Genomic DNA, 125,153 nt, shown 5'->3' on the forward strand with positions numbered 1-125,153 from the left:
CAAGCGGTGATCTGGCAAAAGGGGGCTAAGCTAATTATAAAAACCCCGTTTATTAAATGAAATTTTTCTACTTGCAAAGTTGTTTCTATAATCTTTCAACTTTCAAGCTCATATCCTTTCGGATATTAAATCAATTTTTTTAGATCAAGTATTAACAAAATGTAGCTAGAATATAGAAGATTACTGTGTAAAAATTTTAAAGTAATCCATTACGTTACTGAAAATGCAAAAATGTTTCAATTTTGCACGATAGCATACATAGAATTAAAAGTGCTCCACCATTAAGAACCCTGCGGAAACTTACCAATTTGTTAAGTTCTATTGCTGCTGCGAATTATAATTTTTTTATATGTATCCAAGCCGGTAAAGTAACTACCGCTTCAGCTTTCGGCTGACCAACTTTTTATATAAATAGTAAAACAAAAATATATTTAAATAACATGTGTCCAGGTATATTTCTGAACAATTCTTGCCTTTTCTTTACTTTAAAACTTATAAAGGCCGGAACCAGCTCTTTAATTTATAAATAATTTTTTTCTGTTTTTTTATAGTTAATTTCTTTTTAATTAACTCTTATGTTAATGAATTATTAGAAAGTTTGGGATATTGAAAGGACAAGCACAACTCCCGCATTAGATCTGAAAATTAATGTAATTTATTTTTGTGGAGTTTTTTAAATTGAAGGATTAAATACCAACAAATAGAAACTAACAAAAACAGCCTAATAATTTAAAATATTTAATAAAAAACACCAAACCCGTTCATCGAACGGTAAAGGACATCTTTGCATTGTTAAGAAAATTCGAACGGAATACTCAATAAGATGCTAGATGACCAATAACGCGCTAACTTTAAAAGTTTTAAAGCAATACTTAGTATAATTAACATACTTAAAGCTCTGAATATGACATATTGACCCGTAAAACAATTTTATATTAACAGCACAATTATAAAGCATCATTTTTATAACTTTAAACACAATGCCTACGTCAAAAGTATGATGATTGAAGCTCATAACGGGCGAAATTAAATAGTAGGGGACAATTAAAACTGACGGCACAGGTGGAAACTTACAGAAAAAAGTTATTTTGTTTAAATTTAATGGAAGCTATTAATCGTATGTCATTTAACATTAGGATGGAGAACACATAGTTCGTTATGTCCTTGAAGTCATCAATCATAATTATAAACGGCCCGAGCTTAATACTTGGTGTGCTTGCTTTTGTAACTGTATTAAAATTTGAGGGTAAAATTACATGCGAAACATTCATATAGACCGAAAGATGTACTAAGTTGGGACCCGAGCTCATGGCCTTGAGTACATAAGTCAAAGCCCTCGCTGAGCAGCGGGATGACCCGTGTTTATAACTCGTTACATTTCATTCATAAATCATAAATAAAAAGTGGCAAGTAAAATTTTTTATAATATTCTGATACTCCATTGTAAAGTGTCATAGCCGCTTTCTGCATTTCTAATAAAATAAAAATTCGAAATATATTAGTTTGTGTATCTAATGTTTATCCATTATAATTTAAAAAAGGTATTTTATTTGTTTGTACTATCTTTTTTATAATTATACTATATTCTAAGTTTTGTTATCTCAAAGAGTCTTTTCTATTGCTTTTCTTTTATTGTATTTTTTAAAACTTAGAGCCCCATTTCCAGGTTTCTTATGCAAGTTGAACATTTACCCTCCTACGCACATGGTTTCCAAACTAACGTAGCCTCCTTTTTCTACTTTACCTCGAGTGGCTTTAAACCTTATCGCTGTTTTTTTAGAATTTCTGTTTAACTGCTTTTACTTAACTCTTTACCTACTGCATTACACTAAAAATTGATTAATTCTATCTCAAGAACTTTAATCGGAAACTTACTTTTGATTCTACTAATGTAAAAAGCATCAAAGTTTATATAGTTAACACCTGTCTTTTCCTTTAATATTATTCCATCCTGTTTTCTTTTATAAACCTTCTGAATGTAAATCTACATATATTGGTATTCCACAATCTTTTTGTCATTAAGTTCACATATTATTGCCCTTAAGTTTTTGCTTTTTCTGACTTCAAAATGTGACTTTACATAAAAATTTTCATGATCTAAAATAAGACAAACTTCTAGTAATAGTTTTGCAGTAGGGTAACTTAGCTATTAGATACTATAAAAATGCCAAAGTAACGTTTTAGTATTCACGAAATACGTGGTGTGCCTCTTTTTTTATCTAATGTAACTTTTACTAGAAAGTAAGTTTTTGCTAAAAGTTGAACTTTTTTCAGTTAAATCGCTCAACGTATTGGCACCATTATTTCAATATTTTTTGAATTATGGATTAGTAAAATGATTTTGAAAACAACTTTTTATTACTTACTAACTTTATTCTTTTTCCCTCATCTAAACTCCAGGCTCTTAATAGTTTTTAGAAAAAACCTTCGGTAATAGTAAGACAGCGCCTGTTTAGTCCCCTTACACTAATTTTATAGTGATTAATTCTTTATAGTGGCTGATGTTTAAAGGTAGCTTATCTTTTGGAATGTTAACTTCCCACTCCATTATTTTCGAGAAATACTATAATATAAGCTAATCAAGAACGAACACTGCTAGCTCACATCCAGAGGCGGGGGGGGAGGGAGAGAGAATATATCAAACGTTTTTCTTGCTAACACTTCGTACTACTCGTACGTGCTTCAGTAGCAAAAATCTTTACTATTTTTTTTATTTACCAAAGAATCTGCATAATAGTAAATGCCTAAACCCTCTCTCTCCCAGCAGATTATGAACCCTTTAACGACAACTTTCAATAAAGGCATCTCCTATTATAGTATTTTTTTTTTTCTCGAACGCCTCTACTAGAAAATTACTACAGTTTTAAAGGCTAACACTTTAATGCACACCAAGCAAAAATCTACAATAACAGCTCCATATAAGAATCGAGGAGAAACAAACGCCTTTATACTTTCCAATTTAACTAAACTTCAGTGCAACCTAATGTGCAATACGGTATACCATCACTTTTTCCTCTTCATTAACACATAAATATTTCTCTGCAATTCTTTTAGGAATATAATTTCACTAGGCATCAAACCTAGTCTTAATAAAACCAAAAAAAGAAAACCTATTTTTCCTTCGTAAGAATTATTTTTTTAACAAAAACTGTTAGTTTCTTTCTTCTCTCTAGGCTAAGTCAATGAACTTTTTTAAGGTCTTAATAACGTTTCATAATTCTTTTCTCAAGTTTTATTAAACTAGTTTGACTAGTTGAAAAAAAATATTTAAAACCATATTTGATGATTTCAGAATTGTATACTGGTAAATTATAAATTTCTTTCTTGAAAATTGTTCAACACAAATAAAAATTAAAAATTCTCGCTATAAATATAATAAAGAATTACATCTTGTGCTATATTAAAAATATTAAACAACAAATACACTATAAAACATGGGGAAAGGCACGTGCCGCCTTGTTGTTAAAAAAGTACTGCACTGAAGAACATCAAAAAACTTGAGTCAGACTATAAATACAAGATTCTAAGGGAGCGTTGTGCGTTTACATTAAATTTACAATTTATATATATCATATACAAGGAAAAAAAAGTTGATTAAAATTAAAAAAGATATAATTTATAAAAATTAAAATAACTTTAAACAAAAGGAATAAAAAAATAGAACAACTAAAGTATATTAAAAGGTATCTACATAAAAACAATATGAAATATTTAAATTTACTATAACTAAAGCTTTCCTACAAAATTACCAAGTATAAAGGTACTTTTATATCTATAAATTAAAATAAAAAAATACCTTAAAAGACTGAATATTGTAGACTTTCTATTTATATTAAATAATAATAAATTGAAAAATGGCTGATGGGAAAAGCACTTGTCAAGAGTAAGATTATTAGCGAATAAAAAACAAATGAACAAAGAAAATACGACAAAATAGTGGCCGTCTAATATAATAATGATGGTGTCTGAACACAATTCCGAAAAGCAACTCTTTTTGTCCCAACTTGCAATAAAATATACAACAAACTTTTTGCAGTCAAGTACGGTTGCTGGGCTGTAGGGGTGAGGCTCCCTATGTATTTGCTGCTTCTCCTGTATTACAACTGCACTTTTAACCACGCAATTTAAGGGCTAATATTAATATGAACAAAAAAAAAATTCATTATAGATAATACCTTTATTATTTTGTAACACAAAGAATCCTTCACTTAAAAGTTTAATAGTGTAAAAGTATTTTTTCTAAAAAACAAACCTGTTTCTCAAACGTTAAAAGTTTCTACGACCAAAGAATTCATACATTATATTATAGTAGAAAGCAAAGCGTCACGGGTCATAAGGTAATATACGAAGCTAAGGTATCTGCATGCTGTTGCAAAGACAAAGAACCGAGGTAAAAAATATATTTATTATAAAGAAATGTAATTTAAGAACAAAAGCAGATAAGGTAAAAGAAATAAGATAAAACTGCGCTAGAAAAAAAGTATTTTAAATTAATAGACTGGAAGACGAAACAAAACTGAGGTTTAAAGGTAAGACTACAAATTTTTTTTTTTTGAGGTGTTCTTTTTACTTTCTACCTCCATTAAAGTATTAATATTTTTTTTGGGCTATGCGTTTTGTATAATTTAAACAAATATTTCCTTTTTTATTCATCTCTTCGTTTTGTTCCCTAACACGTAAACACAACCAAGACTTATAGTAGCAAGCACAATAGTTGTCAATTCACAACTTTAAAACAGCAGTTATCGGTTGTAAATTATTTGCCCTGAAAATTGAGTTTCGATGACAACTTTCTTTGTGTGCTTTATAAACAATTATACTTAGCCAGATATAATACTTTTAGCGTTATACAGTAGGAGGCACGCGTTTACTTTAAAAAGTTCTAAAGCTTAACTCACTACCTCATGACTTATTTAGGGGTATAAATAACGCTGAACCTTATGGCAAAAGAAAAGATGTATTATAGAGCTACAGATCCAGCATTAAAAAAATTAATTAATTCTTATATTAATTTATTTATATACCTTAAGAGACTTTAATCATATTTGTCTTTTAATAAATAAATCCTTTATTAGGTGTTTTATAATTTTTAAATTTAACTGATTGTGCGTGTTTTTCTTTGTAGTTAATATTATCAAAATTACTTTCATTAGTTAATTTAGATCATTTTTTGTTTAAGCTTAGCGATTATGTAAAATTATTATTAGTACATTTGATGTTGATATTTTTTTTTATAATTGTGTTTTTATCACTGCGAGCCTTTCGAACATGCACTCTCTATCTCTGCTTTTAATGGCGCACGAGCTATATAAATATTATTTTTGTTTCTTAACTTAGTGAAGCACCAAAAAAGTACATGCCAATACATGTCAACAACCAATTGTTACTAATATAAACCCCCCTCTTTTCTAACACTACAAGAAGGGAAGTGAATTGCAATAATTTATAATTGATATTAAAGAAAAAGATGTTTGACTTACGTGCACGCACTAGAATTTTAACTGGTAAAATGTTATGCGAGATATCTTTCAGAAATTCCCTATGTTATTAATTGTGACTACATGGAGATAGCATTTAAGCTAGAAGAGAAGCTAGGATTTGTGCTGAGGCCGAGGGAAAGCCTTCAGCAATGTATTAAAGAACACCGCGACACCCTTGCAAGCGCCATTTAGTTAAATATACTACGGGCTAGAGGAGTTAATATGTTAACAGTTTAATATTTAAAGTTGGTTGACTCGATTGGGCGCAAGAAAAAGTCGATTCGTGACTCTTAATAATAAAAGGAGTGCACTACAGGGCCAAGCCTTTTATGTTATAATAAGCTTATTGTAAGCTACCTTACTGGATTAATAAAAGAGCCAGTGCAAGGCTATTAGGGGGGTAGTCGACGAACCTAGATATCTTCAAATAGCTTATTTATTATAATAAAATATTATACTAAACTGCTCGTCAGTGAAAACTTTGTGAAAAATAACCGTACGGGAGTACAGATATCTGCTCATAACACAGTCAATAGCTAACTAGCAGTACCAACTTATTAGTATACGTTATTTCAGTGGTAACTGTATACTACGATGAAAGTTAAAAGTTTAGTGTAGGCATTGTATATTTTCACTAAATAAAATAAAAACTGCTATAAGTAGTCCTGAAGTTATAGTTTACATAAAATTAAAAACAAATTCCATTTTATTGTAGCTATATTATTTCCGCAGGTTAAATAATTCTTTAAGCATTAGTTGATGTACTCAGGGCGGCCTTACAAAGTAAGTTTTAGTTTATAAGCCAACGTAGACATATACAAGCTAAGAAATATACCCGACGGAATAGTGCACCCAGACTGTTGAAGTATAACGCACGCGGTGTAATGCCCGCACCGAACGCACTCGTCGAGGGGCTTTCCTGGTAATTATAAGGCGACCGTGATCCAACGCCGTAGGAAGTTTACAAAGTCAGTGACCCATGACATACTGTGCGAGAAACCCTCCAAAAAAGGCGTCCCCCGCTGCATTGGTGTCCACAATCTCGCCATCTTCCAGCGGAGAGACTTCGTGCAGTGTTACTCTGCCTGCAACGCAGTTATGATTTATATAAAAAAAACAAATAAAAAAGATTAACAATTACCATCATAACAGACGATAGTCGGAAGAGGACCTCGCGTTATTACAATAACACGCTGCCTTTGTGGGTTTTCCTTCTTCATACGACTCAGCTCAAGGGCAATACTTTCCAACGAGGTCACCTCCAGCCCTAAGAAACTGTTATGTTAATTTTTTTCAAGAAACGACCTTCAATTATATATACCAATCTCTTCAGCAAAAGCGCAAGCCTCTGTTTCGTTTCCACACAACACATCCCAGTAAGAAGATAAGGAAAGCAATTGAGCTTTGAACGAGCGGACAAGATAAACAGCCGACAAGTTCATGCAGAAAACTTTGTTTGTTTCTGCACAGTACTGGGCAAGTTTGAAGATCGACTCAAAACTAGAAACTAAAAAGTAAGCAGCAGAATAGAGAAGTTTAGCCTACAAATAACGAAAGACATTATATAAAGTAAATAGTGGGGAGTGAAAGCAAAGGATTCCTTTTCCACAAGCGCAGCAACCTCCGGCTTTTCCAAAAAACTGATATGAAAGTTTTTAGCAGCAGATAAATTAGCCACTAACGAACGTTGCTGGGCTGTAATAAGTACAGCGCACGTTCCTGCGGAAAAAAAAAAGAATAACAAACTTTTATAATATTAAAGAAAAAAGGATACCTGTAGGGAGCGTGTCGTCTTCCATATAAACAGTTCGCACTCCTTCTTTCTCGCAAATGCACTTCATTATGCCAGCATAACGGTCTTTTCCCACACACCCCACATATGTACAAGAGCGGGGCGCTTCTAGAATCCTTTTAAAAGTACAACAGTTTATAAACATGTCTATAAAATTATGTAGTATACAAAAGATTCGCTCCTTAACTACAATTCAAGGATTCTAAAGGGCTTAAAAGTCATAATAATTAATTCTTTCCATATTATAAAAAATTAATTTCACCTCCGCAGCGTGCAGAAAAGTTTTTACTTAATTATTAGTTTATATCAAATAATATCTGTTAAGCAAAAAAATAGCCAACCATTTAGCAATACGGATAGCATTCTGAGTTGCCCCGCCGGGGACAAAGTTCACGTTAGGAAGTTCGGAGATTTCTTTATACAAAGGCAAGTGCGAGTGCTCTATACGAACACTTCACTTGAGAAATATAGAAGAAGAGCCAACGGCCATACAACCAGCTAGTATTGCGCTATTAGGCTCTAGTTTATACTTTTTCAATAACTCTTCCGTAACACTAGCAGAGATGTCCAGGAGAGGATTTCCTATTCCTAATATACTTCAGGCAGTATAGCATGAGTTAATTATTAAATTGCGAACCTAAAATCAGTCCCTCTTTGGTCATTATATAAGCTTGAATTTATGAAGTTCAAATTGCTAAGGGAAAAGGTTTCCAAAATTTTGGAAAAAACTATGTTAAAAAAAAATATATATATATATAATAAATACAAAAATTAAAGTGTTTAAAAAAAGTTTTCATTTAGAGTATTGTAACTAAAATTGTGACCTCTTCACTTTTATATAATATTTATTTCTAAGCACTCGCCACCGAAGGGAAGAACAAAACCTTTCGGAGGAAGATTTTAATTATTAGTTAATACTTGGTTAACTTTGTAAGCAGAAAATGGAAATATAACCAAGAAAGCGAAATATACCTTAAATTTCACACCTTTTGAAGTATTCAACTATGATAACAAGGCGAGCTTTTTCTCCCTGTCTAGCACAAGCAGTAGATGACGGAAATGTTTTTAAAAAGCACGAGGTGATCCGGTTTTTCCCTGTCTGTGGTTTTTTAATAGAAGTCTACACCTAAAAACCACTTTCTAATAAAATGTTTAAATTAAGCATAAAGTGCACCTTAGATAATTTTTTATCTAAAAATAACAAAAAAGTTAAAACGTAATAAGATACTTTACTATGTATCACTGTAACTTATTTTTATTCATTATCAAGTAGACCAAGGTTATTAAATATGCATTGTTGCTTTATTTACCTCACAAAGTGAAACCTCCTCATTTTTATAATATTTTAAATCCTAAAAGAAAAATTTATACTGTTATCTCAAGTTTCATAAAAGTAGCATTTTTAAAGGCAATATAACTTATCAATTCTTTTTACTAAGATTAAGTAAATAGGGCGACTTAATAGTAGTCAATTCAGCTGAAAAAATTTTCTCTATTAGGGTTCACACTTAGTATTATATTTTAGGAGTTACAATAAACGTTAGTATTATGTCAAGCAACCAAGTGTGATAAATATCATAATGATATTAAAATAAAAATCTCAAAGAAAATTATGGTGTTTGTCCCAAAGAAAAGCATACGTTTAGCGTTTTTCTAGATGGAGTTTTTTTTGAAGTAATTGATATATTTTATTTATTATAAAAATTACATTATTAACTTGCAAATTTTAAATATATTTAATACTTACGTCTGACACTCACGCAGTGATCTTATCTGGTACTTGACGTTACGTCCTCTAAAGATGATTTGTTTTCATATAACTGATTCGGGTTAGCTTGATAAAAAAAAAAATTGATGGGTCTTTTCTTCCTAACAACGTTAGTTATAAAAAAGTATCTTATAAAGCAAAGATCGCGCTAAATTAAATGATTCACTTTTAAAAAAATTTTTTAGAGTCAGGCTCAGATGTAGGCCACATTTTCTTAAAATGTTTTGTCTTTATTCGAAAAAATTTTTAAAAAATTGGTAGGTTTCTTTTCCTAAGAACAGAAAAGTTGTTATGACGGAAATAATTTAAATAAATATAATTATGACGACTCCTATTAGGAAAAAATAGCTTTAAGTAAATTTTAGATGCAGATTACTTTTTTTTTCATCAATTTTTTATTGAAATATTTTTCGTCGTTGTGTATACTCATTCGACTGTCTGATGAAATCGCCTAAAATAATTTAATGAAGTTTGCTTATAATTATAACTTCAGCTAAATTGCTTTTTACAGAGAATCTTAGCCGCTGCGTATTTTTTAGCTGTAAAATTGTATTAGTTTTTGTTAGAATTTACTAATTTTTTTAAAAAGCGAATTATCATTTTTTCCATAAATATTGCTCTTGTTTAATGTTTACGGGAACCACAAATTCTGACAATATAAAAAAATTAACACTTTCAAAAATGAACATTTGACTCGACTTTTACAAATGGGGCCAAAGCAACTTTATATGTTCTGTACAATACTTAAAAAAATTTTTATAGGCCTTGAAGTATTGCTTATACTATTGAAGATTAAAGTAAGAAATAATTTATAATTTACGCAACTAAAAAATGGGATGAAATATGTTGCAGTTCTCAAGTTAAGGCTATAATACATTTTAGTACCTACTTTTAAGCTCGTTTAGAATAAAATAAGGATGTGCTGCCTGAAGTTAGCACGCTTTTCTATCTAATTAAAGACAAACGCTTTTAAAACTGATAGGAAACTTAATAAACTCTTGCTATAGTTAATTTCTCTAGAGCGGTTCTGTCCAACGGGTAAAGGAGAGCATATGCCAGCTATGGGAAAATATTATAAAGATATATAATCGCTATGTATCCTTTTATTGATAATGAAGCATATATTTTGTTGTTTGCTTGGCAAAAATTAATATAAACTGAGAGTCACAGCAAAAAACCAGTTTTTATAGAACGAATGATGGTTATAGACAACTAATTATGAGAAAAAGTTTATCGAAGAACATGAAACCAAATAAAATAAGGCTAAATGAGTAATGTAGTGCGCTTATTATAAAAAATTAAAAAGTTTTAAAATAAGAGGATTTTTTTTACGCATACGCAACATAATGGGGATTAGTCAAATTTACTCCAAAAAAAATTCTTTTTTCTGGGTGTGTTAAACGTATACTGGTTGGATCTACCCGATCATACAAAGAAAGAGAAGATAAAGAAATTTTAAGGTATGAGACATCCTAAAGTGTAAATTAGAAGCTTTTGAACGATGTCTCTGATGCCATATTAAAAGGGCTTGAACTGAACATGTTGAGTTTCACTTGCCAATGAGATGTACGGTACGGCAACCATTATAATCTGGGTAGAGCAGAACTAATATAAAGATTTAAACTTCAGTGAAGTATGTAACCAACAGAAATTTTAATAAATTTTCAACGCAGCAAACGACCTTCACGTAGCCCAAAGGCAGAACGTTTTGATGAAGAGAAGACATGTTTTCAGCAACCACAAGGGTAAGAGAACGAGCTATAAAGAAAGCTCTATATATGCCAAGCTATCAAAGTGTTTTAAGCATGATTGCTAATTTAATCATTTTTTCGTAATTTACTCAGGATTAGTTAAATTGTACTTTTCTTTTAAAGAAATAAGTAAACTAAAAATAGTACAGCTTCAACTATATTTTCAAAAGTTAAAACGTCTTTTACTATGTGCAAACGATCAAAAACATAACGAGTACTCTTTTGTAATAATAGCTTTAGTAAAAGAGTTGTGCACAAGACTAAGATTATTTAATCCCACAGGCTTTTTGAAACGATACGAGAATATAAATTCCACCTCTACTATTGAAGTGTTAATAAAAACATGAATGACAAGTATAGAAAACTTTGTCTTCATATAAATAGCAAAAAAAATAAGAACGGAGTGTATACACATGTTTTTATTTATTTTTAGCACAGAGCGCCATATTATGCGGGCGGTGTTACGATCCTAAGAAGTAAAATGTTTTATGTGGGTAAATTTTACATAAAATAAAAAGACTAGGAAGAAAAACGAACAAAAGCTTATAGACGAATGTAAGGGAGTAGATCCAGTAAAAGAGGTAAATAAAAATACATAGAGACTAGCAGCGCGTTCAGAGTTGAGAGAAAACTAAACTTATATATTAATATAAAAAAGAAGTAAAACTAAATCTAGCTCTTTTAAATTAAATATAAACTTAAAACTTGAAAGGTAACAGGAAGAAGGTCCTATGCCAAAGTTTAACTTTTAACTCTGTGATATGGCGTAAGACTGTTGTTATTAATAGCGCGCCAATTATTTGTGGTCTTAATGCATATCTCCATTTAAGCAGTTTGATATAAGATAGTAACAAATGAGTAAGGAGGAAAGAAAAGAAAAAAGGAACAACCACCGCTCACGTGTTTTGATTTTACCAGTTTTGAATTTATACTTTCCTTTTACTATTGTTCCCAGTTTTCACTAGACCACGTGGATTTACTAATTGGAATCGCTACGAAGGTCCCACTCTATAAATATTTTGCTTGAGCTAAATTAAATATTTAAAGCACGTTTACAAGACACTAAATTCCCTTATTGACGAATATGCAAGGCTTCCACACTTTATCTTCCATCCTCGTATTTTTTTAAACTTTGAAAAGTACTTACTTTGAATATTAAGCAACATTCCAAGGTTGTTAAAATTTTTTTTAACCACCATCATTAGTAAGGGGGGGAGGGGTGGATGGACAGGAAAACTAAATGGTTTCATTGTTACCTAGATTCTTTTTAATATACTGTACTGTCTATTGCCTTACATTGCCTTACATGATTCCATCCTCTTACGCTGGTTCTCGCCTTGCCCTTTCGATTTTAACTGGGATGCTTACATTTATTAAGTAATTCTGGGACTGAGGAGGAAAGCTATTAAACTGATCTACTTAGGTGACCTTTCACCTAAAGTATTGTTTTTATATATGTACTTACAAAACGTTTGAGTAAACTCTGATAAACCGTGTGCTCATAGCACTTCATTTGCCTGCTAGTGTAAAACGTGATTCTGCACGTACTCCGTACTATGTGACTTCGTCACACGTAACCCTGTTCCATTTATTACTCTCCCTGGAGGTACAAATAACTTTCCTCAACGCACAATAAAAATTTGATGGCTCCTCCCTTTTTCAAAGTACGTTGTGCTAAGTAATTCCACCGCGAAGTGATCATGATAAACCTCATTGGTCATTGTAAAATGTGTTATGATTTAGCTTTTCATTCCCTTCATAAGCTAATTCTTATGATAATATTTAAGATAATGGTCTAAATTCTTAATTTTAGGAAAACTATTATTAAAATAATCGACCTCTAAAAAAAATATTTAATTATACCGCTAGCTATAAAAGGTTTTTTAAAACTGCCACATAGTCTAATATATAATTAATAATATCGGATGTTAAATAATTGTAAGCTGAAAAGAACCTAAGGCAGTAGCTTGCTACTTTGGTCTGAGTTGGCAGCTTCCGCTGTAACACTGCTTTTTTCTACCCATAAAACTTTCCTCTGCGCTTAAAAGTGGTGGAGCATACACCCCAAAAAGATTGTTACTAGTTCTACGTTTGAGGCTTATAATTTTTATATAGTTTTATAAAAAAATTTACGTATTGGAAGCATCACTTAATGCAATTTATATTTATCTGGAGCCGGTAATTTTACCTTGGTATCCTTACTTTAGCGCTGTATATCCTTTTGACCTTACTTATGCATGCAGTTTTATTAAAAATACAAACACACTAAAACTAGTTTATTATAATAAATATACATAAAAATGCTATTAACTAAGTAAATGTATTATCAGTATTTAGATTTTTATAAATATGGTGCAGTATAATTCTAGTAAATAAAACGGAGATAGGTGTTTTTATAACGGTATTTTAAGTTTATACATTTATTTATTAATTATAGTTTAATTTTTAATTGATTTTTTGTGACAAGTTTATTAGTTCAATGTATTTTTAAAATTTTTAATCTCAAGATTATGCTATATAATAATTTCGGTACTGTTACTTAGGTAATAATAAGGTACACTCAACCACAGTGACAATTATTTTTAATTTTATAGAAAAAATTCTAATTTCTTTATAATATTTTTGTAGTACTATCGTTTTCATATAAAAAAAAATTACTTGGATATAACTTTAGCAGATATATTTGTCAATATAAGTTAAATTTCATTGGAAAGCTTAGTCCAAGTGCTGTTCTAAAGCCAACTGTAACGTAAAAACAGTCAAACTTATCTTACAGTGAGGTATCGAGGGCTGCACGTGCTAAATTTAAATGCAGCCTATGCATGGGCACTGCTTTTTTTATTATCTTCTTGTTCTTATTTTTGAACGGTTGATGGATTAATGCTTCTAGAGAGTCCACTATTTTTAATTAAATTTATACAGTGCTTTAGTTTTTCGACCAAATATATTACATTACATTAAAATCTATAGTGTATCTTATTGTTATTATATTATATAACGTATTGCTTAACAATATATATTCTCGAGGCCTCCCGGCTTGCTAAATCAACATGTGCCTTAATTTATCATATAAGTGTAATTTCAATCGTTTTTTTATTTAGTAATACTCCAAAAAAAATAATAATTATATTATTATATATTTTAGGCAATACGCAAAGACTATGGTTTAACTATTTAATAGGTGTTTGTTGTTAATCATTATAAGAAAATTCAAAATATATTTAATTAAAAAAATAAATGGTGTTTAAACGTGGTTTAATAAAGTAAGCTTAAAATGGCAAAATTGCGTAGTTCTTTAGTTTCGCAATAATGACTAAATATAGTTCGACGGTGGGGGAGTTGAACTCTGACTCGTCGTATTTACAATGCCTCAATAAAAATGCCTTACTTAATTGGTACTACCAATTAAAAATGCTTAAATCAATATTGAAAGCTAGCAAAATTATAGTGGGCGTATTATCACTACGCATGTTTAATAACCTTTTTAGGTTCAATAGAGTTTTACTACGATTATGTTTTACACATTTTCAAGATATACCAAACCACATTAAAAACTTTTTTTAAGATATAGATTTAATTTTCAATATTATTCTAAAACATACACCCCATCCCGGCGTTTTCAAGGAGGTCAAAATAGATTATGGAGCACTAAATTTATAAATTTTTTTTTTCCTAACATGGCAGGAGGCATTTGGAAAGTTAACAGTAAGCAATACGCACTCGCGCCATGACCAGCTATTAAAATCGGTAAATAGAACCTTGTTTAAATATCGAAGGTCATTTGTTAGGCTTACAGATTTAAGGGAGCCCTTCAAAAGTAAATTATTTTCGCCAAAATACAATAACTAAATTACGCTCAATATTTAAGTGAGATTTTAGTCATGCAGGAAGGTAAGTTAACAATAAAGGTAATTTTTAATGTATAGGATACCTCTCCTGCATACGAAGGACCCGAAAAAAAAGATAAGCCACCAGGTCAAAATTTTATTTAGCGAAGTGACTTATTAAGCTTTTTAGTAAGTTAAAAGCATTTAGAGGAAGTAACGTGCACTATATTAAAAAAAGCAGCGATTGCGAGGAGTTTGACAACTCTCCTAACGCTGTAAAAAAAGGATTTAAAATAGGAATGTCTTAGGGGAGCCCAACTGTATAATAAAGAATACAAAACTGCTGTTAGAATAACGACATTTTCCTCACTTAAATTATAATGTTTTTGACTATTGTGAAACTTTGTAAAATAATGAACACCGCCAGAAGAGGACGTCTATATAAGGCACTTATGAACAGGTCTGCCACTTAAATAGCAGCATAATTAAAACGTAAAAATTACTTCATTTACAGTAAGAGAAAAATCGCAGATGGTTATAATTGAAGTTCAAAGGCAGACGTAACCGAAAACATCTTTACCTTATACATAAAAACTTAACTGAGAAAGAAACCAATTTATTACGTCAAACATACCTGGATTGAGAGTTGTCATCATTGTGCTCCTCGGTTGAGGATTGACGTCCATATTAAAGAACGTGATTTTATTACGTGCGCATGTTTTTATTTTGTTTGTCCCACAATTGTATATTTCCCTGAGGGTATAAATATTATTCCACAAGACAAGATTTTAATAACCACTCTGTTCTTTATGTGAATGGGTGCCTGTAGTATATTTGAGAATACTCCAAAATGCGACATTTTGTGTATGTAGCTATTTAAATTAAGAGATTAGGGTGGAAGTTAGAGCCCTCAAGCATTATCCTATGCGGCCTCCGCGCCTCTACTTCTTACTACGGATTTGCTATAAATATCTTATTTATTTTCATATTTATTACTATTTTTTTGCTCAACGCCTATATAAATTATTAGCTACATATATATACTTGCACCTACCTTTATATACATATCTCTATTATTTTTATAACGGTACTTTACCAATTTATATATTAATTTCTTTTTGAACGTTTATAACTGGTACTTCATCCACAAATACTTAACAACAAGATCTAATTAACAACTTTGTTAATTGCCAAAGCGACTTTGAAAGATGAATTAAATTCTTAAAGGCAAAACTTCATCAACTGGAAAATAAAAAAATTCCAGGAAAGCGCTAAAAAGGTTCAAAGAACCTTTTGAACCAAAAGTAATTACAAATACTAATTCTTTTCTGCGCTATATCTTTTAGACAAACCTTGATCATTAAAAGAGGACATTCTGGAGTATTGTGAACTACCTAGAACGCTCTCAAGTAGTGATATTAGTATTAAGAATAATTTTCTTAATAAAATTATTAATAATGGTAGCAAACTTTTAAAATATAATTACGGCAGTCATAATAGTAACCATGATAATACTTACGGTAATATTAATAATAAAAATAATAAGAAAATTAGTAACTGTAATTGTAATAGAAAGAATGATATAAACCAAAAATCGCCTTTACCACCCCACCCGTCAGAAACAACAACCGTTTACCCCACCAAATTGGATAGAACGGAAAAAGACCTGAACTCTGAAGTACCAGCCAAAACGCGTGCAGCCCCGAGAGAACCACCGACGCTTAAAGTAAAAATACCCCCTATCGCTCCGTTGACAAGATAATGTAGCCTACGTTAGTGGAATGCCTGAACACTCAGGGCGCAAAGGTTCCTCCTTCCGTGATCTCCGCAACGGCATCCGCTGTTGCCAGCAACTGCCGAGGACTACTCAGAATATTAGCACTACTACGGGAGCGCTGTTGGCAACGCTACTGCTACCAGTTACTCCCAGGACAAACCCGTGAAGATCGTTCTTCGAGGTCTTTACACCGATCTACCTATAGTCCACTTTGAAACGGCGCTACGTTCTCAGGGATGTTCACCCCTCCGCATAGTACGACTTTCTATAACTCACCCAAACGGCGAGAACACCGCATTAATCGGTCATCTACCACCTGTTCTTATACACTCGCCGAACGAAGGAGGAAGGGCCAGCAGCCTACCGCATTGCAATGATTATGTCACTTGCAAATAAGCTTGAGACACTTCGTAAGAGGGACGGCATGGGCAGTTTCATGGTGTCAGCGCACAGAATTGTGCCAGTACTCCACGCTGCACCAAATGTGGAGCAAACTATCTAACGGTTCAATTTGAGAAATCCCTAAAATTGCCCGCCAAATGCTTTAAAGGTGGCGAGACCCACACTGCAAATTACCGAGGGTTTTAAAATATCCTGGCAAAATCGTTTCTACGCCACCGTCACCATTTACGCCGACTATCTCTATTGCAGCCATGATGGGACAGAAACCTCATGCGGCGCAACCCGCTCACCAACAAAGACTTATTTCTTCGACTCCCATTGGCGAAAAACTGGCACCACTCGCAACTCTTGAAACATTTCTTCGAGCAATTAGCAACCTGACGACCGCAAATGGTTGTTGAAACCCATTCATTACGCCACCTGGAAAACTCTTGCAGTGGAATGCCAACGGTGCGCACTGCAACAAGGACGAACTGCTGTGGCAACGGGAAGATGTGAGGGTCACGTTGTGAAGTGAGTCGCACTTGAAAGCGGACGATCGGCTTTTACTCACCAACTACACAACGTACCGTCTTGACGCCTTGAAAGACGAGAAGGTGGAGTAGCTATTCTGGTTCGGTTCGGCAAGGTCTAACCGCCCCACCTGATTACACTTCCACATCTTAAGACAGTGGGGGCCCGTCTCAACTTGGTTGAAACTAGACCGAGCGATGAGATATCCGTCTGTAAACCTCCGGACGTGATGCTTCTACGACGCGACTTACCCGTCGTTCTTTTGTGGTGATTTTATCTGCAAACACTCTTCTTGGAACAGTCGGTTTGAAAACCCGAAAGGGATAATTCTTGGGAAATACGCGGACCACAAATTCGCGTGCTGGCACCTCAACGTCCGATGCATATGGCAAAAACGGGCATCTCAGAGCCCTCGAAATAGCCATTTTTAAAGACATATATCAGTCGGTAGCAATCGCAGAGCTTCACGAGCTTTCATCGGGCCACCTTCTCGTCTTATTGGAATAGGCAAAGGCAAGACTACAGGGAAACTCGGGAGACATGGTCATTAACGGACTGGACAAAATTTACAGCCGCGGTTGAAACATCGCTGTTCCTCGAGCCCGTATACCCCTTCTGCCCCCTCCCTATTAGAAGACGCAGTTAAGGGTTTGCGGGCCCATAGACAGCTGCCCATGCTGCCGTGAAGTCGTGTATTCCCCTGGCCGTCCACCGGGCTAGTTGATCAGCCTTATTCGTCAACGTCACCGGTTAATACGCCTGGCTGCTGCTACACAAAACCCTGAGGACACACTGATTCTAAAATGTCTTCACCGACACATTAAAAAGGGGACGGCGCCCTTTCACAATAACTGCTGGGAGCCGAAATTGCAGGATATGTCTATAGCGCCGAGGAAGTACGGTCATCTTTTTGGCACTTCGTTAAACGTATTTAAAACCGTGGACACACATCATCTCCTCCATTTAATAATGGCGTGATAGTGGCGGAAAGCGACGAAGGCAAGGCGACCTTTTTGCCTACCATCTAGCTGCACAGTGCGTACCTCCAAATTGGGCAATCTTTGAGGACGAATGAAAGAGCTGCAGGGCCCCCAGATTTTATTACGGCTATTAAAACGAGCTCATCTGACGAAATCACTGATATAGTTTCTGCACTTTCACTACGAAAAGCACCCGGAGCTGACGGTAACACTAACGAAATGCTTAAAGCTGCCGCCGGTGGCGATTAAGCATCTCTCTCGTCTTGCAACTTCCATCTATGTCATTGTCTGCTATGCCATTGGTTCCTTACCATCGCAAGGGAAAACGGTCACTCTCGTGAGGCTACTCAAGAGTCCGCGTGCTTCAGCGGGCCCCGGCACATACCACCCTATATCTTTCTTTCAGCAGTGGGCAAAAAAACCGTAGAGGCGGCTCAACTACACATGCTGAAAGAGTTTGTAGAAATACACAAAGTGCTTCCAAGGCCCCAATTGGAATTCCGAAGAGTCTACTCACGACACAACAACTTTTGCGCTTTGTTGAGTGGACAACTTAGAATTTCAACTTTTAGAAATCTACGGGCGTCGTATTTCTCGTTGAAAAGGCCTTTGACCACCTGTGGCACGAGGGTCTTCTACACAAACTACGCACATTAGGTACTCCGTAGACCTCTAGAACACACTTGAGTCGTTTCTACGCAGACGCACCTTTCGAGTGAGAGTTGGGGCTGCACTGTCGCCATACCGTCGACTGCCAGCTAGTGTTCCGCAAGGCTCTTTGCTCTCGCCCCACTCTTCGAGCTATACATGCGAGATGTTCCACTCCCTGCGAACCCTCACACTCGCTTTGCACCCTATGCCGATGAGACTGCAGTTTACGCGTTCCTAAAGAGCCCCTCATTATTACGGCAATACCTGCAGAATTATTTGGAAACATTTGCCAACTGGTAGGCAGTGGAGAGTAAACATTAATGGAACGAAGAGTAAAGCAGTCTTTATCTCAAGAAGATACATTGCGCTACCCCCGCCTCTAACCCTCGAAGGTGTTAAGAACCTTCAGATTCTCAGGCTAAATCATGGGAGTCATCGTCAATAAGCGACTTGAAGGTAACACGTAGAGTTCCTTATGAATAAGGTCAAAGCAGCAATTCATATACTCTACCCGCTGCTTTGTGCTAAAAGCACAATGTCCCTGCGCAATTAACTGCGCCTTTATAAAGTATGCGTGCGCCCTACTATAACCTAGGCAGGAAGCTACAAAGTCTTTTATACACAACTTTAAAAATGGATAGCATGATGAGACATCGTTTATATGTATATAGTTTTAGTACACAAAAACGCAACTCGGTAAAATAGCCAACAATGGGTTTCCATTTAATGTATAAAAGCACGTGCAGCTAAAATGAACTAATGTATCCTTGCAGGTTTACCGCAGCAGGTGCAATGAAATTTTCCGTAGTTATTCCTGCAAGGCCTAGGTTTACGCTTGAAAAACCTTCTATTAACAAAGATGTAGCAACTTTTCCTACACAATCGGTAGTTTTTAATTTTTTATTCTTTTTTTACTATGGGATTCCTTGTTATAGTACGTAATTTAAAATAATTTTAACTTCAAAAAATACCTTTACAGCTTTTTAAATATTATATAATTTACTTTCTTTTTATTAAAAAGTTGCTGTTATTTTTTTACTTATGTAGAGGGAGGAAACTCCTTCAAATTTTTTAAAAGTCTGTATGGATTCTGGTCAAGAAAATTTTTTAGAGCCGGTCATTTTTCATAAACGTGAATTACCCCAAGAAGATCCAGTAATGGTTTCACATGCTAGTTAAGTTTATTAAAAAAATAAATTTAATATTTTTTTTAGGAGATTAAGCCTATATCAACTCAACATAAAGTCGGAACCCCTTTAAGTATTAACTCTACACGCTTTTTTTCTCGAGATTATAAGCACGGAGGCGAACATACTCTCAAGGATTCTCAACAAAATCAAAGAGATCATTTGCATTTCACTTCTGTAATAAACCAAAGAGAACAGAAAATTTCTCTTCCCTTTCTTGTTGGGAGATCTGATTGCGAAGTAAAAAGTTTTACTAACGAGTTTGATAACTCAAAAGATTGTAATGGTGTTAGCGATAACAACAAACAAAATTACTATAAAACCTGTATGGAAAATTATAAATATAGTGAAAATAAAAATATATGTGACGATGCTTTGTTTAATCTTGGCGATGATTTTACTTTTCCTAGTAATTTTTCTGTTGAGGGAATTATTGATAGGGCTACTGCTTATGTCGACTCGGTTGAAACTAAAAGTGGGATTGGTTTAGAAAATAAAAAGTTGAAAAATAAAAAATTTTCTTCTAAATTAATTAGAAAAATAAAGATAAATAAGGGAAAACAAAAAAAAACACACAGGAAAAAAGTTATGGATATGGATCCTAACGTTGCTAGTGTAGTTCTCACGGACGTTACACCAGTTTTACTTGAAAAAAGTCAAGCAGTAATTTTTTTTTGGATATTTTGTTTGACTCAAAATTAGTTACGTTTTTTTAAGCTTGTTAAAGTTAAAAAAAGCAAAAAACGGCTACAAAAGTCTCTTGAAGTTATTCGTAGCGAACTAGCTTGTTGCTTTGAAACTAATAAACGAAGGAGAACTAAGCTAGTCGACGAGGGTTTTTCCTAAGTTATGAAGCAATCTCCGCTTTTAATGAAGTTTTCTTTGTAGACCTGAGTGCACACAATCTACTTATGAGGGAATTTATTTTCTTAAATCCGAAGGCCAATCCTATGTTGGCGGAAAGAGTGCGACGAAATTTGAAGGCTAATCGAAAGCTTCTGAAGTTGGAGCGTTCCCAACCTGGTTATTATTTTTTTACTTCATGCTTTTACATTTTTTTGATAGTACTTTTTGAAAAGTCCCGGATGAAAAGAAGATTGCACAACTTATAAAAGACATTGAAAATGCTGAAAACGAATTAGATCCGTTCTCGATTCTGGGTAGTGGCTTATCTTCTGATTATTTTTATGATAATATCCTTTACGATTGAAGCTAAGCAAGCCAGTCTCGGCGAAGTCCACGAAACGCCCGCTGTTCAGGAGTATGTGGTCGGGCAGTTAAGTTTGGTGGATGGAGAGATTAGCGGCGGTACCACGGTTGTTGCCCAGTCGCACGAACCTTGCCCTCCAGTAACCACAGTGGCCCGCCGTCACGTAACATACTCCACCTACAGCAAAAGGGAGCCTTCTGAGAGGTGAGGCTTTGGCGTCTTCCGAATTTTTTTTCCTACTATTCTCTACAACGAACTCTAGATGGTCACTGGAGGATACTCAGTTATTTTACGAAGCACTCAGTCAGTGCGGAACAGACTTCTCTATGATGCACCGCCTTTTTCCTAAAAGGACGCGAAAGCAGCTTAAAAATAAGTTTAAGTATGAGCAGCACCGGAATAAAGCCCTGGTGGACGAGGCACTAAGTCGCAGGCTCCCGCTGGATATCAGCCAGTATATTCCACAGCCTATCGAAGATTTAGACTTACTTGCTGTTGACTTTCCGCCAGTTTCGTCTGTCGTTATAGATTCTTGAATAGAAAATTCATATTCTCTTCAGTGTTGTAATACTCTCGTAAGCTCCTGAAGTTAGCTAAGTACGATAAAATTAAAAAGTTGACTATGTAATATTAATAAACTATTTTTTTTTTTGGAAAATTAGTTTATATAAAAGTTGCGCCATTATGCACGTTACTGTTAGAGTTTTTGAAAACAGTCTTCCCAAGTTAAAGACAAAGGCACCGCTCTGTTTATTCCCGTGAATATATTGGAGTTAACAAGTATAAACAATAGTGGAGGAACGTAAAAGTATTTATAACTAAGTTACTGTATCTTTTCATGCCCTAATTATAGGCTTTTTTGATTTATGTTTTATATGCCACTTTTGTGGAAATAAAATTATTGTGGTGGTTCAATGTTACCAACATTTTCAATTTAAGCTTGAGTAATCAACGTTGCAATTTATTTTTTCTTAATATTTTATTTTCAGTATAAATACTCACTTAGACGTCAAGTTAAGGTAAGGGCCTGCTAATTTAATTTTCTATAGATCGCATTTCTGTCAGTATTTTACTTATAGCGACGTTTTATATTCGCAAGAAAAGCTGTATACTTTGCTTCCGTTAGAGTTAGTCTATTAGTTGGTTCTGTTGCCTAATTTGTTTCATGTCTTATTATATTTTCTGTCATGTGTTGGCCCACGATGACATTTGTGAAGTTCGTGAAGGAAATTACAGCGCCCGACTGTAAATATATGTAGAGTAATTATTAATAGTGTTGCGTTTCACCCTACTTCCGTGTAGAAAACTGAAATTGCAATAGTGTATGATATGTCAATATCGGTGCAAGCTGCGGTAAAGCGTAAATAGTTCGGTATGCTCGCACTTCCTTTTGTCTTAAAACTTTTCCATCCTAAAATTTTGTAATTGATGCCTTATACGTTTAATATGCCCTACGGCTTACACAGCTCAGCAGTTAGGTTTTATTATTTTTTCAAGAGCTAAGTTTTATTTTAAGCAAAGAAACAAGCGCGCCGCACTCAAGCATCTAGATAATCCTTATGAATACTAGGAGCAAGAGATCGATAGCTAAAACTAATATTAGAAAAAGTATTATCTGTTATAGGCCCTGAATTTATTATATTAGTCACATGTACTAGAACATAATTACTTTAACAACTATGGTGTTTTGGGTAGTCTCCACCACCTCTTTAACTCGTTAGCGTTTACCGTTGGTAGTCATAACCTTTTTCCCACCTCAAAGCTTAATTATCTTTTATAGCAGAAAGTAATAAGTTAATTAAAAAGGTCAATAGAAAATATTCCTCTTTCCTTGCTTGCTTTACTAGCGCAAGCTTTGTGTGAATAAAGAATTTAGTTTTGAAATCACATTTACTAGTAGTGATTTTGGCGTTATTTTAGTTAGAATTTGTGACTATTCTAAAGCTATACTTATTTTCACAAGTGGTCATAAAAGGGAATTTCTCTTAAAGTAGGTTACTAGCTTGAAGCTGAAAACAGTTAAGCTTAAATTTAACTAACTTAATTAGCTGTCGTGCTTAAAAATGTGCTGTTTTTACAGAGACAGGTAGAGGTTATTTGCATTCAACTAATTCTGTATAGCCTTGAAATTATATTACTTCAAACCTTGGAAACGCTAAACTCTAGTCGACAGATTTACACAATAACTTTGTATACGATAGGTAAACTTGAAATCTGAATTATAGTCTTCTAACAGTATTGCGTTCTTTTTAAAGCAGATAGAAATTTGTTAAGAACCGCTGCTTTGTCATTACATAAAATAAAAAAAGAGAAGCGTTTAACTAATTAACTATTCTTTTAATTTGTCGAAGCATATCCACTACTTGGAGATATTTGGTCTGTTATATTTTTTGGCGTCCATTAGAAGTTACATCTATATTGGTTTTAAATTTTGTAATAGTTTAGCTACTTTTAAAAAGGCTACAGAGCATTTTTATTAATTAATTATTTCCTGACTGTCGCCTTTATTGTGGCACCACTTGTTCTCATGGAAGCTTACTGCTATTTCCTGTGATGGGTAAACCTATATAAGAATATAACTAAGCATTGTTTTACATTACTAGCGCGATTGGACTAGTTATGAAAACTTCGATGACTTTTCATAAAGTTACTTTGTATTATAGTTATATATCAAATTCAATATACAAAATGCGGTTTTTATTATGAAATACGTTACTTTCTTCTATTTAAGTTCTACACAAGACAAATTATTTATTATACATTGATAATACTTCAAACTTGTGTTGCCTTTTTACACCTATGAGAGTTACTGGCTATGTAATGATATGCTAAATGATTAAGGCATAACTTCTAAATATGTTTACAATACCTAAATAATAGCAATACTACCATTTATTATTATAATAATGGCTCATGCAAAAAATTAATTTCCTAAGTAGTAAATTTAAAAAAAAACGTTTAATGCCCATGAACTAATAATCACTGTAAACTAATGTTTATGCAATATCTTTTTCCCTTCAGCTACCATCGTATGTTTCAATAGCGAATTGTTTAAAAATTAGTATTACGACATCTTATGACCTTACAATTAATTTTTTTTTGTTTTCACATGTTCATAATAAACTCAGACTCATCTCTCCTTTAAAATATTGTTTTTTTTTTCAAATTATATATTTTAGATCTTGTTTTTCACCTGAATCAAGAAAAAAAATTTATATAGTGTAAGTTTATTCTTTCAATAATCTATTACACAGTTATAAAAATTATCACTGTTAAGGTTGTCTTTACATGAGTGTAATAATTATTTTAGTAGCAATAGTAATTGGTGTGGAACATCTCTAAAACCTTGGTAGTAGTTATTTAATAAACAAATTCTTCCACTTTAGCATTTTTGCCATAATCTTAAATGGTAATCTGAGATGTGTGCATCAAAGCCCCATCTTCTTAATTAATGAGCAATTAATAAAGATTTTTTACTTTTAAGACACGTAATGTGTCTTGAGCTGTTATCACCTATGGGCTGACTAAAAATTATAAAAATTGATTATTATAATATTTTGTTCTAAGAAATTTAAAATCGGATCTTAAGTCGCTCCTCGGATAACACATTATAAGAGAATAACTACACACTATAGCTTCACTTAATAATTAGTTACAACCTATACTCTGATAACGTTAATTCAAGTATTTTTTTAGCGAAACTATTAGCACGAAATCTTCTAAACTCAAACTAAAAAAATATTTCTAATTACTTATCTCCTTCCATTTTACGAATTTACTTAATTTATATTAAGTATAACATGTCGAAGCTTCTAAAAACGTTTGATAGCTACAAATTAATTTTTTGTTACCCGTAAATAGTTTTATTAAATTTTGAAATTTTGTTATAAAAAAATAGACAGAAACTTTGGGGCGCGTCGAGCTTAATAAAAGAAATTAAATATATTAGTTTACATAATTATCAATGCACGAGTTTATTATGTTTTTTCATGCGAAAATATTTAAGGCGATTTTAAAAAGTTGGTCTCTCACACTGACATACGTATCTCCCCTTAAGTTCTTGTAATAGAATAATGAATTTTAGAACTTACCACAGAGAAAATAAAAGTTTTCATTTATATATTAAAAATTTTACTTTACAAAAACTTGTTTATAATCATACAAAAAAATATTTGCTTCCAATAACATAATTAATTGTTATCCACATCTTTTAAAGAACACACTACAACTTTGTAGAGCCAATAAGAAAAAAGATTATTGTATGTCTTAATCTTTAAAATAAGGTGCATCTATATCAGTCGTTCAAATATAAAATAAAAATTAGTTAGTATATAAATTCAGAGACTTTTATTAATAAAAGTTAATGTATGAAAGCATATAACAAGAAAAAGTTTGAAAAATTAGAATATTTCTTAATTTTGAAAGAAATGACTTAAGATAACATATTTTTGTTTATTGCTCTTAGTGACATGTTGAGCGTCGAAAATTAAATTCTTTTATAATTTAAATATATAGTCAATTATGTTACTTTATTTGGTCTATAGGGACATAAGAAACACTAATGTGAACTGCGTGTAACATTGTCTAAACTTCTTAAGAGGAGCAATATGTACCTTTTTAATAAAAATTTTTTTTATGCGAAATTCGCAATATAGGATAATATAATATTATTACTTTGTAATTATAAAAAAATATTTTACCAGCCCACATAATTTTTTCTTAGTATTGTCACTAACACTATAATTTACATGTTTCCCTTAGTTTACCAGGCGCGACTGAAGTTTATATTAAAGCTGAAGATTTATCCAGACTAATAAGCCGTTACCCTTGCTAACATATAAATCCCAACAACGTTCAGATTGAGCGAAATACAACCAAAAGGTGCAAATAATATAGCAAAAACTGTCTCATCAGGCTTTTTTGTTGATTATTTATTTATATCTACCGAATAACTAGTAAATAGCTTTATTATAACGGATCCGGTGCACTAATTATTTTTCTTTTTTTAATTTTACACGTTTAGCATTATATACCATATAAGAACAATTGGCTCTCCTTATCCAATTAGCCTTAACTTTGGTTAGTTGTTTCTGGTTTATATAAATTTCCATTTTTACGGCCTCTTATTCCTTTTCAATTGGTTTTTTTTTACCTCTCTATGCCTTGTGACTGTTTTTTGGCTGGTTTAGAATGTCCACCGAGGAAGCAAAAGAATATCTAACCAAGACAAAAATAGAGGTAGGTCTTAATCTTTTTTTTAAAAGTGGTTTTTCCCTTTTTTTTATAATCAAAATCGTGTTTTTGTTATTTTTATAACTTCGGATTTAGGAATATTTAAGTGAGTTAGTCCGCCAACTTTGTTTAGAAAAGCCAAAGGACCCTTACAACTATATACTGAGTTATGTTAACAATAATAAATTAGAGTCGTTAAAAAAAGAGTACAACGTTTTTTTTAGCTACTTTAAGTGTGTTTCGCTGGTTTACTTTAATATAGCGATCCAGCGGCCTCAAAATTGTCTTCCTCTTCGTCTCCGAAGCATGACATATCCAGAGCCAGGAGGGGTGCTGTTAGTGGCACTGTCATGTCTGAAGATGAAGTATTCCTCCTGAAAAATCCATCTTTAATTAATAAATTATCCAACTTTTCCAGTCAGTAAACTTTAAAAGGATTGTAATACCAAAAGATTTTGAAACCAGGAATCGATTGAAAGAAGCTATCTCTACTAATTTTCTTTTCAGTCATTTGGATGAGGACGATAAAAGTATAACAACTGCGTTTTGTTCCATCTTTTTACTTACTGTTTATTATAATAATAAAGGTCAAATTTTTGACGCGATGGCCCCGTGTGAATTTAAAGACGGAGATTATATTATTAAGCAAGGTCCCTTGTTGCTTTAGAGCATTATTTTCTATGATGCTTTTTTTGTTTCAGAGGAATGTAAATATCAATTTTAAAAGAAATTTTTACATTTTAAGCTGACTTCATTATATAGCTTCTTTTGCTCACCTTCGACTTCACTTTTAGGAGAAGAAGGGAATAATTTTTACATTATGGAATCGGGGAGCGTCGATGTTTATGTTCAAAAAGGCTCTCACCCGCCTGCAAAAGTTTATTATCTGTTAATTATCGTTATGTACCTCTTTAACTTTAAAAAAGGTTTCTTCTATAGGAAAGAACGGCAGTTTTGGAGAGCTTGCTCTTATTTACGGCACCCCTCGAGCGGCCACCATCAAGGTATACTCGAATTTTTTTTCTCAAGTGTACGAGATTTTCTATGAAATACTCTTTTTCAGGCGAACGGCGATGTTAAGTGCTGGTCACTCGATCGCGACACGTACCGCCACGTGGTCATGGCCAATACGATCCGCAAGAGACAGATGTACAGCGACTTTTTAGAGAGAGTTCCAATTTTGGGTTGTTTTTTTTCCCAGTTGCCTTAGTTATTTCCGACCCGTCTTTCTTTTATAGAGCCGCTGGACCATTGGGAGCGGCTGACGGTGGCGGACGCTCTGGAGCAGGCTACTTTTCAAGACGGAGAGACGGTAGTGAAGCAGGGCGATAGAGGAGACGAATTCTATCTCATTATTGAGGTTTTTATTAATCGGTCGCCTTACAACTTAGTTTAATCTTTCCCGTTTCTTTTTCCTACAGGGGGAAGCGGTGGTGACACAAGATCTGGGCAACGGTCAGCCCCCCATAGTAGTTGGCCGGCTGGGGAGATCGCAGTACTTTGGCGAGATTGCCTTGATCACCAACAGACCGAGAGCAGCCACGGTGACCGCCGCAGGCCTTTTGAAATGCGTTAAACTTGATCGCGATCGCTTTGAAAGGGTTCTCGGTCCCTGCGAAGAACTGCTAAAGCGCAATATTCAAGCTTACAATAGTTACATTTCACTAAAAGTGTGATCTTTAAAATTAATTATGGAATAAAATAATTGAAAAATGTAAATATAAACTCGACCGCTTTTTTATTTTCTTGCCGAATTGCACGCCTGCGCCTTTAGACAAATTTATTAAAGTTGCTTGGAAATATAGCGTCTGTGGATCAAAAAAAAGCATTGTAATAAGTCAGGCATCTCGCTGGAAAAAATTGTAATTTTTGTTTGTCAAGCGGAGGTAATGCAACACTTGCATAATACTATATAAATTTTAAAATTTTTCTTTATTAATATATAAAGGAATAAGTATTGCAATATTAGAGAAGCCATAACACTAGTAATAATTCAAGTTTGGTAATCAAATGGAGCTTTCCTATATAAAAAAAATTAAAAATAATTTTCTTTTAAGAATTATAAAAAGAATTAAAGCAAATTAGTGTCTAAAGCACTAAATAATAGTAACCATAAAAGATTGGAACATTTTAAAAAATCTAACTAAAAATTGATAAAGTTCTATTAGGTTATGCTTAAAAGTATACTCTATTGGATCCATATCCTTTAACTTCCTCCTCCGCCTTACTATATTCCTCGGGAAACTTCTTAATTAATTCATCCAACTATTATAAAAAGGTAAAAACTAAGGATAATAGGAAAAAGAAAAAAAAGAAACAATTAATTTACGGTCATCTCCGTAAGGGGCTTTTCTTTTAGAAAATCTTGTAATTCCTGCTGAAGAGATTTTAATGTTGACTCTAAATTTTTAGTCAGTTCCTCCACAGCTTTGCGCTTATACAAATTGAACAAGAGAAAAACAGTGAGAAAAACAGTTTATAAGGCTAAAAAGTTTTACATTTTTGGTGTAGGTGGACATTATTTCAGAGTCTTCAACTTGAGGTATGGGAAAGATTAGTTTGGAAAAGTTTTTTTCGGTGAGGTCCACAACTTCTTTATGTCTAAAGCAAATAACCAGCTAAAATTGTGTTCATGGCCAAACTGTTACCTTATTAAATTTCTATACCGATCAAAGTTTATCTTACGAGAGTCGGAAAGAGAATTAACTCTAGAAATATATATATAATGGAATTATAAATAATTATTTATTATCTGTAGTTGTTTATAGTTGTTTTAATCTTGAGTTTTTTCTTTAAATGGGGGGAAATAATAGATTTTGAAAATTTCATTAACCTTTCTTTCCACTTTGAGTGCGTACTTCTAAGCTGGCCTACTAAGCCATGTTGACTTTTATCTAAATACTTGAGAAGAAAGCCAAAGTCAAAAGTTTTTCCAGTAACCTTAGAGGACATTACGCAGCAGTAAAGCGGAGATGCTATATTTCACTCAGTTTTGTATCGGTGAGGGTTTACTGTTAAAGACTTCGGGCTACCACAACTTTTCAAAAATTGTATCACGAGAGGTACAAGTTATTGTTAATCCGTAATTTATTTGAATAAACCTATTCAATTGTTTGTTTTTTTAAATATTATGAAACTAAGAAATATTAAGCTTTATTTAAAAATTTTCAATATTAGCAACTGACCTCACTTCCAACTGCATATTAGTTAGACGTCAGTTGTTACTCAGTGTAAATTCTAAGAATTCGAAACTTATTTCGTGGCCAAATATACTTTGAAGACGAAAAGACAGCCATTAGCTTTGTAACGAGCTTTTTATCTTTTCTAAATAGATTTATTTACTTAAGAGCTTATTAACAATAATTTTATAACGTACCCATGTTGTAAATATTTATAAAGTTTTAATCCGAATTATGTGTGGAACTGAGGTTTTTTACCAGTTATTATAAAAATTTAACCAAAACAACATGACAAAGTCATTTAGTCAAGTTTTAGATGTCAATATCCATTTTTAAGCTATTATTAAATCTTACGTATTTTAATTTTGTTGCTAATAAAATTTTGACCTAATTACTTCACGAAGTAGCCTTCATTTAATAAAAAAAGGAGTTTACTTAAATCTCTCACCAGTCCTTTACCGCTACCAGTAAATTTAAAGAGTTGGACCTTTTTACCTATTAGTTTTCTTAATTTGTCAGCTTCTACTCTATCTTTTCAAACCTAATTATCTGGGAGACACCATAATGAAGGTTTTTAAAAAATTGCTTAGAATTGTAAATTTTAAAAAAATCCTTTTATTATTATAGACGGATACAGATGAAAAACCGAGATATGGAGGTGCTTTATAAATATTATATTTAAAGCAGGCCCACCAACACTTTTGTCAGTGTAAATTTATTGTAGCCCAAAGTAAACGTAGTAAAACAAGTAAGAAAGAAAAAACTATAGTTATTGCCCACAGTATTATAAGTAAAATGAATGCGAGTGAAGAACACTACTTTCTAAGCTGTCTAAACCTAAACTACAGTAGATGTAGAGGTAAAAGCAGTTATAGAAACTGTAAGCTGCGGTACGACGGGAAGAGTATCCAAAGAATTAAAAGGTAGTTTTACTCCTATAAGAAAAAACGAAGGTAAAAAAGTAAAGTATTGTCCTGTCTTTATGTAAGTCTCAATACGATATGCTTTACTATTATAAATATTTAGCAAATAATAAAAAAAGTTTACATAGGCGAAGTAATATTTTTATAAATTCAAAAGTGTTAAAACATTTTGTGGAATTAATTAGATTATTATTTAAAGTTAGGCACTAAGAGAGGGTTGCACAGAATCAACGAGAAAAAGAACTAGAATAGAGAAATACGCAAAAAAACTTTCTCAAAGCCGTTTACACGCACATCATTGTTCCACCTTTCAAAGCTTTTGCGTGAAGCCTTTCCCCGTTCATCTTTTCTACTCTGAAACTTGTTATGATATTTGTGTGGTCGCGTGATATTTACTTTTACGTGAAGCTTATCTTTTCTGCTCTTCTTTGTTTTACAATTACGTAGTCGCTCATGTCGGTGGAATGCTCTTTTAGCACAACAGGTCCTAAAGTTTTTTTTCTCTCTCTATGTTTGTGGATAAAACAATATATTAAGAGCAAGTAGTCAGAGCTTTAAAAGGCCCTCACTTATCTTGGGAAGCAAAACTTCTTCTAGCTTCCCAAACTTTGGATAATTCTTTTTTTTTTATACCAAACAAGCTTCGTCTTTTACTAGAATGGTGCAGAAAACAGCTTCTATTTTTAAAAAACAATAAAAATAAAGCTATAGAAAGGTTTGACTCTTTACTATGTTTTATCCTAGAAGCTTTTAATCTAAATTTTTTTTTTACTTTAACAGTTCACTTCCCCATTGTAAAGCTCCTTATTGGGAGCTTTTCTATAAGTTATTAATTCAAAGTGGGGATGCCTTTATTAACAGCTGGCAGCTTAAAAATTCGCTTTTTGCTGCTTTTGAAAATCTATTTATTTGTACTTTGAGGGATAAATACAACTTTGAAGATAATGTAGAAAATGTTTTAAATGGCGCTTTAGCTTGCTTTCTTCTTTTGTATTTTGGTATGCACTGAAGTGGTAATTTAGTTAGCTTAAAAAATTATCAACTTTGTTAATTTTTTTTTTATTCTTCTTGTTAGGAAGCAATATTTTTCATATATTTGTTTAGTTGCCTGTTTTATATATAATGTTTATAACACCTCATCTTCTTTTCTTACTATGCCATTGTTAAAATTTTTTTTTACTTTACGAGCGTAATATACTATTCGCCAACTTGTGTTTTATATAATTCAAGTTTATAAAAATTTATCAATTTATTTAAATTTTTTTAGGAGAGAAACATATAAACAAACATAATTATCTATCTTCAAACCTTATTTCGAAATCTACTGTTTGGCCGCTTTTTGATAAGTACTCCGAATTTCTGCGGAACATTTCTTTTAACTGGATTCGAACTTTAAATAATTTTACTTCTCCGTTTTTTCAAAATTATCAGCATTTTTACTTCATATTCTCTTGTTGGAATTTTTTTTTACTGTTAAGTAGGAAAAATGCTAATCAGAAAAAAGTATATTTTATTTCTTTTTTACTTTTGGCTCAAATTTAACTTTAGTTTGCAGACTTTTAAAAATTTTTGTAGAATTCTTTTGGAAACGGTAATTTTATTGACAGAAAGAAATCATTCACTTTTAGACAAATCCAATTGGAACGATTTGGAGAAGAAATTAATTTTTAAGTTTATTGACGTTCTGGATAATTCCACTACCTCGATCATTTTTGAAGCTTCTCATCTCCACGAACTTTTTTCTACTTGCACTGCGGTTTATATCATTTTTTATTTTTAACTTTCTAAAATTTATTTAATTTTAAAACTTTTAATTTTTATAACTTATAATTTCTGTTTAATTTTAATTTAAAGTTATTAATCTTTAGAAGCGTTTTTTTTAATTTTTTGTTATAAAGGAAAAAAAACCTCTTAAAAGTTATATCAACTCCTTATTTACTGCACTGGAACGAATTATTCAAAATGATTACAATTCTGTTCGCTGGTTTACTTTTCTACTAAAAAATTATTATAAAAGGCTCCATGAAGAAAAGTGAGATTATAATTCATTATTATTTGATTGATTTTTTATTTTTAACTATTTTGTTGTGATTTATGAATTTGATTTAAAAATAATTTATATACTTAATTTTATTACTATTTAGAATTAAACTTAAATGTGATTTTATTTGTTTAATTTGCGTATGAAAACTTGAATTAAAGTAATTTATAAATAAAAGTGAAATTGAGAATAAGTTTTTTTAATTTTAATTATAAAAATATATAATAAGAATTTTTTTATTTTAAATTATATAAAAATTTACAGTTTTTAGTTTACAATGTTTAATTTAGTTTAATTTTGTACTATTTTTTAGTTTTTTTTAATTATTACTTTCTTAGTAGCAATCTTATAGGATTAAATTCCAATTAAAAGTTATTATTTTTAGTTAATTTATTATAAAATTTCTTAATTACTTTAAGATTTTACTTTTTAAGTAAATTATTATACAAGATTTTAGTCTTAACACTTTTTATATAACAACTTTTTTTTAATATAAAAGTTTTTACAAACTTTTTTCTTATATAACTGTTATTTTTTTATTAGTTGTATAAAAACTAAGAAAACCTTTACTTTAAACTTTGGGATTTTTTGTTATTATTAATTCTTTTACTATAACATTTTAGTTAATGTAAGAAACTTATATAATTTTTAATTGTTTTGTAAAAATTGAAAACTTTTTGGCAAGACCGCTAATTTATTATTAATTTTTGTTTTTTTTTCAATAATAATATTTAATTTTAATCATTTTAAATTAATTTTTAATTCACGTTTTGCATTCTTTGCACAGATATATTATCTTTTAATAATTGACATTCTAGATTTATTATTTAAAAATATTTAAAAGTTTTGTACGACAAAAATAAATTTAAACTTAAATTTATTGTTTTGTTAAACTTTTATTAAATTAATTAATTATTCAATTAATATTACAATGGTTTCTAATTAATCTTTAAAAAAATTTTTTAAACAACTTTTTTTTGCTAATTTTATTTTAATATTTACAATATAAATTTGGTTAGTAAATTTTATAAATTGTTTATTATATTAATAGTAAAACTAGTAAGATTTATATTTTAATTTATAATTTGTAAGTTGTGTTTAATTATAACATATACTTTGCAAGACTGCTTTCCCAAAAAAATTATTATAATTAGTACCTGCTAATAATCTTAATACCAATCTTTTCGCTTTAATAATTTTTTAATTTCTAATTGTAAATTATAATATTCAAGATAAAACTTGTACCATAACTTTTTGTAGTATAAATTTTAAAAATTTATTGTTCTACGAATTATTTAATTTTAAAGAAATTTAATTTATTATTTCTTTTTTTTTTATTAACTAAAGGCGCGGTTCTCTTTTTTTTTTATTTCCTTTATTTACTTTTTTTTATTTTCTATATTATTTTATAAAAGTTTTTAGGTTATTTTTTACTATAAATTATTTTTAATTTTTAAATTTTATTTTAATTTTTTGGTAATTGAATTAAAATTTTTTTTTACTGAAGAGTAATTTCTAATCTTTCCGGCTCTCAATTTAATTTCTTTTTAAAATTGTTCGACTTGCTGGAATTGAATTGTAATTTGTTTATTATTATTATTATTATTATTATTATTATTTGTATAGCAATTCTCAAGTTGGAAACTGAATTTAATAAAAACATTTACAAAAAGATTCTTATTGGTTTCAAGATATTTAGTGCACTGCTTGATATCTTTCAGTCTTTTTCGGTATTTATATTTTACTTTATTATTATATTTTATAAAACTTTTATATATTTTAAATTAAAGTAGAGAATTTTGTTAGATTAATGATTTCATTATTTTATAGTATAAAAGTTATTATTAATAAATCAACTTTTTAATTGATTTCTTATTGTTGTAAATAATATTTTTTTAATTCATTAATATTATTTAATATTTTATTAGTTATAAATTAATGAAGAAAAATTTTAATTTTTTTTTGAATTTTATTTTATATTGTTAACAAAAAGCTATTTTTATATATTCATATATATTTTTCAGTTATAAATAATATTTCTTATAGATATTAACATTTTATATCTTTATATTAATAATAACACATGATTTTATTTTAAAAATTTATAAATATTTTTTATGCTTCTCATTCTTTTTTTACGAAATAACTATTATTAAAAATTTTATATACTTTTTTATATTAAATCTTTTTATAATTTATAAGTTTTCATTATTATTATAATATTAATTAGTAGTAATTTAAGTAGTTTTAAAGAATGTATACTTCTCAGTTCTATTATATTTATAAATTCGATAGAATTAAATTTAAAATAATATTTTATAATTTCAGGGAAATTTTATAAATTTAATTAATTTATAATAAAAATCAATTTTTTTATCTATTTTTTAAATATATTATTAGTAGTAGTAAAAGTAACTTTAACGTATTTAAATTTCTCAGTTTCAATATTTTATATTAATAAGTTTATTTAAATCCAAAAATTATTAATTTTATTTTAAGGGGAACTTCTATAAGTTATTAATATTAAAAATATTTTTAATTATTTTTTGTATATAAAATTATAAATTAATAAATTTTTATTACAACTTTCTTATAAATTTTAATAATTGAAATTTTTAATTTCTTGTTTCACTTTTCAGTTGAATTTCTTTAAAAAATTTAAAAAAATTTTTTTTTAAAGTTTTTTATAATTTTGTAGACTAAATATATAATTTAATTTTCTTTTATATTTAATTTTAATTTTGGTTATTCGCTTTTCAATTCTGAAATTTTTTTTATAAAAATTAAAATTCTTAAATTTTCTTTGATTTATTTCTTTATTAAATTAAATTTTATTTTATTTTTCTAATTTTTGTAGAGTAAAATCTAATTTTACATTTTTAAAATCTTAAATTTCTATTATATTATTAATTCTTTAAAATAAATTTAAATTTTATAAAATTATTTTTTTTATAATTTTATTTTTATATGTAAATACTTATTTTTTTTTTAACTTTTTAAGTAAATTACACAGTTTCATTTATTGTCTTAAAAATTTTTTATTTCTTTATTAATTTTCAGAAAATATAATTTTTAATTATATAAATTATATATATATTTATTAATATTTGTTTAAAATTGTTATATTAATTAAAATTATGAAAGCTCAATTTCATTTTTATTTATTATAGTTTTGAGTAAAAGTCATATAAATTCTTATTGGATTCAAGAACGTTATAAAAAATTTGCTTTTATAATTCTTTTTTTCAATTTAAATTTATAATTATAATTTTTTTTACACAATTATTAATTTTTTTTTTCCATTTTAAAATATTTTATAAAATTTTTATTTACTTTTTTTTTGAAGGTAACTTTTTTAATTTTTCTTCAAATTTAATTGAATTTGTTTTATAATTATTTTCTTTCCTTCTATACTTATTATTACTTTAAGTTTGTACACTTTATTTTTTATTATCGTCCATTTGTTCTTGTTATAGTTGCTGTATATAAGTTTAATAATTTTTTTTTAAATTTTATAATAATTATAAATTTATAAAAAATTTATTAATCCACTTTAATCAAGTTTTAATTTAATTTATTTTTTAATATTTTTGTTTTTTTTGTAAATTACTTTTTATAACTTTTTCTTCTTTACTTATTCGTATTAAAAAATTAATTATTATTTTTTTAAATTAATTCAAGTCAATTTTTTTAATTTTATTTATTTTAATATATAATGTTATTTTTTTTTTCATTAGTTCTTATATATTTTACTTTAACTTTTTTATTTACTAGCAATAACTATAATTTATACGAAATTTGTTTGAACTTATTTTTTATAATTTTGAGAGTTTTATAAATATATTATAACTTCACTAAATTAATTTCTAAAAGTTTTTTTTTAAGCACAAGTAAATCATATTTATTAATATTTATTTTTTTGTGGTTATTTACATTTTTCTGATATTTATGAATCAATTTTTTTACTGAAATTTTTTTATGTGAACTTCAAATCATTTATTATTATGATTTGTAGATTTTGTTTGATAAAATTTATAATAATTTTATTTAACGTTTAGCGAATAATAAAGCAAACTTTTATTTAAAAGTTGTACTTCACTATATTTTTTGAAATATTTTTATCTTTATTTATTGTCTGAAGAATAATGAAAACTTTCATGTACTTTTTTTTGCTTCTTTTTACTTTAAAGTTGTATTTCATTATATTATTTGATATTGTTTTTTAATCTTTTTTTAATATATTGCGAAAAATAGTGAAAATTTATAAAATTTTTTGCTTCTGTTTACTAAAAGGTGTACAATCCGTCCTCTGAAGTTTGCGTCCCCAATAAACGGCGGAGGCTCCCCCACCGCGCAGATAATGAATCAAAAAAAAGCATTTTTTTCAGCGCCAACGAAATCCTTCATTGGCTCAAAAACTTATTCTCTGACATTGTGGCGTTTCTATATAAATTTAATACACAATTTCTATTGGATCCTCTCTATGATTGTTTGATTCGATTGGTTAACATTACGCATTTGTGCATTGGCGATTCGTTGGCCGCCTGCTGGGGGCTAATTTGGGGAGCTTCGCCGTTCGATTACGAGAAAAAGTTAACTTTTTTTGTAAACATGACTTTTAATAATTTTCTTACCTATTTTAATCAGCTCCTCTCGTATTGAATTTGGCGCGCTTTTAATCCAAACGTACAGTTCGTTGCGCAAAATGGACGACCTCGTGTCGGCCATGATTCCAGAACCTTCATTGGTTCCTGACGGTTTATGCCTTTCTCCTTTTCTCCTTTCTCAGTATGTTTTATAATTATTATTGTTATCCACTAAATATAAATAAGGAAATATTTATAAAGTAATTGTTTTTATATACACTCAAGATAATGAAACTGTATTGTTGAGTAGAAATCACTGTAAATAATGATTATAAAATATTAAAGAATATTATATTTCGTTACTAAATTTTATTTTATAACTAAATGTAATGAAAATACTAAAAACAATGAATAAATGCTTTAAAGCACACATTAAATAAATATATTATATTTATTTTTATATAAAAAATACAAACTTGTTAATGAAAAAAAGTTGTAAAAGGATAATAACTTTTTCATAATATCCATAAAAATAAATATCATTAATAATAAATAAGTATTACCTTTAAATATAGATCAACACCAGCTAATAAATATTTATATCGTTGTTACTGCAATACTCTAGCTATGGAACTTGCGTATCTTGCCTGAACCCCGCCCAGGCCCACGCGCTTTGGGACTTTTTTAACAATAAATTTAGTGACTATAATAACGGATCTGCTCTTCTTTTATGTGTGCTCTTCTCAACATTTGTTCTGTCACTTCCTTTATCGGGTACTACGAATTATTATTATTATTATATTATTATTATAAATATCATTATTTTTAAGGCTCTGTTTCTTTATATTTTTCTTTATCTGAAAAACTTCTTTCGTGCTTATACGAAAACTGCTGGAAGAAAGTTCAGGAAGAGAATAGCTCTCACGTGCTTTTGCTGGCCTTCTATTCTGTTTTTGAATTAGAACTGGCGTGTGCCATGTGCCTCGGTTGAGTACTCTTTAGCTATTGGCTGCTTTTGGGGAGTTGTGTTTTTATTGGGTGCTGGAATTTAGGTGTTTTGTCTTTGCAAAGCGAAGTTTACTGCGCAGTAAAGGAATATGTTATATCGCGCCTTGAAAAACTGCAACGGGGCTTCAGTGAAAGTACTGATTTTGATATCAACGCGCAGGAAACCTTTTTATTGGTGAAATTCAAATGATATCAATTTTTATTGGATATTATTTCAAGTTATTTTTTAAAAAAGATACTTTTCTTGCTTCAACGCGTTCGCTCTGAAGAGCACAATTTTATTACTGAAGCTCGTAAAAATAACAATGAAAACACTGAAACTATAAAGTATCATCATTATTTACATTAATATTGATGTCATTATTTTTTTAATATTTTCAGAAATTCTATTGATAATGAATGTCGAATGCTATTCACCATTTTTTCTTCCTTTCTAAAGCGTGTTGTTGCTAAAGTCCTTAAAAATATTGAAAAAAGTATGTAAGACGTCTACTCATTGGTTATTCTTTTTGGGGTCGTTTGGTTGCTGTTGATTGACCCATTTCTTTTGCTAAAACAATTACTACATTAAAGCTTGATTTTTTGATTGGATGAGGAAACAATATTTTTTTGTAGGTTTGGCAGGTTGTTTGGATAGCGCGGATTGGCTGCTTGCCAGTTTTGACGTGAGCAAAGCTTATCTCTCCCTCAGCAGCAGTTTAAACTTCTTCATTCTTTTTATTGATTCATGCTTATTTTAACTACAGCCGGACACACGACCCTTGCTTTCTATATTTGGCGCCTTTGCTGCGCTTATCTTCCCTCCTTTGGGCGCTGCTTTGAGCCAACGGGCTCTGGAAAGATCAATAGGGGTCCGGCGAGAGCACTCTGCAGGTGCATGCTTCGCGCACTTTCCCTTGCAAGCCGCCACGCATGCACCGGGGAACCACATCTAGCAGCTTTGCACAAGTTTTCAGTGAAAGTTTTTTGCGAGCATGTGGACCATCCACGTGGGTTTTCTTATATCAATTGCAACTTCCTATTGACTACCTTTTTCTCGATTGCCTTTTTGGCACGCAGAATGTGCATTTATAGTTCGGCATGTGCTCAAGTTCTTTCGTCATAATTTATTGACTTGTTTGCATCAAGTTACTAAGAGGTATTGTGTTGCATAAAATATTGTGAATTTTTCTAATTAAAAATAATTGCTAGTGAAAAACTTCTTTTGGGTATGCCTTCAGCCAACTACCAAGAAAAGGTTTCACTCTATTACGTCCAGTCGAAGTTATATAAATTTACGAACTTAGCGCTTGAAAAAAAAAATTATGTGGAAACGTTTAGTAGAATTGTTGAGCTCCGACGACTATTTAAAAGGTTTTTCTACTATATTTATTATATTTTCAAAACTTTTTAAGCATATTAAAATTTTTTTTAATAGTTAAAGTAAAGCAGGAGAAACTAGAGAAAACGATGCCTGTCATTAGTGCTCTAATGGACGCATTTGATTTAGTGAACTCGGCTCAGCCCTTCACGGGCACATGTTCGGACCGCCTATTGGCTTACTCAATTGTAAATACTGCTTCTTTATTTTCTGGGGGGTATTTGGTTGTTAATATCCCGTGTAAGTATTGGTCTCCAACCCGCAGTTTGCAAAACACGTGAATTTCACAATAAGTTGTGTGTTGTCACTTGGTTCTTTTGTTCGACCACTCACATTGTCATTCACATTCATACAGGCGCTTCAGTGTATATTACTGTCCTACCTGCACATTAACTCCGTGTCCACTAAACCCGAAGCGTATATTACTATTGGCCAGCTTATTCCCCAAAATTCATTATTTTTCATGCCATTTAAGGGGTATACTTCTGAAGAAAACGCGATTACTAACGACCAAACTTGTTCCCTCCACTCTTCAGCGCCACAAGCAGTTGGCCGTTTCACTATTTTTCTTTTACAAAAACCAGCACATTGTTGTGCCTCTAGATGAAGGCTCTTTCGTTAACATAATCTTTTTTCCTTTGTTTTTTTAATAAATTTTTTGCAGGAGAGCGGCGGCAAGTAAGTGGCTGGCTCGTTGCTCTTGCTAACGTACGAAATATAATAATGTGGTTGCAACTATTCCATTCATTATATTACAACTGCTTAGTCCAACAATTTGGTTCCGGAGCTTCTCAACGTCTTCATTGGTGTATTTACAAGTAGTTTATCGCACTATAGTAACCTTGAGCGTCTTTCGCTTCTCTTTTCGGTACAGTAATAGTAATGAACTTCATTATTTTCCTAAGTATACTTTACATATGAGGTGATCCGACAGCTGCATGGCTTTCTAAAGAAAACGTGTAGTGATGCCCATTACAGCGTTATTCAGAACAGACTCATCCATTATCTGGAGCTCTGTATTATATATATCCCTGAATATTTGTCTCGTAACCCGACGTACCTTTCCGTGGAAAATGACGACAACTTGCATTTTATGGGGCTGTGCGTCGTTTTCGCGAAAACGCTATACCACTCCCAAAATTCTCCTTTCCTAAAAAATAAATACAGCTACATGATTAAGGAGTTACTCAAAAAGCTGACACCTTCCAACGCAGATGTACTCGAAAACATTGCATCGGCGCGATTTTGTATGTACTTGCAGTTTGTTAAAGCAGCCAGCCAGTGCGTGACGCTCTCTGTATACCGCCCCTATTTCTTCCACGTTTTTTCTTTGGTGCTGTGGTTGGTTACTCTGGTTAAAAAAGGAACATCAGTCACTAATAGTATGAAGCGTGTTATTAATTTGCTGGGCAAGTCGTTTAGGTTGCTGACGCTTTCGTTCAACTCTTGCGTTCTCTTTTATCTTTTCATAGAAATTTGTTCTCTGTGGAGCCCCTCGCTGTATTTGATGCGGTAATAGCTGGTTTGCTTCACGAAATGCAGTGCAGTCTGTCTCGCTCGGACTATCGCCGACTGGGCTCTACCTTCTATGCTTTACAAGTGCTTTGTGCGTTTTTAAGTGGTTGGTGATTTTGTTCAATTGGTATTGTGAGTTTTTAGACCACCAATAATTTACGGTATACCCGAATGCTATAACTGATTAGTTGCAAAGCAGATTGTTCGGATCAGAAACGGCGTTATTTTGTAAAAAAATTCTATGCCGAGTTTTTTCAAGGCCCCTTGCAAGCACTACAACGCTTTTCCTACGAACTTGGTTCAGAGGCGGAACATGTGGATAATTTACCACTTATAAAAGAAGCGCTGGAAACGCTTTTAGCTTTACTTTCTATTGCAACTTCTGAACTTACAATGCCTGTACCACATATAAAGACTACTTTATTTTTCTTTCTGTTAATGACTATGTACAACGTGGTAGGATGTTACCATCGTTTTGCACAGTCTTTTGTATATCCCCTCTCCCGAACTGTGCAGGAAGCTTGACAGCCTTTATCAATCCAGGATTGATGAAAGTCTACTAAATAATAAAAATGATAATAATAATATTGATTTTTACTTTAGCTTGAAATTTTACGATTTTCAGGTATACTATTAATACTGAAAGAAAGTTTTTTTTTTAAATTTTTACACTTTTTACTTGATAGTACAAAGCTCTATATATACTTTTGCGACGAAATTATGGTGCCCTGCTACCTTGCTTTTCTCTATTTTTGTCTCGCTTATTAGCGTTGATGAAGTTTATATTTAGTTATACAACTTGCCATGAAGATAAGGAAGTTTCTTTCGAACCAAGTATGATTGGTTTAAATGTAATGACCTTCATATTGTACGAAATTAACGATATCTGTAAAAAAAAGTTTTTCCTCTCAAAAATACCGAAAACTTGGCTCGTTTACTTAGAGGTTTCTTTTTTTATTCTTACTTTTTGTATGTATACAATTTATAAATGTTTTATAGAAATATCATACTATAAAGTTGCCCTTCGGAAATACGCTTATTTTATAGTTTATGGGTATATTGAGCTTTCAAAATCGTCAACGATGCTTCCATCTCACAAATCTTCTCTTTTGCAAGGCATCATACTCGTTCCTTCATGACATATATAAACGTGCCTCTATAGTAATTGTAATAAGACCCGCAGTACTTCGCTGTTTGTTACATCATTTATTATAGCAAATATTATTATTTTTTTTGCTAATTAGCTATTTTAATTACGTTGTATTTATGCATTACTAACGTTGTTAGGTTTACTTTGCTATGGTAACTTTATAAATTTTAGCAAATATCATTGGTTTTTCTTGCCAAAAAGCTATGTTAGTTTCATTATTATTGTGCGCTACTTATTCTTTCATCCAATTAGGGGTTTATTCACTATTTAACATGTTTTCGAGTCACGAGCTGGATTCATTGCATATCCATCTGGACGCCGCTGGCCAGTTAATTCTGAAGAAATTACACGAGGAATACTTGAACCAGCATAAATACACCGGAAAATATTAATAATACTAAATAAAATATTAGATTGTTTATCATCATATTAATATTATTACGAAAGATAATATAATAATGACTGTTAAGAGACTTGCTACGCCTAATGGTTTGGCAACAGCTAACATATGACTCTTTTCTAACCGCGACAATTTCTGATAAAATTTCTCGTGAACCTTTCTCGCTAAAATATATCTTTCTGAGTATTTTTATCATGTCTATCATTTATATAATTTTTTCTATATTATCTGGCTTCTTTTTATATAGTTTCCTTTATCTTTTCACTCGGCAGCGTAGGTCACTTAACCTATTTATTAAGTATCTTTTCTCCATTTTTTAAAAGAGAAATAGTTAAGAAGAGGGACGATATAAACATGGTAAACTTTAATCAAGTAATTTGTAATTATTGTTTAAAAGTCCGCGCTTAATTAAATTTTACGTACCACGGTTATAATGTCTTGTAAATTTATTAAAAGGTATTTAAAGTAAATTAACTTTTCTACTCGGGTAATTATAATTATCCAAAGCATTTTAAAGCTGCAGGTGTGAAGAAAGCACGTGACATAGATTTTTATATTAGAATTCAAGCCAACAACTTGTACAGTTATCAATTTTTGTACCCTCATCTCAAGTTTCTTTCAGTTAGAAATGGTATGAAAGGTATAAGATTTGCACTCATCTTTTTTTGATAAAGGTGTTTAAAGGCTATAAACTCAGAAAATGGGTTGTAGCTTCACTAATTGTGGTTGAAATAATATAGAGAGCTACGTTGGCTAAATTATTGCTATAAATTAGAGTGACTAAGTGTACTGCTTTTCACAAGTAGTTGTTTATAGAAAGTTCCATTGTTGCGAGTACAGTCAAGTCAAAAGCCGAAATCCCAGGATTGTAAAATATCGATTTTGTTAAAACTTTGAAAAGTGTGCATATAGCAAGGCAAGTGCAATTAAAAGTTAGCGGACTTATATTTAAACTTATGAAAGTGTGTCGGTTTTCTTAGTTATAAGTTATCAAGTTTCAAAAGGGCCATTTTGAGTTGAATAAGGATCGTATGCATTTCACTGCTTGTTCTAATATATTGCAAACTTTTGTTATATTTTATATAACTAAGCTAAAAGTTTGTAGATAGCTAAAGAACGAAAGTTGATAGCGGAGAAACACCTACCTAATTTTAAGGTGTTCATTTGAGTTTAAAATATGTGCATTGCTAACTAAAGCGTTTGTCCTGGAATGAAACGTACGGTGGGCATAAATGTAGAAGCGAGAAATATATGTGGCAGTTACCCATAAACTTTTATGCAAAAAGTTATGAAATCTGTGACTTTACGAGTTATATAATGGTTAGAAAACTAGCTTATTAAAGATTACATTAAGTTTAGTTTTAAATCAGCAGAATTTGAATAATTAAAGTTTTGCACTTTTTTCAACATGAAACAAAAAATGTAATTTCAGTTAAAACATGTTTAGCCAAAGTTAAAGCAAAGTAAACTGAAAAATTATTATTTTCTCTATCTTTAATATGAAGAACCTTTAAAATATTTTTAAAATCTCAACGGTTGCGCCAGAAAATGAGAATTATGGGTAAGAATGATTCTAAAAAGTGTTACCTCGAAACGTGAACACTGCAACTTAGTTTATAAGGCTTCTCAAAAAATTTAAACTTAAATAGCAATAAGTAACTAAAATAACCTTTGCTTTACTGTGTTGTCGAGCTCTATGTCAAAGAAATGTAGACAATTTTAAACTTTAAATAATAATATCTATAGACTTTCAGGAGGTGAGCTATTTTAAATTATTTATGCAGTTTATTTTCCCCGCTTTCCCTGGCTTGAGGCTAATCTATAAACTGATAGATTACGTTATAAAAAACAAAAATTTTCAATTTTGCATGTGTTTTTTAATTTTAAACAATTGAAATTTATATTTTTTTAAGTAATAATTTATAAAAAACTACGTCTATTAATAATGTTGAAAAAGTACCAAGAAATAAAAAAGTTTTATTCATACCCGTATATGGTTGGTTTAAACCTTAATAAAGAGTGTATGCCTTTTTATATTTTTTTAAACATTTTGAAGTTCTATAAGGGTGAGTACAATACAGTTTTTTAATAAATATCCTGATAATTAGCTCTTGCTGTATAAACTTTTAAAACAGTTACACTTTTCCATTGTTAACAATTTCATGAATAAGCCTTCAATGATGAGCAGCTACGAAAATGACTTTTTCAGTAAACTGAATAGCTGGTTGTAAGTGATCTTATTTATTTTCAGTTGAACAATTACAAAGAAGACAAGACATTAAACTATTTGTTAACTTTCACTTTAAAGGTATGAGAATATACAAGGCTTTAAATATATGGACTCTAAAGATTTGTTGTCTTGGGGTACATTGCTAGTTTGAGAAAATACAATAGTTTCCATAGCAATAATTAATATTATATAATAAAGTGGGCTTTCTGGCTGGCGTATCACTGACATTCACTATTATCTATTTCTACATACAAGGAGAATTATTAGGGAAAGCGGCCAAGTCTCCTTACTTTAAAAACTAGAGCCTTTTTTGAAGAATTTCAATAACTTTTCTTATTATCGATAGACAGTCCAAAAGAAATACCTTAAGTAATTCTAGAATTCTTAATAATCCCGTTAAAGTTGAAACTCCCACTAGACAAACACGCACTTTACGATCGAGAACGCAAGAGGATAAACCCAAAAGTAAATTTTTTATAATTAAGCAAAAATTTTTACTTGTAACAAACAAATTAAATTTAATTTTGTATTTTTTCATTTTTTTTTTATGGGCAGAAAGCAGCCTAACTCCCAAGTATTCTAAAAGTCAACTGCAACATTTAAAAAATGAAGAACTCAAAAAAATTCTTCTAGATTATGGATCGACGCCTTCTGGAAATAAATCTCAAATGGTTGAAAGCATTTTAAAAAAACAAGAAAAAACATAGTCGCTAATTTTGAGGTTGATAATAAAATTTTAGTTGAAGAACTTAATTAAAGAAAGTGAAATTATTTCTTTTTTAGCAAAAAAGCTTCTAAGGATTTTTAGATGCAAGCAAAAGTTAAAATCCTTCAATTTTCGAAATCTGCGAAGTGATTTTTAACTTTAGCAATTACCATTTCCTAATAAAAATATTATTTCAAGTTGATTTTAACTAACTTAGCAACTTGCGAGTTTAAAGAAGATTAAGTTTAGATATTAATTATGTTACAAACTTTTTTTACCATACTAAAATATTTTAATTATAATTTATAATAAAACTATAAGCATATAACGGTAAATCTCAGGGTCAAAACTGCTAAAGTATCTTTTTTAAAATTTAATTGTTGTCGGCTTGTTGAACCAAGTGCTTGTTTTTCATTCTTTTGAAAAAAAATTCAAAGCATTATAGATTTTTATAACAAGTGACTTTTTTAATTAACAATTAAAAGCTCGAGTTTATAAGTTTATAAAAATTAAGGTCGTCAAGTTTTGATATAGGTAAAAGGGTTGAGTCTAAAAATAAAGGTTCTACAAGTACTTTTTTGCCCTTATAGTTTGCTATAAGTGTACAAGATTATTTTTTAACTGTTAATAGAAACAAACAATGCAAGAGCTAAAATCTTTTTTTAAAGTGAGGCTGATGCCAATCCTACATGATTTTTGGTAATAATAATTATAATAGTTATAATAATAATAATAATAATAGGTAGTAGTAGTAGTAGAAAATTTAAAGCAATTACAGCGGCTAAAGCGCATTAATTTTCTGTAAGCAAAAGCATTTCAGTGTGAATAAAGAACATTGATAACACGTTTGCACTCGTATAAAGAGACTTCTAACTTAATGAAATATACTAATAAACAAAATATATTTAACAAGTTTTGAAAAGGAGTTAAAAAGAAAAAATTATCTTGGCAAAAAAAGTAAATAAAAATTAAATAAGGTTGTTATGAAAATGACTTGCATAGCCAGAGGAGAGCTAGTAAGCAAAAAACTTGATAAAAAATAATTTAAAAATACAATTCTCTATATCGAAGCATCTTAACAAGCTACTGACACTAAAAACTTGGAAAAATGCTAGGAAAATTGGATATTCAAATAAAAATAAAAGTATTTTTAATGACCTCGAGAACCAGTCTCGCTTCTTTGAGACTTTAAAAAATCGCTCGTTAGCGCAATTATTTATAAAGAAAATAAATTTGCTTATTTTCGCTTCGTAATGGATAACTCGAAAACTCTAAGTTAGTGTGAGCTGAATTAGTTTAAATTTATAAATCAATGCGTGCTTTCGAGCTGCGCTTGTATATTTAGTAGAAAATTATATATAAACTAGTTGGAAATTTAGGCTAAAAAGTTTACGTAATTAAATATAAAAAATAGTTATTAGATTAACTTAATAATTTTTTTAAAAATTATAATAAATTAAATTAAATTTATTGTTTACTTACATTATAAGTTTCAATTAAAATTATTATATAGCAAAAGTGAGTGAGGAAATATTAAGGGGGAATTTTTAAAAATTAAATAGGCTTAACTCAATAGTGAAAACTAGTAAATGCTTTACGAAAAAATTTGAAATTTGGGCTCTAACAAATTTATATATTTCTCTAGAAAATCTTTATTTTATAATAATTACTAAATAATTACTAAATAAAAAATTTAATACTAGCAGAAATCAATATTAGGAATTTCAGATTAGTTTTATAATTTTTATTGTAAATGGCGCCTATAAATTATAGTTATGGAGAATTATTAATTAAATTTTTTAATATTTTAATATATTTTTTATTAGAAAGCCCTATTTAATTCGTAGTGTTGTTCCAAAACGTTTCTACTTATGAAATTGAGTAACCCTTAAAAGGAAATTGCGGTATGCTTAATAAAATTATATCACTTGAAAAATTTCTTTATAACTTTTTTAAAAGTCGTAAAGTATAACTTTTAAAATTATTATTAAATTAATATAAAAGTGGCATAATAGAAAATAGTTAAGTATTTATATATAAAAAAAGTTGTAGGAAACAGGTATAATAATATTTTAATCCTTAATTGCGACTTCTAAATTCTTCCAATTTTCCAGATCCTTTAATAAAACAGAATATCAGAAATAAATATAGTAAAGTAAAAATATATAAAATAAAAGGGTTATTTAGCTAAATTAAACTCGAATTAAAAACTTTTAAACAGAAAATAAATTAATAACTTTTCAAATTTATAAAAGTATATCTACATTCATTAACTAAAAAAATTATAATAAAAAATAATTAATTTTCATCTTGCTTTATACTCTTCTTATAATTAACTTTTTTAATAAAAAATAATCCTTATAGAGGAATTACCTTTTTGTAAAAATCCAATTGAACTTTTGCATAATCTACAAAAATTTGATGAAGTTCTTTAAATTTTAGATCATCAAAAAACCGAATCTCTTCTAAAGCCGTTCGAGTGTACTCTTCAATCTCTTTTTCAGCTTCAACTGTTTTCTTTTTTTCCTTATAAATAGGATAAAATTTAAATTATAAACTAAATTAAATAAAAGTTATTATATAATTAAATTAAGCAAAAAATTTATTTTTTTTGTTAAAAAAAAGTTATAATTAATTATAATTTATTATCAAAATATATTAATACATAAAAGTATTTAAATATGAAGAAATTTATAGCGATTAAAAGTTAACGATTTTTAAATTTATTGTTTGTTCTTAATAAAAATTTTTATAAATTCATAAATATATAAAAATCTATATTTGTTTCTTGTTTTTTTTTGTACAAAATATAATAATTTTGTAGTTACAGAAATATCACATAAATAAAGAAATCTAATTTTTTTTCCTCCATAATTAAAGGTCCTTCAAAAGTATACTTGTATTATTTTTTGATATTTTCTGTTATTATTATAACTTCGATGTCTTTATTTTATTATAATTTTATAAAAGTCAATAAAATGTATTTAAATCTTTTATAATAATTTAACGGTAATGAAAAAATTATTATCAAAGTTTACAAAAAAATAGTAAATAATCTTACAATTTTTTGTATATTTATAAATATATATATAATAACTTTTCAAGATTATTAATATCTGTATAAAAATTAAATTTATGCCTTATTTTTTTGTGAACTTATTAAGAAGTAAACTCCACTTTTTTATTATATTACGATCTTTATATAAAAAAACGTCTTAAGTTTAATAACTTCTGTATATAAAGTACTTTTATTGGTTGCTCTATGATGTGAAATTGTAAAAAAAAATCTCAATTTTTTTTTTAAACTTTAATAACTTTTAAAAATTATAAGTTTCTCTATATAAATTACTTTTAATTGAGATTCCAAATTTTGTGAAATTATAAAAACCATCTTTTTTAATATGAATTAAAATAAATATTACTTCCTCTAAACATTCTCGTAACAAGTCAAGATGCGCTCGATATTGTTCTGGGGTTTGCCTTTTAAATATTCCCAAAATGCCTATAAAAAGTATAAAAAGAAAAAAGAAAAAATAATTATAAATATAAAATAAAAAATAAAAAATTATTAAAAAAAGTAATAAAACGAAGTTAAAAATGTGTAAACTTTTTTTTTAATATAATTATTTTTATTATTTATATAAAAATTTAAAAGGTTTTGGTTTCATTTACTAAACGACAATAAAAATTAGATTAATTGAAGTTATAAATTAAATGAAAAATTTTATATAAAAATATTCTATTTTATATTAGAAAATTGTTAATTTATTATTGTATGAATTTTTAATATTTTTGTTAGAAATGCAAAAAGATTTTGTTTAATTTAAAAATTTATTTAAAAGTTTTTTTAATTATTATAAAAAAAATTTATATAAATTTATGTACACTTTTTACAATATAATTTTTTTTATTGTTTTATTATAAATATTAAAAATAAAGTCCGTTATTATATAAAACTAATTTGCTTAATAAAATATTTTATTAATTATAAAGTAAAAAATATACAAAAAGTTTTTTAATATAAATAATAAAATTTAAAATACAACTTTAGTTCATAAATATATTTATTTTTGTATTCACCTAAAAACATTTAAATTATAATAGAGATAAGTAGAAAGCTTGAAATAGTTTTACTAAAAATAGTAAAAAAAATTAAAAATTTATAGTAAAAATAAAATTTGACTTTTTATAAAATCTGAAATCGTAAAAAATATTAAATTATTAAAGTAAAAAAAAAATTAAAAAATATAAAAAAATTAAAACCATTTTATATAAAATTTATATTAAAAACAAATAAAACTTTTTAGTTTTTAGAATATTTTAAAAATTATTAAAAAACTAAAAATTTATAATAACAAATAAATTTTACTTCGTTATAAAATTTAAATTCGTTAAATAATATTTTATAAGTAACAAACAACGAATAAATAAAAATAAGAAAATTATATAAAAAATATATTGTAAATATATAAAAAATTTTACTTTACTTACAAAATTTAATTCGGTAAATAATATTTAAAAGTAAAAAAAATTTATGGGAATAAAACTGAAGTTTAAAAGTTAATTAATAAATAAATATATTCAATATTTTTGTAATTTCTTAATAAAATAATATTTTTCAAAAAGAATGTACTAAAAAAATATAACTAATTAAAAATAAATAGAAATACAATTAAAAAAAGTTATGTAATATTTTATAAATATTCAAAAGTTAATTTTTTATTGTCTATAGAAGATTATTAAATATTAATAAACAAAATATTAAGTATAGATATTTAAAAGTTTGCTTGTTAATATTATATAAAATATTTTATTCGAAAGAAATATTTTTATTATTTTATAAAATATAAATTATATTTATTAAAAAAGTTTTTATATAAACTTAAAAATAATATAAAAATTTCTATATATATATAATTTCAAAGAAAAAGTTTACATAAATTCAAAATAATATAACAGAAGTTTGGGTGTTTATACTTTTAATAAAACAATATTTAAATTTAATAAACAACCTTCAAAATAAATAATACTTGTTAAAAAGTTTATATTTATATAAAATTATACAAATTATTATTATAATATATTAAAAAAAAGATATATTTAAATAAATAGTTAATATAAAAATATAAATATCAGAAAAAAAATAATATTACCTATAAAAAGTTCATAAAAAGATCTATATATATAAAATAAACAATATTTATATATTAGATTTTTTCTTTACTTTATAAAAAAAAAGTTAAAATAATGTAAATTTTCTAAAAAAGAATATTAAATAATATATTAAAAAAATTTTGCAAGATAATATTTACTAAATATTTAAAATATAAATTTTATAAAAAATAAATAATAAATAATAAAAATAATATATAAAATATTTAAACAAATATATAAAAAGTTTATATCTTAATATTTTCTAACTAATAAATTCGTATAAAAATATTTTGTAATTATATAAAATATTTTTATATTAAAACATTAATAAATTAATAATTTTCAAATTCAAAAAAAAAAATAATTTCATTATTACCAAAAAATAAAACATAAATTAAAAAAAAGTTTTAAACAAAAAAAAAATATATTTAAAATAAATTAAATATAAAATTAAATTTTTTTTAGTTTATTGAAAATAAAATTATATTATTTTTAAAGCCACAAAAGAAAAATAAAAGAATTTTTCAGAGTAGTAAAATAGTTATAAAAATTTATAAAACATATAAAACTTTAAATTTCTATCAAAATTCAGATAAGCATTATTATAAATAATATAAAAAACTTTTATTAAAAAAAATAAAATATATAAAATTTTTTATTATTTGTATAAAATTTTTATAAAGAGAAGAAGGCGACGTTAAAATTTCACGATAAAATATATATAAGTTACAGTCTACAAATAATATTATTATTCTTATTTACAATGAAGTTGAATAAAATTCAAATAAAAATTTATAAAATAGTCAACCAAAAATACTAATAAAATTACAAAAAAAATATAAAAAATATTAAACTTTTATAAAATATTATAACATTATTATTTTTATTTTTATTTAAAAAATATATAAATTAATAATTTAGAATAAAATCTAAAAATCTACGAAAAAAAGTTTATAGGGTATTCACATCTAAATACTTGTAATATTTTAAAAATATTATATGAAAAATATTAAACTTTTACAAAATATTAAAATATATTTCTTTTACTTATAAATAAAAAATGATATTAAATATAAAATTTGCAAATTACAAAAAAAAATTTATAATTCATAAATACTTATAAAATTTAAAAAGATATTATATGCAAAATATACTAAACTTTAACAAATAGTAAATAGTTTATTTATATTTTAAAATAAAAATATAATAAAATTATCTTGTAAAATTTAACAAATTCACTTATAAAGGTTTATAAAATACTCAAACAACCGAAATTTCCGTCTTCAGAAAGTTCGTGTTCTTGCAATTCGCGAATCTAAAAAAAAAAAGTAAAGTCATAGATAATTTACTTTTTATAGAAAATCTACTTTTTTTAATTATATAATTTTGTCATAATATAAAATAAAAAAAGTAAAAAATTATTAATATTTAAATTAGTCTCCATTAAAAAAAAAATTTATGAAACAAAAAAATCATAAATAAAAATAAAAAATAATAAAATTATATATAACTTTAATATAAAATAAAAAAAAAGTTGTAAGTTTTAAAATTTCGTTTAACTTTTAAAAATAAAAAAAAAACTCAAATTATTATTTTAAAAACTAAAAAAAGTATAAAAATTATTACGATGATTTTAATTATGCACTCATTGGCAACCCTCGAGGGCTAAATGTGTTAGGTATATGGTATGGCGCGCGCACGACTTTTTTTTATTTTATAATTGGTTGTTTTCGCTTTGGATGTGTTGCTTTTCAAAACTTTATATTTATCATATATATTCTTACTGTGTTTTGAGTTTTTATTAACACTTGATAATAATACGGAAAGGTCTATAATATACTTTATACTCTAATATTATATATACTTTACAACATGTACTAGTTTCGGGGTTTAAGGCTAGTAAAATCAGCAATTAAAATATTGAAAAAAATTGAAAAAAAAAAAAAAAGCAGAAATTTACAATTTTTTTAATTATAATAAATTTATGAAAAATTAAAATATCAAAATTATTGGCTTAAAAATTCTTCACAATTATTAAAGCCTTCAAAGCAATTATTTTATTGGAAAAAAAACTACTCTGCAAAAAAAAACGCTTAGCTCTTTGAATTTTAAAAAAAATTATTTATTATTATTATTTGAAACACAAAAAACGTTAAATATTTTACTAATATTATTAAGAAAATTTAAATTTATTAATTTATATTAAGAAATATTGCCTTATTAGCATATAAATCGGCTTGTTTTTCAGCAGAGATTTTCTTTTTATGGTATTTTCGAACAACTTCCTATCATATATATAAATATAAAAGTAATTTTTAAAATTTTATAAAAAGTAAATTTAATCAAAAGTAAATTTAAACTTATAAATAAAATTAATCAAAAATAAAAATATCTTGTAATTCAAATTAATCTTGAAGATAATTTTTAAAAACAAAAGTATAACTATTAAAAAAAATACAAAAAACTATAGATCGTTACAAGGGGAAAAAATATATTTTTAAAATTATTAATAAAAATCTTTAAGAAAAAACTTGGAATTAAACTGGTTATATAAAAAAACCATATATTTATATAAAAAATTTTCAATTAATAAGTTAACTAACTAAATGTAAAACATTTAATTAAATTTTTTTAGTGTGAAAAACAATGAGAAAATTTATAAAGTAAAGAATTTTTATAAATTATTTAATTTTAAAAGATTCACTTGAATATAAGTGAATTTAGATAATAAAATTATAAAGGAAAAGGATAGAAAATTTTTTAAGTATTGTAAATTATAAATATTTAAATTTAGATTAAAAAATTAAAAAAATAGAAAATTTATTAGTTAAAATACGTTAAAATAATTTAATTCCGATAAAAAAAGTTAAAAGAAAAAAAGAAAAATATTTTCAAATTATAAATTTATAATGTTAAATATAGATAATAAGAGTGGATAGCTTTTTCAAATTATAAGTTAAATATAATATTTAGATTAAAAAATTTATAGAGAATAAAAATAAGAAATTTTAAATTATTATAAATTAAAAAAATTAGATTTAGATAAAAAATTTATAAAAGACAAGGAATTAAAAATTATTTGTAATATTATAAACAATTAATTTGAGATTAAAAAATTTAAAAGGAAAAAATACATTAAACATTTAAAATTAAAAATAAATAAATGAAAAATTATATAAAAATTATAATAATCGAAAACTTACGACAACAGAATCCATTAAACCAATATATTCTTTCAATACATTTATAAAAGAAATCTTTTCCTCATTATATTTCTTTTTCAAAAGAGACGATTCCTTTTCAAAAAAAATACCTAACCGAGTGAAGATATAAAAAAAGTAATTGACTATAACTTTTAGATAATTTTGTTCTGTAAAAGTTCAATATATAAAAAAACTGGAAATTTATAAAACATTGTTGAACAAAAAAAAAGTTATAAAGTTTTCCAGCCAAAAATTTTTATTATAAAAATATTAAATTAATAATTTTGGATTTTATTTTTATGTAAAAATAAATTGTAGAATAAATAAGTATTCAAAGTTTAAAATAATTAATTATGGAAACTTTTTTAAATTAACGGCAAAAGCTATAAAAAAGAAAAGTTGCTTTCCAGTTTTTAATAAGAAATCTTTATTTCTTGAATCAAATTCGCTTAATTTAATTAAAGCTCGACAATTTTTATCAAATTCAAAAGATATATCTAAAAAAAAAATTAATTTAAATATAAAATAAAATCTGTACTGAATAACTATAAATTTATATAAAATACCCAAATTATTAGAATTTAACAATGAAAAATTTTTAACAAAAAACTGAAGAGCTTTCTTTGTTGATTTCGCCTTTGAATTTTTGTTTAAAAGTTCAAATGAAGGTTCTTTAGCCTGCAAGCAGAAGCCATTAGAATAAATAAAGAATATGTATATGCGTAGGAAAGCTGCCTTTCGTTGAGGTATGAAGTTTAGAGCTCTAGCTTTCACAGGCGTCTACGTTATATTTAAAAAAATAAAACATAAGTTATATATAATAATATAATTAAAGTTAAAATAAAAAGTTTAAAAAAAAAACCCATTCTTCGGCGGAAAGAAATTGACAAAAGTATTCATCTTCCAACAATTTAGGATGAGAGGAAGTTCGTCTAAAATAATATAAATAAACTTTTATTACATAACATATAAATTAAATAAAACTTTACCGAAGAAATGTCTGGAGACCTAATTTTCTTTTTTCTATATAAGCAGCGTCTTTTAAAGATAAGAAATCTTTAGGAGGCAGCGGAGGCAGTACGACGGCAGGATATTTGTTTGAAAGATATTCTCGCAAAGAAACAAATTCCGAAAAACGACGCCAAACTTTGTGTTCTCCTGGTGATATTTTTGTTCCTGAGTTGCACTATCATGCTTACAATAAGATGTAAAAAGTATAATGATAAAATCTTAAAACATTACTCGTGTTATAACTAAATAAACAGTGTAGGTTTTATTTCCACGACTACGTTTCTCGTTATCTTCAATGCATAGCTCTACTTTCATTATTATTAAAAGTATTAGGTTACAGATTGACTATTATAAAATAGTTGAAAGCGCAGCAAGAGCAAAACAAGGAAAGAAGCTATCACATTAAAAGGCTGATATGGTTGGTTTTAAGGCAATATAATAGTTTGTAGATATTTTTAATTTTTTATTGCTGGAGCTGCTTTACACGTAAAGGCCCTTATTAATAGCTTGGTCTTCCGCTTCTATAATGTAGCTATACGACTATAGTATAGAAAAATTCAAGTTTGAAGTCCTATTAATATTAAGAGAAAATAGTCTTCGTTATATATAATATTTTAGCCATGAAAAGAGGTAGGTGTAGGATTGGTTCTCCAATTTTATAAAATACTTTATCTTTCTTGTCGTCCAAAGGAAAGTCAACATTGAATATAAAAAACTTGTTATCTTGTAAAAACTATTCCTTAGTAAACCCTTAGGCTTGTAAGATTAAACCGCTTAAAAAACAAAAGAATAAAGCCCAAAAAAAACTAGAAAAATATATATTTTGCTTTTTTTAATAAATAAGAAAACTTAAAAATGCGCTATCTTTTTACTATTGTCATTACGCAAATATAGAGTAAAATTAAGGGAAGAATGTAAGCTAAGGCCTCTTTACTTTTATTAACTGAGCGTTAAAAAAATATTAATGTCAGATTTCCTTGTTAAAAATAAATAATGATAAGCCGCTAAGTTTTCTTTGCTCATAAAATACCCACGGAACTTTAAGCTTCTGATATAACCAACTAACAGCTGAGTATTATACGGTACGCTATGAATTTAATATACTACAAGTCCGCGTATTTTTATAGCTTCGTTCTTTCATATTAGTAAATGCCGGTATTTTATAAGGTTTTCTTATTATCTTTACACCGATGTAACCGAGTGCTAACTTTACTTTCTTTTTAGTTATTTTTAAAATGGTTTCTTTGTTTATAATAGCCAAAGTCTTTAAAGGCCTGAGATAAACTTTTTTAGAAAGATTTCTGGAAGTAGTTTGCCTCGGGAAAAGATAAAAGGTTGGGCCTTTAAACCTTTAAGCTACCTCAACTTAGTAAACTATAGACTCTGGACAAAGTAGTCCCATCTACAAGATTAAGAAAGCGTCGAATTCGTGTATCCATAACAGGTTAACACACTTTTATAAAATTGCAGTTAATCTCAAATTTTAGAAATTTACGAGGTTGTAGTGTTATAAATTTTATGGTCTTCACAAGCTTTTTATAATCTAGTTTTGCTAAAAGAAAAATAATATGGAAATATGAAAGGAACCTCAGTAACTTTAGGCGTTACCCAGGTAAGGCTGAACTTATATTAAAAAGTAATGTAAAACAATCCTTACGACCCATGTAGTTATAAAAAAGGAGAGCATGAAAAGCGCAGTAACAAAAAATGTAAAAAAATTATGTACTAAAACTTCGAGCGTATATATTTAAGTAGATGTATATTCATTTTAAACTTAACAAGTGAGTTTTAATCTTACTAAGTGTAAAAAAATTAAAATCCAAAAAAAAAACCTTTTTGTTGTAGGCTACATAAAAATATAAATAACAATTGGAAAAAGGTCAAATATTATATATTAAACAAGATAATAAAAATGTAAAAGCGAAATGTTAGGTTGGGAAGGATTTTTATGTAATCCAAAAAGTTTAAGTATTTAATTGAGTTCTTTAACTAAATCTTGTTGTCTTAATTTCAAATTTTTCAAGCAAGTTTGCCATTGTAATAATTTTTGACGATTTCTAAAAAGAATAAGTGTTATAAAAAAACCAAAGAAAACTAGAGAGTGTGCAAAACTTTAATAATAAAATCTCCTTATCATTTATGTCATCTTCAAGAGTTTTAATTTGAGCTTCAAGTTGCTGAAGGGGATAACTCGTACAATAATTCTTTAAACTTAACAATGCAGCTTTAATTTAAAATAAGTAAATCAAAACCAATTAGTTATGAAAATACTATTTATTTCACACTTTCCAGTTGCTTAGCATTTGTAACCATTTCTGCCATAAGAGAGTTCAAGTCTTTGGTTAACACATAAAATTTATAGTATATTACATATAGGAATATGACTCTACAACGTTGAAAGATAAACACTTTGTTAACTCTCGCAAAAATAATATATATAATATACTTTCAGTGTTTGTTTTATAGTCGTGAGTTGTAACGTCATCCATTCTTGACTTAACTAAATTATTATGAAAACAAAGCTTAATAAGCTATACTAAAATTAACAAAAATAAGCGATAGTTTACATATATAAATATAAAGAGTCACCATAGCATTATACCAACCTAATACATCTGAAGAATCTTTTTTTCCTACTATTAAGCAAATGGAAGCTTTAAAACTCTGTATTACTTTATTATATGTTTCCAGCTTGACTCCAAAGTATTCAGGCTCCATACCAACAAGCCCTCCTTCAGCCTGGCCATAAAAGTTTCGTAACGTGCTACTATAGTTGCTAGCAAATCCTTGCTTGTAGTCATTTAAACTGTTTCGTGCCGTATGATAGGATATGAGAAATAAAGAATAGAAGTATAGAGAAAAACAGAAATGTGATTCAAAGAGAAAAAGAGATGCTGGCTTATAAGAAAAATTTAAAATATTAACTAAATATCTTTGGGATCAACGAAGAATGTCCGAGATGAAGCTCTTTATTAAAACTGCTAGCAGGACAAGTAGAATCTGGAAGAAAAAAACTTTGAGGTTAAATTTTTCTTAAGTGGTGGACGACTTTTTAAACATCGAAGAAACTGACTTAAGGGGACAGGTCATGAACTTGGCGTTCTGGAGCGAAAGAAATTAAGCAGGTAGAAGTATAGTCTGTCGCTAAAATGAAGCGTTTAAAGTAAATTTAAGATAAGTACTAACTCTTATAAGATATATGTAAGTCGAGCTTAGATGCCAGAAAGAAAATATAATCGGTGGTTTTAACAAGTAAAAGTAGGCAGGATTTTGGAATTACTCAATGTAAATAAGGTGATAAGGCTGTTGGAGATTTGTCACAAAGTCATAAGCTCATTAAATGCGTGAACCTAATGGTAATGGAAGGGGACTCACTTTAAAATTTGGTGGTTAAAAAAAAAAGTTAGGAAAGCATGCATCCTTTGAATACAATAAAAAAAAGGTGGTTAAATCAATCTTTACAAAAAGATGAAAGAAGTTTACTGAGTAACTAACTGAGGACAGGAAGCGTCATTAGTTGATGTAGATGGAAATTATCAAAACAAGCTAAAACTGTTAAGAGTGACACTAAATGAAAGGCTCCACTCAGCGTGCGTAAGTAGATGATGAAGGAATTTTTATATAAAATAGTGGAGTGACTAGAGAGTGCGAAAAAAAAAAATGGGCTTTTAGGATATTAGACCCCACTAATAACTACAAATGGAATCCCAGTCATGTCGTTTAAAATCCTAAATACAAAAAATCCAAAGCCGACTGAATTTAAGATGAGCGATGCTCCACAAGCTCTCTGATGAAATTTTAATCAATTATTTGTTAGCATTTTCATACAACAAAGCACAAGCATTAACACCGTATTTTTTGTCAAAAAGATTATAATTTATATGGAATATAATTATAATTCCGACATCTCCATTGGCTGAAAAATTCAGAATCATTACCTCAGGTTTCTGGAAATTATCCGAACTACTATAAATATAGAGCACGGAACCGTTGTTCAAAGCAGTGTTGTTTTAGTTTGTTACTGTTCATATTTAATACTTTCAATAAGCGGTACTTAGTAAAAAATTAAGCGTTCTGAAAAAGCGGTTTAATTTATTAATAAGAAGCAATAACTAATTCATTATTTCAGACAACGCGAAGAGATTTTATCAAAAATCATATATTTTGGTATATGAAATTATTTTGCTTACGATGCAGAATATTAAATGCATTTTTTGAGTGCTAGCGGTTCATTATTTACATGGGCTTGCCTATTAAATGTTTCGCTTGGTGAGCAGCAAGAACAGTTACGATGAACATTTTTAAATTCATTAAAGCCGTTGGAACAGTATAAATATTACACCATAAAGCTCCGTAAAAGAAAGCAATATCGCAACTCAGTAAAGTAGAGAATTCACGAACGAGGAGATAAGCGCATACAATTTTTTGAAATGTTATTATTAAAATTCAAATCCTCATAACGAGTATCAATGAGCATAAGTGCAAAACACCAGTCTGCAGACAGCAAACGAAATGTATTTTTTTTGCTGTACTCGTAGTGATGTTACTTTTGAATGCGCATCTCACGCCCGAGCAGATTATTAATAGTCCTGAAAGGTCTTGCACACATAGCCGTGCAAGTGCAACGTTGCCCATGAACAGCTAGTTCTTCGCACACATTAGCGCTTGCGTTACCGCTCTGACTTTCTCCGTAAGGTATGCGCGGTGTGATCGCAAGACAGTCTGTTAGTGACGATCCCAAAAGTATTGGGCTTAAGGATTTTAAGGGTTTCCTTACCTTAAAGGAATTGTATTGAGCGCTTTGTTCTCTACAGCGTTTATCGCAGCAGGTCTTGTCTGTTAATTCGCGCTTTTTGACGATGCATAGATGCTACGTCGTTAGTATAAAGTGCGGTTCATAGGGGATGTGATTTATGTATATAGCTTTAACAGAAGTAGGAGGAGCAAAGACTCGTGGGACCTTACTGCTGGCCTGACTGACGGCGCAGTGCCAATAAGAATGACGCTCCACTGCTATTTAAGAACTATTTGGGTTGTAGACGTTGCGGAAGACTGCGAGCCATCCGATAACAAAAGGCGCATATGTGCTCTGGTAGCCGGAAATAAGAGTTCTCATGGTAGGTTAGTATTTAAGCAGTAACATGTACAATCAGCGCCGCAAATTTAATTTTCGCTGACGCAGCTTAGCAACAGTTTACAAAGCGTGTTAACATCTGGGGTAAACGAATAAAACCAATTAAGTGGTCCGGTAGAAGGTCAGGGCAGTACCTAATTTCGTGGCTGCAAAGTCTTGCTAACTATTGGTTGCGTGCCCTATTTATCTAGTGTTATAATCTATTATATTCAAGCTTAGGGGACGGTTTTCTGTGAAGCTGTTAGTTCGCATTAGAACGCCATCAAGCAGAGAGAGAGGGCCAAAGCGGTATAAAGAGCAGTAAAAAATTTAAAACGCGTTGGGCAGTAGCACATCCAAATTAGTCGCAAGTAAACCAAAGTATAGTTTCTCGACTTCATGCAAGTTATACATAATCCGACACCTTTAGTCGGTAGGCCTATTGGGTTAAAAAGAGACAGGTTTTACAGGACCAGAATAGCAATGCCTTTGTTGCAATACGAAATGTAGTTGCAGAGCAAGGATGATATTTACACCAACGCGTTACAACGATTTCAGAAGCCCCTCTTATTTGAAGCCTAAGGCATTATCATTTCTACTAAAAAAGTCTCAGGTGCAAAATAAACTAGGCTAGCAAATTTTTTCAAACCTATTTAGCGCTTTTGGAATGAGTCGCGGAACTTTTAGCAATGTGCAGTCAAGTGACCGTTTAACACTGAGCTACCGAGGAGTGACGTTAGATATCCAGCTCTAGGGTCAATGCGCCAGTTTACCTAAACATTAGTATATGCAATTGTTCTTCAGCAGTGCACATTCACAATAAATATGAAGGCCACAAAGGTCTTGTAACTGAGAGAAATAAAAACATTCAAGGATTATAATCGGAATATTATGCGGTTTTATTATACTGCGGCATGTTAAGGAAGTAACAGAAGTTAAGAAGGCCACTGGATCTAAGCATGAATTTTGATTTTTCTAGTTGCGACGGTAGCCCAACGATCACGGAAATTTAATTAAGGAAAAATTTCAGAAGCTAATAGCACTAAGAAGACGCCTAAAGTATATAATAACTTTACTAGACGTACAGTATGTTTGTCTAGGGGAAAGGCGGCCGCAAAATAGCAGCAGCATAGTGAGAAGTATTAAAAAATGTTGACGTTGATTAAAATTGCACGGACTAGAGAGAAGTTACGTTAGTTTAAAAATGGGCGAGAGAGAGAGGCTTAAAAATAGTGACCAATATCTTTACTGCTTTTTTGGAGGAAACTTTGGTGGTGTAGGGATAACGGGGAAACAAGTAACAATAAATTATAGAAAGTGAATATATATGCTCTTCTATAGGGGATCGAGTTATTCTTAAGTAAAAATGACCTAGAAAAGTTTGGATTTAGGCCGTCTAGGAAAGATAAAACACTTTCAAACAAAGCAACAAAAAGCGAGGGACCCATAGTTTGCGATAGACATGCTAAAAAAACGGTCATAAAAAATAGTTTGGTGAAGCGTTAAGACGGACTGGCTTGGCATATTATCTTTACTAGCATTGACCTGGGCCTTACGAAAATTGTTCTGAAGGTTCGCGGTTTGGACAAGCTGTGTAGCTTAGTGAAGGCACTTCAATTATGGCATGCTTCGTGCAACGTTTAATGTATTAAAAATTATACATACATCTAAACAATAATAAACCCACACAGAAATAATGATTAAAAGATAAACCAATTAAAAATATAAACTAATATACTTTCTGTTGTAAAGATCCCCCGGAAACCAATGATGAAGGCTTGAAACGCTAGTAAATCGCTATGACTACTTTTTCAGATTAAAAGACTGAAAGGTAATTAATTAGTGTCATTTGAACTATAAAATGTATGATTATTGTACTAGCGGACGATATTATATGTACATACACATAATTAAAGAGTTATGGGGTTTTTTCCTATTCGCGCTTCTCTGCTTTGTAGTTGTTCGTTTTAGTCTGCAGGGCTTCGTAATTGGTTAAAACTTAAACCGAAACTAACCAACCAAACAAAGTTAACCCAATTAGTAACCTAAAGGGTTACTAATAACACGAAGCATTACTGTTAAAACATTTTTAATTTAAAGAATTTTAAATTTAATCTAAGCAAGTATACATAAATGAAAAAAATTGTTTTTTAACATTTTGTGAATGTTTATAAATGGCTTAAATACCTATAATAATAGAACTCCCCTCTTTTAGTTTTCGCCTTCTCAGTTGTTAGTGCTGTTTTAATTTAGTTACGGAAAGGCATGTTTTTGGCTTTAAAAGAGGAGTCTGCAAAATAAAAAAACTGGGTGATTTAGACCTAAGATCGTTAATGGGCCGAATTAATGTGTTAAGCTCAAGATAAATTCCAATAAATCTCGAAGACAACACACAGTTTTACAACAATGGGTTAGGGGGATAGTAACTCATACAATCTAAGATAGTGGTTCCGAGACTGAGCGCCCTAAAGTTGGAACCAGCTCGAATGACTCTATCCGAGGGAGATACGCCCTATGGCGTAAATAAGAGAGGAAAAAAGATCTTTGAAACGTAAAATTGGTTAGAGAAGTTCAAGCCTAGTAATGAAACATGCTGTAGAAACATGCTGTAGTTGAAAAACTAGCGTACAAGTACGTTACTTGAAGCTATAGATTAAGACCCGGATTACGTGAGGTGATGCACTACAGGGTCTCAATGAGCAATGCACCTCCAGTAGTATAGAGTACCAAAGGAAAGCTCATTAACTTGAAGGCTCTAGGAATAATATTTTCTAGGGTAGACAACGCTAAAAAAGATTTACATCAGCGACTTATTTTTAAGCATCCTAGAAGTATTTTGCGTTCATTTAAAATCAATGTATGAATCGGATCGCAACGGGTTAAAAGAATATACATGTTTTATGCCGATGACAGCTTTATAAGAACAATGGATGAAGCCATACATTATAAGTGCTTATTGAAGTTATTTGTATGGTAAGAGTTTCTTAGAGTTAAATACGTCTAGAGAAATGCAAGTTTGCCGAAAGTTCACTTAAATGGCTTGGTAAGGAAGTATCAATCGAGGTTTGAGGAATCCTGAGGAACCGATTTCAGGCTTTTTTAAATACGAAGAGGCCAAGCGATAAGCAGGAATTAACAAGTTCCCTGCAAGATTTAAATTTTCGGGGTGCTTCCGTTCCGCAGAAAGCCGTAATCTTGGAATTCGTAAATAGTCTACTAAAAAATAAATTTGTTTGTCTGGAAGAAAGAGCAGTAGGAGACGTGGAATAACATATTTTATACTATTAAAAATATATGTGTTAAATTCGTTATTCACAATTACCTTTTAATGATAATTTGGAATAGTGCTTTCTACGTTACAAAGGAAATGTTCACCACATATTTGTAAGTACAAAGTTAAACGATGCTCAAAGAAGATACAGCATTATCGACAGAGAGAGTTTAGCAGTGGCCTGGTGCGCGAATAAACTAGTAGATTTTATAAAATTACGTAGTCAGCAGCTTATAGTGGAGGCAGGCCATTAAAATTAACTTGGTTTACTTGGGAATAAATATGAATACGAAACGGTGAGATGAAAACGAACACAGTAAGTCCAGCAAGTAATAAGTTAAGATAATCGAATTATATAATACATCCGGGAAAGGGAATATTATCTCGGATTTGATATGTAGGTTAATTAAGAACAAGGATAAGAAAGTGGACAAGATTAAATCCAAAGTTGGTAGTAATGAAGAAGTTGAAAAGTTATATTGAAAATTACTATGTTGGAACTAACAAGATAATGCGTTATTTCATACACAATTGGATGGAGAGCTAGCGAGCCTTAGTAATAAGCCTAGAGAGTAGATGCATATAAGAGAAATTTATAAGGGAAACCATAATACATATGACTGTGGATGTTTCCGAAATGCCCCAAAAAATCGCAAAAAAGTCACGAGACGTATTAATTATACTTGTTAAGTATTTTAAATTTGTATGGGACCGGGCATTTAAAAAGCTAGATCCAGAGATGGTAGTTAGAGAGCTAAGAAAAATATTTAATTGAGATGACCTACTAATATTATTAAGGAAAAGAAAACAATATTTTTTTTAGCAGAGAGGAGAAGCAGTTTATAAGAGGGTGTAACACGAAAAAAAAGTAGAGTATGTTACAGTCAATCAAGCTAACGGTATGGCTGAAGGGGCCACCCAAGAATTTGAATAAGGGCTTAATGAATAACTACTGAGAGCAATAGAGTTTTAAAAGAATTGTTAAACTATTTTATTTACTTTTACAACAGGATTCTGAGCTCTTTAGGAGCGTTTAAAGAATACACTAATTTTAACTGGTCCGCACTGAAAGTGTCGAGAGTGATAGAGATGGTGCAACTTTAAAGCCGGATTAAGTTAAGAGGGGACATCGGAAATCTAAGAACTAGAGGCGAAAGACAAAAAAACGTGGATAGAATCATGTAAAAAGGTTACGATATTGGGAAAATACGCTGAAGACCGTTAAGTAGGTGACACAGTGTGCCTTATTTTCAAGGAAGGTAATAGATTAGATTAAGAACATGGGGTTTTTTAACACAAAATATTTAAGGTTCGACTGGATGGGGAAAGATTAAATTTGCCATCGTAATTAGCTTAAGTTAGTGAAAGTGACCCTTATAATGTATAATTACAAGGTGTTAGGACGCTTAATAAACAAAAACTATTTAGCTCAGTTTTTTAATTTTCCTAGTATTCCTGTTAACGAAAAAGACAGATATCAATAAAAAGTAGTATTACTTTAATATATAAGAACTTTTGTGCATAACTCCTGTCAAAGGATACTTAGTAGCAATTCCTCCGAATAGTGCTCTTCATCAGTGGCTCAGTCATACTCTAGAAAAAAGGGGACAGAGTAACTTCATGAAATGGATCTTATTTTGTCCAATAAAAATCATTTATACGACTAGTTTACCGAAATGAAACCTCAAAAATGTAAGTAAACAACTTTTTTACCAATCCGATTTATAAAAACATGTCAACTAATTTTCCTATTAATTGTTTTTAAAAAACAAGCCTTTCAACTTGGAAGGCTGTTTGTAAGTTACTGTGAGTTTTCAGTTAGAGATTCTTCTAGCTCATCAGCACAGATGGTATAACGAAGGAATCTCTTTTTAATATCATATAAGTTATACATGGATTTAACGATAATAATATCTTTTTTGTTATCTTTATACTTGCATGCTTCTTTATCCTCTGAAAAGGTGGTATAAAGTTTTTCTAAAATTCTTTAACGGTGCGAACCATTAAAAGTTTAACTATTTGGCCTCTTTTCAGAAGTCTATGATATAGATTTTTAGTAAGAAGTCAAAAATCCTCTTCAAACGTAAATATGATCTTATTACTGCGTTAGAGTCGCTTTGAGATTTTTTGAGGTGCTAGGAGGATGTGCACTGTCAAAGGTTAAATAAAAATAAGAAATTGAATTCCTTTTTATTAGTTTTACAAGCAGTACTATACTGTCAGAAATAAGTAAATCTAAAAAGGAAATAGAATTGTGTTTTATCATCTCTTAAGTTCAGTTTAGTTTAGCACGTTGTGACATATGGTTGGTAAAGTCAGAAAGTTTAACTTTATCATTATTTACCCTTATGAGCAATGTATCGTTCATGTACCTTTTATATAACTTTATAAAACTTTAAAGTTTCTTAATACGCCAGATATATAGCTCAAACTGGAGCAGCGAAATTGTCCCATAGAAATCTCGTTGATTGTTGGTATAAAGTATCGAAAAGCCGAAAGACATTATTATGTAACAAAAGATGGAACGCTTCGTGGTTTGCACAAAAAAAAATTTTATGGTCTGGAGAGTCTTTCAGAAAAAATTCCACAGAAATCCATAAGTTTTCCATTGGTATACTTTGTATAAAGCGATTCTATTTCTACTAAACATATAAGGCCCTTACTTTTTAACTTGCTATCTGTTAAGGAAAAAAAAACTCTCAGCATTTTTATAAAGAACGGTATTTCACCATTTAGATAAACCTACCATTAGGCTAGGCTTTTATAGAGGGCAATAAAGGTCTTATGGTTGGATTAATTCTTGCGTGACCTAATCAATGAAATTTAGGCATGCTATGAAAATAACTGAGATCTTTTTGCTAAGTCAAATATAACTATTTTAGAAATTTGATATCATAGTTATCTAGGAAAAGTCCTTTATAGATAAGGTATTTTTCCTTCCAAAAGAAACTAATTTTGCCTTTTGTTTCTGAAGTATTGGAAACAGATGACTTTAAATGGTTTTGAATCCTAACAAGTTATTGAAAATTGGTCATACCGGCGGTCCCTTGAGCCTATCTGTCATAAGAAACCTAAGGGGTTTAGCTTATTAATTTCTTTTATTAGATAAGGTGGTTTATCATCTTTCAAAGATATATATCTTTTTTTGAAAAACATGAATTATCAATTATTTTTTCGATAGTGTTAAAAAATAATTTAATAATATCATCTAATAAATTCTTTGAAATAGTTATTCATGCAATAGAAAAAAGTTCTCTCAGCCAATTTCAGACTATGCCTAAAATTCATTAATTAGGTTAAAGAAGTAATCCAGCTATAAGACCTCTAGTTGCCTATCATAATAATCCTGAGGTAGGTTTAGCTAAATGGTTACATTTTAATTTATGGCTATTAAAATATTTAGAATACCGTCCTTTATAAAAAACTCTGAGCACCTTTCAACTTTATTAATAAAAATTAGATTTAAGAGTAATGATATTTTATGTTCAGCAGATATAGAATCGCTTTATACAAGTATATAAATAGAAAACTTACGATTTCTGTAGAATTTTTTCTGAAAGACCCCCCACACCATAAAATTTTTTTTTGTGCAAACCACGAAGAGTTCCATGCTTTGTTACATAAGAGCGTCTTTCGACTTTCTTATACCTCATACCAACAACTAACGGGATTTCTTTGGGCAGTTTCGCTGCTCCAGTTTTAGCTATTTTATATTTGGCGTAGATTGATGCTTAAAGTTCCATAAAGTATATGAAAGGTACATGAATGATACATTGCTCATAAGGGTAAAAAATGATGTAAAGTTAAACTTTCTGACGTAACCATATGTCAAATGTATTAATCTAAACTGAATTATTAAGATTCGTGCAGGAGTTAACAAGTTCTTCTTATTCCTCTATAAACTCCTGAAACTCCTTCAGCTCTATTTTACTTGGTAAAAGAAAAAGATCTTTACACTGAATTCTTATAGTTTATTTGACTGTCCACAGTGGCGGCACTCTACATATTTAGTTTATCCCACGTTTCATAATAAAAACGTTTATTAGCCCACGTGTAGCCCTCCGTAGTTAGCTTGTGACAGTTTTAAGATACAAAGGAGCCTTTAAAAACTTTATATTACCAAAAGCATTATTTTTGCTGGGTTCGGGTGTCTGGTCATGTTTTTGGCTGTTTTTTCCAATTAGTACAATTCATCATCTAAGACCTATAATAATAACAGGTTTCTCTTAATTCTCAACTTCTAGTTTACTATCAAACTTTTCAATAAAAATCATTTAACCCGCATCGAAATCCTTCCCTTTAACTAATTTTTTTATCATAATGCAACTTTATATTACTTCCCAACTGTGACTGTTCATCTAAGTCCATTTTTTTGGTATTACAATTTCTCGAGATTAATGTAAGCTTTTCCTAATTCAGCACATAAACTAAAATTGACACCATCCTACTAGATGAGTTTATACATGTTTGACCCGTCAATAGCGCATATCATGAACAATGGGCCACGGCCTAGTATATTTTACAGTCTTTTGTACTTTTATATGTAGTCTTTATAATTCGACAACCTTCTCAGCATACTCATTTAAAATAATTTTTTTTTGGTTTGAAATACCTTTTAACCATGCATTGTAGTTACAAAGTAAACTTTAACACCTTTACCAGCCATAAAGCGACACTTCACCTTAATCACATGCAGTTTATCTCCTCTGTTCAAACCTTTATAAAGGAAAAAGTCTATACAAAGAGTAGATATCTATCCATGATACTAACACTATATACAGACTTTCCGGCGTTTTTAGCATTTTCGTTATCGACAGTCATCCATTAAATAACAACCTTATATGCTGAGGCGTTCAAAATGCTATTTTCATTTTTTTTCTTTTCCACTAAATCAATTCTCGTTTGTTTGCTTAGATTAAACTAACGTTTTCAGTATAAATTTTCATCGGATGGAAGCCTCGACAATAAATCTACAGTAACGTTATTTTTACCAGACTTTATCCTAATGACTAATAAATATTATACATAATTTATTTAATTCTATTAATTTCTTCTCTCCTAAAAATTCCAGCACCAAACTCATTATCAAATAATTTAAAGGTCAGTTGTTATGCATTAGTTTATTAATGCAACAAGCAACAGCTAAAGTCACCCTACCTGTTAAACTACATAGCTTTAATCTTCATTAACTCGTACGTACACGCGAATACTATAAATTCTCGTATCTTAAATGTAAGACCTCTCTTCTTCCTATTATTAATAACATCAGCCTAATGAATTAGGTCATACGCTTTTTATCAAATTCGTATATAAAGAAGTATATTAAATCAAGGTTGCTTTTATTAACCAATTCAGTCTGTATTCATACCTTTACAAAAGGTCGAAATATGCTTTTATATATGTACAATAAATTTAATTCCACCAGATAAAATTTATCTTTTAGTTTGTATCCAATTGGTAAGGCAGGTCAAATTAAATTTTTTTATATGTTGAATATAAATTTCTCTTTTCTTGTATTTTTGTTGGTTTCACAGGTTTTTAATTAAATTAACCACGGATCAATTCCCCAGTGGAAATTTAGAGGGATAGTGTTTTGTGTTTGTCTTTTGTGTTAATGTATGTGTTTTATGGTTGTCCACTCTATACTTAATGATTATACAACACGTTTTTTGTAATCTGCTTATTTTTTTTTTCTATTTGTGTTTTGTGTTACATTGTTCTTCCACACATAGTTGCTGGTCTAATACTCTTATAACTCTATTTTATAAATCTTCCTACTTGTTATCCCACACTATTTAATTTTTTTTCAAGTTTATTCAGCGGCTTATTAACAACAAAGTCATGAAAGCTACAGCCCTCCAATAGTTTAAAGACTGAAAAAAACAAGATAATTCACCTTCAGACTCTAGCTTAATTATTTTTTTAAAGCTCGAACAGGATCTTCATCAATTTTGACCCGAACTAGTGAGTACTCTCCCATCGACTTTGAAAAACTTGCACTTCTATGTTTTGTATTTTAACACTATAATTCTCTTATCTCTCAGTAAGTTTAAAAAGCGCTTGAGAATGGTTTTCTTTAGATTCTGTAGTCATTAAGCAATCATCTACGTAAATATAAGTATATTGCAAACCAGTTATTTTATTCATATCTCCTAAAAACTCGAGGGCGCATCCACATTAACGAAGGGTAAATTGTCCACCGCATTCCTCCACCGTTGGGCATAGTGGTCAAATACATTAAGTTCACGTCTGACTCTTCCCAAAATTGCCAAACAGTTTTTTGTTCCTTAACTGTACTATTAGTAAAGTGCTCAATGGACGCTTTGCATTCATTTGTTACGCATCATACATTTAACCCAGAAGAGCACCATATACACGCACCTAATTTTAGATTCTTTCTTAAAATATTCGATGCCTGCCCACCCCTCCCACTAAGTTTCTCAACCTGTATATTATTCCAGTTCCAATCAATAGTATTTTCTAAAAAAACTGCTCCAGATAGTTTCTCTCGTTCTCTTATGGTAATTAAAGCGCCTTTGTTAATCTTTCATTTCGTATTTTGTTCAGAAAATTGACATTGTTTTTTAGCTTGGCATTACATGGTTCCACTATCATGTCTCAGGGTTTCAAGCTAACTAATACATTCTCTAAACCAAATTGTCGACATTCTTTATATACACTGCTCTACTTTTAAAGGCATTTAAATCTCTTTTAAGATCCGAAATTGGAACAGAATCTTCTTTTCTTACTATATCGTCGAAGGCTGGCAAGATCATTTCGTCAAAAACCCTTTTATAATGCCTATCCACCACTTGAGGGTCAGCAACTTGCTAGGCAACTTGACGATTTAATCCTTCCTTAACCTATTTAAAATTAATTCTTCCAGGCAACGCTCTTAGCTAGGTCATGATGTATGCACTATATCTAGTATGAGCTTATCCATCCCTTCATTTAGAAGTCTTAGCTAATACAGAGCCCATAGTCCAGAATCCGAGTCCTTTAAAGACTTAAAAAACTTATTTTTTTTTTACTTAGCCTCTCTGGTAGGTGGAAACCAACCTACCACTAAAAAGATATTTTCCTACTTAAAATCAGAAAATTTTTAACTTTTTCCTCTCTCTAAGTCGTCCTTGCCCTCTTTAATAACTAAAGAGACACTTGGCCCATCATTAGGTATGCAAGCATTTTCTTAGGAGCAGTTAATAAACAAAAGTACTTTTTAGAACTTTTATTAATTCTCCTAGCATATTTACAAACTACAGCAAAACGGAGTTCTCACTTACGTAGCATCCGAACATTTTTCCACATGAGCCCGCCCCATACTGTTGGTCATTAACTGCATTAGCTTCCGCCAAAGGTCTTCTTACTTTTTTAATATTTTATTTATAAGTGATAATAACGATATCATAACCTAACAATAATTGCCAAGCAAGTCTTAAAAAGAAAGAAACGATTTCAGGAGCCGTTCTCTGTACTAGATAAATTTGGCTCAGCCATAATTTATTAGACGAGCATTAAATAAAAGTTGAAAAAGTTTAGTCGTCTTGACAACAGTTTGCAGGCTTAAATGGTCTCTTTCCGACATGTTACTAAGCTGTTGCCAAAGATTCTCATTTTGTAATAATTTTACTACAATGTAAGTAAGCCTTTCACTGGGCGCTCTTAACATCCTCATTAGTTTCAATACATCCTAACACTTGTAATTTTCTTCCATAAGTTCGTTAAACTTTAAAAACCGATTTAAGGGTCTATCAGCAAATAATTTAGTATACTCCATCATGTCGTGCAGAGTATTAATAACCTCCTACTAGACATTAATTTAGTTCTTTAAATGCAAATCCTCTGTAGAACTCATAAGCAGTCCCCTACCAACCTTTGCTGTCACAGATATAAACTGCGCAGCTTTTCATCAAACATATCAGGCAACACCCAGCAAACCTGCTTCTTTTGTACCAACTTGCTTAAAAAACTGGCTCCTAAGACGAAGGCTTCACTGGTGTTATTAGTACTTGGTAACTTAATAAATAATTTCTCGCTCCCTTTAGGTGGGCGTCCACTTTGGGCGTGGCGAAAAATCTAACTGACTGAGTTTAATCGCTCGTGTCCGCCCGCCACTCCCCCTCAAAAAAAAAATTTTGTTTTACTAGATTTGGTGTTGAATACTTAACAATAAAGAAATCATTTAATAAAGTAAGGGGGCGTGTTGAAACTCGATACATTAATAAGTTCCTCCCTTCTCGAGAAATAAAAACTTCGGCGTTCCCAAAAGTTAGGGAATGTTAAAAAACTATGTATTAATAGTAATTGCGTTACTCGCCAAATACACCTAGGCCAAGGAGAGAAAGTCCAACGGGCCCCTACACAAAAATTGCTCGCGAAGTCTTTGCAGAAACCTACACCTATATACCCCTTTATTAGGGCAGGTGCTACAAAACATTAACATTCGCGAATCTTACTTGAACGTGATACTGAATTACTGCATATCCGAGGTTATCTCGTAGTTTTAATTTGTCTGCTTAAAACTTAAACCGGGAAAGGTCAATTATATCCCTTTATTTAAACTTTATATAAATTTTAAATGCTCGCTTTACTCCACTCACCTCTTTTTAACTCACGGACTCGAGGTACCATTTAAAATTGAAGTTCTTTTGTAAACATTAATTTATTGTTTAAAAATGAAGTTGAGTAAAGTTATTATCTGGTTTTGGAATTTATTAAAGTTTTAAATATTAAATGTAGTTGCTATTTTAGATATAATTTAAGTTATATTCTATTTCATATTTATAGAAACAGTTACTTTTATTCAAGGTAGTAAATTTTAAAATATTGTACTTAATTAAGATTAACTCTTTCCATTTAAATTATTTTTATTAGAACTTAATTTTTTTATATATTGAGTTGTAATTTCTTTTTTATATGCAGTTAGTAATAAAGGAGCATCTGCTGCAGCTCTTTTTATAATAAAAAAGTGTCTTTACTCTCAATATGGTAAACTTTTTTTTTATTTCGACCGAATTTAACATTAGAAAATAACTAGTAAAATTTCTCAAGCGACATATATGTATATATATTTATGAACTTATTAATCTTGACCGAATTAATTATTATCGGTTAAATTTTAAAATTTTAAATTGATAAATTATTAAAATAATAAGCTTTTTTATGTCCGGTGAATTAATTATTAAAAATTAAATAATAAAATTTTTTTAATTGATAAATATATTAAAATAATAAACTTTCTTATGTCCGGTGAATCAATTATTAAAAATTAAATAATAAAATTTTTTATTTGATAAATATATTAAAATAATAAATTTTCTTATGTCCAGTGAAGTAATTATTAGAAATAAAATAAAAAAATTTGTGGAATAATTTTTTTAATTTTATTAACTTTTTTATTACGACCGAATTAAATATTAGAATTACAATATTTTTATTAACGATATATTTTTTAATACTAAATTTTTTTTGACTAATATAAGTATTATGATTGAATAATAAAATTTTTAACTCATTTATAATAAAGTTAATAATTTCTATTAGTTTACTAAGAATTATATAATAAAATTTTTTGTTTGTTTAATCTTTTAAAGTTATTTTTTAAAATCGAACGAATAAATATATAAATTTATAAACTTTATTTATATCGCTCGAGTCTTTATTAGAAAATAACTTATTATATTTTATAAATTTTTTAATTCAAATTATAAAATTTTATAAAATAATTTATTTTGAAATTTTTTTAAACTAATTTTTTATTATTATTATTTTAAGAGCAACTTCAACAGCCTCAATACAAGAAAGGTGAAGCTCTAAAGCGATTTGCTATTGATCTTACCAAGAAGGCAGAAGGTTCAAATTTAGTCACGCTATATTATAATTTATTATCGTTTTTTGAAGTTTTTTACCTTATTTTATAGGTTATTTTTTAATTTAGATTATTACTGAAGTTTTTAATTTATTATAGATAGCATAAATATAATTTATTTTTTATTAAAAAGTTAATTTAATTTAATTAACATTTTCAATTTGAAATGGTATGTTTTTAAGTTTATATACACTATTATTTATTATGTAGTTACACTTTTTTACTTTTTAACTTTATTAATTTTTTAAATTTTTAAATTTTATTTTTTTCAATTTTTTTTCATGCTTAATTATACTATTACTTTTATTACAAGAAGTCTAATTTATATATATATATTAAATTTTAACATATTTATATTGAAAAATTAAAACTTTAATTTTTTTAAAAAAATAAATGTTATTTATGTTTCTTTTTTCTATTAACAAATTTTCTATATTTTTATATATATTTGTAATATTAGAAGTTTTGGACTTTTTGAATTTAATTATTAATTTTATTTTAAATTTTTTAATCACTTTTTCCTAAATTTTACGCATTTTTTTTAATACTATCAATTTTTTTAAATTGAAGTTATTTTGTTTACATTCATTCTTGTTATTTGTTTTATTAATAAAATTACTATACCTAAAATTTTAATTAATTATACTTTGGTTGACCATTTAATTATATAATCTCTTCGGATTATTTATATTTTTTTAACTTTTTATAGATTAGATTTGAAATCTATAATCCTGTCCCATGCTTTTTTATAGTTTTATATTTTTTAATTATGAAAATCATCTGTAAAGTTTTTGATTTTGTTTTACAATAATAAAATTTTAATTAATTAATTTACTTTAAATTAAATTTTTAAGTTTTACTATTTATATACTAGAAAACTTACTTGATCCCGTTGCTGGTAGAGACTCAGAAATTTGGAGAGCTCTTCAGATTTTATGCCGAAGGACAAAAGTAAGAAAATCAAATTTATTAAAAGTTTTTAATTTAATTACGTTTATCCATTTTTTTAAAATTATAAACTGCAGTACTTTTTTTTTAATATTTAGAAAAGTTATCATTTGGTTTAATTTTGAATCTAAACTTTCGTAGCATTTAAATTAATTTTTAATTTATTTACTTTTTCATATTTAAAAATTAACTAAAGAAAATTATCTCAGAGTAATTAAAAGTAATTAATATATTTAGTACAAAGTTAGTTTTGTTTGTTTTAAATATTTTCTTACTTATAAATAATCTTTAACTTTTGCAAATACTTAAGCATATTGATAAATCTATAACGAAATTTTATATAAATTTTTTTTTTGATATCAAAATATTATAATTTTATTTTTTTTATAATATTTTAAAGAAGAAAATTATGCTCAATAATTTTATTATTATACTTGAAGTTTTTTATAAATTTATAAATCCGAATTTTAATTTATACTTTTGAGTATACCAAAAATTTTAATTTTACTTAAGGATTATTATGTTTACTTTACTTTTTATTATTGTAAAATAAGTTTTGTAGCTTGTAATAAGTTAATTAGTATACAACATAATTAATATATAATATATTGAAAAAAAAATAAAAACTTTCTAGTTTCTTCTTAATAAATGGAAAATAATAATAAAAAGTAAAAAAATAGTTGATATAATAAACTGTTTAGTTTGTGTTTTATAAATGAATTATAATTATGAAATAAACCTGTTTAGTCTTCACATGTACTAAAAAAATAGATAATAATTAATATGAAATTTATAAAGATTAGATTTTTTTATTATAATGATTTATCTTTTTCTTTTTTCATATTTTTATTGAGTTGTAAAAGTTATTAATTTTTTTTTACTGCTTTAATAACTCTATAAACGTATGAAAACAGTAATAACTTTTTTTTTAATTTTATATATATATTTTTTTGTTTATCTAAACTTCTTATATAAGCTTCATTTATTCGATTTTATTCTTACTTAAAGTTATATACAACGAAAGTGATTATAATATTTTCACATTTTATATTATTTTGAATTTTTTACTTTTTATTATAAATTTGTATAAAGCAAAGATAAGATTATATAATTAGTTTAATCCATATATTTGTATATCGAAACTTTTTATATAAAATTTGTCGATTCTGTTTATTTCTTTACTTAAAGTATTTTTAACGAAAGTTTTTATATTTTTTATATTAAGGTTACTTTAGGTTTTTTATCAAGCAAATTCAAATTTATATAAATATTATCAATTCTGATTTATTTTTTTTACTTTACTTTATTAACCAAAGTTTTCACATACAAATACTATTTTATTTTTATATAATTGAACTTTTAATAAAACTCTTTCTTAGAACAATCCAATCTTCATTGGCAATGCGGGAACTGGAAAAACTGTACTTTTTTTTTTCTAGTTATTTATTTTTTTTTTAAATAAAAGTTTATGCTTATATATTCTTTACATGTACAGTTTACTTTTTAATTTTTAATGAAATAATTATAATTAATTTAAATTAATATTTTAAAAGTTTCAAAGGTTTACTTAACATAAATTATAACTTTTATTATTATTAATTTCGTAATTATTATTAATAATTTCTCTTATTTTTATTATTATTATATAATAATTATAATAAATTTTATATAATTTACTTTTTAACTTTTATATTATTGTTATTCACAGTTTTATATTTTTTTTATATTTTTCTTTCAATAATTTTTATTTATTCATATTTATTTCCTTTTAACTAATTATTTTTATTAATATTTTTATATATTAATTAACTTTTATTATTATATATATAAATAACGTATTTTATAATTATTTTTCTTTTTAAAGTTTTAATGCTTCAATTATAATTACGATTTTATAATTTAATTAACTTTTAAATTATTTATTATTTAATTTCTTTATTTTTTTATTATATTTGTTATATAAATTGTTTATTGCAATTTTTTTTTACTCTAGTTATTTATATATATATATTTATTATTATTATTAAAGGCATTAGCTGAAGGCATTGCACAGCGAATTATAAAAAAAGAAGTTCCGGAGTCGATGAAACAGAAGCGAATCTTCGCTTTGAATCTCGCAAGTTTGATAGCCGGAACAAAATTTCGTGGCGAGTTTGAGGAAAGAATTCAGGTTTTATATATTTTTATAATAAAAAAATAAAAAATATATAAAAGTTATAACATTAATAATAAAAAAAATATAAATATTGAAACTATTAAAATTTTAAAACTTTAAAAGTTGTTAGTAATTTATTTTTTTGTTTAATGATAAAAACTTTTATATATTTTCAAAGTAATATATAAAGTTTATATTTATTATTTTAATAAATTGTTATAATAAAGTCATAGAAATTAAGTATTTATTTTTTTATTTATAATAATAGTAACTTTATATATTTTAAAGGAATTTATAAAGTTTTTTATTTTTTTTTAAAATGAATTTTTAATAATAAAAGTTATATAATTTGAGTATTTATACATTATTGTTTTATAAAATTTACATGAAAGCCAAATAATGATAATAAAATTCTATTATTTTAATAAATAAATTTTAACTAAAATTGTAAAGTTATACGAATTTTATATATAACATTTAAATTTCTTAAAAAAAGCTTTATATGTTTTTGAAGTATTTATTAAAGTTTGTACAATATACTACAAGTTCTTATAATAATAATAAAGTCTAATAAATTATAAACGTTGACAAATTTTGTCTTGAAATGTCTGCAATATAAAAAGTTGTTAATTTTTTATAATTGTATATTAAATGGTTTTATTAAAAAACCTTTACAAAAAATATATACAAGTTATAATAATAATAAAAGTTTAAGAAATTTAAAGGTTTACATTTATTTTATAATGAAATTATAAATTTTTTTTTATAAAAAGTTTTTAATAACTTTTTTTTTCTACTAAATTTTTCAAGTTTATTTATTTTTATAATAAATTTTTAAATTTAAAAAGCTTCTACATTCTACTATAATTTTAATTTTTTAATAAAATCAATAATCGTAAAAAATAAATGTAAATTTTTAAGGGAAAGTTTGAGTTTTTAATTTTTTTACTGAAATTTAATATCAAAATTTAAATTTTTTAAAAAAATAATTCGAATAAAAGTTTATAAAGTAATTATTATAAACTTTTAAGTTTTCTTATTTAAATTTTTTGAATAAGTTTTACAAGTAAATAAGTTATTTAATATTATTATTTTAGTGTTTTAAAAAGTATTTATTTATTATATTTTTAAAATTTTTAATTATAAATTTTTTTTTTAATCCTTATAAAAGTTAAAATAATATATTTAACTTTTCATATTTATTGTTTACAAAAAATACAAATAGAAAGATTATAAAAGTAATATTTTAAAGTTTTAAGTTTTTTTTTTAAGTTTATAATTAAAATTAAAATGATATAATTACATTAATAATAATATTTTTTTTTTAGTAATAAGTATTTTTATAATATTTATAAAAATATTTACAAAAAATTTTTACTTAATTACTTAATTTTCTTTATTTTTCTTTAAAGATAAAATAATTTTTTTTCTTGAATATTTTTTCAAAAATAGTATAAATAATATTAATAAAAGTAAAATTTATAAAGTTGTAAATAAAATTATATTATTTCCATTTATAATATTTTCTATAAAAATAATATTTTTATTGTATAAATTTGTTTTTTAAAATTTTTTAATTTTTTTATTTTTAATAGTAAATTTTCTTATAAAAATTGTTCTTTTTAAATATTTATAATTATATAATAATATTTAACATTGTTATTATTTTAGTCATAAAAGTTTATGTGAAAGTGTTTATAAAAATATTAAATATAAAAATTTTACTTAATTGTATTTTTATTTTTTTTATGTGAAATTATCAAAATTAAAAGTTTTGAAAACTTTTAGTTTAAAAGTAATAAATTTAAAATTTAAAATAATTTTTAATAATTTTATCATTTAATTTATATTTATTAAGTAAAATATAATATTTAAAGTAAATTCAAAAGTTTTTGTTATTTATATTTTTCTTAATATAAAATATTTTTAAAAAAGTTTTTTTATTATAAATTATTTTATAAATATTACTAAGAAATTAAAAAAAAATTCGAAATTTATACTTTTTTTAAATAATATTTTATTTTTTGAGTAAATTATTTCTTTATTATTAAAAACTATAAATAATTTATTTTTTAAGTAAATAAAAAAATTTTATTATTTTATTATTTTTTTTATAATATTCTTAAGGCGCTCAAATACGTATCATTTATTTTTTTTTATAAAATTTAAAGTAAATTTACAGTTTATTATATTTTATTATTATATATTATAATCAAAAATAATTTTAAAAGTAATTTTAAAGTTTTTTTGATAAATTATTATTTTATAATATTAATAAGAAATTTAAATTCGTTATTATTTAATTAATAATATATAATTTTATATTTAAAGTGTTAAAAGTTATTTATATTACATTATTATTGTAACGTGAAACTTGAGCGCTTGAATGCACACCACTCATTGGTCTTCTAAAAGGGGCGGCATGGGTACACGTTTTTTTCTTCGTAGCGTTTCTTTATTATAAGTGCTTCGAATTGTGCACTTCAGAGAGCTCGAAAGTTATACGGGCTTTACTTATATCTAAAAAGAAAAGGAATGTTTTTTTTAAATGAGAGCAGCTTCCCAATATCTTTTGTTACTAGTGCAGTAGAAAAGTTTATTATATGCAATATTATAGAGAAACAAAAAGTACTTATAAGACTATCGTAACTGTAAAAACTCTGGGATAATTATTTTTTTTTCATTTAAAAATAATTCATTTTGAAATATTAGTAAAAGTTCACAATTATTATTCCGAGCTCTTTTGTAACACCAATGAGTGATGAGTTTTTTTATTTTGTTAATTTTTTTGTGAAATTGAAAAAAAAAATTCAATAATATTATTAAGATTATATCTAGTTTCATCAAACTTGCTGCCACTTTAGTTTTCCTTTATTATGGAGTATTTCCTACTCTCTTTTTTTAGTGATACTTTTCAGTGTATTATTTTTTAACTTCTTTTTTCTGCGTTCGTTTTGCTTGTTAATAATGAAACCATTTTTTTTTTCATATTTTTTAGGCGTATCATAAAAAATATGTACAAAAATTTGTTGTATATTTTCATTATTTTTCTGGTGTCACAAAGTTTTTTAATTTTTTTTATATATAAAAATATGCAACTTTAGAATTAGGATTTATTTTTTATTAGTCGCTCTTGAAGGACGTTGAAGGCGGTAATGGCGCTTACATCTTATTCGTGGATGAGCTTCATAGTTTGTTGGGGCTGGGAAGGGCTGAAGGTTATTTTATTAAAAAAAAAAAATTACAACTTTATATATCTATTTACTATAGAAATTCATTATGCTGTATTTAATTTCCGCTTTTAATAGGCTCAATCGAAGCAGTAAATATACTGAAACCTGCGCTGGCTAGAGGCTCTTTGCATATGATGGTTTCTACTTTCTTAGTGGCTCTATATCATATATATTATTTCTTATTGGTTTATTTTCAATTATCTTCGCTTATACCTTTTATAATTGGTTTTTTATTATTATTATTATTCATATATATTATTTTTAATGAATATTTTTGCTTTTCTAAAAAGGGCGCAACTACAGTAGACGAGTATAGACAGTACATTGAGAAAGACAAGGCTTTGGGTTTGTTAAATAATATTATTATTATTATTCTTATTATTTTTATAGCGCGAAGATTCCAGCCAATCCTCGTGGAGGAACCTTCTGTTGAGGCCTGCATTGCAATATTAAGAACTTTAAAAGTTATCATTATTATTATTATTATGAGCAGGCTATTATGATTCGATATACAATTTATCAATATTTTTTGCCTTTATAATTCATTATACAATTTTATTATTATTTTTTTAATATATTTTAATGAACTTTGAGTAAAATAATGCTAGCGGTTTTTTAATATATTGATATTCATATTATTTTTTTTTAAAATTTACTTATAATTTTTATTATCAATATTTTTTTTTAAAACTATTTTTATTCTTTCATTATTATTGTGTTATGATCACTATTATTTAGGAAAGATACGAAATCCATCACGGCGTTCATATAACAGATGCCGCTTTAGTTGAAGCTGGTAACTTTTTTTTTTATATTAAAAGAATTTTATAGTTTCCTTGAAATATTATTATATTTATTAAAAATAGCGACGCTGTCGCATCGTTATATTACTGACCGGTTTCTGCCGGACAAAGCCATTGACCTCATTGACGAGGCGGCCTCGAGGGTCAAGCTTCAACAAGAAAGCAAACCGGAAGAACTTCAGGTCTTGTTTTTAATGCAGAGCACCTTTTTTTAAGAAATTGTGTGACCAATCATTTTTTTAGGATAAGTATATTTATAGCGCATTGCATTGAAAATATATCATTAAATTTAGTGTAAATATTAATTATTTATCAAAGTTTAATTCGCAAGGCTTTTATATACTTAAAAATTTCATTAATTTGAATGCTTATGCTAAAAATCCGCGAAAAAAGTTTTGAATTTTTATGAATTTTTGCGCCTTTTTTACTTTATGAAATTTTTGTTTGTTGCGCTTTATAATTATTAATAATAATGAAACCAATTTGCTACTACAATGAAGTTTTACATTCAAAGCGTCCAATGTCGTTTGTTAAATAGTTTATTGTTAATTTTATTGGCTGTTAAGAACATTAAAAAATTAGGTTTTTTTAGTAAATAAAAAGTTATTTTTATTTTTTTTTTAAAATATAATTTTAATTTACTTTTTATTGTTATTATTTTTAAAGGCTTTGGATTCAAGTATTTTACAAGACAAAATTGAACTCGAATCGTTAAAAAAGGAAACTGATTCGGCTTCAAAGTAACTTATGCTTATTAATTAGCAAAAGTTTTAACAAACGTTCATTATTATTATATTTATAATTTTTATTTATTAGAGAACGTTTAGAAACTTTAATACAAGAAATCCGACGAAAAGAGGAAGAAGCAGCAGAACTAAATAAAGCGTGGAATAATGAAAGGTTTTTATTATTATTCATTTTTTTTTTCATAAAAAAATTTGTATTATAATTTTAATTTTTACAAATTTTTTTAAATTTATTTTATTTTATATTTTTTGGATATAAAATTTTATTATATATATTATCAAAAAAAAATTTGTGTATTATAATTACTATAATTATATTTATTTTAATTCGTTTTTAGAAAATTTCACTATAATTTTACTGTTCAAAAAAATTAATGATTTTAAAAATTATTAGAAATCGAATATTAGAAATGAAGAAAAATAGAGAAGAACTGGAAAAAGCCAAAAGCGAACTTGAAGCTTCTCAGCGAATAGGCAACTTGGCCCGTGCGTCAGAGTTGAAATATGGAATAATCCCGAACTTGATGAAAAAAATAGAAGTAATTATATAATTTATGATAATTATTATAATCATTAAATTTTAGATGTTTACGATATTTTTATTGGCTAACTTATTCACAACGTGTTCATTTCAAATATTGATGGATTTATTTATATGAAACCATACACATTCACCAACTATTTTTTTATTATTATGATTACAATTATTTTAGTGTGATGAAAAGGCCATTGAAGAACGTGATAATAATGAAGGCAAACTCATAAGCGAGGCTGTCACTCCTAAAGATGTTTCCATTGTTGTGTCACGTGCTACGAAGATTCCCGTCGAAAATTTAGTGAAAGGTTTTGCTTATAAATACTTTAACGCTACGTGGAACAACTGCTGTTGAAGCTCATGAGTTTGTTGCTATGCTATTATTTTTATTTACTTGCGCTCCGACACTAAATATGTCATACTATTTTATAGTTTGAGCCTATATAACATTTATCTGGCGCCATTGATAGCACATTATTGGTTTGGTACTAACAAGTCTAAAAGTTCTGCTACTGCGAGCGGAGCTTGCGAAAGTGTACATTTTTATCAACCAATAGCATTTTTTTTGGAAAGTTTACTAAGAAATGTAGTAACCATTGAGCTACGAGTCTTTAAAGATTATAAACGTTCTGTTTTATTGGTGAAGGGTGCATATTTATCTACTGTGGTGTTTTTTTTAATGAAGATTTTAAATCTCCAATAAAAGTTAACTCTTTTTTCTTATTGGTCAAAACATAAGGCTTTTTTTATGTGCCGACAATTAGTGAGATTAATATATTTAGTGTTGTAAAGCAGCGCACCAATATTATGAGACCTTCACAAATATACTTATTATAATTAAAATAATCGCCGTATATATGGATTGTATTTATTATTACTATAATCTACATTATTTTTAACGAAGGAGAGAAGTCCAAATTAATGCACTTGGAAGAAAACTTGAGGCAAAGCGTCGTTGGGCAGGAGCACGCTATTAGTGCAGTGAGCGATGCTGTCCGTCTAGGCCGGGCGGGACTGAAGCCTGTGCATCGCCCCATCGCTTCTTTTCTATTTATTGGCCCAACCGGCACGGGAAAAACTGTATGTCTTACATGATTGGCTGCATTTATTACGCCCAAAATTGGCTACTGTATTTTTAATGATTGTAACGTAAGTAAAAAGTATCCAAGGATTATAATAAAAGTCTATTATTGGTTTAAAAATAATCACTGAATTTTTTTAAGGAAAGCATATAAAATAATACGTTTCCATGATATTGCAGCTACCAAACTAATATATTGGGTATTTATTGATGCACAATGCAGGAGCTGACGAAGGCACTTTCCCGAACAATTTTTAACACCGAATCAGCCATTGTCCGGATCGATATGTCCGAGTACAGTGAGAAGTTCAATGTGTCTCGTCTGATTGGCGCTCCGCCGGGGTTGGTCGCTTGTTATTTATGAAAAGTTTTTTTCTTTTAACTAAATTTTTTTTTCATTATTTTTTAGGTACGTCGGTTAGTTGATAACAGAAGCTTTTTAATGAAAAACTTTATTCATATCTTTTTACTTATTACCATTATTTTTTTATATATATTACATAAAAACTATTATTTTTATATTCGTGTATATAACTTTTTTACTTTTTATTATTTTTTTAAGTTTTTTGTTTTTTATTATAAATAATGGAAAACTGTTCAGATTATTTAACGATAAATAATATTTTACTTATTATTTATCATTGATTATTATTAAAACAAAAAAACTTTCTATATAGAAAATAATTCATTAAAAAAAACGTAAACTTTTATTAATTTTTACTGAAACTTTTGAGTTTACAGAAACTTTATAAGTTTTATATATAATTTATGTCCAAGCTCATATTTTTCGCAGAAATGTGTACTTCTATAAGCACCGCACTTTATTGGTGCCCCTATTTCACTATTTTTATAATATTATCAACCTCTATGTATGTATATATTAATCTAATGAAATTAAACGCTTTTAATATTAGCCAAGCAGTAAAACTTCTTTATTTTTTATTACAGAAGTTTTATAAAAATTCACAACAAATAATGAAAACTTATTATTATTAGCAAATTTCATACGTTTATAGTAATGTATTATGATGATTCATAAAAATTACGGAAATCTTTTATTATTATTTTTATGAACAGGTTATGAAGAAGGAGGAACTTTAACGGAAGCCATTCGCCGACGCCCTTATAGTGTGATACTTTTGGACGAATTAGAAAAGGCGCATCGGGAAGTTACAAATCTTCTACTTCAGGTTCTTTACAATTCGTTGATTTTATCTTTATACTTATTTTTATTGGTTGTTTTCTTGTTTTCTATATTATTTATGCTGCCAAAAAAATTATTACTATTTTGCTGGTAAATATATTTCACTAACCTTTTTGTACTTAAAAGATGCGTTTTATTACTCTTTATTTATAACCTTTTTTAAAGGTATTGGACGACGGCGTGCTCACGGACAGGTTTATTTTTTATTAGTATAAATAATATTTACAACTTTGTGACGCCCCAACAACATTATAATTTCACTAAAAAAATATACTTAAATTATTATTTTTTATCGTTTTTAAATTTATTACACAATTTTAGTATTATTTAAGGTAAATATTATTCATAAATTTTATAACTCTAAAAATATCAACACTCGCTATTGAAATATTTTTCACTATTTTTATCGCCTTTTAAAAATTTATTTCAACTAACTATGATAACTTGTATATAAATAATATTTACAAATTTTTTTAACCTTAAAAATTCATAATATTTTCGGCAGTTAATGAATATTTAATATTTTCTGCTTCATTATTTTTTTTTGCTTTTAAAAATTTTCAATTGGTCCAGTAAAATACTTGATTACTAAATTTTTTAAACCTTTTTTCATATATCATAACTTTTGGAATGGTTAATTTTTTTTATTTTTATATTTTTACTAGTCAGGGCCACCGCGTTGATTTCAAAAATACTATAATAATAATGACAAGCAACATTGGTATAAAAAAAAACTTTTACTAAAACTTTAATTTGTGAAAAGTTTTTTTAAAGCTTTTCATAATAAATAATGATAATTATTTTAAGGGTCCCACTTTTTTGCATCCAATGAAGGATCTTTTAATGAAATACGCGAAAAAGTTTTAGGAGAGGTACGCAGAAGTAGAGGACCTATGGATTGTTTATTAAATAAATAACACGTTTTTTAAAGTTTTTTTTATATATCTATTGCTACTTATTATTATTATTTTAAGGTTCGGGCGTACTATCCTGCAGAATTTATTAACCGCATCGACGAGATTATCGTCTTTAACCATTTATCTAAAGAAACTCTTAAAGAGATTGTAGAGGTTGAGCAGTTATTATTATTATTATTATTATTATTATTATTATTATTATTATTATTATTATTATTATTATTATTATTATTATTATTATTATTATTATTATTATTAATTATTATTAAAATTCAGATCAGACTTAAAGAATTGAAACAGCTTGTTAAAAAACGCGGCCTGACACTTCATATATCCAAAGGTTTGAGTTATTCTACTTTTGATTGGTTAGCGCGTTTAATATCACGTGAATTTTTAACACGTACTCATATATAGTTTATGACAATAATTATAATAGGAGTCAATGAACTTTTGTGCGAGCTTGGATACGACCCAATTTATGGCGCTCGCCCACTCAATAGGTCACTTTTATAAACTTCATATTCACCAAATGTGTTTTGGAAGTTTACTAATGGCGTGATTGCTTTGCTGTAGAGTCATAAACAAACAGCTGATGGTTCCTTTGTCCAATAAAATTCTGAAAGGAGAAATCAGAGATGGAGAAGATGTCCGCGTGGAGCTTAGCAGTGGTAACGCAATAACAATAGTGCCCAACCACGTGATAGACACCGAATAATAAAATGGAAAATTAAAGATACAGTTTTATTTGTTTACTTTAAATAAACTCCTCTTCAATCGGTCTATATTTTTTGGAGGGGTTTCAGATTTAGTAACTCCAAGCAACTTTGTAAGATCGTTTTTGTACAGCCAATTAGCAATAAGCGCGCCTTTGCTATGTTTTCTGGTTGGTCCTTTACGTAGAGATTTTTCGAAGCGCTCGAAAAGGCCTTTGCGAGCTGCAACGAATACTGCACTATTTTTGATGGCTCTCTTCTGTCTAGCGCTTCCCTAACGACCTTTTATTATAAAAATAATTAAGAAAAAATAATGAAATATTTCATAAAAAAAGTAAAAGCAAAAATATTTACTTAATAAATAAAATGGAAATATAAAAGTATTATGATAAAACTAATTACTAATAATAACATAAAAAAAGTGAATGTGTTATACATATAATGATAAATAGTGAAGTTGGGACTAATTATTTTTATATTCAAAATAGTAATAAAAACTAAGAAATCTGCCCATTTTTGTTTTCTGTTAGTCCTCTTTTTTATTTTAGTATGATTAGCGAATGAAAAAATAGAGTTATGTTGCTTTAAAAAAAAAATAGAAAATGTTGGGGGAAAGAAAACATTAAAAAAAAAAAAAGAACCCCCTCTAAAAACTATGAGAATTTAAACAATTTTTCTTATGTAGGAAAAATAAAGAATATAATATTAATAAAAAAAAATGCGTGAAAAGGTTATAGCAAACTTTAAGTTTTTATGTGGCAAATAATTTAGTGAGGAGACCTCCGGAAAGATATCCAGTAGGCGCGTAATGTTAACCACGTAACTTCCTTGCAAGCATTCCATATCCACCTCGTCAAAAGAGCCAATCACAATGTCTTTATTTTCACGTTCGATACTAATAAATATTTTATTAAAAAAATTAATAAAAAAATTTATTATTCACTATATTCCTAGAATATTTACTACTTAGCCTATCGTACTCATCACTACTTTTTTATATTGTATAGATCCTTATTCTAGTATATTTGCTATATTAAGCATGAATCCTAAATATTTATGCTTAAAGTTGTTGGGCCATAAAAAATTCTTAAAAAAATTGTAATAATTTTTGATGAACTTTTATGAAAACTTTTGAAAAATTACATAAAATTTCGTTAAATTATAAAATTGTAAAAAAAAAAAAAATTGAACCAATAAAGAATAAGTTCTTATATAAAATTTTTAATGCCGCTCGTTAATAAATTTCACTTTAAATTTAGTTTTATATAAAATTCGGTCGAATTTATGGAATGTTGTTTTTTATCACAAAAATAATTATATTTATGTAATAATTTATAATAAATATTTAAATATTCTTACTAAATTTTTGGAGCGTTTTCCTGAAAAGATTTTAAAATATTAATAAAATTGCTGTAATGATTTTTTAAAACATTTAAAACTCCTTTTTCTTATAATTATATTTACTATTTTTCCTACTAGTTCCTTTTCTCAATATTTTTATAAATAGTAAAAAACTTTTTATATTGAGTATTATTAATAAAATAAAAGTTTTATTATTAATTTTATTTTTTATTATATATTTTATTTCCACTTTATTTACTATAAGAAATTTATAAAAATCTTTGCTGATTTTACTTCTGGAGTATTTATTATAATAACTTTTGTTAAGAATTATATTATTCTACATGTTCTCTATTTTATATACTTTTTATTATTGTTCGCTATTAATAAAATAATATTTAAAAGTAATGAAACACTTTGCTTTATCCCAAACACGAAATGAAAGATAATTTTAATAAACGTAACAAAAAATATATAATAAATAAAAATAATAATACATAAAGAAATATTATTTTTAAACTTTTTTCTTTATTATTTATACTTTATAAAAATATTTACTATTTACTATTATTATTTTATTACAACTTCGTAGAATTATTGTTATAAACTTTTTTCTCTATTATTCATATTTATAAATATATTTACTATCATTATTATTTTATTTTAACTATTTTTAATTATTTCTATAATAAACTTTTTTTTCTTTATATCTAAACTTTTCATAAATTTTTACTTATATTATTATTATTTTATTTAACTTTTTATTGTTATTATAGTAATAAAACATTTACTCTATTAATATTTATACTTTTACTATTTCTCATTATTTTAATACATTTTCTATAATTATCATTATTATAATAAACTTGTTTTTCTCTATTACTTATAAATATATTTACTGTTCATTTATATTTTATTTAACTTTTTTTAATTATCATGAAAAAAAATTTAAAAATTCATAAAACAATTAAAGCTTTTACTTATTATTATTATTTTTTAACTTTTATTATTAAAATAGAAAAAATATTTATTTTATTATACAAACTTTTAATGTATTCATTTAATACTAATGAAAAATTTTATTTATATATAACTTTTGTTAATATTTATAGTTTTTATATTAATATTTTTCATTAAATATTTATTTTTTAATTCATTATTATATAAAACTTTTATTTTAAAATAAACTCAATTTATTTTGAATATTTATAATTTCTCATGATTTGAAATTATATAAAACTTATTTTTTCTTTATATTGAATAACTTACATTAATATCTATTATTATTATTTAATTATGAACATGCAAAACTTTTTGTTGGTATTCATAATTTTAATATAATTTAAACATATTTACATAAATTATTGTGAAATATTATTTACAATTATTTATATAATTTTTTTTCTAAGTATTTTTTTAAAAAAAGTTTACATATATTCATATAGAAATGCGCCAAATTTATTTTCTCAAGAACATTACTTTTATTTACCATATAAAGGTAGCCTATAAACTGGAGGCAATTAACGATAATATTTTTTTAATGAGTTAAATAAAAAATACGTATCAAAAAATTTATTAATATATATGTCTTGTATGTTTAAGTTTTATTATTATTTAAGGAAAAATTCACCTAATAAAAAAAAGTGAAATAATTTTAACCAATTAAAAAAATGGTAACAAATTCTACCAATAAAAGTAATACAATAAATGTAAAAAAATAATGTCAGAAAAATTTAGTCTTTTTTTTCCCAAAAATTATAAATATAAGCAAAAAACCTGCAAAGGCGGGCATATTGATACTGCAAATAAATTCCTGTATATCCCTTAAAATTCAAAACTCTGTAATTTCATTGGTTGGTAACAACATGGTCATTAAAAAAAGTTTCAGAATTATAAAAATAGAAAAACACTACAAAATTTTTAGTTGCAAATGATTTAATCACTAAATATAATAAATTCATTATTTATATAACAAGTTCGTCACTTGTTGATAAAAATAGCAGCCAATGAAAAGTTATAAATAACCTTTCCCACGAGAATTCATATGACTTTTCTATACTTCCTTTAAGATCTTGAACCTAACAGAAGTATAAAGTTTATAATAAATACAAGTAAAAGTTAGACAATGTTAGTACAATAAATATAAAGATTTAAAAAAATAAAAATATTATTTATAATTTTTTTGTATGCTTTTACTTTTAAGTATTATTTTAGTAACAATATATTTTAAATAGCATTTTTTCATTTTATTTATAAACCTTTGATATGCTTTTATTTTTCATTATGATTATTATTTTATTAAACTAAAGATATTTTTTAAAACTTTTTTTGCTTTTATTTTTTTTACTTATTATATTATTTAAAAACAAAATATTATATTTTATTATGGTAATTATTATTTTTTTAACTAAAAATATTTTTTATTATTACTCTATTTATAACAAAATATTTTAATTTATTTTTTTTACTAACATAAAATCTTTATTACGTTTTAATTAATAATCACTTTAAAAACTGAAAATATTTTTTAATTATAAGCATTAATTTTTTATTCTACTCCAGTAATGTTAATCCCATAATTGGGCGAGCCAATATAGGAACCAGCAATGCTGGTTTTGTAGCCAACCCGAACCCGAACCGAAGCGCAACTGCAGGAAACAGTACGCCCAGCCCAAAATTGGCCAAGAATAGCCAACAATGCTCATACAATACGCTCAAATCAAGCATATAAGGTACAAGCACCACTAAACACTCTGAGATTACGGTTAGGCTCGTTATATAATTTAATAAACTTCTAATACAATTAAATATAAACTAATAAAATATAATGTAATAAATAACATTAATAAAATACAAAATAACATGAATAAAATAAAATTAATGAAAAATTACTTTTGTAAAAAAAGTGTACTTACTATAGATATTTAAAACGATGAAAACGTCCTTTTATTTAACTGATAAAATAAAACATTAAACTTTTTATATGCTTTTATTTTTTTTTATTTTATATTACTAAATATATTTTATACACTTGAATACTTTTTTTATTATATTTAAAATATAACATTTATAACTTTTTTTATAGCTTTTATTTTTATTTATTATAATAACTGTTTTATTTAACTAAAATTATTTTTTCAAACTTTTTTTTATATTTATAAAAAAAACTTTATTTTATAAAAAATAAATAATTTATAACTTTCTCGTTTATTATTTATTTATTATAATTAGTTTATTTATTATTTTAATTATAAAAAAATATTAAAAAAAACATTTTTTTATACGATTATTTATTATTATATTTAAAACAAAATATATATATTAAACCTTTTTGTAAGCTTTTATTTTTTTATTAATATTTCGAAAAATAATATATTTAAAACTTTTTTATGCTTTTTTTTTTAATATTCTATTTAATATTTTTTAATATTATTTTACTTTATAATATTTTTTTAAACCTTTTTTTTAAATAATAGTCGAACAAAATAATAATAATGAAAAAAAGTTTACCATAACCGCCGATATGCCGAGTTGTTCAGAAGCTTCCTCTATACTTTTCCGAGAAACTTTGGAGAGCATACTTTTTTCGTATAAATAATAAAAATATACTTAAATAATAACAATAAACTTTATAATATATATAGAAAAGTTAGGAAACTCGTAATTATAATATTAAAAGTTATATTAAACTTATTTATCATGTAGTTTTTGACGAGTTCTTTAGATTTATTGATAATATCTTCTAGAAAAACTGAATTTCCCTGAAAAAAATAATAAGAAAAAGTTTTTATATATTTATAAAAATATATACTGTTCTTGTGCTCATTCCCAAAACTTTTCCAAAAGGAATATGAATAAACTTATTTTTATTGAAGCCCAACTCTTTTAATAAGTAAAAAAGCTATAAAAAATATAAAAATATAAAAATAGTCAAAATAATTTATATATAAAAGAACTCATAAAAAAAGGACAAAAAATATATATAAAAGCGAACTTGGCAAAAATGAATTTTTTGTGCGTGCCCCACAACGTAAAGCATCCAATCAAATTCGCCATAGGTCGCGAGGCGGGAATAAACTGCTGCCAAGTCACGTGCAAGGTAGACGCTGGTGCCGTCATCTTTGATTAACACTTTTTGGGTATAAAAAAGGTTAAAGTTAATAATACAAGTTTTTCTTTCAATAATAAGCATTATAAAAAGGTATAAACTTTTATAATACAAATATTTTTTAACAAACATAATTTTTTTAAAAATATATTTTTATAGAGGATTTTAATGAAAGTTATGAAATAAAAGCCTTAAAAAGTATATAATACTTTTTTCATAAAAATATAATAACGAACAAACTTTTCCATAAAAGTACGAAAAGTTTACTATTTTTGTATAAATAAATTGCATTTAAAGAAATGTGATGAGAATAAACAAAAGTAATGTTTAGTAATAATAAAAAAGTTACCAGCGGGGGAAAATTTTCCGTTAAAGTCGGAGTATAAACCAGTTCCCTGATTGGTCTTCTTTATGCAGTTTAGTCTTGAAAGTTCGGAGAGCGTTTTGGGTAAAAACGCTTCCATCTTGTATAAATAATAATTTTGTTTATCAAGAAATTAAAATATTTCTATATACAATCATTAATTATAATGAAAAGTTCAACATTTTTAGAAAATGAAAAAATTGTTTAATAAAAGTTCTTTAAAGTTTTATATTATATTTAAAAACTTTTCATAAAAAATATGTAAGTCGTAAAAAAAACTGATGAGATATTTACTGAAGATAAAAATAACCAATCCTAAAAGTTATAGATATATTTTACAAAAATCACATATTTATAGATTTTTTCCTATAAAATATAAATATTTATTTGTTGATATAGTAGGGAAGGTCTTTAACTATCACTATTTTTTTTGCAATGTTTATTCGTAAACCTGTTATAATATAAAAATGTAACACCAATCCCGACATAACTTTTGATTGGTCTAATTTCTTTGCTAACATTTCACAATATATATTAAGGCATTTTAACAATACTATTGCTCCTTTTACTTCTCATTGGTTTTTTTAGTAGCGTTCATCAAACACGTGACTTACCGTGCGTGCATAAAACAGCAGTAAAAATAGTGACCTGGGACTCAAACTCGAAGTGGTCGAAAGTAATATGCAACCGCTTGTAAACTTGTGCGTAAGCGTGAATACTCAGCTCTCTAAAGTTACTCCACATGTCGAGTAATTCTTTATTTCCGCTGCACATGGAACGGAAGATAGCACGTGCTTCTGCATGAAATCCCTTGTTGTGATTGGCCCTTTTAAATAGTAATAAATAATAAAAAGGTTAATAGATGTGCGTGTGTAATACTCCTGCGAGACTTTTACGTAAATATCATATAAATGCTTGACGGCATTTCTCTCAAGTTCTATTGGATTGCCGTATTTTTGGTAGCCAACAGCCAGCAGACCTCAAAAATTATATGAACGCGAATACATAAATCATTTAAATATAGAAAAAATTATATATATATATTTAAAACAACTTAATACTATAGTAGACATAAATAATATATTCATTATAAAAAAAAAAGTAAACAAAGTATTATGAAAAATTTTTCACAATAGAATTTGAAAATAAAAAATTATGATTATTACTAAAAAGTAATAAAAAATAAATAATAAAATAAACAAATATAGAGAAGTATATTTTTATATAGGGAATATTACTATATAATTATAATACATTCAATGTAGAAGGCAAGCGGGAACTTTAAATATAAAAAGGTGTAATTAGACGCCTTTTAGGACACTAGAGGCCACATGTGTATCCAATAAGATTACAATGTTAAACTAATGTTTTCTATAACGCAATAAAATTTTCACTAATAATAAGTATACTCAACTGAATGACAAAAAAAGAGCCAAAATATCTTTATTTATATAAAATGTTGAGTATTTGAGTCGAAAAATGAAGAAACCGTTTTAAAAAGTTGTATTAATAATAACTTTTAGTATATTACAAATTACAATAAAAAAGAAAAACACAACGCTCCTAACTGCCCCTATGGTAACCCTCATAGCAAATGATTAAAAAATATGCTTCCTTTGGATTGGTTGAAAAAAGCATTTAGTAAAGGTTTAAAAGTTCCTTTTTGATGTTAAAAAATTCACAATTTTTTAAGTTCATTATTTTTTTTGTAATGAATAAAATATTTATGCCACTAATTTTAATGATAAAAATAAAAAAGTCAAATTTAAAAAAATTGTTTTAAATTCAAAATATGTAACAGAAAAAATAATTATTATTGCCAATCGGGTACCGTATTGGGTTCCCCAGTCGCCCAAATAATTTATTTTGACACACTTATAACCAAGTCGCTACCAAAAAATTGATTACGTTTTATTATACACAGAATATCAGAGATAAACCTCGTGAATGTTTGACAAAAAAGCTCCAATAATGGTGGATCTAAAAAAATAAAATTAAAAACATAAAAATACTGATTTTTTAATATTAAGGCTTAAAAAACATAATAGAAATAAGTTTGTGCAGAAAAAATATAAAGATATTAATAGAAAAAAATTATAAACACTATATAAATTTATCATCTAGAAAAAATACTTTTTATAAATCTTTAGGAAAAGATAAAAAGTTTATAAATATTTATAATCTCAAAACAAAATTCTCCTAAAAAAATATTAAATGGAAAAAATGACCATTAAGGGGGATGCGTTAGTAAAGTACATGTTTACAAATTCTTTTATAATAGAAGTAAAATATTTGCATTTCTTGGGTAATTTAAAAGTTAAAAATTATGATTTACTAAATTAAATAATTTTATTAAAATAATTACGTCAGAATAAATTTTTTATATTATACGTGCTAAAGTTTATAACATGAGAATGCATCTAAACATTGAAGTTATAATAATTTATTTTATATAAAATTTATATATACTAATTGTTATAATTCACTTTTATAAATTTATTTGTATTATTTTACAAAATTTTTAATATAGGGAAGTTCGATAGGTTTAAAAGGATGATAAGATATTTAGAAAAAACTTGCTAGTATTACATTTAAGATAATTCTATGCAATTGTTAGATAATGAATTAAAAAAATTAATTAATAGATTTTTATAAAAATTGTTTATAAACCTTAGATGGCCAAGATGGAACGGCTTGGCGATGTTAGGTGAACTAAACTCTATTATAACTTTTTTATTTTTTCCAATTTGTTCTTCAAATCCGTATAAACTCTAAAATTATTTAAGTGATCACAATAAGTAAAAAAGTAAATTAACTAATGCTAATTTTCTTGATTAACTTCTTAAAAAAGGAGCGATATTAAATTTTACACAATGCAGAGAAACATATTAGCATGAGCAACAAGTTTTATAATAAATTTAATAAGAAACTTACTTTAACAAATATTAATAGTATTATAATTATAAATTTAATTTTTTTTCAAAGAAAATTATATAATAAATCTAAAGTAGCAGAAAATTGTAAACAAAAATCTCCTTAAAGAATTAAAAATAACCTACAAAGTGAGATAAACAACATTATATGCTAAAATTAGTATAAAGTAAAAGACTGTTTACAATTGTAACAAAAAAATTATTACCAAATTAATACATACTACAACGAAAAGTACAAAGACCTTTTTATAAAAAATTCTTTCCAGTGAATTTCTTGTAATATAATCGGTATTAAGATCAAAAAGAAATTTTCTAATAGGTGAATCTTCTTCTCTTTTTTCTGGAAAAGCGTAACCAGAAAAGTATTGCTTATTCAGATTCAAAAAAGCGGAACTAATTGCAGTAGAGGAAACCTCGCACAAATTCGGAAGTCTTATAGAAAATGCTTAAAGTGCATTTAAATAAGTAAATTCCAGATGAAAAAATAAAAAAAAAAATATAAAAATTATTTTTAAAGATCCTTTGAAAGAATACTTTTATATATAATAATAAATAGCTCATAAAAACCTAGCAAGGCAGCTTGATACTATTTCGCTAAAAACAGGCTAAACATTTTAGTTATAGCTCAAAACTATTTGAATGTTATTATCAGTAAATGAATTATTACAAATAATAAAAGCTCTGCTTATGTACTAAAAGAAATAATTATTAATAATTAATTAAATCTATTCTAATTTTGAAGGTTACCAGTTCTGTCAGGTTCGTATTCTCGAAAAACTTGAATTTTTTCTTTACTAACTTTAATAAGTTTTGCAACCTAACAACAAGCGGAGAGGAAATATTAATATCATAAGAACTTCAATATAAGTTTTACTTTATTTACTAAGTGCTCTCTCGCAATTCTAGACATCCAAAGTGTAAAGTTTATAAAAATTTTAAATTTAAACCAAATGTACGCTAAAAAAAAAATTTGCAATTGAGCTTTGGCACCGATCACTGGTATTAATAATATTTTATACTATTCTCTTTATAAAGTATGATTATTATTTTCTCAAGAATAAGGTATAGTATAGAATTTAATATCTTTAATTTTTTTTTTACTAATCACAAAGTAAAAACATGTTATTTTTCATAATATAAGCTAAAAATTAAAATTTGTTTTACTATTTCTCTTGGATGCTTTGATTACAGAAAAGATATCAAACAAAGGTAGGTAGTACAATTTTAAATGCAGGAAGAACTTTGAATAAGGTATACTGCGGAAATTAAAATTTAACTAGTGTGCTCTAAAGCTTCAATTTTTGCAATTATCAAAGCTTGGGCTTGAAGCTTAAGAAATCTATTTCAGAGTACGAATATGCTTGTAATATGAAAGGCTAACACTAAAACTAAGACAAAGTCTGAAAGACTTTTTTTTTCAAAGTAAATTAAGTGTTTTAACAGGGCAAACAAAGAAGTCCCTTCTGAAATAGTTCTAAAAACGACCTAAAACGATAAAACTTCTCTTACAGGTTTAGTACAACTTTTCAGGTCCAGTTCCAAACTTATGTATAGTGTTATTATTATAATGGGGAACAATTAAATTATACTAAATCCATTAAATTGTTATTATTAACCCGTGACACGCTTTACACAGGAGAATTAACTACTAAAAGAGAAATAAACATGTCTGAAAGTTCATAGCAGTAAAGTAAGCAAGATTTTGACTTACAAATATGTATTTTAAATAACTTTTTTTTTAATAAAAATTTCACTTACCTTATTCTGTTTTATTATTATATTATAATTATTTAATTGTTTTACATCTTACTCATTTATTATTGAATTATTATCAATCTTTTATTTATTTCCAAAACTTATAAAGTTACTATTAAAAAAGTGACGTTTAGATTATTTTAGCAGTTTATAGCTCTACCTGTTAAGATAAAAAACTATGTTATCCACAAGAAAGATTCCTTGCTTCGCATTTTTTTTTTTGCTCTGTTAAGTTATTCTAATTCATTTTTTTTACGTAGAAGATATTTCAAGAGCTCTAGAAGCAATTCACTACCGGATATGCCCTACACGTTAAATTTTTAAGTTAAGTTCCGGAAATTTGGTGCTGTTTTTTTACTTTGTACCTAAAGATTCCTTAATATTGTAATAGTATTGCAATTAGAAAGTTGTTTATCAAAAACTGAATTAGGACGGTTTGTGCAATAGGTTCCCGTATACTCTTTCAAACTTATTTTAAGCTGCTGCTAAGCTTAACGAACCTACATTTACTAACTTATTTATGTATATAACTTTAGTTTATATTTATATTTTATATTCTGCACTTAACTAATACGCTTCTTTCTATACTTTTTATTTTCCACTGAAAAGTTGCGATGAGTTATGCTCCAGTAAATACTGAACCAAAAAAACTCAAATAAGTTAGATCTAAAAAAGACGGAGTGTCAGCACCTGGAGAAAAAACAAAAGATAGAAAATATATATATATACAAGTATCCGAGGCAATTCTTTACTACTTTAAACCCTGCTACTGCTGATCTTTATTCCTCGCAACAACTTTTAGAAAAAGCTTAAGCATCTATAAAATAAACTTCGAAGGACAGTAAATTTATGGGTTATTATAATAACTTTTTAAATAAGACTTGCAAAGTTATCTTCTATAAAAACTGAAATAACTATAGCAATAATAGCACCAGTAATAACAATTATTGTAGCAATTGTATTAGTAGTAATATTTATAATGTTAATCCAAAGTTACAACGTTGATAACAATATAACAACAACAACTTTAATGTAATAAGAATACTCATAAAAGTACTAATATAAAACTACTGGTGTTACAGATTAAAACTCTTCAGAGTAAAGTCAGAGGTCTAGAATTTTAATTTTAATTTTTTAATTGTTAATTTTAAGAGTTCTCTTTAAAAAAGGCATAACGCACAGGTTTAAAAACTAAAAATATTATAACGGAACTTTTCTTTTCTGTATACGTAGGCGTCCCGGGTCAAGTGAGAGTTATAACACACAATAAGGGCACAACCCGTTAGTATTTAGAGAAAAATGTAGAAAAATATGAACAAATAAAAAAATATGTATAAATTTAAATAAAATTAAATAAAAAGTTAAGATTAAAAAATAAAATAGAGAGACAAGGAGAGATAATTAGACTAATCAATGCAGTTGTTCCAAACTATTTAGATATCCATAAACCATTTATTGGATGTCGAATTGAACACTTTTTATAATAAATGCTTTAAATTTTCATTGGTTTGAAATCTTGTTATAACCTATTAGAATTTATGAGGGCGAGGTTATTTACGCGACCATCATAGACCAAAAGACAGTCGCGTCGGTGGGACTCGAACCCACGACCTTAAGTTTGCGCGTCAATGACATTAACCGTTGAGCTACGACGACAACTCTCTATTCCGGTATGATAGTTTAACGAATCTAATCTTTTATAACCCAACAACTAGTCAATGGTATAAAATAAGAGATAGCTGGCACCATTTCCCTAAGGTGGCTAGGGTAAATATAATACTGCTTGCTGCTTACAAATCAACAGACAGGTTACGCATAAATTTGATCTTAATAGATTTTCAAGTATCCCGCCAGCATCTTAATGGGTAAAAATTAAACTTTTAAAGCTTTTATGGAATAGCAGGCAAGAAAACGCCAAAAGAAAGAGGTTTGTCAAAACAACAACAAAAAAGGTTTCATTGCTACTGGTCCAAAGGACTTAACAGATCGCCCAGTGAAAGGGGATTGTGACGTTTTAGGTGTATCACTAACACCAAATATTTACATACTTGTTATCGCTGTTTGATCTCTCTTCTAATCGTAAGCCCCATCCCTGGAAAATAGGTAATAAGTCGGCCACGAGCATTTGACTTAAAAAGTTAACTAGGTTGCTAACAGTTCGTGATCATTTAGACAAAAGCATAGTTGCCTTGGTGCCCACCGTTAAGAAAAACCTCTAATTTAGAACGGCTGTGGTGCAATTAAAAGGATCTATAGAGAAGGCCTATTAGTAGATCCACTTCATTTAGAACCGCAAAAACCAACAATGTGACCTGCCAGATCATATCAGAGGATAAAGTACCATCCGTTGGTGGAGTACATGCATAATGTAGGTTCATTACCCTTTAATCATGTCACCCTCTATGACTAAAAATGTTATACTTTGATCTAAAGCTAATGCAGCTTAACCAGATAACTGTAATGATTAATCAACATTTTATTTGTGGTCATGGTACCTTCCTTAAGGATAAATTTAACTCAAGTTAACATGTACTACGTAGAGTCGCAGGTTGATTGACGCCTCGAATTGGAAGGTACACTCTTAAAACTGGTAAAAAGACATCGGTTGATAAAGTCTTTAAGCAGGTGAAATCTTCCCTGTAAATCTTTAGCAAGACGTTATTGAGCCTTGTGCCTTCGGATTCATTCACTAGACTTGTATTGTTAGAGGTTTGGCTTTATAGCGTAAATCTCACAATAAAAACACAAATAGATTAGACTATTTACTTGTGGGGCCGCTTCTCGTTGAGTACTTGCATCGCCTGCCGGAACAGTTTTAAATCTAATATGCCGAGGCAGAGCATGGGAATCCCTTGGTGAAATCTTGGATGAAGTCATGATAAGTTGCTAAGTTAAGATTCGTGTTCAGTGCGAAAAGGTACACTGAAAGCAAACATTAAACCATGGCTTAGCAGTGATTGATGTCAGATAGTGCTATTGTTCGATTCCAAAACATCGTTTTTAACTTAAAAAAACATAGGGATTTGGCTAATCAAAATATTCTTGCTGAGTCGAAATAGTGCCTTTATCTATAGAAGTATCAAATCTTCAGTGTCTATAGGACAGAGGAATAGTGCTATCTACCAGTACTATATATACCGCGACCATCCCAAGGCGAAAGCTGAGAACAAGACATGAACTCTTGTGTTTTAGGCGATAGAAAACTTTACTACAAGATTAATACTCGAGTTAAAAAGGAATTGAAAGCTTGATTAAATAAAATTAGAATCTTGCCAAAGAATAACCCCTACGGATCGATCTTCTGAAACTAGGGACATAACACCGATCACCCATGCGCTGGACGCTCAGCGACGACGCCCTTTGGTACAGTAGAAACATTTGCCGGCTCGTTGGTAGCACACTCTTCCTTGGTAGTGTTCGACGAAAATAATCACTACCACAAGTATGTGTCCACAACATTTATTGCTTACCACCAGCGTGGAACTATTTTTTTATCCAAAGCCTTAATTAAAATAAAAGTTTGAGCCCCCGACAGTATTTCTAATTTAATGCTTAAAAACTTAACCTTCTTCACGAGTCTCCGATTTCAAAGCTACCATTGCCTATTTTTCCAAACGGTAAAATTGTGGAAGAAATTTTTATCCCTAGAACTAAGCCCTCTAGTCGTTTTAATAAAGATTATCGCTCAATGAGCTTATTTTCTGCCTAAGGAATGTGATTGAAGCGATAACCTTCAAAGGTTGCGGATAGTATACGCGTCTTGTTCGAGAAAATTACTCCATAATCACCAAATACTCAATCTTACCAAACGTTACAAAAGCTTTTACATTAGAAAAGTAACACGTGCGCTCTTTTTGGATATTGAGAAGGCTCCTGATAAAATGCGGCACTATGTTCTGGTCTTTAAAATAATTATGCCAGCTTCCCTTTTTACTTGACTACGTGGTGCACTCACATCTAACGGGTAGGACCCTTACTGCAAGAGTAAGTTCGTTAAAGTCCGCTATCAGGCAATTAGAGATGGGTGACCCAAATGTGAAATTCCCACAAGAGTCCTTATTAGCTTCTTTACTTTCTTCCGTCTACACATACGTCACTCGTCAAAAATTAACCTAGCACCTAGTACGCTGCTGACACAGACTTAGATTATAGTTCAACGTTCGCCTAGCTGATGTTTATAAACATTCAGCCTTATTTGGCAGTACTTGAGGCTTGGTTTTCAACTTGCAGATTAATAATTTATCCGTAGAAAAGTATAATAAGAAAGAGGATGCTTCCTTAGACCCCCAGTCTCTCACTAAACCAAACTGTCCTCCCTCGGGGTAAGAAGGTTATATATCTCGGGCTTATACTTGCCTACAGAACAAGCTGGAACTCCTCATCTTTCTTACGCCGTTTATAAAACCATAGAAAGCTATAGTAGTTTTATATCAATTACTATGCAGGAAAAGCAAATTGCATCTACATAGAAGCTTCTGTTATACAATTTGGTTTCTACGCCTCTAATTCCCGGGCCTATTATTCTAGTAACCATATATACTTCAATCGCGTCCTGAGAATGGTGGTGGACGCCCCTTTGTTTGTGCGCAATAGTTAACTATGAAGAGTGTAACCTCAAGCCTACTAAGGAATAACTAAAAAATTTTACGGAACTGGTTTACTAAAGCTAGTAGTCCCTACAACATACTAATTAAGCAGGTTCATGATTATGACTCTCATAGGTACACCAAGTACTCGGGACCAGAACAGTTCTTAGATCTATTAGAGGGGAAATATGGCTAAGATTACAGTTTATTTTGTTTGCTTATTAATGTATATATTTAAAAAATATAATGGTTTTGAAACTTAACTGTCCATTAAGGTGATATTGTTTTGACTCTGCTATTACATTTTTATTAATTTATACTATTTGTGTTGATAAGTGCTTTCGTTTTTTCCCGTTGATGTCGTATTGAATTGTTAAGAAAGTCGTGGCTTCCGCACCCTTTTTTAATAGAGGAGAAGTAGATTAAGCAGCAATTGATTGTAAATCATGCCTATAGTAAGCTAGTGCTTAAAATGAAAAAAAATAAAATTTTATCGATCATCAAATACCTTATATTATATATCATTTTTGTTTATGAGATATAAAGTTAAATAATAATTATATCATATTCCAATTTCGTCTATAATTGTATTATGGTTCTTCTATAAACTATACTTTACAAACATTGATAACCACAAATTAAATTGAAATCCTCTTCCTTCGTTTATCAGTCAGATTTTTACCAAAAAAAATTAAAACTTAAATTGAAAATTTTTAAGACATTAAAAAATTATATATATAATTTTAAAAACATAATCTGGAAAAGCAATTGAAATTAACACCTAAATTCACCTCGAGTACACACTTCTGAATTTACTTCATATTTTTACAAAAATTAGAGTTTAATGGTATACCTTAACCTTCAAAAGTTGGGGACCCCCCTGAACAGATACTAAGTAAAAACCTACCTAATAACAATAATTAAAACTTACCTTCCTCGAAATAAGACCACAGATAATATTAAAAACATTAAAGAGGATAAAATGTCCACTAGCACTGAGCTATTTAACTACTGAGAAAGCAATAATCGGAAGAGAATACAATACAGGTATTCTACCACTACTGAACTGACTTCACTACTTAAACACAACAGATTAATATTGTTATCTAATAAGATCCATAAATTACAATAAATTTCTTACATGTATACTTCACAGGGAAAAGATTATAAACTAATACATGGCAAGACTAGCGAGGGGTTAAAAAAAAAAGTTGATGTTAAGTATGATAATATTTAAAGAATCTTTTCAACTACTAATTTCGCTGATTATAACTATACCTTTTTTCCCCACGAAACTTTAAGGAACAGTGTACATTTATTCATTAATGCAACAGTAGAAATAAAGTTAATAAGCTTTCTGTTTTTGTTATAACTACTGTGGTTTTAATCCAGTCTAACAATGTCTGTTTTATTTCTTCTTTGTTTTGTAGCGTAAACTATTAAGAGATAGTGGGATATCAATATAAAGCATATGACCAGATTTGCGTATTTGATGTGTTTGACTTAACTAATTCACTTTCTTTAAATATTACAATTGTTAATAGTAGAGTTTAATGTTAGATACGGTATTTATCAAAAATTTCCAAAAGTTGTGGTCCACAGATGTATCATCCTTTTTTATAATTACTTTTTATGTCTAAATTAATAATACACCTAGTTTACCCAGTGAAATTAAGACTACCATATAATTTAACTACCAGTTGACTTAACTTTAATAAAAAAAAAGAAAACCAGATGAAAAGCGCTAGAATTCTTATTTATGATATTGTTTGTTAGTTTTTTCTTTAATAGAGTTTTGTAGTCCCACATCCTATACGATATGTGGATAAACTTTAGAGTCTTAATATTTTTCTTTCATCATATATACCTTTACGATATGATCAAGTTCGTCTCGAAAAGGGCAACTGCTGTTATTAAAAAAGGCATGGATTTCTTTCGGCTCGTCCCCAACAAACTTCGCACAAATAGGTGTGAAACTATTTGCTCTTGTTGTATTGCAAAATTTAAAATTTTAGAATACTTTGTATCGATGTAAATAAAGTAATGGTACAGTTGTTAGCTTTTCTTTGTTTGCTTGCTTCGGCTTACAGAAGAAATATTAATAACCTAGTTGTAATTTAAAGTCCGAAATTGTTACTATGTATAATGTTTAAAAAATATTCTTCCGTAATTATATTTGTTTTCATTACTTAAATCTAAAGGCAGTGGTTTTGTATATGAAAATTTTAGAGATGTGAGGAGTCAACAATTTTTTTTAGTAAAACGATTTTTTGGTTGTTAGCTTAGAAACGAAAATTTGCTTGTTTTCTTTTTAAGAGTTGTGAAAAATTAATGGATAGAAAACACGTGTTAGATACATATTCTTTTTACAATCTGTTGCTTTTTTATAGGTGCAAAATATTAATGCCAATGCTTTAAAGTATGCTCCTAGTATCCTGAGGTAGGCAGATGTTATATTTTGTATTCCAAAAGCATTTTTTCTAAAAAATTTTTAGTTCATTATATCACACTTGAATAATTTTAAATCTGCGTTCCCCTTTTTATAACTAATTATATGCGCCGCGAACCACTCGGCCTTAAAGAACTGTGAATATGTTGAGCGTAAATTGTAATGCAAAAAAAATATATATCGCTAACGGCACAAGATAAAAAAAGAAAAAAGTATATTTAGAGTTTAACGAGAAAGCTGTAATCTATATTATTGGAAATAAGTGTCAAGTACGAGGTAAACTAGCACTTCATGGAATGATGAAGTATATCGGAATGGATGTTCAAAAAAAAAAGAAAAAACTGGTTATAAAGCTCAACGAACTTGCAGGAAACCCTACAAAGTAAAACTGATCGGAAAACAAAGTAACTCCCTCTAAAGTATTTGGCGAAGCTATTAAGTTTTAAATGTCAGAGTGGGGTGTGCTCGTGCGAAAAATATTTCGGTTGCTATATGGGTTAGTAAAGTTTCTTAAACTCTCATTAGCCTTCCATACTGTTCTTTTTAACACGATTATAAATCCCACTATAAAGACTGCATTCTTAATGCTTGTGTAGGCGATGTGCACTTCCCCTGGCGCCCCACTCCTTTTTACCACCTCTATTCTTCGCACTTTATGTGTAGGACGTGCCACTTGACAACCCCCACAACACGCGATTGCCTGAAGGGCAGTAAGAGGGTTAGGCGAGTTACTCCACGTCGATATCGTCGGTCTTATTGCGACATTATCTGCAGTACTACATAGTGACGCTTGCCCACTGGTGTCGTCGTAGAATTACCATTTTTGCAAAGAAAGAGGAAGCGCACTACATCACCACCGGTGCTGACCTTTAAATAGAAAGATAAGGCCTTGGTGTTATCAATCAAAATAACTCAAGGTCATGGTTGACAATGAGCTCTCATGGCGGCCACACTTAAACTACATCGCGGAGAAGGTCAAAGCTGAGATCCTATATATAATTTACTTTGTGCCAAGTGCAAACTCTGTTTGCACAACTAGTGACTTTTACATGTGTTATGTATTCAGCTAATCATGATATACCCTACTGCCTGGGTCTTCCGACTCACCAGAAATAGCTTTTTTAATTCAAGTGAGACAACAAGCTTCTACGTATTCTAACGGGTGTGATTTGTTCGACGCAGATGCTTTAAATTAAGACCCCTGAATAGAGCCTTTAGCTGCGGAGTGCTAGTAACACGCATGAACGGTTTGATGAGAACACCTATCGACTACTGACAGCAATGAGCTTTGAATTTATAATAAGGTATTGAAGCTAGAATTTTATAAACACAGGTATTTGTGATTGCTCTGACACAAGCTTTAATCTAATTTAAAAACTCGTAAATTTGGTGTTTCTTTCTAACCCGATAGAGCATTAGGAACTACCTTTATACCCTTATTAATATTAATAATTTTGTACTGCTGTGGACAAAAATTGTTTATTTCAGCCTCGTTTAAAGACATAAAATATAAAATTAGATTTTAGGCAACATAAATATTACACACGAGGTGCTAGCAACTGAAGCGTAATAACAAGGTAGTAGTTTAAAGGGCTAACAGATATTTGTAAATCTTAAAGAAGGAAAATATAATATGCAAGGGAAACGATAACAGCTTATATAGAAACAATTGAATAGATAGTCCTAGCTAAAAATTAAGTTTTAAGAAAATTTATAAGTTAGTAATAAGTAAAACTTTATAGGGATCATAGGCAAATCTATAGTTAATCAAACTATTTTTCTTAATAAATTATTTTTTGATATATGTATACCCTGTAAACCAACTATATATCTGCTTCAAAGAAAAAGTAATTATTTGCAAGGAACTAAACCACGCAAGGGCGGCACAAAACAAAAGCAACCATGATAATTTGTTACCTTAGGTATTAAAAAATATACTAAATAGCTAAAGAATTTTTGTTCTGTAATTTTAAAATCCGGAGAAGGATATAAACGTATTTTTGACAACAAAGTTTCTGTTTTTTTGTGGTGGGTGAAGATACACTAAATACATGGACGCTAATAATTCGAATTTAACTTGTCAGCCGGCAAAGGAAAGCAGGCATCAGAACGATGTATAAAGAGATCATTTTAGTTTAAAAAAACAAAATAAAGTGCTGGCAATTGTGTATCTAGCTTTTTTTTTGTTAGTTAAAATATCAATTTTAAAAGAGTACCATAAAAACTTCCACCTTTGCTTCATATAATTAATTTTAACCTTTTCTGCAGCCAACTCTGAACTAAAAGTAGCTTAAAGAGTATGTTTTTACTTTTGCTGTAGAGAGTAATTAATAGATATTTCAAATATGTTTATGCATTATTAGGTAAGGATGGCAAAAAAATATGAGGTTTAATGCAAATTTTGCAAGACAGTAAAGGAGCATTTTTAAAAAATTTGAAAGCCCATTCTAGGCGAGAGATTAAGGGGAAAATTTAGTTGGTTTTATACGATAAAGGAAGTATGGTAAAGTTACAAATTTATAAATTATAGTTAAACCCCTTCTCAGACTACCAATTGACGTTGCAAAACTTCTTTAAATTAAAGTTAGATAAAGATATTAGTATGTCTAAATAATAGCTCTGCTTTCTATGTCCTTATAAATAATGTTTCTATAAAAAGAGAGATATAAATGCATCCTTTTTAAAAGCTTCTGTTATTTCCGGTGGATTCGTTTAGTTAAGAATTTAAATATAATTAATACTTTAATAAATGAGCTCGAAACTTAGCCCACATTTCAGAAGCTTCGTTACTCCATCACTTAGTTTGGACAAAAAGCTAATAGTTTTAAGACCAAGGCTTCATAAGTACGAGTCACCGATAAAAAAATATAACATACTTGTCAAGCTCATTTTTTCGACAATGCCTCTAGAAGGTTTATGCGTGATATATGAAGAAAGCAGAAATCAAGAATATATAAGAAGAAAATATTATTTACCCCACTTTACTGTAGGTTATAACCTAGTAGTAGTCAGCCTTCTTAATTCTAGTTATACTCAAAAAATTGATCCTTGGACACAGTAAAATTCTATAATAAGTACGCACTTCCAGTACTGTTTCTATGGCCTCTAATTAAAAAACGATGACCGCATATCTCCCCAAAGATAGTCGGTTGTACTCTTCATCGTTGGATGAACTTAATGCGGAAAGATGTATGTTAATAATTTTTAAACAGATTATCGATCCGTTTCTCTTTAACCCCTAGGGGAGCTTATCACCACATTAAGAAGCCTAAAAAGGGGTGGAGACCTCGTTTAAATCATTGAGCTTCTTGCTGTCACACTAAAAAACAATTTTCTATACTTACCTGTTAATTTAAGAGCCAAGACGTCCACCCTTTTAATTTATCAATTTATACCAATTAAAGGAGGCATACGGATGACAGAGTTAGAAATTACTTCAATATTTTTTTGGGTTGCTACACTTTAGCTTATAAAAAAAATATTTTTAAGGAATAACTATGGCAACTTAATGTTCTACATTTAAACTTTGTTATTATTTAGTAGTGATAATGTTAAGCATGAAATTATTATAAAGAAATTTTTAATTTATTAGAGAGAACAGGAACTTTGTTTTGTCACCTTTCTTTTTACGTATTGAGTAAAAAATTTTGACTACATATTCACCTCTGGAGCATTAAATAAATAGGAAATAAGTGCATATTTGAATCATTGCCATTACAACAATTTCATTGTTTCGCTAAATTTTTATAGTCGCCTTTTTTAAATATGCAGTTTTTATGATATAAATGCTTGAAAAACTGCCTGCTCCATGGCTTCCATTGTGATAGTTATTAAAACGGACCACAGCGACTATGTTTATAGCTCAACTTTAACTAAGTTTTTAAGGATGGCCTACACCCGGTAAGTCCCAGCAGTTTAATGCCTGTTAACATTAAGACCACATACCATGTAAAGAGGTATTTATCACTGTAAGTGCCCTTAGGGCTGATTTACATACCTTCTTCGTAAACTGTAGTTATAATGTTGATAAGGATTTGGGTATTTTACTCAAAGGGTAGACTTAAGGGAGGCAGAAATGAGTAGCAAAATTATATGAATATAACTTAAATATTGTTATTAATCGAGATAGAAGACTTTATGAACCAAATGCACTTTCCGGCCTAAGTAGTTGAGAAAATTTATTACCAGTGAAATTCTCTCTTCCTATTTTAAGTGGCAATGCCTTTTCCCAAAACAGAAAAAAGAAGTAGATGCAATAACCTTAAAGAGTTAGATATAACCGCAATCGCGTACAATACAGAGACGGTCAAATAGTAGACCCGTTTCTTGAATTCAGAAATAAACCTTTGCAAATAAGAATTCATGTGAAATAAAGAACTAAAGAATATTTTATCGACTTCTACTTTATGTAAAAGTTAAAAATTTTTAACAAAATTTACAAGCTTTCAGTAGCCTTTGTTAACCTCTATAGTCTTTGTAAGGGCACTTCTTTAACCTATGACTGCTTAATGGTATTAAAATACAAATTTATATAAAATGTGACACTTCATAGTCTTTAAAAAGAAAAAACAATTTGAGCTATATGCATTTTTAAAAACTACAGTTACTAGATTCATGATTTATCACTATCTTTTGGAGACACTCCTTTAAATTATTAAATTGTAGTTACCCCTATCATTTGGAATTAGCGGCCTGCTAAATAGAAAATCAGTTAATCATTTAAAATGAAGACATACCTTAAATTTTTGCTGGCTTAAACATTTTTTTTTAGCCAATTTTTAGCATTTCCGTTCACTCTAACTTCAACCCTACCTAATTCTCCCACGAAAAAAACCCCCAGCAGACTTAGTAAAACTATTATAAAGTTATTAAAAGTACGCTACTTAAAGTTACACAAGGTTCACTCCGTAGCTAAATATGGTAGAAATACGTTGTAGTGGAAAATAAACTATTATTCAAATTTTTTAAACTTGTCAGTGTTTTCTAGTAACAAGCAAAGTTATTGTAACAAACAAAACTTTCAGAAGGGCAGTAACGCCCCTGTCTCAAGGAAAAATCATTAAATGTACGAAACCGAATTAAAATAACCGTTAAATGTAATATTTTAAATTTATTAATGCATGATTAACATTTTCCTCCTCTAATTATTAATACAAGCGCAGAACTACTGCATAATTGCAGTACCATCTCTATATAGTCAATGACCTCAAAATCCCTGCATGTAACTTTTATAGCAATTTATTCAAATTAAAATGCATTTAATTTGTAATCGGCGCATCTAGTCTTCTGTGCTTTAGTAGTCTTGCCCTTTTAAAACCGTTACTTCAACTAACTAGGTTTCTATCATATCCATGGTTAGCCAGGTTTCAACGTGATACGCATAATTTAAGTACTACGTAGAAATTTTTAGTTTCTTTGTAATTGTCACACGAATCTCTGTTTTGAGTATTAAAACTGTGTAGCGCAATCGAGAATAAACCAAGCTGCTACGCAAATGATTACTTAAGATAATTTTATCTCGCTCAAATTCATACTTTAAAACATACGAACCTCAGAATATGAAGTGGTGACTCCTCCCCAACAGTATACGTACATATGTTAAATAATCCATGTTTTTCCTTATGCACGGCAGTAATTAAGCGTTCTTTCTTCTCTAAACTTATTACTTTATATTACGACCTCCTTTAGGCCTATTAATTTAGTTTAAAACAGTTTTATTGAATAGTTTCACTATCAAAAGCAGTAACTAGTCTTTCATATATAAGTATTGATTTAAGTCATAACAAGTCCTGGTTTAAAGTATTTTAGATTAGCCCAGTTGGTTAAAAAACTTCCAGTGCGTATACTTGCAATTTTAAAGGTATACGTAACAAATTAGTTATGAAGACATAGCTTAAATTTTGAAATTTTTTCTCTAACAAGCTCCTTGTTTTTTGTTTATCATGTGAGTGTATTTAAAACACTTCAAAGCGCTTAGATGACAGTAAAATTTTAAGCAAAAGTACTTGACTCTTGAGTTACTTCTGTAGAAATTAGGATTTATAAAGCTAAATTATATAAGTCCTTTCAGAGTTTGAGTTATTAAGCATATAATTAGGCTGTTATTATTTGATTTTTAAATCCGCTATAAGTTAAAAACGCTTAAACTTCTTATTGTGTTTTATAATGTTTATTTTATCATACTTAACTCTGTTATTTTACATACACGAAGAACGCGCAAAAAGGTTTTTTTTTATTTCATTTTTGTAAGCAAAATACGTTCAATTTTGGACTCTACATAAAATATTGAAAACAACCAGTGCCGTTTATTTTAGACATTTTTTAAACTTAAAAAAACTGTCATTAAAAAATAAATTATTAAACATTAGAAAGTTTTTAAAACTTATTCAACCCCACTACTTTTGAACGCTGAAGTTATCCAATATGTCAGATATAATTTCCTTCTTTATAGTGAAAACAGAAAAAGGAGTTTACTAATAATATAACTAAGTATGATTTCTGAGACACTCCGAAAGAGAAAAAGAAAAAGTTTTTATAAATCACTCAGATCTAGCTAGATTAAAGTAAACATAGTTATCATCAAGACAATTTCACACTTTTATAAATCTACACTTAACTTAGTATAGTTTAAATTGCTCAATTGTTAAACCATTTAGAACGCAGTAATTAAACTTACTTACGAAGAATACAAACGACTGTTATGTAGAAGTAAACGTCCAAGAATTCTATGAGAGCCTCTTCTAATTAAAAAATTAATAAAGCAAAAACACCATTTTATAAGTTTTTAGGTAACAAATTTCGCTCCCTCTAAAATCAGTAAAAATATTTAATCTATCATAAAAAAAATCTCAGAAATTCAAAAAAAATAAACTTCTTATTAAACCAGAAAATCTTGCTCTTATTAATTCTGCCTTAAATGTTTTAAAATCCTTACTTTTTATTACTCAAAACATTTAGCAAAAAATTAATTTTTTAAAATTCGAAAATATCAGTAGAACGCCAGCACGTGGGAAAGTATCTGAAGAAACTAAAATAATAACCATTCGGTTGGCGCTACTAGCCTACCTTAGGGAAACAGCTAACCAAACCATGTTTGTAAAGTTTTTATCCTCAAATGTATGCTCCACAACTAAAGTAATGATAAAGTGTAATCATGTACTTAAATTTAAAAATCTTTTTTTCAATATTTTTTATAAGTTCACCGCAAACTTAATCTTTAAGCATAAATTTACAATTCCTTAAGCTATCCAATCATTTCATAAGGTAAAGTAATATTTAAACAGAATAAATATTGAAGAAAAGAATTTAGTTTCATTAGCTTTTATTAAAGAACTTTTATAATAATGTAAAACAATAATACTTCCCTAGACACCCCGTGAAAGCGTTTTTTAGGAGAAATATTTATTGATGTAATAAGTTAAACTTTTCTAACTCTATTTGTTAGTGGTTATATATACCCTCTTTTACAAATAATTATTTATATATAGCATTTATAGATCTCTATCTTAAATTTTGTCTACTGCACACAAAATCAGATTAGGTATATTTGCGTTTTGGAGAATTTATGTGCAGCCCTTACAGTTTTTTTTACTGGGTTGATGATAAATGGGTTTCTTTTTCACCGCAGCGGAATGGCTATACGTTTTCTTGGAGAAAAATAATTTGACCAATTTATCAATAAAATCTTGATTTTAGGGTTGCAGACTTTGCCCTTGACCAGGAAGTACATTATGTATAACAACGTGTATTTATTCCTACTTTTATTTAAGTTCAACCTTTGAAGCTTAATAAAGAACAATAAAATAAAATTATTTACTTATATGGCTTCTCTTTTCAAGTGATTTAAACTTACACTTTGAAGTTAAAGCTTGCTTGTATTTTAATCATACAAAAAAATTTGGTTATCTTTAAATTATGAAATAATTATTTAAAACTATGATTTCTAAATTTTAAAAATTTGGCAACCAGTTATTAACAGTTTTACCTAAGTTTTATAAAGTTCTACCAGTTTTAAATGGATTTTACAAGTTGCCAATGGGAATAAGCTTTATAATGAAGTTCTTTACTTATATTTTAACAAAATTAAAATTTATAGTTGCGCAATGTTGATGTAAAACATTACATAAGTTAATAAAGCCCCAAATTACTTACAAAAAATGTTTTAATTTAATATGATTTATAAAAAAAGTTATGTATATACTTGTTTAAGGAAAAACTAAGAAAACGTATATTTTCTAAGACATTATTGAATATGGTAAATAATTTAAGTCATACAATAAGTTTTATAAAATTTTTCACTGCTTAGTAGAGGTATAGAAAAAGCAAATTCTAATATTCTTGACACTTCAACTGAAAGTGTTCGGAGTTAAATGACGTCAGTTTATAATTTTGGTACGGTAGTTGCGATCATCAATATTTACTCCTGTAATCCATTTTTTCCATTAATTGAATAATAGTCACAACTGTAAAAAATTATAATTTTGGTGGTGTATTCTTTTAGAATAACTTATTAAGACTCGTACCTAGAAAATTTTAATTCTACTGTAACTATTATTACTAAAATTTGGTAGGTTAATCGTTGTTAATATTATTTGAAAAAATAAATTAAAAAAAATTGACCTACCGTATAAAATCATAAAACATTATTGTAATAGTTATACTTAGTATTGTGTTTTTAACTGTAAATATGCGTTATGTTTAGATTAATATGTACTTTGTTCATGTTCGTATAATGCTAAAAATTAGTGAAATAATGCACAAAATGCTGATTCGCCCATTAAAATTTTAAATCAAATTAAAAACAAATATTTGAATTTTGGTATTTCGAAATTTTTTTGTTATTTTTTAATAATATATTTGGTATAAATGCAAAAAGTATTAGACTCTTCTGTTCTTGGTTGGTTTAAGATTGGACGATAATTTTTTTTTACAACGCAGCTGAGTGTGCGATTTATCTCTGTAAGCCAATTTTTTGTACTTCTAAATAAAAGTGAAAAAATCTTATTTATTAAGTAACTTTGAAAAATTAGATAGCGAAATAGCGCCCTTTATAAAAGCGTGAAGATCTTATTTTTATTTCTTTGTCAACTTACGTTAGTAACAATGCTCAACCACACGGAACTACAAAACCATTGCGGAAACCAGCTTCAAGCTCAGCGCGTGCAGTCTTATCAGCAGCAGCAATTGGAGTTTTGCCGAGATCAGCAAAATCAGCATTACTTACAACAGCAACTTATGATGCTCCAACATCACCAAGTACATCCTTATAAGCCAAGTAATACCTTTATAGATCCCCAAGTTCAATCACTTTTTCTTTTACCTTCACAAACGAACCAACCGGTTCCAACTCACATTCCTTCTCCTCATAACACTATGTTGATGCTTAAAAATATTTATAAACCTTACTATAGTGAGGCAAACATGTCAAATGGTTATAGTTATGATATGGTGGGGACAACTGTAAATTTTAATAACGGTATTACACTTACTACAAGCGTCAAAGATGATAATATTAATAACACTCAGGACTGTTTAAATGATGAAGAAACTCTCTTAGAGTCAAAGACCGATTCTAGTAAATGTTTTAACGGTACAAATGATAAAAAAGTGGTAAGCAAACATAACAAAGGAATTGATTTAGAGCTTCTAAATGGCTTTTCGGGGACAGAAAATACCAAAAATAACCTGAGTTTATTTAATAATGCTAATATAGAAGAATTAATGAAACTTCAAGTAACCCCTAACACTATAAACAGACAAAATGCAATGAATGTTGCAACAGCGCCTTTTGAGCGTAATTTTGCGCCTCCTAGCTATCCTACATCCGAAGTTAACAATGGTGTAATAACATATGCTAATATATATAATAACCGTCCTAATTGTCATGGCGCATTTGATACCGCATCAATGGGTAAGCTTTTCAGTTTTCTTTCTAAATATTAAGTTGACATAAATAGATAACGGTTTTTATTTATATAAACTTAGGACACTGGCAAAATAACTCAACTAAATTAATGGAAGTGCCTTCTTTTATACACAATATTCATCCTAGAAATATGATGTATGGGAACACGTCATCAAATGGTTCTCAATGCGCCAATAGTGTTTTTTCAAAGAATAATGAACATACCTATGAGAATAATAACACACCCAATGAAAACAGAGTACATCCCGGTATGGATAGGACATCTAAGCACAATACTAAAAGCTATAGTGGAAACCACAAAAGTTATTCAGAGGATTTAGACAATTCTGGGGTAAAAGAAAATGACTTTTCAAGCTGCGAGCTCTCTGGAAACTTTCCACTTTCACAAAGTAACCAAAGAAAAAGTAGAAAAGATTCTTCAATTTTTGAGCCAATGGAACAACCATGTGTCAATTTTGAAGCTGTCCAAACAAGTCAAAAACTTGAGGGGAACAAATTATATTCGAAGGATAAGTATGACCTTTCCTGTTATAATAGGGGCATCATAAATGATGTAACTAAAAGCAATTCGTCTACAAGTTTATACCATGAGAGTGTAATAGGGAGCGATGTACTATCTTTAGCGGACAACTTGGGACGCAATGAGGAACAGGGCAACTATACAAATGGAAATACTTTGGAAAATAGCAACGGGCCCGAAATAATCGAGACGAATTCTGCCTTACACAATAGGAATTTATCTGGACCTAATGGCGGCCAAGATGAATGCGCTAGACTTTTAAACGGCCTCACGACCTTTGGAAGTTTTCCGGGAAGTGGCGGGAAGAACAAAAAAAAGAAGTTTTGTGACAATTGCAAAATTACAGAAAGTAAAATGTGGAGAGTAGGAAGAAAAAGTGGTAGTAACTTGTGCAATGCGTGCGGGCTTTATGAAAATTCTCATTCTGGGGCGTCTAGGCCTTTTAAGCTTATTTATAGGAAAAAGCAAAACAGACGAAGATCTGTAAATAGTAGGTGTGTAAGAAAAGAAAAGGTTTGTTAAGATCACTTTTTTGTGCTATATTCTTTGGGTAAAGAAACAATAACTTTATATAATAAGTTTGTAATACATCTGATTATTTGTTAGAGTTAATAATAGAATTAGTTGTAATAAATGATATTCCTTTTATTTATATTATTTGTATAGTATTGTATAATTTTATATCCCATAATTATTACGTTTGAAAAAGTTGTATTATCAGAAATCCTGTATGCAAAACTACTTACAAAATTTTTTTTGTAGAACATAAAATTGCGAAGCCTACCTAAAATTTCAAAATTGATCTACTAAAATAAGCTGACTACTTTCGCATGTTGCTTATTTATAAAAAATTAGTTAACTGGTAGACATTTTTATTAAAGTTAACTTTTAATATTAAGAATTTTAAACCATGCAAAGAATAACCAAACTTATATTAACTGCTGTGAGAACGCAGTACTTAAATAAATGCATTTCATCTAAGAAAAAGAGGAATGTCCAGTTTGTGATCAGGTGAAGTGGAATATCTGCCTGATGAAAAACACTGTTGTGTGGTAGTGATAAAATACTAGGTTACATCATCAGTTCAGTTTCATTAATATAATAAGAAATTGTTTAAAGTATAAAGTTAGTATGTTCCTGTAGAAAAATTAGACCAAAGCCAAAGAGGTGACAAAAAAATAGCGGTGGTCGATGGAAGAAGTCTAATGCCATAATGCCTTACTAGTGGCTAATGTATAGTGGCTTCAGTATGAGCAAAAGATGCTTTCTTTAGAGTATTTATGACGATAAAGTAAGTGTTCTAAACATTCGTAATCAATTTGGTATTATAAGGTTCTATTAGTTTATATTTAAATCTTATAAGAAATTTAAGCATATGAACGCTTAAACCCAAACTAATATGCAACTACATGCAAAATTAACATAGCAGGTTTTTAATAATAATTACCAGTAATTTATACTAATAATAGTATCTTTAAAGGTAATAAAACCTAAAATAAGTAGGGACTATTACAAAGTCAACTATTTCTCCAGTAATAAGATATTCGTTACCGTTATCTAATAAATTAGTTCATATCACTTTCAATTACAAGAGAGCACGTGTTTTTGTAAATTAAACTTTTGTTTGGAATTTATTTAGATAAAAATTATATACTTGTTTACCTTTAAAATAAGATGTGGTACTATGTTGAAAAAACTTTAATGCTTAATTAAAAATTTTATTTAAAATTAACTTTTTGGGAAAATAAATAAAGTATTTTGGACTCTACAAAATACATAACACCATTATAATTTTGGTGGGCAAATTATAAAAATTAATAATTTACTCATTTTTAATAAATTTTTTTAAGATTAAATGATTCATTTGTTAGTGACAACTTTCATTTTGTAGTCATTTCATGGCTGTCTAAAAAGACCTTATTAAATATTGCACACTTGATACCAAAACTTTTTTTGAGTTTTTTAACAGGAGTGTTTGACACACTACTTAATAACGTTTTAAACTATTAATCCAAAGTCAGAGCTATTTATCTTCTTATTCATACCAAAGGACGAGTATCAATTTTTTTTTTAAATTAAAATAAATGTTTTTTGACCCCTTAAAAGTAAAAGTCAAACCATCAAACTATATGTTTATGGTTAAATGTCATTAAAAAAAAAGTAAAAAATATCTAAAATGTATAATTTTCCTTTTTTGGTGAAATGCTAAACATTACCTTTTCGACCAGTTAAGCGAAACTTTTAAACTTAGTGCGTTCAAAAGCTTTTCTAATGCGAGGTGTTTGCGATAGCTTAAGTTAACAAAATAAATACTCGTTTAAACTCCCAACTACATTGGGCGAAGAAAGGAATTATCAAAATAAACGTCTAAACTAGGATTAATTTATAAGTAGTATATAATTTAGATAGACTGGATTTATAAATAAGAAATTAGACTTATAACTAAATATAACAATGCTAATTCTAAAATATTTTATGTGAATGAAAAATATTTTTTTCGGTATTTAACCTATAGTTTCATTATTAACGAATACATTTGGCTTATAAATATTATTATAATAAAATTTTGCTACTTAAATGTTATTATATTGGTAACAAAAATATTAAACTCCTGCCTATAATCTATTTAAATTTTTTAAAAATTGCTTTTCTCGTTGATGATAAAATTAATAGTTATTTACGTGCTTAAAATATATAATATAAAAGATGCCAGTCGTTCCTGACGCTCTTCCGAGTCAAAATCAAGCTTCAAACCATCTAGGACGTACTGTAAAGAGGTTTCGTCTTTAGAAGGAATAACTGTGGCCATATAAGTTTTTAGCCTTTTATAATAAGTGATTATATAAAAATATAATTAAGCTTTTGTGTAGAAGTCGCTGTAGAAATTAACTGGGGAGCACCCCTTTTCTTACGTAACTTACCTGTACCCTAACTCTCTATTATTTATTAAGGTTTTTATAACAGCGAAAATATATCGTATAATGCGCATTTTGTAAAAGTTAACCCCATTATATGCTGAATAAAGTAATGACTAATAATTTTTTACCTTTTGTAACTTTTTAATTAATTAAAAAAAGTGTACGAATAATTTAAACTTATGTAATTCATGTACCGATTTTACCTAAAGCTACTTTTGAGCAGATCGCCGAGGATATATAATATATATATGATAAGAAGTGAAGCATTGGATTGAAAAGGCTAGTGGGGTGCTGATAGCAGGAAAGGCCTACCTCGCGAACAGAGCACTCTAGGACGAAAGGCGGCTAGTTCATGAAAGACACGATACTATCCCTTTGGGGTGTCCTGCCCAATATCCCTCCGCTATCTCTTAGCTTTTGGAACTGTCAAGAAACTTCTTTAGGAGAGTAAAATGTGTCTTAACTCTTCATTAATGAGAAATGCTAACTATGGACTTAAACTTTGTAGGACAGAACGTAGTATGCCTGATGAAAAAATTATAACTTCTTAGTTAGTAAAAAAAACTTTAGAGTTAATTTTTTTAAGAATTATTAGAAATTTTTATTTTTGTTTGTTAGGCGGTAACATTCGTGGCTGTTCATGAAACGAGTACTTTCTTTAGTAGACGCGCATATGTGGCAAGTTGTCCCAATGTACTTAGCTTTTTTTAATTTCGATATGTTGTAAAACTGTAGTTATTATGCACATATAGGAATAGTTAAAGTTTTACTACGCCGGAAGGGCATATTTTGGCAAAAAACAAGACTTCAGGTTTTAAGTTGTAATAAGGAAACTATACTAAGTTAGATCCTATAAGTAATTTTTAACATTATATAAGATTAATTACTTATAAAAAGGACCAGAACAATAGGTTTTAAAACTGTTTGAGTAATTTCATCCAAAGCGGCTTTAAAAAACGTGAGTGGCATTACAAATATATTATTTCCTTCATAAAGATATTTAAATTTTGTATTTCACGGTCAATTTTGTTGCACCTCAGCTTTTGAGAACTTTTGTATTACGCTCTTGCATGCCCACAACAGTAAATTTTTCAAAAACTGTGAGGTTGCAATAACAACTGTTAATTTTTATTGTTTACTCCCCCAACCTTTAAAGAAGGATGTCCGGGAACTAACCGATAATACTTAAAAAGAAGTTAGTACAATCGTTAATTTTCAATTTGTCTTGCAATTTCTTAGTTCCACGCAGTCAAACTAGTAAAAATAGAGAAAGGGTGCAATGAGCGATAAAGCTACTATTTAAAGTTTATAAATTATCCAAAATTATTTTTTTAAATACCTCTACTGTTAGATAGAGCTTAAATAGTTCGCGTTATGAAGTATACTAGAAAAATAATAAATGGAGTTGATAACAGATACTAAAAGGTTAGTAAACGCTTCAAAAATTAAGGAGTATAGCTTTGGGATTTTACTTCAATTCTGTTAATAAAAACAGAAAAAAAGAGTGAAAAAGAAGAATGATAGTTAAACTTTTAAACGCTAAAATAAAACTATTTTTTTAAAATAGCGTTTACTACAAAAACACAGGTTTAGTTATAAAGCACTACAAATTATGGAAAGATTTTCAAAAAACAATTTCGCTTGTACTTTTATTATATAGATATTGCGCATCTTGAACCATAAATCCTCCTGTATTAAAATACAATTGTAAATTAAACAAATTTCTTATTGCTTTTACAATCGCGTTACTTCATAAATGTAAAATTACAGCTCACTTTAATTTAATCAGAATCTTTATCTTTGTGTATATTATATAGTTTGTTATATAAAACTTTTTTCTAAACTCTTTGCTGTACTTCATTAAGTCAACAAAATATGAATACGCGAGCTCTCCTTTTACGGTCAAAACCAAATTAATTTAGTGTTTATTTTCTTTTATGTACCGGCATACCACCGTCCCTTAAGCTGTTAAAGCTATTATGTCTGAAAAATTGGGCCCAATTATTCTGTTTCACGCGGTACATTTAAAGTTCCCGAAGCCTGAAAAAATTAAGATTAAGTTGGGAGAGCAACCCCCCCCAGTTACAGTTTCAACTATTTATTCAAAAAAAATTGTAGCTTAAAAGAATATTAAGTGGAGAGAAACATCTATTTTGATAGTAACAAACAAAGAAATAAACATTCGCACTTTAAATTAGTTTATTAAATTAAAATCGTTTAACCCGAGAAGAAGAGCTAAGAAAGATATATAAATTGAGTTACACTATTATTTAAAAACAATTTATATATTTTTATATATTTATTGGATACCAAAATGTAGCTGACGCTCAAAATAAAATGAAAACAGTAAGAAAACTTTACACTAACTCAAAAAATTATAAGCCTAAAGTAAAGTAGTAGACGTTACCTATGGGGCAATGGGACATTGACCTGACGAGAGGCCTTTCTATTCAAATGAGTAGATAAATATAGTCATTGATTTGACAAAATTCTCCTTAACTGTGTAAAAATAAAAACTAAAACCACAAATAACTTTAGCTTTATAAATTTTTATAAAACAATTTTAGTTAAACATAATAGGTTTTTTAAAATGAATCGAAAGTTTTAAATTCAAAAAAAAATTCGTTTAAAAATAAATTTATAAAAATTTTTAATATTTATAGTTACAAGGCCTCTGCTTAACTTCTTAAATAAAGTATTATTTTATATACTATGAGCATTTACAAACTGAAGACCATTAGCTAAACTGCCTCTAATAAAAGCTTAACCTTAATCTATTTACGTCCAAATTAGTAAAAACTTGAAGTTGTCTTTCTGCACCCCATCTGAACCTCTTCTTATCTTCATTTTTTAGAAAACTCGCTAAGTTATTTATAAAGAAAAATTAACAGCTGAATTTTAATTCAGACCATGTAAATTTTTTTTTTGTGAACGCTTACATCTATAAAATTTTAACACTTACTATCTTAACTTAAAATTATGGTGAGGTACAATAAAAATGCTAAATAATTGAACAATAATGGACATAAAAAAGAATATAAATAACTTAACTAGGTAACAAATAAGACTGGCTTATAACGGGAAGTATTAAAATTAAATATTTTTATGAAAAGAAGAACTAAGAATGCCTCATTACAAGATAACTTTACTACTTTCCCTTAAGAGTGCTAGTAATAATTTTTCTAAATTTGAAAGTCGTCCTTAGAAAAACTTGGGCTTCCAATATAAGTTATCCTGTAAATCTACACAGTTTATTAAAGGCTTAGGGAAAGTTAGTTTATAGACACACCTCTCTTTAATAATAAAGATAGTATTTTAACGCATTTAGATATTTACATAATTTAGATTAATTAACTAAAGAGAATTTCGGTTTGGTCTGTAATTATGTTACTATTACAAATTAAAATATAAGTAAAAAAAAAGATGACCTTATCACCTAACTTCCCCTCCGATTTACTGTTTATTATAATATGCAGTTGTTAGGGGTACGTATCGCCTGCTCGTCTACCAAATTATCTAATAAACTTAAATCGTTAACGCGCCGCCGGTTGATATACCTGGCCGCTGCTACACATAAACTCGACGACAAACTAATGCTAAACCGTTTCCACAAGTAATTAAGTTAAAGCTGATTGTTTTCCACAACAGTCGCTGAGAGACAAAACTGCAGGACGCATTTGTAGCGGAACGACAAAAAAGGCTATCTCTTTAAAGCTTTGTCAATCAATTAAAAAAAACCTCTGCAACACATCAACCCCGACATTTAGGAAAGACGCGATGGTGGCTGAAAGCGACGTAGATAAGAAGGGTTCTATGCCGACTTTCTCACTGCTCAGTGCGTGTCTCCGCACTAATCTCAATCTTTGGGGAGAGAGTTAATAAATCAAGCACAGAGGATGAAATCGTTAGTAGTCTCCACACTTTCGCAACGGATAACACTAGTCCTCGACGGCATTACTAACGAAAGGCTACCAAAGTTGTAGCGATTAAAGATTTTTCCAGTTTCGCAAGTGCAATGTAACACGTTTCTTAACAGACACTTGGTGATGCTCCCCAAGACTTCATTATTGCCTTATTAACCTACTTTCAGAAGTGAGTAAAACGAGACAGGCTGTTCTACTCGTCGACTGAAAAAAAGTTTGCCAAATACATGAAACACTATTTAAAAATTCAATCTTTAAGTTTTGAAGGGTCACTCGAGGACACAACAACTCTTGCTCTTTGGTTAGTGGAAAACTCGGAACTTCCGCTTTAAAAAATCCACAATTATCGCCTTTCTTCGACTTTGGAAAAACCGTTAGCCGCGTGTGGCATGAGACTCGTAAACAACGCGCATTATATCCTTTATGATGCTTTGCAACATACTTGCATCGTTGTTATGCGGTACATTTTCCAGAAATTAGTACCACACTGACGTCAAACCATCGCTGAGGCAAGGATCTATTATAGTAGCTAGATTAATATTAAATAATTTTACCTAGTATTTATATGTATGCTACGTCCCTGATCTTCTGGCCGTGATGTGCATAACATTAGAAGCACTGCGAATAATATTCACACCTGCGTCGCACACTACCAAAATTTTGTGTGAGCGTAGTTACATCAAAGATTGAAAAGTGAGTCGTGTCGGTCGGACTGGGACCCACGACCTTGAGGATGGGCTTCAATGCCCTCAACCGCTTAATCAGCTTAGGCTGCATGTATTCTCCAAAAGTAGATAACAACTCCCCAATGCACTGAAAAGTAGCGAATGAATATAAAGCTCGCCTCCCGTCACTCAGTGTAGTCGAAAAAAATAGCAAGCAAACTACCACCGGGTGAACCCGAGGTCACATGGAGCATCGACCTTAATTAATTTGCGTGGCAGCTGCCAACTCTATTTCTTGTATCGCTCACAGTTATGATCTATTATAGGAATTACAAGGTTTTTATATAATGCAAGCAGCAGTTAGCGCGCCTTTTAAGGTACCGGCTGCATCATATAGTAAAGTAAAAGTCGACGGAGGTAGACCTAAGGAGGGGGTGTCACTTTTAGCGCCACCAAAAATTCGACTGGTTTTGTAAATGACCGTATAAGAGCTTGACTATAACCTTGCTTTTGCTAAATTCGAGTAAGATGGGCGGGTGATTGTTAATTAAAAGTTCTTTTTTTGCGGTACATGTTTTGCCCTTCTCCATGTGCCCCTTGCTGGCACAAGCGCTCTTAGGTAGCGATTGAATGCTTCCTTCTCAATTTTCTATTCGGGTTTGTTATTAAGCTGATTTCTGCCAGCATCCTGCTTTCTAAATTTGGAATGATATTCACAAAAGACAACCCCAGTAACACCCATTTTCTTCATATGTACAGGCAAAGGGGTAAGTGGTATTGTAGAGCATCAGACTTCTGCCTGCCAGCCTTGAGATGTGCCACGCTTAACAGCGTGCCCATCATCTTCGTCGACCACGCTGATGTATGTTGAACTGTTGCTGTTCTTTTAAGGAAATTAAATTTATGTGAAATAGGAAAGAATTCTGACTTATCGCTTCGCCATTCCCATTTACTTTAAAACTTTAGCTTTTAAGATTTTAGTGGCATGATGGTAAAACTTATTACCAAAATTATTGCTAATAGCAGTCAAATAATAACTAAAGCATTTATTGATGCTTACAAACAAGGTAAATTATTTATTAAAATTTGATTATTACAGAATTAATAAAAAGTTTTTAATTAAATTTTAACTTAAGAAAGTTTTTTGCCCTAGTTTTGTTAATCTTTATAAAACTTTTTTAATTAAAGCACGGAATAAACCAAAAGTTAACTCTTCTAACAGCAGTAATGTTGAATCTGTTGCCACTGAAGCAAAAAGTAATTTTTTTTATATAATTTATGTGTTTTATTTAGAGACTTATTTATATATATTAACTTAATTATTTTAGTATTATATTTTAATTTTTATAGTAAATGTAGTAAGGCTTAAAAATTAACTCTTCGAATTTGTACGTTAGTCCCTTTTTTTCTATACTATTATTCAGTCTATAAGGGATACTTCATTAACTTTTATTTTTAATAAAGAATGGATTTTGGGGCGAAGCGTTAGTGTACCCTTAAAAGAAGCCAGACAAATATTAAATGTTAGTGAAAACGCTTCCAAAGAACTCATTGAAAAAGTTTACAAATTTTTATCCTTTTATTTAAAAATTTGAAGTTAACCGTAAAACGCCCTAACTTTTACTAATCTTTATTAAATTTAATGTAAACTTAGAATTTTATGCATTTATATGAAGTTAATGAAAAATCTCATGGAGGATCTTTTTATCTTCAATCAAAAGTTGTTAGAGCTAAGGAAACTTTAGATTATTATGTAAAAAGCCAAGCCAAGGAAAATAATAAGAATTGACTGCTTTACGCTGAAAGTTTTTGAGAAATTGAAAATAATCTTTAAAAATTAATCATACAACTTTTTTTAAGTGATTTCGACTTTCTTAAACTGTTAATAAATTTATTTCTCCATTTATACTCGAATTAGTCGCTGAACTCTGAAGTAAAATCTTCTGGAATTGTAAATTTTGATTTGTTTGTGTCTTCAGATTCTTCACTTTCGAATTCTTCTTCTAAGAAAATATCGTCGCTTATGTATTCCTTAAAGTTGTCACTTTTACCAGCATTCTGCATTGCCTCCACTTTTATGTCTTTGCCGATTTTGTTTTGGGCATTGGCAATAATGTAATTAATTACATTCTTCGATCGAATCTTAGTGTAAAATTAATAAAGTTAAATTTTTATTTATTAGTTTTTTTTAAAATATTAATTCTTTATTTGCAAATTCTACTAAGTTAAATATTTTGGATTGGGCTTCGGCAGTAAAGTTTAAAGTTAAAGATTTATTTAATACTTTGAAAAAATATTAAAATTTATAACAAATATATATTTTTTTAAATTGTTTTTACTGTTAAAATTTTACTGGATAAATAATTCAATTTTATATTTACTCGAAGCCACAATTTTGTTTATTTAAAAGTTTTTTTTGTAATTTTTTAAATATTTAAAAGTGTGATAGGTTTTCCTAACAAAGTACTTTATCATATGCAAGATATGATATCGTAATATCGAGAAATCTAGAAAGTCATAGCTAATACTGAAAATAAAAGAAAATTTATACACTACTGATATATAGCTTATCGTGTTTATCAACTTTCATACCCCTTCATGGGCGAAATTTAACTCATATTTCTATCTAATATAATAAAGTTTTTCTTATTTAATGTTATTAAAAAAGTTTATATTTTTTATTTTACCCATTTCGTTCCTTTTCATTATTTTATAATTAACTATTGACAGTATTACCTGAATTTATGAGTGAAAACTGATTTTGCAGTGTCCTAAGAAATTTTAAATTTTTATTTGTTGTTGCGAAATTAAACTCGATTATAATTAAATTAGATAAATTTTTTGGTTTAAAAAAGTTACTTTTTAGAAGGGAAGTTAAAATTTATTGGATAAAATGTCCACTGTTATATAGAATACTCATTTCTATTAATTAATAAAAATGTTTAATAGAGCATGAGTAATACTTTTATAGTCTAAACTTTTAAAGTTACTTCATTATATATAACTTACGTTTTTATATTCCTTTGAATTTCTGTAGTCGAGAATTTTTGGTTTTACTTGATTGATATAATTACCTGCTTGAGTTATTTTTAAAACGAACAATAAAGTTTAAGGCCCTTAAAGTTTTTAAAAAAAAAATTATTATAATTTATTTTAATTTTTGGGACCTAATTTTTTATATAAAGAAACTGTTGTATACCTAAAAATAGTTATTGTTTTATAACTATAATAATACTCTGTTAGTAATTATGCGAGCAAAAATGTGTTCTAAATAATTTTTTTTGAAAAATTATTATCTTACTTTCCTAATAAGAAAGGTATATATGTTTTGCTCTTCTATAATTTAAAAATTTTAATTACAATTTTAAAGGCAGTATTGTGATTTAAATAACTTTAAACTGGTTTTAAAGTTTTTACTAAAGTTTAACATTTTATAGTCTGTGTTTATGTTTATAAAATAAGATTAGGCCGTTATAAGTAAAAGATGTAGTCATATAAGATTTTTTAAATTCCACTGTTTCATAGTTGGATAAATTATTACTTAAAGTTTATAAAAATTCTCTTTATTAATATATTTACGTAAACAGCAACCTTTTCATGTTAACAAAGTTAAAGCCCAAGTAGTTTATTTAAGCATAATAAGAAATGGTTGTAAGTTTAAGTTTTGCTATAATTATTAAAATTAAATTTCTTTATATAACTTATAACTCTCAAGTTTATAAGTAATTAACAGTAATTCCTTTTTATCACTTTGCTGTACAAGTCAACTCACCTTTTATTTCTCCAATCGATTCTTGAAAGTATCGATTATGGTCTCTTGCACTTTCTCTAAGTAACTTTTCAAGTTCTTCTCTTTCTTTTTGCGAGGTAAGAAGCGTAATATGTCTGTTGTACAACTTGTAAGCAGAAGAACTTTCTTCAGTTAGTGCGTAATTTTTAACATCCGGGCCTTTAATACTCTCTAGAAAGATCTTGAAAATTTATCTTATTTACCTTTTTTGCCTAAATATACCTATAAAGTGTTGCAATTCGCTTCTTATTTC

The 125,153-nt window shown here is 28.2% G+C and overlaps 10 protein-coding genes and 9 long non-coding RNA genes across 22 annotated transcripts; 11 read left to right on the plus strand and 8 right to left on the minus strand.

Annotated features, from left to right (window-relative positions):
* Window positions 1-6,192: 6,192 nt before the first annotated feature.
* LOC135121037 (uncharacterized) lies at window positions 6,193-8,316 on the minus strand. 3 transcript variants are annotated; one of them, XM_064045348.1, is made up of 11 exons: window positions 8,245-8,316; window positions 8,097-8,156; window positions 7,910-7,966; window positions 7,768-7,860; window positions 7,614-7,713; window positions 7,255-7,388; window positions 6,802-7,199; window positions 6,622-6,747; window positions 6,458-6,565; window positions 6,316-6,399; window positions 6,193-6,255 (listed from the first exon to the last, which is right to left on the minus strand). In XM_064045348.1, the coding sequence occupies exons 3-7, from the start codon at window positions 7,932-7,934 to the stop codon at window positions 6,988-6,990; spliced, it is 564 nt and encodes a 187-aa protein (XP_063901418.1). In that variant the 5' UTR covers window positions 7,935-7,966; window positions 8,097-8,156; window positions 8,245-8,316; the 3' UTR covers window positions 6,193-6,255; window positions 6,316-6,399; window positions 6,458-6,565; window positions 6,622-6,747; window positions 6,802-6,987. The 3 variants fall into 3 exon arrangements, with proteins under 3 accessions (XP_063901418.1, XP_063901417.1, XP_063901416.1); XM_064045347.1 differs by having other exon boundaries at window positions 7,910-8,000; XM_064045346.1 differs by having other exon boundaries at window positions 7,910-8,000; window positions 8,085-8,156.
* On the minus strand, window positions 6,450-6,922 carry LOC135121022 (uncharacterized). The gene is made up of 3 exons (XM_064045332.1): window positions 6,802-6,922; window positions 6,622-6,747; window positions 6,450-6,565 (listed from the first exon to the last, which is right to left on the minus strand). Exons 1-3 carry the CDS (start codon window positions 6,920-6,922, stop codon window positions 6,450-6,452), a joined length of 363 nt encoding a protein of 120 aa, XP_063901402.1.
* Window positions 8,317-19,761: 11,445 nt separating the features above from the next.
* On the plus strand, window positions 19,762-20,348 carry LOC135121016 (uncharacterized). The gene is made up of 3 exons (XR_010278824.1): window positions 19,762-19,826; window positions 19,989-20,096; window positions 20,156-20,348. It is a non-coding gene; the product is annotated as an uncharacterized LOC135121016 (long non-coding RNA).
* Window positions 20,349-20,722: 374 nt separating this feature from the next.
* LOC135121023 (transcription factor TFIIIB component B'' homolog) lies at window positions 20,723-21,925 on the plus strand. Its single transcript, XM_064045333.1, has 6 exons — window positions 20,723-20,791; window positions 20,846-20,963; window positions 21,017-21,151; window positions 21,208-21,288; window positions 21,341-21,542; window positions 21,601-21,925. Exons 1-6 carry the CDS (start codon window positions 20,723-20,725, stop codon window positions 21,872-21,874), a joined length of 879 nt encoding a protein of 292 aa, XP_063901403.1. The 3' UTR covers window positions 21,875-21,925.
* Window positions 21,926-26,481: 4,556 nt separating this feature from the next.
* Window positions 26,482-28,246, plus strand: LOC135121015 (cAMP-dependent protein kinase type I regulatory subunit-like). Its single transcript, XM_064045329.1, has 10 exons — window positions 26,482-26,576; window positions 26,667-26,776; window positions 26,833-26,935; window positions 26,989-27,100; window positions 27,158-27,220; window positions 27,365-27,447; window positions 27,497-27,574; window positions 27,634-27,754; window positions 27,809-27,930; window positions 27,992-28,246. The coding sequence occupies exons 1-10, from the start codon at window positions 26,529-26,531 to the stop codon at window positions 28,244-28,246; spliced, it is 1,095 nt and encodes a 364-aa protein (XP_063901399.1). The 5' UTR covers window positions 26,482-26,528.
* A 268-nt stretch (window positions 28,247-28,514) lies between these two features.
* Window positions 28,515-29,522, minus strand: LOC135121024 (uncharacterized). Its single transcript, XM_064045334.1, has 6 exons — window positions 29,404-29,522; window positions 29,237-29,278; window positions 29,069-29,171; window positions 28,900-29,004; window positions 28,758-28,835; window positions 28,515-28,591 (listed from the first exon to the last, which is right to left on the minus strand). Exons 1-6 carry the CDS (start codon window positions 29,520-29,522, stop codon window positions 28,577-28,579), a joined length of 462 nt encoding a protein of 153 aa, XP_063901404.1. The 3' UTR covers window positions 28,515-28,576.
* A 7,500-nt stretch (window positions 29,523-37,022) lies between these two features.
* On the plus strand, window positions 37,023-38,054 carry LOC135121042 (uncharacterized). Its single transcript, XR_010278832.1, has 3 exons — window positions 37,023-37,305; window positions 37,361-37,501; window positions 37,925-38,054. It is a non-coding gene; the product is annotated as an uncharacterized LOC135121042 (long non-coding RNA).
* Window positions 38,055-38,166: 112 nt separating this feature from the next.
* On the plus strand, window positions 38,167-38,594 carry LOC135121043 (uncharacterized). The gene is made up of 3 exons (XR_010278833.1): window positions 38,167-38,285; window positions 38,352-38,482; window positions 38,543-38,594. It is a non-coding gene; the product is annotated as an uncharacterized LOC135121043 (long non-coding RNA).
* On the plus strand, window positions 38,593-41,707 carry LOC135121025 (uncharacterized). The gene is made up of 14 exons (XM_064045335.1): window positions 38,593-38,634; window positions 38,689-38,783; window positions 38,923-39,003; window positions 39,054-39,296; window positions 39,367-39,445; window positions 39,499-39,544; window positions 39,594-39,660; window positions 39,725-39,855; window positions 40,023-40,084; window positions 40,143-40,284; window positions 40,332-40,345; window positions 40,646-41,089; window positions 41,140-41,288; window positions 41,442-41,707. The coding sequence occupies exons 2-14, from the start codon at window positions 38,714-38,716 to the stop codon at window positions 41,705-41,707; spliced, it is 1,794 nt and encodes a 597-aa protein (XP_063901405.1). The 5' UTR covers window positions 38,593-38,634; window positions 38,689-38,713.
* A 14-nt stretch (window positions 41,708-41,721) lies between these two features.
* Window positions 41,722-42,753, plus strand: LOC135121036 (uncharacterized). The gene is made up of 5 exons (XR_010278829.1): window positions 41,722-41,807; window positions 41,869-42,016; window positions 42,082-42,126; window positions 42,182-42,298; window positions 42,585-42,753. It is a non-coding gene; the product is annotated as an uncharacterized LOC135121036 (long non-coding RNA).
* A 2,123-nt stretch (window positions 42,754-44,876) lies between these two features.
* LOC135121012 (uncharacterized) lies at window positions 44,877-45,665 on the plus strand. Its single transcript, XR_010278822.1, has 5 exons — window positions 44,877-44,959; window positions 45,041-45,096; window positions 45,161-45,242; window positions 45,309-45,427; window positions 45,518-45,665. It is a non-coding gene; the product is annotated as an uncharacterized LOC135121012 (long non-coding RNA).
* Window positions 45,666-47,730: 2,065 nt separating this feature from the next.
* Window positions 47,731-54,072, minus strand: LOC135121014 (uncharacterized). Its single transcript, XM_064045328.1, has 6 exons — window positions 54,026-54,072; window positions 53,039-53,107; window positions 52,092-52,137; window positions 49,091-49,170; window positions 48,042-48,194; window positions 47,731-47,785 (listed from the first exon to the last, which is right to left on the minus strand). Exons 1-6 carry the CDS (start codon window positions 54,038-54,040, stop codon window positions 47,741-47,743), a joined length of 408 nt encoding a protein of 135 aa, XP_063901398.1. The 5' UTR covers window positions 54,041-54,072; the 3' UTR covers window positions 47,731-47,740.
* Window positions 54,073-54,626: 554 nt separating this feature from the next.
* LOC135121010 (uncharacterized) lies at window positions 54,627-55,386 on the minus strand. Of its 2 annotated transcripts, none has more exons than XR_010278820.1 (5): window positions 55,268-55,386; window positions 55,015-55,211; window positions 54,888-54,957; window positions 54,761-54,805; window positions 54,627-54,703 (listed from the first exon to the last, which is right to left on the minus strand). It is a non-coding gene; the product is annotated as an uncharacterized LOC135121010 (long non-coding RNA). The 2 variants fall into 2 exon arrangements; XR_010278821.1 differs by having other exon boundaries at window positions 55,015-55,219.
* Window positions 55,387-57,200: 1,814 nt separating this feature from the next.
* On the minus strand, window positions 57,201-57,540 carry LOC135121017 (uncharacterized). Its single transcript, XR_010278825.1, has 3 exons — window positions 57,483-57,540; window positions 57,322-57,372; window positions 57,201-57,260 (listed from the first exon to the last, which is right to left on the minus strand). It is a non-coding gene; the product is annotated as an uncharacterized LOC135121017 (long non-coding RNA).
* A 6,433-nt stretch (window positions 57,541-63,973) lies between these two features.
* LOC135121045 (uncharacterized) lies at window positions 63,974-65,014 on the minus strand. The gene is made up of 4 exons (XR_010278836.1): window positions 64,934-65,014; window positions 64,615-64,875; window positions 64,303-64,564; window positions 63,974-64,174 (listed from the first exon to the last, which is right to left on the minus strand). It is a non-coding gene; the product is annotated as an uncharacterized LOC135121045 (long non-coding RNA).
* A 6,945-nt stretch (window positions 65,015-71,959) lies between these two features.
* LOC135121026 (uncharacterized) lies at window positions 71,960-83,153 on the plus strand. Its single transcript, XM_064045336.1, has 18 exons — window positions 71,960-72,044; window positions 72,343-72,408; window positions 73,195-73,272; window positions 74,163-74,239; window positions 75,616-75,657; window positions 76,266-76,406; window positions 79,519-79,609; window positions 79,700-79,761; window positions 79,915-79,969; window positions 80,015-80,088; window positions 80,363-80,420; window positions 80,491-80,609; window positions 81,094-81,167; window positions 81,244-81,327; window positions 81,568-81,712; window positions 81,887-82,016; window positions 82,613-82,788; window positions 83,013-83,153. The coding sequence occupies exons 1-18, from the start codon at window positions 71,999-72,001 to the stop codon at window positions 83,151-83,153; spliced, it is 1,659 nt and encodes a 552-aa protein (XP_063901406.1). The 5' UTR covers window positions 71,960-71,998.
* A 658-nt stretch (window positions 83,154-83,811) lies between these two features.
* On the plus strand, window positions 83,812-85,625 carry LOC135121027 (uncharacterized). The gene is made up of 8 exons (XM_064045337.1): window positions 83,812-83,979; window positions 84,159-84,187; window positions 84,659-84,714; window positions 84,801-84,865; window positions 84,968-85,063; window positions 85,187-85,250; window positions 85,347-85,410; window positions 85,484-85,625. Exons 3-8 carry the CDS (start codon window positions 84,699-84,701, stop codon window positions 85,623-85,625), a joined length of 447 nt encoding a protein of 148 aa, XP_063901407.1. The 5' UTR covers window positions 83,812-83,979; window positions 84,159-84,187; window positions 84,659-84,698.
* A 64-nt stretch (window positions 85,626-85,689) lies between these two features.
* On the minus strand, window positions 85,690-94,162 carry LOC135121028 (uncharacterized). The gene is made up of 14 exons (XM_064045338.1): window positions 94,107-94,162; window positions 93,377-93,416; window positions 93,268-93,325; window positions 92,316-92,415; window positions 92,085-92,262; window positions 91,422-91,536; window positions 90,959-91,095; window positions 90,776-90,865; window positions 90,655-90,725; window positions 90,475-90,544; window positions 88,990-89,042; window positions 88,741-88,803; window positions 86,404-86,518; window positions 85,690-85,905 (listed from the first exon to the last, which is right to left on the minus strand). Exons 5-14 carry the CDS (start codon window positions 92,208-92,210, stop codon window positions 85,690-85,692), a joined length of 1,056 nt encoding a protein of 351 aa, XP_063901408.1. The 5' UTR covers window positions 92,211-92,262; window positions 92,316-92,415; window positions 93,268-93,325; window positions 93,377-93,416; window positions 94,107-94,162.
* Window positions 94,163-122,098: 27,936 nt separating this feature from the next.
* On the plus strand, window positions 122,099-122,846 carry LOC135121018 (uncharacterized). The gene is made up of 4 exons (XR_010278826.1): window positions 122,099-122,177; window positions 122,299-122,367; window positions 122,575-122,669; window positions 122,765-122,846. It is a non-coding gene; the product is annotated as an uncharacterized LOC135121018 (long non-coding RNA).
* The last annotated feature ends 2,307 nt before the right edge of the window (window positions 122,847-125,153 follow it).

Source organism: Zophobas morio, unplaced genomic scaffold (assembly GCF_036711695.1).
Source record: "Zophobas morio isolate AGI-343-1 ecotype UQ-CSIRO unplaced genomic scaffold, CSIRO_AGI_Zmor_V1 ptg000478l, whole genome shotgun sequence".
In the NCBI taxonomy this organism is placed as follows: Eukaryota; Metazoa; Arthropoda; class Insecta; order Coleoptera; family Tenebrionidae; genus Zophobas; species Zophobas morio.

Bases quoted from the DNA above. Each gene is read 5' to 3' on its own strand.
- LOC135121027 (XM_064045337.1), top strand. The intron at 85,064-85,186 runs GTTGAGCAGTTA...ATTAAAATTCAG, and splicing joins CTCTTAAAGAGATTGTAGAG to ATCAGACTTAAAGAATTGAA. The intron at 85,411-85,483 runs GTCACTTTTATA...GCTTTGCTGTAG, and splicing joins GGCGCTCGCCCACTCAATAG to AGTCATAAACAAACAGCTGA.
- LOC135121024 (XM_064045334.1), bottom strand. From the start codon at position 29,522: ATGTCCTCTAAGGTTACTGGAAAAACTTTTGACTTTGGCTTTCTTCTC. The intron at 29,279-29,403 runs GTTAATGAAATT...ATATATTTCTAG, and splicing joins CACTCAAAGTGGAAAGAAAG to AGTTAATTCTCTTTCCGACT. The intron at 28,836-28,899 runs GTAAATTAATTG...TTTTTATAATAG, and splicing joins AGCCCCTTACGGAGATGACC to TTGGATGAATTAATTAAGAA.
- LOC135121037 (XM_064045348.1), bottom strand. From the start codon at position 7,934: ATGACCAAAGAGGGACTGATTTTAG. The intron at 7,861-7,909 runs GTTCGCAATTTA...GAAGTATATTAG, and splicing joins CAAAGAGGGACTGATTTTAG to GAATAGGAAATCCTCTCCTG. The intron at 7,200-7,254 runs GTATCCTTTTTT...TTTTTTCCGCAG, and splicing joins AGACGACACGCTCCCTACAG to GAACGTGCGCTGTACTTATT.
- LOC135121022 (XM_064045332.1), bottom strand. From the start codon at position 6,922: ATGAACTTGTCGGCTGTTTATCTTGTCCGCTCGTTCAAAGCTCAATTG. The intron at 6,748-6,801 runs GTATATATAATT...ACAGTTTCTTAG, and splicing joins CGCTTTTGCTGAAGAGATTG to GGCTGGAGGTGACCTCGTTG. The intron at 6,566-6,621 runs GTAATTGTTAAT...ACTGCGTTGCAG, and splicing joins GACTATCGTCTGTTATGATG to GCAGAGTAACACTGCACGAA.
- LOC135121023 (XM_064045333.1), top strand. From the start codon at position 20,723: ATGGATCCTAACGTTGCTAGTGTAGTTCTCACGGACGTTACACCAGTT. The intron at 20,792-20,845 runs GTAATTTTTTTT...CGTTTTTTTAAG, and splicing joins TACTTGAAAAAAGTCAAGCA to CTTGTTAAAGTTAAAAAAAG. The intron at 20,964-21,016 runs GTTTTTCCTAAG...TTTTCTTTGTAG, and splicing joins AACTAAGCTAGTCGACGAGG to ACCTGAGTGCACACAATCTA.
- LOC135121028 (XM_064045338.1), bottom strand. From the start codon at position 92,210: ATGTGCAGCGGAAATAAAGAATTACTCGACATGTGGAGTAACTTTAGA. The intron at 90,726-90,775 runs GTATATATTTTT...TATTTTTTTCAG, and splicing joins TGGGAATGAGCACAAGAACA to GGAAATTCAGTTTTTCTAGA. The intron at 90,545-90,654 runs GTTTAATATAAC...ATACGAAAAAAG, and splicing joins AAAAACTACATGATAAATAA to TATGCTCTCCAAAGTTTCTC.
- LOC135121025 (XM_064045335.1), top strand. From the start codon at position 38,714: ATGCTATTCACCATTTTTTCTTCCTTTCTAAAGCGTGTTGTTGCTAAA. The intron at 39,856-40,022 runs GTAAATACTGCT...ACATTCATACAG, and splicing joins GCCTATTGGCTTACTCAATT to GCGCTTCAGTGTATATTACT. The intron at 40,085-40,142 runs GTATATTACTAT...ATGCCATTTAAG, and splicing joins GTGTCCACTAAACCCGAAGC to GGGTATACTTCTGAAGAAAA.
- LOC135121015 (XM_064045329.1), top strand. From the start codon at position 26,529: ATGTCCACCGAGGAAGCAAAAGAATATCTAACCAAGACAAAAATAGAG. The intron at 27,575-27,633 runs GTATACTCGAAT...ACTCTTTTTCAG, and splicing joins CTCGAGCGGCCACCATCAAG to GCGAACGGCGATGTTAAGTG. The intron at 27,755-27,808 runs GTTGTTTTTTTT...TTTCTTTTATAG, and splicing joins AGAGAGAGTTCCAATTTTGG to AGCCGCTGGACCATTGGGAG.
- LOC135121026 (XM_064045336.1), top strand. From the start codon at position 71,999: ATGCTCGCTTTACTCCACTCACCTCTTTTTAACTCACGGACTCGAG. The intron at 72,409-73,194 runs GTAAACTTTTTT...TATTATTTTAAG, and splicing joins GTGTCTTTACTCTCAATATG to AGCAACTTCAACAGCCTCAA. The intron at 80,610-81,093 runs GTCTTGTTTTTA...TTATTTTTAAAG, and splicing joins GCAAACCGGAAGAACTTCAG to GCTTTGGATTCAAGTATTTT.
- LOC135121014 (XM_064045328.1), bottom strand. The intron at 48,195-49,090 runs GTAATATTTATT...CCTATTTATAAG, and splicing joins TACGAGAATGTTTAGAGGAA to GAAAAAAAGAAAACAGTTGA. The intron at 47,786-48,041 runs GTAATTCCTCTA...GTTTTATTAAAG, and splicing joins AATTGGATTTTTACAAAAAG to GATCTGGAAAATTGGAAGAA.